This window comes from Chaetodon auriga, chromosome 6 (assembly GCF_051107435.1).
Source record: "Chaetodon auriga isolate fChaAug3 chromosome 6, fChaAug3.hap1, whole genome shotgun sequence".
Taxonomy (NCBI): Eukaryota; Metazoa; Chordata; class Actinopteri; order Chaetodontiformes; family Chaetodontidae; genus Chaetodon; species Chaetodon auriga.
In genome coordinates, this window is record NC_135079.1 from 8,565,082 (window position 1) to 8,704,710 (window position 139,629).

The window sequence follows — 139,629 nt, forward strand, 5'->3', positions numbered from 1 at the left end:
TAGTGTGCATATGTTTCTGTGCCTTTGTAAGCTCACTGCAGAGCAGAGTGTTGACCATATATTCATTTAAAGAACTGCACCTTGATAAAACTAAGACGAGATTCAGGCTTTTCATCAGGCTATGATGGTGTTATTCACAGTTCTCTGGTATTCCCGCATGCAAATCCAAATAGCTGCATGAGCCAGCTCAGGATCCTTAAAACGTGTTTCTTTTGTTTTTTTTCTCAGTGAACAATCAACAGACATCATCAGATAACAGGGTTCGGTGTATGATCGTGAGTGTGCCACACACTGCGAAATTTTCTTCTTCTTCAATGTCAGAAATTTAACCTGCAAAACCAAGGACAAGCACTTTATCACAAACTGCATTTAGGCCTCCTGAATCATTTCATTTCTGTTATTGTTCTAAAAATAAAGCGGATACTCTTAATCCCTTATTTTCTCTGTAAAGCTGTTCAATTCCAGATAAAACAATATATGTGCACGGCCTGCATGCTGTGCTGCTTCCTTGTCAGACCACCGTTGATGGTGTTTGTTGTGTCCTCTGCCGTCTGTGGCCATCGCTGTGTTTTCATGCGTGTAAGCAGTTGGTGGAGAGCTGTGTTGGTGCATGGTGTTTATGCCGGAGGGAAATGCGATCCATCACTGGCCGGGGCTGTTACCCAGGTGCCTGAGCACAGTCTTGCACAGTCATCCCATCTCACCTTCCTCTCTTTTATGACAGGCAGCTCAGGGATTGGCCTTCAAATTACCTTGCCCTGAAAAATCGAGCCTTACCGTTGCACACTTTGAAAAACCAGCATATGTGTGAGTTAGAAGGAAAGTGTCCACCGGCAAATCTCGATGTGCCGGCAATCGTAATTTTATAAATTAGAATTTGCAAGCATGTAGGAAATTGAACCAAGAAGGTGAAGGTGTATATCAGTCCAGATCTCTGTCGGAATAATTAAGCAGTTGTGAGTACAAGTTACCGACTTAATATCCGCGCGTCTTCACTTCCTGCGCCGATCAACAGCAGCTTTCCCGAGATCACAATCACCTAATCTCCATATAATTAGGAGGCAAGAAGCAGAGGTGATGGGTTTTAATTACATACACTCTCAAACAGTCTTTACACAGGACCGGCAGGAGAACAGTGGAATTATATTAATCTGTGTAATATCTGTGTCCATTATACCTCAGGTCTGGGAGTGACCGACACATTGCTGCATCAGTGTTACAGTACGTGATCAGGTTAGGCATGGCAACGAATGTGTGCAGTGCATTTTTTTTTAGCCGTACATGTCATCAAGATCATTTTCAGCCGAGACAAATCAATACGCAGAAATCTGTTTGAAACCAGTCCTTCAGCTAAAAGCAGCATGATTTTTACAAGCTTTACAGTGCAGCAGAGTGAGTGAAACACAGCACTTGCAAGGTAGAAAGGGTGAAAGAGGCTTTTGAGAAGAGGCATCAAAGGGAAAGAGGGCACACTGAAGACAGAGCAAAAAAATGTGTGCAGCCTGTGGGGAATCCATAAAATCAAACAATCAAGCACACAGTGATAAAAGCCTTTGAAACAAGTGAACTTAAAATACTCTGAGGCCAAAAGAACACACGTCCTGAAGTTAGATCCTTCTGACAGCGAGGCCGCATTTGGAAACATATATTTATCTACGATTCATACTTCATTGTTAATATGAATCATTATCTGTATTTTAGAATGAAACATTGGGGGTAAGTCTTTGCAACTTACACTTTTTATACTAGATATTGACCTGTCTTTATGTGTAAAATCTTTAATATAACATGCATTTATGTACATACAACATATACAATACTGTAATGCTTGAGGTGGGCCCCCACGTACCAACGTCACTATCATCAGCATATGATTAAACAGTTGAAGAGTAGCTGCACTGTTAAATGTGCAAATTTTAGTCTTTACACCTTGAGAAACTGACCTTGTTTGGGTCATTAAATAAGAAAATAAGGATTCAAATTTTTCCTAGAATTTTGTTACATTACTGTTTTACAGTATTACAGGCTTGGTTTAACAAAAACTGCATCTCAAAAACACAAATCCCATCCACGTGGTTTTCTGTGAACAGTCAAACACAGGTTTGTCAGGAGATGCTGCTTAAAAAGTGCCCACTCAGTAGAAATTTACAGTATTTAGTTTTTTTTTAAAACCAACAATTTGCCATTTTAGGAAATCTGCTCATTTGCTTTCTTGCTCAAAGTTAGAAGAGAAGATTCATAACACTTTTACATCTGTATGGTAAAAATGTAGCTGGAGCCAGCAACAGGTTAGCTTAGCTTAGCAGACGCAGGTGTGAGGTATGAGTGAGGTGGAAGGTAGTGTTTGGCATGTTGGATACACTGCCGATGTTCTTGGGGGCTGAATGTCAAGTCAACAACTATGACGCCAACAACTAAGCATGGTAACATGACTTATTCTAGGCAATTTAGAATAAGGGAAGAGTTTCCATGTGAGGTACAGGTGGCTTGTGTTGGATCTAGAGCTTAGAGGAGCGGAAGGACAGACCGTTATACATGTCAGCCCTGAGCCTGGCCCACTCAGCCATCCTCTGGACGGAGCTTTTCTCTCGAGTGAGGATGCGCGTGACCTTCTTCAGCTTCTCCTCGTTCCTCTCCAGGTAACGGATGCCCTCAGCCTGCAGCAGGTTGAGCTTCTCCTGCCGGTTCTCGTCCATGGCGATGTCTTCGCTCATGTAGGGGTTGAAGCGGAAGTAAGTGTCAGGAGGGAGGAAGGCGTCAAGCATGGCGTGAACCTCTGGAGGGAGGAGGAGAGGTGAGCGTGAGGCCGCACAGAAAAACCAAACATGCCATTTTACATCCAGACTAAACATACAATTAACTTCCTAATAGTACCAGTATGTACAAACATTCAGATGTTGTGCTAAGCGAGAGAAGGGTGTGCAACGCCAGAGCTCGCCTGTCAGCGCAGTGACAGCTTGGTACAGCGTAAGCGCTCAGGGCTGAGAGTGTGAGGTAATACAGAGTGAAAATGTCTGGCCTGTCTGTCATACTTGTTTTCAAATGCTCCGTCTGAGAGGTTTAAAATCAACAACATACAAATGCATACAAACAGGCAGCGGGTAGCAATAACAGAGTAAATATGCCTGAAGGATCCCAAAAGGTGACGGCGGTTGTTTCTGTTCCCACAGTGATTCAGCAGCGCAGGAGTCCAGACATGGATTCTATTAAAACTACCTGCTTTTGAGACTGTGGGCCAAAACTCTCCAAGGAGTAATTTATCAAAAAGGTTATTTGGAGACTTTTATTGACTTTTATTTCTTGTATTTTTACAACCAGTCAATGTACTGTATTACATTATCGCATTGTGAAAAGTTATACACTGAAGGGAAAGAGTGAGATAAGCGCAACGACAAGCTTCACTCGCTGAGTAGATATGTGGTTAATTTTAGAGATTAAATATGTTTTGTTTTTTTTTACCCATTATGATTCACTCCATATTCCAACATTTAGTCCTGTCAGTCCCAGACAGTTTGTTCCTGCTCCTATCAGCGACCAGCGTGAAGCTCCAGACTTATCAGCACAGCAAGTTTGGTGCCAACTGCTGAAAACTTTGATTTCCTCTCTCAGCAGAAAAGATTACCATGTGGGCTCTGGGATGTTGTTAAAAAAAGAATCAAACAGTCTCTCATTCATTCTCTGCAGCTGGATAAAATCTTTATATAACAAATTTGAGTCTTTCATCTTTAATAGCTAGCTTCTAGTTGGAAAATCAGTTAACACAGTGACTAGACAAGTCATCTTCAGAGTACTGGCTTCTTTTCTCTTTAAACAGCTTTGCCAGGAAGCGGAAACAAAATCATCACACAAAGGCTCCAGAATTATTGTACATCAGGGAAAAGCTATTGCACATTTAAAACCAGACTGTGGCGAACCCATAACTGAGTTAACAGCATTTATGAGTCTGCGCCACAAACCTGTGCTGTGGTTCATAGTACATCTATGGGTTCACCAAGATGACTGCCACAGACTTTGAATACAGGCCAGCATTATAAGACACTCTTAGAATCCAAACATGTAAGCAAGTAGGCTAAAGTTTAAGCATTTTTGCACCATAAACCATATAAAACAGAATATGGTAATAATAATACCAAACAAAAGTGTTCAAACACAGTCACAGAGAGAGGTTGTGAGTGCACAGCTGGCTCATGGGATCTCAGCAGAGATGTGACTGGATCACTTATCTAGGGTCAGTTTTCCAGCACATTATCGACATAGTTACTCTATAATGAATTAGCATGCTGGTTTCAAATCAGCTTCGTAACATTTCGCTATTTTCTTTTGGTGGCTGCACAATGCTAACAACTGCGCAGCAATGAAAACATCCAAGACTAGCCTACTGCAAACGCTACAAAGCAACTACGTAAGCAGTAAGCCTGCATCAGATGATATTTTGCTTGCCTGTGGTAGAGACATCAAAATGTCTACATATGCGGATGTAAACTGCAGCTCCACCTGATGGAGAACCTAATTAGTGGCCCGCAAAACATAACTGAGTGAGTTTGTGAGTGAGCACGAGCCAGTTCCATCAGGAGCTCTGTTTACTTCTAAAAGCCCATTAGATCAGCCTTATCTGTCCACAACAACAAACCGAGGCTCCACTGATACACCTAAGACAAAGTAGGAGGCTTGTGAGCGCTGCGACGGGAGGGAAGCTTTTGAAAAAGAGAAAATCTGCGATAAACACTCTTGCTAATCTCCTGTTTCTAAATAACAAAGCCTGTTGGAGAGCTGGGGAGAGCTTAATCCCAGATACAGGAGGAACAAGTGCAGGGAAGCATCTAGGTCAAACGCTGCACCGCGGCAGCAGCAACAGGGAGGGGACCGAGCCAAATTTAGGCACAGCAGAGGTGCCCATGTCCAGAGGTGATAAGGAGACGGAAGAGGTTGCCACTACAGAGAGCAACAATGGGACGTATCCGGAACAAAGTCAACCCGCAGTGCAGTATTTTCTACGCTGGTGACATCAAAACCTAATTCCTTCCCACAGAAATGACACAGAAGCAGAAGGTATAATTCATTCAAGTCTTTGTACAGTGTGTATTAACTTTATCTTCAAGTGCAGGTGAAATAACAAAACAGGGAAGTCAATCAACATTGCACACAATTCCAGTGCAACATTAGGCTGAATACATCATTTTCCATCCTTCAATAAACTGTCTGGCTTATTCCTCTTTCATCTTTTGATCAGAGTTTGTCTTTGTCGATGCAGCTCGTCTGCGTTTTGCATGTGATGTCATGACTTCTGGGACCGTTTGGCTGAGATATCCTGACTTTTATTTTCTAGTCTGGGTCAAGGTCCAGAAGTGGATCGATCCTGCGCTTCCCATAATGCAGTGGTTCTCAAACTTTTCCTGGCAAGCCTCCCTGCAGATGCCAAAAACATTCATTCACAATGACAGGAGGAGCAACTTCTAAGAAAGCATATGAGTTGAATTTAATGAAATAAAGGTCAGCTCAATAGCATCAGCAAACTCTTCTTTATTGATTTTCTCGACATAATTCATATTCATTCAAATTTGTTTCACTTGATATTTTTCCCCTGGTCATCTGCGAGCCCCTGCAGTGGTTCAATGCCCCACCAGAGGGGTCCGCCCCACAGTTTGAGAACCACTGCCATAACATAACCAATAAGACTTTTGATTAGACCCCCTGCTTGGTAAACTCTCACCTTTCAAACTCCAGAACTCCAGTTTGTAACAGAGGCTTTCTATGATAAATGTGTAGCCTTCAACAGAAACGCTGAGCACATCTTCAGGGTAATCTTCCCAGACTTTAGGAAGCTCCCTTCAGAGCAACAGAAGACAAATTAAGCCGTTTTTCAAGAGGTGTTCACGTTATTTTGTCTACCCACCGTGGAGCTACTTCAAAAAGACACACTCTGTCTAAATGCCATGATTCACCTCACACGTGTTGCAGTGACCGTCACTTACCCTCAGTGTCTGTGGCGCTGCTGATGACATTGCTGAGTTTGGTTTTGAGGCTCGTGTAGGTGGTGCTGTTCCTGCCATGAGTTTCAAAGCGGCCCGTACCGAGTGAGACCACACACTCCAGGGGCGTGTTGGGCCACAAACACTTGCACTCATGGATGGCAAGTGCCGTGGGGTTGTTAATCAGCAGACCTCCATCCTGTGCGCGAACAGAAGGAGTGCCATGTTAGAGACTCCATTTACAGGCCATGAATGCTTTCTTATGCCAAGACCACAGTCAGCGAAACCAATTAATTGGCATTTGAAATCTCAAAACCTTTCATGGATTTTAACAGTCAATAGATGAAATTTTTGAAGAACAACTGACGAAACAAAAAGAACAGATCAATGTGCAGTTACAGAGCTGCTTGTAAGTCCACAAAGCAGTTGTCTTTTCCCCCTTTTCCTCTCCCTCACAGTTTCAGTCAGACTGGCTTTGATATCGAACAGCCACCCAGGAGTGCTTTTGCTCTGGATCCATAGTCTACCCAAGGCAACGGGGGAGTAACTGGAGAGGCTGTGGGGATTGTTGAATAGGCATGAGGCTGAGGGGCCGCGGGGCTGCGGGCTGGCAGCAGGATCAAACGCACAGGGGCCAGTCCTCATTAAAGAGGCCAGGCTGGGGGGTGGGAGCCGTGGGGCCCCAAGTGTCGAGGGACACACTAGGGGGAAGAGTGCTTGCCTATGTGACTGTGTGCATGTTTGATGGAAAGCTCATGCCTGCTTTGAGTCAATGCATATAATAATGCGGGTATGTGCTTCTGACAGCGTATGTCACATGGATTCACACACATTAAGCCTCAGAGAGCAGAGGGGAGGGAACAGCCATCTTCCCAGCTCACTTCAGCAGCGCTGCAGTCTAACGACAATTGTGCACAGATCTGTGGGAGCAGACAGTGTGATGGGAAATATGAGGGCTGCTACCAAGGCAAAGGTTTGCTAATCATCCAGGGAGCTGGACTGAGAAATTGTACTATCAATTCAAAGACCAGGAAAATAGAAATGCAGAGGGACTTGTAGTTAGACTGGGGGCACTGCATCAATAATGGCTCCCATGATAGCCAACGCTTCATGAATGACTTGCTGTGGCTTTTAATACAGCAGCTCTATGTGAAAACTTTGTGTAACATTGAGAAATGACAGAAAATCCTTTGGGCTGTCTGTGCCAAAATTTCATGAAAATCCATCCAATATCTGTTGAGACAGTTCTCTAACTGACAAAAATATAAATCTCATGGTGGCACAACTGAGGAAGTCAGGGATCAACAAAATGACTGGGGCTCATCCTCTGGGAACCATGAATGTCTGGACAAAATAGTCTGAACCGAAGAGGTGGATCTACATTGCGTGGATCTATGTTGCTAGTGTGGCTAAAAATGAGGAAATATCAAAAAATTACAAAGGCAAATGTCTCCAGCTCCTCTGAGTACCACTGAAAGAGGAACTTTCTTTGATTTAAAAGAAGTAATCTGTTATGATAATACACTGTATGAATCATTTAAAACCTTATAGCTAGTTATTAAGAGAATTCCCTGTGAGAGCCAGAGCCTAAGAGAGCACCGCTCTCACTGGCTGAGATGGAGGTCACAAAAAGAGGGTTTCACTCTGCCACAAAGCATGGAGGAACTGCTGAGGCAGCCATTTGTCCAAAGCACGTCATTATGCACCAGTAGGGTTTCTGGCAAACCAAGAAATAAATCGCAGAAAAGGGAGAAATGCCTGGATTGGAGTCGCTCCTAATGGAGACTTAGAGGGACTTGCGCTGTCGTGAGCACCAGACGAGCCCAGCTGGAAACAACACAACTAAGCAGTTTTTGTATCACTCGTACCACTGTGAGAGGCTCCATTTTCTGGACTCAGTGGCAATTATGGCAACAGTCTGGGTCCAGTCATGGGTTCTTTGTGCTCATAGCTGGGGGCAAGTTTCACAGGCACAGTGTCCGGCCTCGCACACAGAGCCAAGGCATGTAACACTGGAAGCCAAGAGCACAAGGCTCCTGTGAGCTGGGAGTTGAATGCTATAACTTGTCTCCATTTCAGTGCACCTGCTTGGGCAATTCGGAGCTGGTCAGCATAGTTGAGGCTTTTAAGGAAAGTCTGGTTTTCTGTCAGTGGGGACGCTTTGTGATGCCACCAGAAGGCGGGTAGGTATTCTTTGTGTGTGGCATTCAGAGCTTTTTTAAGAATCAATATTTAGCATCCGTCCTCCTTCCACAACTGTCATGAACAAACAAGTTTTCTTGAGGAAGATGGCACCAGGCTAAACCCAGACTGAGAACGGTTTGGTAGATGATGAAGCTTCAGTAGAGGAGCTGGGGCTCTTTAAAACCTCGTTTCAGTGAGATATCCATACTTGGCCCACTGCCACATTCTCATAAGGGTTTCCTGAGGCCAGGGCATATTTGAAGAGTTAAGTTAGAAACAATGATCTACTTTGGATGAACTGCAAATGAGCTTTGCATACGAAACGGCCAAACTTAAGTTGTCTGTCAAACACGCAGCATGATGCAAAGCAAAGGTCACTTCCATTTGCGAGGATTTGGAGCTGTAATGCCGCTCAGACCTACGATTACTGTGGAAAAAACGTGCCACGTGTCGACGGATAAATGTCCTCAGAGGGTACACCCCGTCAGTCATCACCATCTGACGGAAGTTTAACCCCAGAGTCTGAACGGAAGCTGAATTTTGAAATGGCGAGTCTGAAATCTGCCTTCCTGAAAGGCTTAATGCCTTCCTTCGACACCGTTTCTTGATTCCGTTAGAGCCGTTTGTTGATACTCCAGAGGATCGCAGCTTCCTTGGCCTCGCCTTTGCCCTTCAGGGTCTAGTGGCTGATTCGCAGATCAGCTCCTTATTTTCCTGCAGCTTGAATACAGCATGTTTTCAACTAATTAGGGCTCCCACACCTATGGGAAGATGTTTCACTCCTTCAGATATCCAATTAAACTGAAATATAGCTTTAAAAAGAACCTTACAGGGTATTCTGAAACGAAACTACTGAGATGATACGAGCCGCGATAAATAAACAAAATTAAGACATGCATGATTTACGGGTCCCTTGCATTGCTGTTTGAAATTCCTCCGCTGTCATTAAGTTCTGGGAGCTTATCTTCATTGTGCCAGTTTAGGCAGTCTTAGAGGGGGAGAGCTGATTTGAATAGGAAAGAGGTGCTATCGTCAGGATCAGTAAAAGTCATTTCACGCCCCAGTGTATGTCAGCTCCCATTAGCTGGGACAGCAAACTTCATCCTCTTCATTCAGCCCGTGCGTCTCTCTATCTCGCTCTCTAACCAGTGGGTAAGCTTCAATGCTGTCTTGTGCGGGGGTCATTATGAGCGGCCACAACACAGACGAGGACAGAGCGCTTGCTTAAATCTAAATGAGGTGAGCCTTCGACATACATGCGGTGCAGCATTCACATCACAGTCCCAACGAGCAGCTGTAGTCATTACAGTTTCTTCTTTGGCCTTTTTGACAGGTCTGGACTGAGGGGCACTGAGCTCTGTTGTGATTTATTATGGAGGCTCTGCCGCTGAGGCTCCCTTCTCTCAAATGATTAATTAGGGAAGCGTTACATAAGCCATGGACGTCTGATTAAGCCTGTCACAATAACCAGACTGTTTTCCAGAGATGATCATTCTATCGATAAAGAACATAAAAGCTGCTATTAAGAAAAAAAAACCCTCTCTCAATACTTTTAAATCAATCAATTGCACATGAAAGCAGGCTCTCTCAGTCGCTCTCTGTGTAATCAGAAAAATAAATCTGCTCATTGAGTCAGATTAATCGTCTAAATGGAATCCAGTCTGCACAAAGGCCACCACTGTCAGGATGTGAGGATGAGAATGACAACAGTGTTAGTGTGTTGAGTGACACTCTTAAGTGCCGGCCAGAGGTCTCCATGCCATATTATGTGATTACACCGACCAGCTCTCCTCTTTGCCTTTTTTTGCTTTATAGGCCCCGAAGGTCACATTGAGGTTCAAGTCATCTTCCCAGGCTGTCAATAGAGGAGGGACCCATCTGTGCGAGTGCCAGCTTTGCCTCAGGCAGGCAGAGAAATTGAGATCTACTGTGCACAGTTACCTTTTCTCACACATTGTGTGAATACATGACCACACATGTGCAGCCAGTATTGAAACAATGAATCATCCCTGCTGGCTGTAGTCATTCAGATTAAACTGTGACAATTCCTGCAGTGATATAAATGGGTGCAGAACCCCCTTGCTCATATTTACTCAGTCTAGATTCCTGTAGGCTTTATGTACATATCTGACAGCTTCATATTAGGAAGCATAATTTTACTGTCTGTCATAATAAGTCACCTACTGGGTAATTTAAAGCTAATTTCCCTGCTGCACATGAGAGGTCATTGAACACACACACGCTTGCATTTCAATACATTGCAATGGAAGGTTTGAAGCTGTGATTTGTTTCCAGAAATCTCATCTGGAGCCACTGCAGTGAGAAGCCTGCTACGTGTGGTGCAGCACTGCGAGAAGGCAAGGGGGTTGGAGACAGAGGAAGATGCAGAAAAGCTTTCACACCAGCAGTCAGTCAACATAATCAGTGCACTGGCCTAATCCCTAAACAAGCGTGCCAGTGCAATCAAGTGCCAGTGCATGTGTGTAGAACAGAACAAAAAGGGCAGTCAGTGGAGGAAACAAGAGGTAAAGTGACAATGTGAGAATCCATTTGTGCACGTTAATACTCAAGGGACAAGGGTCCTGAATCCGGGAGGAGGGAGCTGTCTGCAGCAGGGCTCGCAAGTCTGAGCTCCAACAGCCTCCAGGCCCAGCTCTTAGGGCTTAACACAGGAGGAGAGGGCTGGGGCGAGGAAGAGGAAGAGGAAGAGGCTAAAAGCTCAGGTTTATACTCCCTGTCGCTTCTCTGAATCCACAACCTCTCCTCTCCTCCGGTCTGACTCATCTGAGAAGCACTGCGGTGCTGAGCATGTAATTTATGACCAATAACTTCACCTCCAGTGGCCTTTAACAGGAAATGAAAGAGAAGAGAAGCAGGTGGTCCAAAAGGTGAACCGCACTTTTGGAATGGCGCTTAATTATGTGAGACCCTGTGTCTCTTTCGCCTCTTTCCTCACACAGAATCAAGCAGTCTGAGTTCTTTGGCCAAAGCTGACACATTTAATGGCCTCTGGGAGTCATTTCTGACTCGTTCCTGTTGTCATTCATTAGCTACAAAAAGTATGGGAGCGCTGATGTGACCTACTCCATTTCAGACTGTGTGAAGTCTTTCCTGCTGCCATGTTGGGGCTCTCAAAGAGCTCGCACTGGGGGTGGTGGTACACCGATCCCATCCCTCCCCATCGAACGCTGGCAGGGGTGGGCACAAAACACGCTCCCATTCCTCCCTATAGCCTCAGGAGACGCCATGGCAACTAGGCGGAGAGAATCGGGCCCTCCTCGCCATTCTACGCATGCCCTGGCATCCATTGTGAGACGTCTGAAGTCTTCTCCTTCTGTGTTCTTTACAGCAGTGATAACTGAGAGAGCTTTAATGTGGAACCTCCCTCCCTTCATCTTCTCCTTTTTTTGGCTCTTTTCCCCCTTGTTGCTCCTCACTAACGCATCCTCTCCATGACTATGGTAGCAAGTGCGAGGCTTTGATAAAAACATGGCTGCTCTGCTTCAAAGGTCTTGCTCCAAGTTAGAATTTCCCCTGTGTTACCAGCCTGAATCTGGCTCTGTCAGACTTCCACTCCAGTCCGCACAATCACAATCACGTCGAGCAATCACGACTTTCTTGAAACGAAGCTTGAGAATTGCGGCGTTCGCTCAGCACATGGCACGGCGACTCTCCTGCGCTCACCGGACAAAAGGATGATTGTTTGGGGCCTGAATTAAGTGGAAAACTCTGTGGGCGTTTGTGGAAAAGAGCGAGATGACTCTCCCTCCAGGGAATCCTGACGTCACGCAGACGGCATGTTATGCTCACGGCTGGTTTCAGTGGCTCAAGCAGACGGCAAATAAAGCCATCAAGCTGGGTGGCATTTTGGAGCTGGCTGGGTTCACATGGAAACGTATCATAAATGCTGTCCTTTGGCTTTGTCTTAGATTGCACTGTCCATTCAAAACTCATGAAAATTATACTTCAAGTATTTTCATCCTGGTTTAAATCAGTTCTCCCAAATAATTGCTTTCTTATAAGTCAAACACAAACATAAATTACATTACATTACATACAATGGGTGCTTCTGGAAGAATTCCATCTTCAGCCACAGCTGGCAATTAAAGAAGCTGTACTTTAACTCCTGACTTAAACACAGAAATTGTCTTTCAGGAAGCACAAACATGGTGTCCTCTACAACCTCCTTTCACCTCTTCTGGTATGTTTGCATTAGCATGAAACAGAAAACTGAACTTTTTACAATATGTACATGTTTACAGCCTAATGTCAACGTTCTGATGTTCAAAACTCTGTGGTTTGGAACAGCAAAACACAGCAAAACAAATACAAACAAGAATAACTCCAGTCATGGTGAACACAGGTGAACCAAATATAAAAAGGGATAGAACGTGGAACAAATGAGCAAAGGCTCAAATCACCAAGGAATTGCCAGTCAAGGCAAAACACCTCCTTAAAATATTCTCTAAAGACTTATCAGCCTGAGAAAAACATGAGCAGGGCAAACAAAGCATTTGTTACTAAACCAGGACTCAGGCTCTCTCTGCCATTTCATTCAGTTTTTCATTATGTTAACTGAAATGAAATGAAAATAAAGTGCAAATGTAACTGATTTCACTTTAAACGTGTTAAATATATTAAACTAGTGACGGTGTCTCATCTTCGCACAGTGTGGGGTTTCCTGCTGGCGGCTAACAGAGTTTGGAAAAGCAGTTCCATAATGAGATTGTCTGTCTTTTCATTCTAACGAGGCAGACGTAGCAGTTGTGTGTGATGAAGGAAGCGCGGCATTGGGCTAATTTATGCATCTCAGAGTAGGGTGAGACCTGCTAGACGGTAAGCTGGGGAAATCTTCCACCACAGGTGGGGTTTCATCAGCTAGTCTCTTTCATTCTCCCCCCCTGAACTTCCCCATTCACCTACACAAGTAACACAGCTTCCAATTAAGAGTGTGGGAGCGTGCCGACACGGGATATTGCCTTTGATCCAAACACATGCTCATTCACATGTGTGAGTTCGTCTTTTCGACCACATCTGTGTCTGAATGTCAATTGAAGAGATATTGACATCTGGATGCGACAGGTCAAACACAGGCTACATCAACTGAATACTCAAGCAGAGGTGGAGCACAATGACTTGCATTTGTGTTTTCCTGGGTGCTTTTTATCTCTGCTTTGTAAAAATTCACATTTACGTGTTTTTCTGCTCACATGGTTTCTTTTTTCTTCGTTGCTCTTTACTGACTAAGCCCCGACTGAAAAGGTGAAGGCAAACAGAGAAGCCGTATGCATTGATCAGTAAAACACAGAGTGGAGTGGCGGGTTGTTATGTTACTGATGGCTAATGCATACCTGTTTAGAGGAGATGGATGTAAGTGTGTCTCACTGCGACTCTACCCCTCACTCTCCTGTCAAAATGCAACTGACTGGAAATAAACACCGACAGGATGGAAATGCAGTTCCTCCCTCTCACTTGCTGCGCAGAGGATTTTTCTCATTAGGCTTCTCGAAATCCTTTAAAATCTCCACCGTCAACACCGACTGCACAAGGCATTTAAATCCACAATAAGCCCTGTGTTACTGTAGCAGAGGACTGCAGTTAAATTTCCACTCGGTGTGTAAATATATGGTGTGAATGTGAAGCTGGGTGTGAAAGAGAGCATCAGTACAAAATAGACCTTAACACGAACACTCAACATAAAGTATCACAATATTTATGCGGCTAAGCGAAGGTCTTTGAGCAGTGTACAGTGAGGGAGACTGAGAACTTGTTTGTTCATTCTTTTCATGCATCAAGGCCAAACTGTTTGGAGTATCACAATTTAATAGAATAGAATAGAATAGAATAGAATAGAATAAAATTGTAAGGGAAAAATACCAATGCTTTCACCAGTTCTTACCAACATGATACAATAGTCCCTAAATTACTAAGGTATATTAATTGGACTCATGTTGACTCATGGTTCAAGATTTCCGAGTCAATAAAGTGACCCACCTTTGGGTACAGTAGGGCCCCATGAATCTCGACAATTCAATAGGAAAAGACATTAAAAATTGAATAAATATCAATCAATTTGATGTAACACAACACTGCACTACTATCCAACTAACAGATCTTCTGCAGGGCAGCGTCCATTCGCAGCTCGAACACACCGGCTGAGTGGGTCTGACTAATCTCGCATTCAGGCAACACTCGTCCTTGTTTGCAAAGCTTGATCAGACACGGACGTAGCTTTTTCATTTTTTCCCAACAGAATATCTGACTCTGTGCATACAGTCAGTCAATCAGTAATCAATGAACGCACAGCTTGAATCTGCACTTCTGAGCTTTTTGAAGTGATGAGCTCTTGCTTGCGTACTGCCTCTCTCTCTCTCTCTCAGACGACCTCGTTGACACGATTGTGTGTGTGTGTGTGTGTGTGTGTGTGTGCCTGTGTGTGCGTGTGTGTGTGTGTGTATTTGTGAGAGACACCAACAAATAGTAGCATAATTTTTTCTCTGTTCATTCGGCTAAGGTACCATGAATAACTGCTTAGAATGGTAGGATCCACGTTGTGCCAATTTTCATATTTTTTTTTTGATTCTGCCTTGATTATCCTTGATTCAGCCTTTGTTGTCTGCAACTTAGAAATCACAGGGCCCAAATTACCATGATCATGAAAAGCAATGCAGAGATACAGCTTTTGTTTAGTATAAAAATGGCGTTAAATAAGCATGTGAAGACACCCCCCCACACGTGGTACTAGTGCAACTGACCCTAAAATGTGTGCATGCAATGTTTTGGATTGACCTCTCATGGTGTGTTGATCGCTGACCCATAAAGGTCTACAGGACAACGTTAAGTATTTGTTATGTTCCGTAACACATGTTCTCTTTGTCTGTAATGGTGGTATTATACAGGAATTTAAGCTTATGCAACAGTTGCGCTCCTAACAATCATCCTCGATAAAAGCATCAGCTAAAGACTTAAAGTCCACTGCCACGAGTCCGATCACTTTCCCTCTTCTGTATCCAACACTGATTTAATCATCATGACCGCTGCCACTCTTTCCACTGCCCTGTTACAGCCGTGTGTGTGACTGACCTGGTGGAGATCATCTCCCAAAGTGAACTCTTGGAAATATCCAGGGGCTGCTGACGTAGCACGGATGGCCTGCCAGAGCTGGTGCTGGCAGCCCCCTAGATAGGGAGAGCGCACCCCGGGCAGCAGGTTGTAGTTCCTGAACACATAGGCCTTCAGAGGAGTGCCCCGGTTCACTATGGTGCTCACCGCTGCCACCTGCAGGCAACGGCAGTGGCATACAACGTGACTTTTCTTTTTTAGCATGAGGCAGCATTTTACAATCAAAAAGATCTAAAATGCGGGCATAACATCTGGACTGACATTCTGACAGATTCATTCAATATCATCTCCGTTCTGTGAGCCTCAGAGGAGTCTGCTGACATATGAAACCCAATCTTTACCCTCACTGTCCCACATGACTATTGAGTATTTCCCTTCTACTTGTCATGCAGAGGTATGTAGGACAGAGATAGAGAAAGGAGCTTCCTCTGTGATACCCTGCTGAACAAGGTGAGGCAAAGGCTCATTGGTCAGTGCCAGAGCAGGAATGAGTCAGACCATCTTCTAAGGCTCACCTTGGGGCATTCGGGGTTTCTTGAAGTCTCTACCAGGAGGTGAGAGCCCATTTTCTCTCTGCGGAAGGGAAGATAGGATGATGTTATTTTCTGGTTTAGTGAATTTTGGATAGCAGTGTGACTTGATACAGATTTCTTTCTGCAAGCTTCACAAAATCCCCCTGCGCATCAGTTAATGGAGCTTGAAATCATTCTGTGATCGGCTTAATTATATTTAAAAGGACCTTTCTACTGTTCTGGAGGTTTTTAGGCCATTTACAACAATCTATGTGGACTTTATCTGACTGCTTATAATGCATGTGGTTTTTATCCTTTATATGAATAAAATTCTAATAAGTAACTCTGTCTGCTTCTGTGGCTATCAAAGACACATTATTGTTGAAATGCACGATTTAAAAAGCATTATCATACAATGTTAACGTAACTTTGACAAAAACAAAGAGCAGATGAGACATTTACTTTCATAATGTCAAGAAAATTTAGAAAAAGGAGAGAATCAAAGAAAGAAAAGGACATAAAAAAAATAAAAGGCTTTTCAACAGTTTCACCACTGTCACAGCATTTTAACATGGCTGCACATTAACAAAGCACAACCAGCACTCCGCCATCACTGACAAAGGTACCGACCTGAGGATGTTCTCCCAGGCCTCGCTGTCATAGAAAGCATGGCTCCAGCCCATCTTCACGGTGCCAACAATGACGTTCTGCTTGAAGACATCTGAACCCAACTTCCGGTAAAGATCATCACACTCGTTCAGTGGGATTTGGAACACACCCAGCAAGAACCCGACGATAGCACCTGAACGAAAACCACACGTGAACAGTCAAAGAGGGGAAATGGCTGAGAGGTGCTGGTAAATGAACCATTACAAGCATATCTTTGTAAACAGGAAGCACAAGAGCTTCAGTCACTCCTTTGGGAATGCAACATGGTAATCTTGGTAATAAACGAGCAAACGTTGTTCTGTTACTCTCAAGGTGTGGCATTGATGCGAGGTTAATTGCCTGAAGGATTATCTGTTAAGAGTGACATCGGAAAGGCATGGGATTAACATGGCTGTCACACTATAGGCAGATACTTTTCAGCTCCTTTATCTCCATGATTAAGGATCTCTGAGAGGATTTCCAAGCCACAACAGTGCTATGAGGGCAGAGACGGGGCACACCTGAATAATGTGAATGATCAAAGTAGCCAGATGTGGCCCAGATGGGGTTTATATGTGCGGACATCATTCAGTCTAGCAGGCGGATTACATTATGCTTTGACAAAATTGACTAAGTGTGAAAATAAAGTACCTCCAACTGTTGGAGATTAAGACTGAGAGAACTGATAGGAAGTGGGAACAAACAGAAACTTCTGGTGGTGATTAAAGACCAATGTGCTCTGCAATTAAAATGCAGTTTCTTAATCTGCTGTGAAGTGAAACCAACAAAGTGGCAGATGGAGAAGACTGCCTGAGGATGGTCCACAGCACCCCCTGGTGGTGCTTTTGCATTAAGGGAAACATATGAATCGACCTCTTCCAAGCAATTTCTGAAACAAAATGAAGCTTCATAATTTTATAAAAAACATAATTCTATAAATAATTCACGAATTTGGAGGATTTGAAAGAGTTTTGCTGGGGCCTAAGCAGCAGGGCTGACCTTAGAGTGGTGGTGTTGGTGAAAATTGAGGTCAAAACAAGTAGAGCAACAATTAGGTCAGAGTGTGATCAGTGCTGCCAGTCCAGCCTGCAACACTATTCCCTCATAAACCAGACACATACACACGCATGCAGAGGCAGGGCAGGAGGACAACGCACCTGTGCTCACACCACAGATATAATCAAACAGTTTGTAAATGGGCTTGCCGGTCAGGACCTCCAGCTTGTGTAACGTCTGAAGTGCAAGAATTCCCCTGAAAGCACAAAGTCAGACACAGACATCCACACAGAGCCATAAATTAATACGATGACAGCCGCAGCACGCAAATTAGCCACAGAGTGACAGCTGATTGACTTTTCAAATAGAATAACAAAGACAAATGGGAAATAAATCCCTTTCCATTTAACTGAATGTTTCCCAAGAATACATTTACTTGACTGATTGAAACTGCTAATAGAGGCAGTGAATTGCTTTTCAAAAAATGGCCTTGGCTGCAGTGAATGCCATTTAGTTCCACTTGGAAAAGAGTCAACATCAGTGACTCTTATCTTAAAATAAAAAGAAGAACTGAACTTGTACCTTAATCCTCCTCCATCTATGGAAAGGATCCGGATGCCCCGGCCTTTAACAGGTGTGTGGTAACCCACCAGAGCGAGGGCTTCTCTAACTGCTGCCCTCAGGCCGGGGTCACTGGCCTGTTTCAGACGCAGCAGGCAAGGGATAACCTTCTCCTAAGGAACATGAAAAAACACACTGTGGCAGTCAGAATACATCTGACACCTGCTGTAGCCTCTGTCCCTGTATTTGTTTACACCATCAGTCATACTGCATCGCTCCTATTCTGCTGCTTGTTTTCTTTCAGCATGCAGTTACCCACACAAAGGCACAAACAATCAATGCTTCCTAAACGAGACATTGATCCCACTGTCTCTCACCAATTGATTGAAAATTGACAAGTTTTGCCAGTTTGCAAGTCATTGTTTAATCAGAATGAGCTCAGCAAAGCGAACAAGGTGAGATCGTCTGCTGTGAAAGATGAATGCATATCAAACCTGCACCGAAATGAAGGCAGATCAAGTCTGGTGTTTTAAGGCTAACCACACCTTTAAGACCTTGGACGATGGGTAAACAAAACATGACACCTTAAAGCTACTATAGACTGAATTAGCAACTCCCTCTGGAGATTTCTGTATGTGTATATGACTTCCAACCAAACTGTCATGATGTAAATTGACTGACTGCTGGGATGTTTGTGAGGAGTCACTCACAGCACAACAACAACATCAAGACCAAATTCAGGTCAGTCAGTCACCACAGTGGTCTCCTTCATTTCTGTTTGCAAAGCTTTCAAATATTCCTCCTCCAACAAAATGTTGAGCTGAGCACTATTCTTGATTTTTTATTTTTTATTTTTTATAGATGATTAACTTTCCTCACGCTCATAAAAAGTGGCCTTGGTTTGAAATAGGTTAGCACTGAATATGTTCCACCATCACAGATAACACTGAGACATAAATAAATGCTGCAGTATGCAGTCTGCATGTAGTTGCCGGGCTCTTGACATTTTGCTTGGCATGGGAAAATTCCCAAACACAAGCAGAGGGTGATTATGTACATGATTTGCACGCAACAGCTGTTTAACAGTCCATGACCGATATAACACATCATGTACGCATAGAAATAATGCTGCTGTGAACACTGCTATAGGTGCTTTTGATATGTTAAGATGCATCAGACACGTTCCATTACATTTTGCATTACGTAAGAAAAAACAAAGCTAGTCTGCTCAAAATTCTCACCTTGACAGCAACACCGCTCGTCTCGGGAAACTCCAGGAGGTGGTAGCTGAGGTCCTCCACCCTGTTGATGTAGACCCTTACATCTGATGCCCTGTGGAGACCCTGTACCAGAGCCCGAGTTCGATTGTCCACACTCACCTTGGCAATGATCTAGGAGGAAAAAAATGTGCAACCTGTCAACTAAACATTAGCTGGCATTGTCATTGTTTCATTTCTTTCTCTTGTGTCCTCCTAGATCAGGGTGAGAGACAGTAAGTGAGAAACACATTATACAACACTAACCTACAGTAAATAGGGCTGACAGTAAGCTGATGACAAACAAAGCTCACTTTACCTACATGGGCCAGACTCCAGAAGTGAACTTTGAATAACTCAAAGGTGGAACAATGCCATTAAACATTCTGAAATGCTACTGTGTACCTCTGTATGTAATGTTTTTTTTCATAACAGCTATCAATGTATGCATCCTCTAAAAGTAAACTGAGCTATCTGTATGTCACATCAATCTACTGTACATCATCAGCCAAAGGACATTCGTCATGCGGTGTTCCTGCTATCTGCTAACTCATGCAGAACATCTTGTTCTGTTTAGAATGACTCAATCCAACCTTGGGACTGAATAAAATGTCAGCTGTGTTTATATCTCCACATAACATAACATAAAAGCCTGGCTTGGCCTATAAAGCCCACACCTTCTGTTGCCTCTAACCTCAGAGATCAATAAAAAAATCAACAAAAAGGCTCAAAGTTATGATCAGCACTGAACAACACTGAGGTGCAGTGAGTCATTTTGCAAGATAATGGCTTATGTTTCCCAAACATACAGAAGAAAACTACAACCCTGACTCCAGAAAGGTTGGGACGCTATGTGACAATTTGCTGATCCTTTTTGACAAATACTCAATTAAAACAGTACAAAGATAATATATTTAATGTTTAAGCTCATCAGCTTCATTGATTTTTGTAAATATCTGCTTATTCCGAATTTGATGCAGCAACACGTTTCAAACGAGTTGGGACAGGAGCAACTAAAGACTGGGAAAGATGTGCAATGCTTCAAAAACACCTGTTTGGAACATTCCACAGGTAAACAGGTTGATTGGTAACAGGTGATAGTATCATGATTGGGAATGAAAGGGGGGAAAGTGTTGTCAGTAAGTTAATATACAAATGATTGCATTCTGTTTTTATTTAGCTTCACAATGTTTTCTGAATCAGGGCTGTAAAAACACAACAAAACATGTGCTGATTGTGATTTTATTATCCCAACATAAGGTACATCTAAAAATAAAACCTTACTTTTTGTAGACTTACCTTCTCCCTTTGAAGCAGAAGTTTCTTGGCTTTCTCCTCAGCAGCTTTCTGCTCTTTACTAACTGTGGCCTCAGTTGGTTTGACTAGTGCATCCACAGACTTCTTCTCCACCACGGCAGCACGTTTGGACTCCGCTGTCCTGAACTTGGGCACGAGGGGAGCAATGTAATTTCCCACGAAGGCTTGTACAGTGGGAGCTGAGTAGGACAGGTAGTGTCCTAAACCCTTCTTAGAGGAAGGTGGGGTAACTGGAGCAGGAGAGTCTGTTTTGGCAGACACTGGCATGAGGTCACTAGTTTTTTGACCCTGAGAGGGAGCAGAGGAACAGTCAACATTGTTCACTTTCTTGTCCTGAGTCTTTGTGCTGCTGCCAAAGTATGAATTGATATGATGGGCTAGGTAGTTGTAAGTTTCATCCAGGTTGACGGAAAAGGTGCTGGGATGGAAAAGTGCTGTGGTTTGTTTGGAAGTTGTGCTCTTGCTCCCGGTATCACTCAGTGAAGGTTTAAGCTCCTCTTGCTTCCTGGCACAACTGGCTTTGACAGCTGGAACAACGCGTTTTAGCCTTTTCTCCTTGAGTTCACCCACAGTCACAACTGTGGCAGTGACAGGCGCCTGGGAAGAATTGTGAGGATAGGTGGAGGTAGTGGCACTTGCATCAAGCGTAGCAGCCGAAGTAGGAACAGGACTGGCAGAGGGCGAGTCACATATGGGTTTGGGTGGAGTAGACATAGAAGGGGTAGCAGCATTACTGGGAGTGGAAGTAGGTGTGACTGCACTCTCATTAGCTTTTGCCGTTGATTCAACACTAGCCTCAGCCCGTTTCCCAGCCTTTAAAGCATTTGGCTTAAGTCTGGCTATTTTGGAGAGAAGTTCTGTATGTGTGCCGCTCACAGCTTTAGAAACTGTGTCCAGAGTGTTCCTGACCCGCGACATGTGTTGGCTCAGACCAGCAGCCCACCGTGAGGCTGAAGCGTTCAAATACAGGGTGCTGGTGTGGAGACCGAGCCTTTGCCGAAACTGATTAGCTTTAATAAGCCATCCCTTCCGCCTTGTGATCCTCAGGTGGTGGATGTGCTTCCAGCTGAGAAAGCCAACCTTGTGGTGACAAGACTGTCGTACATGAACCCTGCAGTGAGAGGTACCAGACAAGGGAAGTGATGCTGCTGACTTGCAAACATGTGATTGCCACAAATGAAATGCTCTGCTTCCTTTCACCCAGGTATTTGGAGCCCATCTATGACTCATTCTTTCAGGTCACAGGGGTTTGAGCCATTCATAGCAATGTTAAGTCTATGCTGTCCCTTTTCATTAGCCTGGTGATGAAAAACAGAGAAAATAATGGATACATGAAAGCAAGGAAACAGTGAGAAAGACAATGGTTTAAGTGACGTGGAAAAAATAATGTTAACTGCTCCTAAATCTGGCATTGTTTACTTTTCTTCTGAAGGAAAACCCCTTTGCTAAATGATCCTGAGAGGACAACAACATAGCTAACTTCTACCGAGAGTCACGTTCCAACATCAGCAACTAGCCGTTAGCTCCACAGCTAGCTAACTCCCCAGCATTCATAAAGGCCACACAAAATATAATAAAGCATACCAGTCATTTTATGCCGTCGTGTTACGAAAGCCGGGAATCCTTTAACATTCTCATTAAGTTGCCATCCTTCCTTAACGTTAACAAGAAGGTACAACAACGTACGATAATAAATACGGTCATTCGACCTGACACTGCTTTCCAGAATGACGTGAGGACGTCACTCAAAAGAAAAACAATGGTCACGTGACGTTCTATGGGCTTTGTAAGTGGCTGTCTGGCTGTCGACCCCTTAAATCGAGTCTGTTGATTGGTTGATGAAATTCTCCCCACCGTTAACCGCGGCAGAGGATCAACTTTTAGTCATGACCAGCGTACACCGCAAACGCTCCTGGGTACGCGGACTCGACACCCGGTATTAGAAATGGGTCCCCACTCCTGTACGGGAACCGCACATACGCAAATGGAGCACTCGGCAGACACTTGGAAATAAGATGACTAATCTTTTTACGAAATGTTTGAATCATACAATAACTAAAATATAAATACAAAAAAATATATGAAGTTTAAAATACGCCTACAACTCTATAAGATCACAATATGTGCAGTATAATATTTATAGATGCTGTAACACAAACAGAACAGGGGTGACGGTCGTCTGAGGATGGTGTACGTAACTGTAACTGCTTTAACCGACAGTGCAGACTTTCGCCAGCTTCTTACCCTTCTGCAGTAACAGAAATGATGCTGCGTTCACTAATGCTTGTTGATAACACAAACCAACAGCTCGACACTGTCATGCTTAGTGTTGGGTAACTTCTTTTTTTCTTTTTTTTTTCCTTCTTTTTTTTGGGGGGTTGTTTTACTTTGTACAAAATTACTGTTTCCTTAGTGACTGCAAGCTTAAAATTTCTAACGCAGACTCTGAGGTAGGGTTGAATGTATATGCTTGAGCCTGCATGTTTATCATATATTTCCCTTGTGTGTACCTCCAGCTTTGACTGAATCTTGTCTTTCTTTGTGCAGCTTATAAAACGTTATCAGATGAAACCAAAAGAAGGGATTTTGACTAGTTTGGTGACTCCTCTGCATACTTCACTGGGGAGACGCATGGCAAACATAGGCAGGGTGCTCACCAGCCTTTCAGCTTCAACAGTGATGACATCTTAAAGGACTTTGACATCTACAGCTAGAATAGACATGCCCACCACTGAAGACACTTTGATGAACATTCAAGGTCCCACGAGGAGTCCCACAGGAGACACTTTCATGGAGGTTTTAGAGCAGGTATCTTTGATGACATGTTCGACGACATAGAGAGAATTTGATGGACACACCAAACAGACTGAAAACAGATTTCATGGTGCATCAAAACAACACTGTAGAGCAGTGTAGAGCAAGTCAAATGATCTCTGACTCAGAATGGCCTTAAGGGGAAGCAATACTGTTGTATTGATTAGGTAACAGGAAGCCACTTTAGTTCAAATGCTGTGAAATTTGAACAGTGACATTGAGATCTGACATTCGGGTACAGAATGACAGTGACCACTCTACTTAGATTAGGTCTAAATTCAGATAAATTATGTTTTGTTCAAGCTACTTCCTGTGTGTGCTCATGGACTTGTACACAATTGTAGTAGTTTTTCAGTTACTGTTGAATTAATGAAAGGGAGTATTTTGTCAGTATTATTAAGCACCTTCTTTGATAGTGGGATGTGTTAAGTTTACTGTTTGGCACAATAAAACAATCATACTGAATTTGGCACAGGAATACCTATGTGTCAGTTCAGCACTACTTCACACCTTTTGTATAGTTTCTAGTTTCTTTTGTGTAGGTTTTGCCATTGTGGGTCTCAAAACGCAACTGAAGGTAGAAACAATAGCAGCCAGGAGAGTTTTGCTTATGGTTGTCAAATGGGGAGCAATGTCAACAAAACTCTGTGACCCTCCACATGTTAGCTTCTTTAGCTGTTGGTTAGAGTACATCTTGTTGAAATATGAATTTACTCCACACTGCTGGTGGCATTTTCTGAACATTTATGGTTAAATCTTCATCAGCACCAACTGAACTGATTACATACTTGAGGCTTCATTATCCCCAATTTTACTAGTCACAAGATTTCTATTTTTGTAATATACTGTGTAATTTTTTAAATTAACACCAAGTCTAAGAACACTGTGGTACCACAATGTTGAAGAAATACTATATTTCTAAGTACATACGAGCATCAACGTTCAGCACATTTCTGGTGATGGCAATTCACCACACTGTTGACTAGTGGATGAAACATGTCTGTTACCTCATACCTTTAAACTACTTACAGTTGCATGTTCCTTTTGCACTGTGATGTGAAATATTTATTTCCTACATTGGTTGTAAATAGTAAATGAAACTTTCAATTTTGTATAATAATAATAAATAATAATAATAATAATAATAAGAATAAGAATAAGAATAAGAATAAGAATAAGAATAATAAGAATAGACCAGACTGAGCTTCCTTCTGTTTACTTATTTCTGTGTCGTATATTTTGGCCCATTTAATCTTTTACGGACATTTTATAGCATTAAGGTATATTGTTTTGCTTGTACTTGTACTGTAAATTTCCAATACATGTCAAAACATTTTTATCCTCGAAATTCGTCAATTAAAATAACAGGTAATACCTGTACGCATCCCTTCATGGAGTTCGCCCATAAATATTTTGGTACTTGCCCTAGTTACTGTTGCGCAGAGGAAAAATAATAATCTTTCTCTTCATTGGTTCAACATGAGTACGCCGGTGTCGCCTCTAGGAAATGTAGTTCATCGACAGTCAAACCCAAAGCGCTGAGCTGCTGGTGGGACTCTACTGAACTCAAACTCCCATGATTCAACCCTGAGAAACTGTGCGCAGTTGTTGGCCGATCCAAACAGACGCCAGTAGCTTTAGCTGGGGGACGTTGAATGACTTTGTACCCGTGTGCGGCAGGGTGAAGAAAGTTGGCTGTTTGACAGGTCGGGAGTCGTATCGGAGCTCATGGAGGCCCTCATACCTGTCATAAACAAACTGCAAGATGTGTTTAACACGGTCGGAGCAGACATAATTCAGCTGCCGCAGATAGTTGTTGTGGGAACTCAGGTGAGAAACGCCGCTTTGCTTAAAGGCTAGCAAGTTTGTTAGCCTGCGCCACTTTTTTGTTTTGGCTGCTGATTTCTATCTCCGCTTTTCTTTCAGATCCACGTTACGTTAGGTATACGAGACAAAACTGTGTAGGTTGACTTCAATAAGCGTGGTCTTTTTACACAAATCTAGGTTAAACTTAGCAAATACCTTAGCGTTAGCTACATGTGATCCCAATCATGAACTAAACTTAGCAGTGTTGTGTCTGGCAGGTGGACAACAAGCTCAAGTCTCCTTCAGATCACTGTCCGAGAAATAAAATCAAATTCTGTTTGTCTTTAACTTGCTAAAGATTAAGCATCTGTTCTAATAGCAAACACGACTCGCTGTGTTGTGTCTGTAAAAATATTCTCCGTTCACACACACACACACACACACACACACACAATAGAAGATGCACTCAGTTGCCAGTTTATTAGGTACACCTCGCTAAGCCCTTCAATAAGTGTTACCCTCATAAAGTTTAACGTTCAGTTTTTGTAGAGCTTTTGATATATTAGTAATAATATGTAGTCTACCTCATTAAAATAAGTGTGTTCAATAAAATAGTGTGAACACCTCCTGAGTATAACACAGTACAGTTCAGCAGCATAACAAACTACGTAGGACCATAAAGTTGAATCAAGACCTTTCTTTGCTAATAGTTTCACTCTGTCCACCTAACTTCCTTGTGTACACGTTAAAGACTAATTGGTTTACAGTGGCAAGTTTGGTCTAACATGTTCACTTTCGCTGCTGTCAGCTAATAGGATGTGACTGTCTCAGACCTTTTGGCAGGCGTCTGAGGGTGTTACAGTGAGACAAGGCAAGCCAGAGGGTGTTTTAAATGCCTGATTTGTAATGTTTGTCCTTGTAAGTGCTCCACATCTACAAAAAGAGCCTCAGTTATGGACAGCTGCAACAGAGATCTCATGCCAAGTATTAATAACTTGTTATCCTGTGTCAGGCCTATAAATAGGCTTACCTGTGTCAGTCAAAACAGCATTAGGGTTACTGCTACTGAGGAAGTAACTGATTACCCTTAGTCCTCATCTCCTACTGTGGAAATCAGCACCAGTCCACTAAAGAGGAATCTACTATCCAAGTGAGCATTGTGACGTATTTAAGTTCACCTGATCTCATTAGGGGTTACTCTACCACACGTGTCAATAAACCAGACATGTCCTCCTAGTGGCACCCAGAGCTTGTGTGAATGGGCTGGAACAGCCACTAGATTTGTGTTTGACCAGTGAGTGATGACCTCCTGAGCAGGAACATTTCAGGATCAGAATTAAATCCAACCCAGGCTCCTCTGGTTGAAATGCGGTGAAAGTTCCCTAAATGGTTTCTGGGACCCTGGAAAATGTCTTGCAGAGATAACCAGCAGCTAGCTTTGAAGTAACACACAGAGAAGTAGTGTCAGATACAGTCAAGCTCAAGTGCAGTGTGTGTGTGTCTGTATCTACACAATGGGACTGGTTTCTCTGTACAATGCATCAGTCTTCCCTCTTGTGTTTTTTTTTATGATGTTGTTGTTGTTTTTGTCTACAGAGCAGTGGGAAGAGTTCTGTTTTAGAGAGCCTGGTTGGCAGGGACATCCTGCCACGTGGCACTGGCATCGTCACACGTCGGCCCCTCATCCTACAGCTCGTGCACATCGACCCAGAGGACCGCAGGAAAACCAGTGAAGAGAATGGTAACGTCGCCGTCGCCTCTATTACTGCTGTATCTGAGGAGGTTTTACATAGTGATCATCTACGACCTAAACTATTTGTTCTCCAGTATTTCCTCTTACAGCATCTTCTGCACATTATCTGCTGTATATGCCTGATAGCCTGAATGGTACTGGATTTTTGAGGCAGGGATTTTGATACTTGGGAGATCAAAACAATCTGATAACTGTCAATCTAAATAGAGAGTAATTTCATCATCTTTTTACAATTGTGATGTATATTTAATTACATACTGAACATGACGTAGTTGAAAAAGGTAAGACTGTGGCAATCAGCTCATATTGGCCAATATATTGTCAATCTTGTCCTAATATGCATTTTGCATAGGTTGGTGTTTTTGGTGAAACTGTATCAGGAAATGTAGCAGTAAGCAGATTAGCTGGTGTGCTGTATGAAGTATGTTAAGTTTGTCAAATGAATGTATGTGGATGTCGTTGGCAGACATGATTCAGACAGGCAGCTGCAAAGAGTTGTTTAAATTGAGCGATCTGGCTTCACCTACACTAGCCAATAGCATAACAGTTCAGAAGATTTAGATCTAATGTACATCTTTAATAGACACTTTCTATGGTCATGAGACTTCTCTGCTAGCGTGCTGCAGTAATTCCCTATTCAACTATAGAGTGTTTTTATATTTAGAGAGGAAGAGCAGATTAACACAGAGCCAGCACAGATACCACCCACTTCTCAGTGAAAAGACCAGGAGGGAAAATGTGCCAAGATCCTGCATTTGTTCAGTGCTGTCCTCTGGCGATGGCCTCAGAGTGACTCTGCATTGCAGCAGAGTGTCGTGCAGGAGCTGCAGATAGCCAGGCTAACCCTTTTGTCTCCTGTCATCTCTCCCCAACCACAGAATCCAAGAAAAATGGACGCCTTTACAGAGGTCTCCTTTTCCTTGTTCTTTCCCTTATTGTGTCTATATATTACATAACTTCCCTCGTTTTTTTTTGCCTATTCTGCCCCATCCTGCCTTGTGTTTGTGTGGCTTTTCCAAAGCTGCCAAATCACGTGGCTTCACCGTATGCAGCTCTAGCCCTCCCGTCTGTTTAGGCTGGTATCTGTCAGTTGAAGTTAGACTAAGAAAATTAACAGATTCCTGTCGAATAAAACCATCTTGTTTTTAGTTTTATCTTTTAAAAGCCATTAGCTGACTTCCTCAAAGCTCACCTATAATTTCCTTAAATACCAGCTTCCTCTGAGATGACTAACAGACTCCACCCTTGTAATTCTGTTTCCTTGTTGTTGTTGCAATGTTGATTATCACCGCTGAAATACATATATATTTTTTTTAAAGAAGTCTGCTTCCCAAAACGCACATGCTTTTTTTTAGCTTTAGGCCTTTATTTGCTTCCATGGCTGTTGTGTGACAACAACAGTCGTTCCACCATGTGTATGTTTTTTTTAAGCTTCAGCTGAAGATCACTGCTCAGAGGCGTTTTTCCATCCCATCTTTGCCTTCAGAGAAATCCTCCCATGAGACACAACAATAGTAATAATAGTAACACTGATCTTAAGGCCACATCTGTCACATCAGTAACTGAAACATCTGTCCTCCACCGTGTATCTCTGCAGGCATCGACGGAGAGGAATGGGGCAAATTCCTACACACCAAAAACAAGGTAGAGTTGTCACCTTCCTGTCTTGTCAGTCTTGTTTGTCAGAGAACAATCCAGCTGTCCTGCATATAGAAACACCTGCAGCCTGTAATGAGATCATGCACACACCCCCTCAATTAAAAATATTTATATGGCTGCAGGGTTAATGTCCTCCAGGGTTGAATCGTGTTCTTTACAAGACATTATGATGTGCCGATAGCCTTATGAGAGTAAACAGGAAGTCGAAAGGAAATGCTTCTTTGAAAAAGATCCCTGTGTACAGTTATATGTTGCTGTTGTTACTACGTGTTTGCTGGCTTGTTGCTGTTTGTTGCTAACATAATGGAGTCTTTGCCTGTTACGGTTAAACTGTTCTTTCAGATCTACACAGACTTTGAGGAGATCAGGCAAGAAATTGAAGCAGAAACAGAAAGAATTTCTGGCAATAACAAGGTATGCTAATTAAGAGGGAGCGTCAACAGTTGCCAAACAACAAATGATATTCATGGAGGCTGGATATTCTTGATGCCACGTCTGAGTCAGCCTCTCAGGCAACATCAGCCTGTCAGTAACCTTTTTTTTTTTTTTTTCTAGGGTATTAGTGATGACCCCATTCACCTGAAAATCTTCTCACCACATGTTGTGAACCTCACATTGGTGGACCTTCCTGGCATTACAAAGGTGATATAGGTTTCCCTTTTACTTTCCCAAAAATCCAAATCTGTATGATCTGTGAACTGAAAATGATGCTGTAGATAAATTTCATGGTCTGTACGTTAAAACAGGTGCCGGTGGGAGACCAGCCCAAAGACATAGAGATCCAGATCAGAGAGTTGATCTTCAAGTACATCTCCAACCCCAACTCCATCATCCTGGCTGTGACTGCTGCCAATACAGACATGGCCACCTCAGAGGCGCTTAAAGTGGCCCGTGAGGCTGACACTGATGGTAAATGACTTTCTTTATTGTTTGCCAACTTCTGTTTTTTACCTCTATTGTGTCATCGACATATGCCCTTATTTTCATTTTCTTAGTCATGCACTCTTTGCAGTTCTTGCTTCAGTGCTGTTTTTTTAATAGCTAGCTGTCTTTGTCTTTGTCTTCAGGCAGGAGGACACTAGCAGTGGTGACCAAGTTGGATCTGATGGATGCTGGTACAGATGCCATGGATGTACTTATGGGCAGGGTCATTCCTGTCAAACTGGGTATTATCGGAGTGGTTAACAGGTAACGCTGCTGTCAGATTGTTTTTAACTTCACCAAAACACACACAAAAACAACAATAAAGGACAAAGGACTATTGAAAATACATAAATGCAGCTAAGATAAAAATAAAAATTGGAGCAGGGCTAGATCAAAGTGGGCCATGCATTCAGTGTCCTGATTCTGTAAACTTTATTTTTCACAATTGCACAAGAATGTAGATGTTTTGACAAAGGCTTTAAATATGGAATATGGAAATTTTTGGTTTAGGTACCTTGAAAGTGCTTGAATTTTCTTTTAAAAACATGTACAAACCCTGAAGGTGGCAAAGATAGCAACTAAGACAACATTTTAGTGATTTATTGATTGATTTTGTGCATTTTCGTAGGAGTCAGTTGGATATCAATCAAAAGAAGTTGGTGGCAGACGCTATTCGTGATGAATACGCCTTCCTACAAAAGAAGTATCCCTCCCTTGCAAACAGAAATGGAACCAAATATCTGGCCAGAACATTAAACAGGTATGGAGTTGAAATCCATGTTATACTTTGATTTTAAAATATTTATAGTCACTGTTTTTCAATTTAAGAAAGGTGAGTTTGAGTCATTTCTTGATCTTGTGCTCCCTGATGAAGTGGAACAGTGTCAGTGACTCTCTTGAATCTTACCGTAGGTTACTCATGCACCACATCAGAGACTGTCTTCCTGAGCTGAAGACGAGGATCAACGTGTTGGCAGCGCAGTACCAGTCTTTACTCAACAGTTACGGTGAACCTGTCGACGACAAGAGCGCCACGTTGCTGCAGCTCATCACCAAGTTTGCCGCAGAGTACTGCCGCACCATCGAGGGCACGGCCAAGTACATAGAGACGGCCGAACTGTGAGTTACACAGCTCTGACCTGCACCTACCTTCATGCACCACTAAGGGGTGCTACGTCAACTTGTTAAATGAAATTTGCCTGTATGATTAATGTAGCTTGCTTTCCTCCTTTTTCCAGATGTGGTGGAGCGAGAATCTGTTACATATTTCATGAAACGTTTGGTCGCACGTTGGAGTCAGTCGATCCTCTGGGTGGCCTGACGACCATCGATGTGCTCACAGCCATCAGAAATGCAACAGTGAGGTTTCTGCTTCCTCTTCAGCTTGTCGTCTCTGTTTAATGATGACACCATTTAACAAACGTATGGTTTAATTGTATTCGACAGGGCCCGAGGCCTGCTTTATTCGTGCCTGAAGTGTCCTTTGAGTTGCTGGTGAAGCGGCAGGTCAAGCGTCTGGAGGAGCCCAGTCTGCGCTGCGTGGAGCTGGTTCACGAGGAGATGCAGCGGATCATCCAGCACTGCAGCAACTACAGCACACAGGTGAGAGACACACTCACACCTACTCTAAAAACCAAAGCACACAAGGACAATACGCAGTAAATATACAGAACTGCAGTGTATTATTCTAATAGTGATTGTTGTTGCTGTCTGCAGGAGTTGCTGAGGTTTCCAAAGCTCCATGATGCCATCGTGGAAGTGGTCACCTCGTTACTCAGAAAAAGACTCCCCGTCACCAATGAAATGGTCAGGACCTGCTCGCTTTAAACACCACCCAGCAGTTTTATGCCAACTTTATTAACCCCTGGTCTGATGCATCAATTTTCTGAATTTCTCTTCAGGTTCACAACCTGGTTGCCATTGAGCTGGCCTACATCAACACCAAACACCCCGACTTCGCTGACGCCTGCGGCCTCATGAACAATAACATTGAGGTAAGAGATGAGCAGCCACCTGAATGAAAGTGGACTGTACACGATGCATTCATTAAATGCAGCGTTAATGGAAATCTCTGATGATGATAACTGAGCAAATATCTGCTTTCTGAGCCCTGATTGTGTCATCACGCCATTCAGCGCTCACACAGCAAAAAAGAGTCAAAAGTTCAAGAAACAAAAGAACTTAATGAAACAGTGTCATTTGTTCATGTCCTCGATTTATTATTGTTGCATTTTTCTGTTTTATAGGAGCAGAGACGCAACAGAATGAGAGACCTCCCTACTGCTGTCCCCAGAGACAAGGTACAGTCAGATTTACTTTCACTGTTACACACAAGAAGCCGGTCGACTGTCACTAAAGAATGAACCACCTTGAAAATTCTTCTGTATTAAATCTAAAGACGTTATGATCAAAGCTCACTCTTCCACCTGTGGCTCCCGTCAGTTTTCTGTCCACTCTTTTCTTCCTGATCTTGTCTCTCTCCAGTCCCTTAAAGGCCCGAGTGGGCAGTCTCTCTCGCCCACTGAGCTTCCTTCCTTCGAGGGCGAGGTCGCCAAGGTGTGTCCCGTTCAGTCGCTGCCTGCCCACATCTGACCTCTGCCCACCCCCCAGCCCTTACTCTATTACTCTAAGACCACTGCAGGAGGTGGTTGTGTCTTCAAATGCAGTGTGGCGAAGGGGCAGTTCTTACCCCTCAAAACTGATCTGACTTCCACTCTGTATTGTTCAAATAACCCTTTTTTCTGCATGCTGGCTGCTCTGACAGAAGAAGCATCTCCAGACTTATTTAGCGTGTGCTGTTATATTTAAATGAAGTAAAACTGTATTGGCTTTGGTTGGGGTTGTGATATGGACAAATTCTTCTATCTTAGTGTGTGTGTTTTTGTAACTTATCACTTTCTGGATGAACTTCTTTGGAGTGAAGTCAGAGAAGGCCTTTGGCATGTGATTTAACTGCATTTTGAAAGTTAATAAGATATTTTTGATGATTTAACTTGTTGCTGACTCCCTGTGCACATGACACATTCCCAGCCCTCATGCGTGCTTTAGTGTTTACCCTCGAATATGATGGCCGACACCTCCTCACCACCTGTCTCTCTCCTCCCTGCAGGCAGCAGCCGGTGGCTCTCAGAGCGGCTCTGTCAGCGAGCAGAATGACGGTGGGATGGGGAACTGGAGGGGCATGTTGAAGCGGGGGGAGGACAGTGCAGCCGGGGACAGGGCCATGCAACAATCCCCCTACCCTTCAAGCCCACAGAAGGGCCACGCTGTCAACCTGCTAGATGTGGTGGGTGCTCTGCAGTGAAACAATAAGTCAGGCGATGATGTCCTAACAGCTGCAAAACAAAACATAATTTCAAGAATGTGCACTTTGTGTTTTGCAGAAGAGAACAGTCAAAACAGTTAAAAACACTTAATTATTTCACAACAGCAATATTTGCCAGTATGTTAACAGAGAACGTGTGAGAAAGTCTTCAGGGAAAGTTGCTGTGATACCTCTCACATCTTCAAGTACGCAACAACATAAGTGTAAAATCAGCCTTCTCACCACACTGTAAACACACCGTGAGTGTGCCATGACACTGAGTAGATTTTTTTCTTGCTTTTAGCGTTGTTATGCATGTTGTATGCATTTTCCAAGCTGCATCTTAACGAGCACATTTAATCCCTCTTCACTGCCAGCCTGTTCCAGTATCCAGGAAGCTGTCTGCTCGGGAGCAGAGGGACTGTGAGGTCATCGAGAGACTTATCAAGTCATATTTTCTTATCGTTCGGAAAAACATCCAGGACAGGTTCGCATACACTGCACAGTTTCGTCCCTCATCGGTGTCATTTTTGGGATTTTGACATGATCTTCTTACGTGCTTTACTGTCCTCTCCTCTGTCCTCCATCTTCCTCCTCTGTTGTTGTTTGGCCTCAGCGTACCGAAGGCGGTCATGCACTTCCTGGTGAACCATGTGAAGGACTGCCTGCAGAGCGAGCTGGTGGGTCAGTTATACAAGACGGCCCTGCTGAACGACCTGCTGACAGAGTCCGAGGACATGGCTCAGAGACGCACTGAGGCTGCTGACATGCTCAAGGTAACAGAATGATCAAGTGTCTCAATGGATTGTGAAAAACAAGATTGAGTGTCAGTTAAACACTGCTCACCAGGCATGTTTTTAAAGCAGACATTTACTTTTTGTACGGAAGTAAATCCAGATAAAGGTCGTCTTCCCTGACTGATTTCCCCATTTTAAGTTACAAGAAGCTTAGACAGAGCAATTTTTAAGCTTTAATTTAGAGGAGCTACAACTGAATGACAAGACGTTTAAAATATTAGACATTCAGGGTATGATTCCAAGAAAAGGCTGGGACACTGTGTTAAACATAAATAAAACAATATGATTATTTGCTTATCCTTTCTGACAGATACTTCATTGAAAACAGCACAGAAACATCCAAAAAGTGTCTGTTTAGGGTTTAAACCTAAGAGTTGTTGGACTGACACAACTTCCTCTCTCTTTTCTCATATCCAGGCGTTGCAGAAAGCCAGTCAGGTGATAGCAGAGATCAGAGAAACCCACATGTGGTGAGGGCGGCCCCTCTTCAGCAGGCTCTCTTCATCCCACATGGACCCCTCATCCTATCCGACCACCAAACCCCCCGAAACCCCTGCTGACTCTCTCCAAGCACCTCAGACTGCAGAGACGAACGACTTAAAAATGCACTGGTGTGGACATGTTTATGGAAACATAGTTTTAATGTACAGTAAGGACTTGGATTTAACGAAGGGCAAACACATATCAGACCATCGGCACCACACGCTCCTGCCCTAGATCATTATATTTTCTTATGTAATTAAAACGATAAATAGATAATGTTATGCATCACCACTATGTGGAGCCTTGCTGAAGAATGTCTGTTCTTAATGTAGATTTGAATTAAAGCTAGTAATAACAAACCCATGCTTCATGTGGAGGCTCTTGATCATGTCAGTTGATGTTGACAAAATGTGCAAATTGTTCCAAAGAAAAAAAATACTCACCATTTTTACACTCTTTTCTTTTTCCCGTTAATAACAGCATTATTTTTATGTAGACATTGAACGCCTCTCCATCAGACCCATATTTGTCTCTGTTTACATGTCCTCATTCAACAAGATCTCTTAAATTTTTAGTTTCCACTACATTCAGTGAGCTGTTGCTGAATGATCCTGGCGCTTGAGTTTTTGTGTAAACGTGTTTTGTACTCTATGTTTGACTAAACAACACAGAAACAGACAACCAGCATCATGTGCAGAGAGGCAGCAGAGTGGATTTAATGACTTATTTATTGTTTTGATATCATGATGATTGACATGGAACCCTACACAACAGAATAATGAATACACACATAACAGACACGCAGGCCAATCGCTGCTGGCTCGGTCTGCCTCGTCGCCGTCTGGCTGCCCCTTTACCTCAGCCGGCCACCCATCTTGCCCTTGCCGCGACCTTTGGCGCTGAAAAGCACAGCAGACAGTGAGTGGAGGTCTTTCGATTGATGAGAAAAGAGCAGAAACACCACCCAAAAGCACAGGATGTGTTTTAATCCCTCAAGACAAGGTGACAGAAATAATTAAATTTTCAACGTCCTCAAATGCAGAGGATTTTACTGCAAATGTGTGAGGTGTATTTTGGCATTATGATGGTGCACAACATAACTGCTGAAGATTTCAGCATATTATCTGTCTCAGACTTGCAGCAACAAGTTTAGCTTGAATCAAAATTGTAAGAATACATTTCAGGATTTGTGTCCCAAATGACGATGCAAATAAAAGTGCAGTTTCTTTCCATTAATATTTTGTTCATTCAGATATTTATCAGAAGTATGAAGTCAGATATTAATTCAACTTCTGAGGGTCAGACCTGTGTCACAACAATGTCCCAGAGCGCTCCTGTAAGTTTCCAGATGCACCATAAACACAAACTAAAGAGGACATTTGACAGTTTTTATGAGAGGATTGTGGCTAATTTACAGTTTGAGTATCTTTATGTTAACATTGAAATAATGTAATCAAATAAGAGTGCTCTGATATACCCATGTCAAGGCACAACACTGGAAAAGTAAGAAGGTGTCAGTGACATTCAGTGAATCTAAGAAGGGAATTAAATGGAGCATCTAGTCTTACTGATAATGAAGAGCAAATCCACTCGGCTTTGTCTACTCACCTCTGGTGGTCCTGGACTCGGCTGAGAAGCTGGTTAATCTGCAAGGACACAAACCTTTGCTGAGCGTTTAAAAGACCACACATGGGACACCTGGCATGTCCAGCAGAGGGTGCTAACAGGACCCCACCCTCCATAGACCCAACATATCATTTACCGGTGACCTTGGATTTCCCCTCAACAACTAGAAGAGCACTAAAAGGTGTAACTGAAAAATGGCATCAATCTCTCAGTTTAGAGAGATCTCCCACTTGTGTTTTTTAGGAATATCGGACTTCCACCTGTGTGTCGGATGACTTACGTCGTACTTCTGTCTTTTGAGTTTCTCGCCGAGATCGAACTTCTCGGCCTCCAGCCCCATCAGCCACTGCCACAGCTCGTTGGCCTTCTCCCTGAGCACAGAACAAGCACAGGTCAGTATGCAGTCTTTGAGATGACACTCACGCACTCGTGAAACCCTGCACAGCTTTGTCATACTTGAGTTTTTCCTCATTCAGGTGATCGATGTTGAGAGGCTTCCTGCGGTCGGCCAGGATCTTCTTCTTCTTCTCCCTCTCCGTTTGTTTTTTGCCTCCTCTTCGGCTCTCGGCCTGCGTCGGTCAAATAAAGAAGATACAGATGTGAATTCAATTGAAAATACTGAAACTCATGTAGGTACAGCACAACAACCTTTCCTTTAACACACAGCCTTTTTTTGGCCATGCTATCAGTGGAGCAGTCCACCATTTTGGTCGCTATATCTTGAAAACTACAGGACGGATTGATCCTAAATTTGGTACACACATTCATTGTCCCCAGAGGATGATGGGTAAACACTTGGATCCCCTGACTGTTCATGTAGCACAAACATCAAGTCAAAATTTCTGTTTTTTCCAATAGGCCGCTTTGGTTTATGACAGCCCATCCAGGCTCACCGTTACTTTGTGTTCAGTGCTAATTTGCAAATGTTAGCATGATCATTATGAGCATGTTAGCATGATAATGCTAGCATTTAGCTCAAAGCAACCTAATGGAGTTGCTAGCATGGCTGCAGACACTTAGTTTTGTAAATTCTAACAGCAGTAATTATATTTATACACCTGTCCTCATTTTTACTATGTTTGTACTCAAATACTTTTGGAAAGGCAAGATTGTCAGATTAGCTCACTGTGATGCTGACGTGGGACATTCAGGGAGGAAAACACTGAAGTTTTCCTTTTAAAGGCAATCTGAAAGATAGTCACCACCTTTCGGGGCCTTGCTGAACTCGAGAGGGGTTGCTGTGCGTTCATACTTCATCGGCTACTTGTGGGATTTTTAAGTACTTTTTCCATCCATGTTCATTATGCTTCACATTGAAACGCTACAAGCCATGAGAAGTTGAATGACCTTTTGTCCAGCACTGTACTGCTGGGTCATGTTTGAGAGGGCCTTCTTCTTCTTGGCGTCCTCATCGTACTTCTTGCGCTGCTCCTCCTGCTCCTTTCGCTCTTTCTCCTCCTGCATGCGGCACAGGGCAGTGATTTAGAGGAGAAACTGATGTCTTCATGTTCATCTGGTATGATGCATGCATGCAGTGTGAGGGTATGAGTAAATGTGCACTGAGACATTACCGCCAGTCTGGCCTGCCTCTCCTTCTCTCTCTCTGCCCGGACCCTTTGCTGCTCTGCTCTCTCAGCACGACGTTTCTCCTACAAGAGATTCATCCAGTCGTGGTGATTTGGGCCAAACAGAAACAACACGATTCCTCTTTGATCGACGCACTCACAATTCTGTTAACAAGGGCGATGAGCTCCTCCTCCTCTTTCTTCCTCTGGATGAAGTGAGCCTCGATCAGAGACTGCAGCTCAGACAGATCCTTCTCCTGACGCTTCCTGTGGATGTCCTGCCGTCAGAAAAACAAATCTGGGTCAGACAGAAGGCATCTGCTGTTTGCCAAATCTGATCCAAATGGATGTTTGCATCAAGAGGGAGGCATTTCATAAGGTCGACTCACATCAAAATCCACTTTTTCGCCATCAGGGATCTTTGGAGCGGAAATATTTGTCATAAATCTGTGGAAGTGAACAGTTTGTTATTATAAAATCTGTCAGAAGTGGTGTTTTAATTGCTTAATTACAGAGGAGCTGAGACACTTACTTTGGCTTCGGCTTTGACTCATCTGGGGTGAGGAAAAGAAAACAGCAGCCACTGTGAATAAACTGATAAGTAAGTAGTATATATATAGTGTATATTTAAAAGAAAAAAGAAAAACCTCACCTGTTTCTTCATCTATGACTTCTTCTGTGTCAGACATTTTGTTATGGATGAGCTCTGCAAAATGGATCCCTATTAGTCTATTTATAGACCGGCAAATATGTCTGATCATTAAACAGCTCAGCAGAGCATGATGGCAACAGTTTACACAGTTTACAATGAGTCTCATTAATGACCCACATATCTGTGGTCACTGTGGCAGCACTGGAAAAATTATTCTGCACTTTGACTGGAGCACAGCAGCGCTGTCACAATAAAGCACTCTGTTAGCCTTCAAAGAGAAGTCCAGCATTTAAAATGGCTAATTAGAAGAACTCAAAATTATCTGCAAGATGTTCTTCAAGCTTTAAAAAGTATCCCAGTGTTGTTTGTCTAATCGCTATTTCTCTAAACTCATATATTTTGCATGTAGTCATAATCTGAAAGGTCAATACTTGTAGTTTCTACAGCTGGAAGGTACGTGAAGTGGGAAAAAAAAGTCTAATATTTCAGTAACACAAAATGAAAATACTCAATTAAAGAAGTGAAGTACGGTGTTTGAGTAAATTTACTCAGTTTCTTCCACTTCAGGTTATTAATCTACACAGAGTCAAGTGCATTTAGTGTTGGATAGTTACTTCCCCTCTAGGATTACTAATCAAGAAACATTTTATGCATTTTATGTCACAAGTCTGATGTTATCTGCATTAACAGGTGAGGAACGAGTCATCTCAGCTGCTGCGTGAGAGGTTATGGATGCAGCTCAGTCACATGACGTGAGAACGTGGGGAAGTTTGTTCTCTTGCGAAAAAAGACTGAAACAGGGCTGTGAAGATCAGACAGCGAACACAATTAAAAAACTCTCTCACTCAGGTATCTGGAAATATCTTATAGGCAGCAGTTAATCTCAAGATTTATGACTTACCAAGGCTTTAAAGTTTCAGTACCAACATAAGAGAGTTCTTACCTGTGACCCAGACAGAGGGAGCTCAGAGACGAGCGACAGACTTCAGCTCCTTGAAGTTCACCAACAGGTTGAGCATCAAGGATACATAGTCCAGCCCTTCTTACTCATGTGACTGCTGCACCCTATGGCTGCTCAGTCTATTGTTAGACAGCTGGAGCTCTGTCTCTCTCCCTCACACACGCACACGCACATGAAAACACACACATACACATTCTGCAGGTACATTGCTGCCCTACCAAAACGTCATATATCCATTGAAGCTTTCAGCAGCCACTCAGGTTTCAGCACTCCATATTTTCAGCAGTAGTTAAGAAGGACATGAACCAACATTTCCTCTCAGCTAAAATCAAAACAACAGAAGCTTTTTTTCTTCTTTTTTATTGCTGGAGCAAGAACAAACAGTAAGTTCAAACATTCAAACAAAGCACAAAGCAATCCACCACAATAATACTGAAAGACTCACAATGAAGTTTGGCAGGATTCATCTCATGTGCACTGCAGGAGCACCAGGGTACAATTCAAAGTTAATTACAGGCTTCGTTAAAACAGAGTGCATATAAAACCCTTATTGCTGCTGTAATGCAAATAAACTGAAAACTGATGAGAGATAAGCTCGACCTGCTTGTTAAACAGAACTGCATTTGGGCTCTGAATGGTTGTTACAGTGGATGCTCGCTTACGCACCTCTTTGCAGACTTTGTTGGTGCTTATATCACATGATAATGTGATTATTCGACTGCCACAGTTCAAAAAGGGAACAAAACCAGGTGCTGACAGAAATGTTGATCTGCTTGCACACTGTGTTACTTTGGCTGCTGTCCTGGGCAGAATGCGCCACTGATACTATCATCTGGTCTCCGGTGGTGGACTTAATGGATACCACTTCATAATAGGGCACCCTTTATAAGGGATTTATAACCTGTACTAATTGGGCTCTTTTTCTAGTAAGTCTGCAGTTATAAATGCATTAATAAAGAGTTGATTTTGTTTTCACAGTAATCTATCTACTTTGCCAAATTAACTTTGGTCAAGATGTCCTGAAAAGCTTTCCTAGGAGGTAAGTGGGCAATCTGTCTTTCTAATTAATTAAAACGCTAACAAGTCAAAGAGTCTACAGCCATGCTATCTGCTCTGTGAGGCTGTACTTGGGCACAGCAGTCCTCACAGCTAAATGCTAACATCAGCATGCTAACATGCTAAAATAACAATGTCAACATGCTGATGCTTGGCTGGTATAATGTTTAATCGTATTATTTGCAGGTATCTGGTCATAAAATAAAGCGCTGGACGAATTTAAAGTTTGAGTGCTAGGGATCATAAATGTCAGTACCAAATTTCACAGCAGTGCATGCAATTGTTGAGATATTTCAGCCTGGATCAAAGAGGCGGAAAGACAAACTGGCACTGCCATTCCAAGAGGCACAACACCAGTAACCCAAAACCTGCTGTCATTAATGACTTATTTTCCATTAATGAAGTCATTAGTTACTATTTATAAATCCATTATAAAGAGAAAGTGGTACCAACTCATGGAATTACTCAGTTATGTACAGGTTAATTAATCACTCAACATCATACATTAAACAGCCACATTCATCACTTGGAGTCAAAATAGTGACTATCATCCCAAAAAGCAGTGAGTGTGTATGACAGAAAAACACAAAAACAATGCATCACAAGAAGAGCAGACATGCCAGTGTGGTTTGAAAGCAATATAACACTGAAGCACCTGGACAGCCATTTGAAATTTGTAGGGACTAACCTTGATTAAACAGGTGGATGCTACACAATCTATCATCTATTAAGCATTTAACATGTGGCACTTTGTCCCAAAAAAATCCCTTACTAGGTCTGACATATTCGGGGATTTGTGGGACAGTGCAACAGCTTCTCATAAAGACATCACTGGAAAACTTTGATGCTGGTGACGCTCATCCCGGTCCCTTGCCTTTTCCTCTTTCTGGTTTGTCTTCATGCAAAATGCAGGTATGTTGAAAGGAAATCGATGCACATACAGTAGCAGAGCATGTGTTTGGTCAGGTAAGGCTGGATTTAAATAGGGATGTCAATGGTTAGGGTCTCACGCCTGCTAATAGAGAGAGATACAGACATTAAACATCTATTAGTCGATGCATCTGTTATTTAAAACTACATAACTAATCAAAGTTTATTAGATGGTAAAAGATATTCGTCTCAGGGCTGTTATTCAAAGCTTTGACATCTATACTTCTCTATGCTGTTTATGCATGTGTTTGTACATCGGAGTCGCTATTGCTGACATGCACCCCTGCAGTCGAAGCCAGGACACTTCTGTGTGTGATTGAAAGCTGTAACTTTGTCATTTGCCCTTTACTTCATTCCTCTGCGGTCTATTTCTGATGAAGAAGCGGGGAGGTTACAAACGAGGGCCGCTATTTAGGGTCGAAGCTGACACTCGACAAACACTTTTCCATTCCTATTGTTCATGCTTTGGCTCAAGCCTCGGGGGCTCGGTGTCAGAAGAAATGTGATGTTTGAGCACGGAGAGGAAAGACGGCGAATGTTAAGTGTCTGTTCTCAGGATTAAAACACTTTTAAAGCGGCCCTTCACACAATAGGGATACATGCTAGGTTTTTATCATCAGCACTGAGTGAATAAGCCCAGTGATGGAGGCAGATTTGCCGCTTAAACGGTTAGTAATCCTTCCCAGCAGTCACTTGTAATGTGAAAATCAAGCAGCTGCACTCTGGTATGCCTAACAGCTCGCCGACACCCTGCTTGGCATTGGACAACCCAGGTGGCACCGGGTGAACAGTGCACTGCAAAGACACGACAGCCATCCCAGGAGTCTGGAAGGTTCTTTATAATGGGAAACAAGGTCAGGGTGAGGCCTTTTTTAAATATAGAGCTCAGTGCAACAGAACTGAGCCCGTGGCCAAAAATCTCCACCAGCAGATTTGATTTACAGTGAGCAGCCAGTCTGGCACAAAGGAGGACTGGGGAGTTGTGGTGGTTATGAGTCCACAGGGGGCTACAAATCAGTCACAGCATGCCCCCCTTGTCCAGAAAATGTTTTGAAGGACAGACACTTCATTTAAACTCTGCTTCCCCCAGGACTGATCACGATAAACCCTGGGTTAACATGTATGTTTTCAGTCAGTGGTGGAAGAAGCATTCAGATACTTTAATTAATTAAAAGCAGAAATACTCCACAATACCGGTAATATGCTGATTCTTACTGAGCGTTAGATGAGAAGATTGATACCAACCTCATGTCTGTCCATTCAATATGAAGATGGAGCCAGTTAGCCTAGCTTAGCAACGCTTAACAGCAAATATAATGTTTTAATTTGTGAGCTTCAGAGGTGCTGGAGGGCAGATTTTATTACCAGTGGACTGAGCCAGGCCAGTTGCTTTCTTTGTTCTCAGTATTAATACTAAGCTGAGCTAATCAGCTGCTGTGGTCGCTTCATGTACAACGTTCGGGTACAAGAGCTGTATTGATCCCCTCATCTAACCTTTGGTAAGAGAGGAAATGAGCGTTTTCTCAAATGTCAAACTATTATTAGTGGCAGCAGAATGGCTCCTTTCAGAGGTACAACATTATTTATTATTATTATTGGATTAGTACAGAATATGATATTCCTTGCAAACCCTCCAGAGCCCTCAGACCATCAGACCAACTGAGCTTAAGACCGACCTGTTCAGCCCTTGGCCGACCAGCACCTCCATCTCTCTCTCTCTCTCTCTCTCTCTCTCTCTCTCTCTCTCTCTCTCTCTCTCTTTGGGTGGGTGGGGTGTGTGGGTGGGCAGTGGATGAATAATCTTTATGAAGTTTTTCCTTTATACATATTTAATATATATATATATTCATGTCTTCTAGTTTTTGTGTATAAAATATGACTCTTGACAGTAACTGTAGCTGACAGATGTGGTGCAGTAAAAAGTACACTGTTTTCTGATGAAATGTGGTGAAACAGAAGTAGAAAGTTGAATAAAGCAGAAAATAATCAAGAACAGAACCTCAGAATTGTACTTTAATACAGTGCTTGAGTAAATGTACTTAGCTGGATTTAACCAGTCACTTAAGAAACTTACCATTCGTGCCAAACTTGTTCTTGCCTCCAACTGCCACCTGTAACCAGTTAGAGACGAGGGGAAAAGCAATAAAAGTAAAAGGAAAGACAAATGAACAACAAAAACAACAACAAGGCAGTAAACCACATACTTAGTATTGGCTAATGTAGTCAGTTGATAGTGTTGAAAATATTTCTCATTTAATTCTGGGATTAATGCTGAGTTTGTGAATATGGAACCTAATGGAGATTCTAATACAGGAAGTCATATAAAAAGCTTCATCTGTGAATATATCTTAGACCAAGAGAGGTGGGAGTGAGAGTAATAAATATATACTCATGCCAGGAAAATGTGCTCATGCCCTCAAAGATGGATACACAGTATCCTACAACATTCCCACAGATGTCACATATGCTATTTTCTCTCTCTGACACACACATGAAAACAACCTACATCAAAGATCTTTTTAAAGCACCCCCGGCTGTAAAAAAAAAAAAAAAAAAAAAAGCACCGTACACAGCATTCAAATATAACCGCATGCACGCAGCCATAATACCCTCACTATAATGCAACTACTGTCTTGGCTTGAAAAAGCTGTGCAGAGTGCATCTAAAACATCCTGTGACAATATATAGATCCTATCCATGTATGAAAGTAATTCATGTTCCAAATAAACAACATCGGAGCCAGTGTGGGAATCAGTAGTAGCCTATACATAATGTAGTTTATGTTAGGGTGCATGTATGACAGAGGGATGAAGGGCAATGAAGAAATCTACACCAATGGCAGCCATCTTCATCATCACATCAAAATAATTTAATTTCAGTTCAGGCAACTCAAAGAGAAGTTGTTTTTAATTCAAAATTCAGCCTACTTTTAACAAGAGATGATTAACCTATACAGACTAATGAGTTACGGACTGTATCAAAATAATTCGAGGTAGAAAGGGCTGACTGTGTTTCACTTCACTTAACAATTAAAGGGATCCCTGGTGGTTTTTTTTTTTTTTTTTGTGGCTCCTCTCTTTCACTCAGACAAAGTCTGTAACAGCCTTCGCCCAGTATTTAAAAAATAAAACTGCGTAAAGACCAACAAGACAACCAGTTCTTTACGACAAGATCGGTGTCATCTGCATATGGCCGAACACGCCTCCTCTAATAACTTTCATACAGTCCCTTGCTGAAAAATCATGTGTACAAATTGCAATTAATTATATTTTCAGCTTTTGAATTCACCAACTGAGAAGCAAACAACCCGGACAGTGTTGCCAGATTAGACTGAACCTGAGTTATAATAAACTGAAATGACATTTGTTTTTTTGAGTCATCGGTTATGGGTGCCGACTGAACTCAGTGCTCTATCAATCTCAATCATACCACTCAAATGACAGGAGTGACAGATTTACTGGAATATAGCCCAACTTTTTGTTGGCAGAAAATGTCCTCAAATGGTACAAAAAGTAGCTCAAATTATCACAACCAAGCCAAAACACCTTTTACCTGCAATCAAAGAAAAAGTAGTCCAGATGGGTGGAAACTGTCAATCTGGCAACACTGATCGCAATCATATGTGTGTTGAGACAACATGAAATCCGTGTAAACATCACAAATATCAGTCACTCTGTGCCGGTGGAACATGCGTGGAGCGTTGGTGCTACAGATCTGCAAATTACCTCTTTCACCTGTCTATTAGGTAGACTGAATGAAACAAACAAACAGAGCAACGTCACGATAAAGCCTTTAAAACTTTAACACCTCCCCTCCTTTACAAGAGGGGTGTGTGTGTGTGTGTGTGTGTGTGTGTGTGTGTGTGTGTGTGTGTGTTACCTTGGCAGGCGCAGAGCCCTTCTTGGTTTCCCACATGCCACGCTTGTTACTGATGTCACCTGGTTTCACATCCTGTGATAAACAAAATCAATCATGACCCTGTTAGAACATTAAGTACCAAAGCATTAGCTGCAAAATATACTTAAAGTATCAAAAGTTGTAATACTCATCCTTCAAAAATATCTTATTATATATGACATTATTAGATTGTTAATAATAATGTATTCATTTTAGTCTAGTTTTACCTACTTTTTATACTGTTAGGTAATTTAATCCAGTGGTTCCCAACCTACGGGCGCAGCCCCCTCCAAAGCATCTGTATGTTCTAAGTTACTTTCCACTCATTTAGTATTTACCACTCTTCTGATCATTGTAGTGGTGAAATGTGTCAAAGTGGTACCTTTACAGTTTGAAGAGTGAGCAAAGAACAGCAGGAAAGGTTTGAGTGAAGAAAGCTGAGAAAAGGAGTGCAAAGGTGAAGAAAAACAGAAGGGAATTAAACAACACACTAAGCACATAAAAGAGAATATACAAGTACACATTCATTCATTAAACTGCAGTACAGCTTCATCCCATCAGGGGGAAGTGTTGCAGCATATGTAATGGTCAGCCACTCCTCTGGCCAAGACGTTTGACACTAAAGATAACTCGGCCATAAATTTCATGTGAGAACAATGTCACACGTCAATCCAGCAATGCTCCAGCATGCGGACATAGTGTGATGTCTCCAGAAGACCTGGTAAGATTAGCAGCTGGTGTCCTACTTTAAGAAAAGGACACAGTGTCCGCCAAGTACTCAGTTACAAGTGACCCCACCCCACTTATCAAGGCCATGTGACAATAAATGAAGTAAATAAATTGTTCAGCATTAACTCACATGTTGTTGTTGCCAGTGTTGCAAAATAGGATAATAATGTCTCTGTGAGAGACGAGTGTGAAGGACTTGACCTTTTACCCTTGAAGGAGACTTCAAATATGGAGACAGTGAGAATGAAATCTATATTTTTTTGGCTTAAAGTAAGTAACACACATTGAAAACACTAGATAACAGTCTCAGAGTACTGTCTGGTTTATGGGCTGTAACATAAAGTTAAAATACCTACAGATGCAATGTGTTTGATATGTAGACGGGTGTAGAAACGGCTGTGAAAGGAAGCACGTTGGCTTTCAGCCACCTGACACATAACTGCTGCTCAGAGCTTTGTGGCTGGACTGTTGTTGGCAACAATGGGAATAATATTCATCTTCCGTCCAATGATTTCCCACTGGTTACAGCTTGAATACACACACCGACAACATTAAACCCACTGACAGGTGAAGTAAATAAAGAGGATCATCTTGTTATATTGCAATGTTCAGCTGGGAAGCAACAGGTCCTGACACAGCTTCATGGTGGTGGTTCTCCCTGATGACAGCGGTCTCTTTCAGCAGGATAATGCGCCCTGACAGACTGCACAAACTGTGCAGGACAAAGAGTTCAAGGTGTTGACTTGGCCTCCAAATTACTCAGGTCTCAACCCAGTCGAGCATCTTTTGGATGTTCTGGATCGGGCCCCAATTTAGAGGACTTAAAGGACCTGCTGCTTGTGTCCATGCCTTGATGGGTAAGAGCTGTTTTGGCTGCACGAGGGGGACCTACACAGCATTAGGCAGGTGGTTTTAATGTTGCGGCTGATTGATGTGTACTAAACTCTCATATCATATACAGAATAATACACAGGGGCTTTGCCAGCAGATGCTGTTAAGTAAACCTTCCATGTGGGGTCACTAGACTCCAGACAGCCACTTTGTCCACTCCTGGAGCTCAGAAATAATGACTGTGGCCAACAAAAGACTGGCATGTCGATGTGCAAATGAGCACATTAGCGTGTACAGAATATCAAGGGATTACTCCACTGAAGTAACACTGGTGTCTAATTTACAATAGTGTGTGTGTGTGTGTGTGTGTGTGTGTATGTGTGTGTGTGACCAAGACAGGGACTTATCGGGCCTTACCGGCTTTGCTGTTGCTGGTGATGCTGCTGCCGGTGCGGGTGCTGCTGCCTTCTCCGCCTCTGCAGGCTTTGCCATCCAACTGTTGACACGTCCGGTCACGCCACCTTTGAGACCAGCCAAATCCTGGGAAACGAGATATCTCAAACACTCAATCACACATCAGCAAACCTCTCTACGCTTCCCTCCCGTCTATATCCCCCTCACCTTGTTGGCAGGGGCCGGACTTTCAGAGGAGCTGCTGATGTTGCCTTTCTCCCACATGCTCTTGATGTTGCGTGTGCCTCCTGTAGGAATATCTACCATTGGAGACTTGGGGGATTTGACTTCTTTGTTTCCCTGTGGAAACAAAGGATGGAGGACATAATAAAGGCCAGAAGCAAATACAGCAACTGAGGATCAGAGGTGGAAAGTAACCTTTCCACCATAGCAGTTTTAAATAACATAAAATGGAAATACTCATTCCATTTTATGTTATTTAATACTTCTATGGCGCCACATTTTACAGGCAAATATTGAGCATTTACTCCACAACATTTATTTGATGGCTGTAGCTACGGGTTATTACTACTACTAGTACGATTATTAGTACTTTATTACTATTTTATAACAAAAACATATAATAATCTCTTTGTCTTACAACCCTTTAGAAAACTCATTGTCTTATCATGTTTAAGATGTGGCTGAGTTGTTATCAGGTCCATCAAAGACTGATTCCCCCTCTAAACTTCTCAGATGACACAATTTAAAAAGGTGTTTGAGGCTGAAAGAGGTAAAATTATTTAATATCGAAGAAAATAAGAAAGATTTGAAATGTTCATAGCAAAACTGTTTTTTATCCTTTCTAACCTCATTAATCATCTCAAATCAGATTTACCTTAAAACTGGTAGTTAAAACTAACTCTGCCTTGACCAGCAGTAAAATGCTACGTACACTCTGATCATCACCAGTCCAATAATGTAATAAAAATATTTTATTCTTTTTGCACATCTAATGCTTTTATTTTGTCATTTTAAGTACATTTTCTGATAGTTCTTCTGCACTTTTACATTAGTGGGATTTTGAGTGCAGGACTTTTATGTGTGATGGAGTAACCTTACACGGTTGTTTTGGTACTTTCATTCTAGTAAAGTCTTCTTCCACCACTGCTGATGGTGAATAACATTGCTGAGTCTCACCTGGATGGCAGTGGTGTACTGATCCAGTCTGTTGCCTATCTTGGAGACAATTGGAGAGTGAGACACTCTGGGTGTGGTGCTGTGTGAATGAACAGCGTATGGGACATTAATACAACTTCCCAGTATTAGACTCATTCATTGCAGTGTGAAATACCTTTGATGGCTCACCTTTTCTGAGCTGATTTGCTCAAGAATTCTGCCTTCTCCCCGATCTGCATGAGACAGCATAGTTTGAGGTTATAACGCAATCTGTCACTGACATGCAGAAATAAACCCTGACATGGTCAAGCTGCTCTGGCTTCCTTCTTGACTCCAAAACGACCTCGCTGAGAGGCAGACCAGTCCGTCCCCGGGGAGGTCTCTCTGTACTTGGACACTGTGTTGGTTGGTGCCTGAATGATTGAACTGGAGAATTTGGTTGTCAGGGAGCCAGGATACACACACACACACACACACACACACGCACACACACACACACAGCTAAGACACACACTCACAGACACACACACACACACACACACACACACAGTACTGTCGTTCAAGATGAATTATACCTCCCGTATGTGAGCAGAGCACACAATTCTCAACATTCCTCCAAAAATACTCCAGCAGGAAAATTACCCAGTGGTGGGCTTCTTCGACAACAGCCATATATGAGTAGAGCAAAGATGCCGGCTCGCATCTTTTTCCTTTGTTTATTCCTGTCAACTAACAATATATGGGTGATATCTGAGGAATTAAAAATATAAATGAAAAAGGAAATAGTAAAACAAACAAGTGCAATATGCCACAAAGCAAGTTTGACCATAGAGGGGGTGATGACAATGATGCTTATTTCATAGCTGGTTGTAAACACTATACTGAACTCTAAGACGTGAACCTTTGCTCTGAAACTCACCTTTGAGGAGCCTTTGGGACTGATAGCAAAGGCAGGTTTTACAGGCTCTTCCTCCTTCTGTTTCTTCTTCTCTGCAGCCTCCGCCCTCCTCTTCTCTATCTCCTCCCTCATCCTCTTCCTCTCCTCCTGTTAAAAACACCACAGTTTGCTGTCACACTTTTGGGGTCAAGAAAATTGATCAGTGTGGAATTTTTCATGTCATATAATTTATTCCTGAATGTAAAACCCATCCTCACCTGTTCTTTGGCCTTCTTGTCCTCCACCTCTTGTTTCCTCTGCCTCTCCTCCTCCTCCATGACCTTCCTCCTCTCCTCTCTCTTCCTCTTCAGCTCCTCCAGCTCGGCCTCGGCGTCCTGCTGCTTCTGTTTCATCTTCTCAAACTCCACGCTTTCTGCGTCGTTTCGTCGGCGCTTCAGTTCCTGCAGCTTACGCTCGGCCTCCTGTCGCTCTTTCTCGTCTGCCTTGGTGGAGGGAACATTGTCCCTGCTCACACACACACACACACACACACACACAACTACTCAGTGATCAGTGCACTGTTAGCCTGTTAGCATGCTAACATTTGGTAAATAGCACTTTAAACACCCTCTCATGTTGAAACGACAGATCCTGGAAACTTTACCTTGATGTCTTCTCTGTTTTCTTAAGTTTATTCTCAATGAGAGCTCCATTCTGTTTGGTTGGTTCATTCTTGCATGAAGAGGAAAAAAAAAGTTAGACATCAACAGACTTTTCTTCTTCTTATATCTTCCATATTGGAGAACAATACATGTGGTACAATGAATGACAATCAATTTTGCTTTACCTTTTCCTTTAAACCAAATCTCTTCGGCTTCTCCTCCTTTACACAGAGGAGACAAATGGAGAAAAAAAAAATTAAAACAATGAAAACAGGAGATTTATTTAAAAAGCATATTGTTGACAAACCCACAAAAAAGCTATTAAACGCTATTGCAATGAAAGACCGGGCAGTGAATGCAACGCAGATGTAAACTGAAGACACATGACAGCGACATCCTCCGGCACCTCTTTCATCCATGTGGCAAACAAAACACTGACTGCACAGAACAAAACCATATCACACAGCAAATATCTGCAAAGCGAGAAGAAAAGCCTGGACAGATCAAATGTGGTCCCCCAGCGTCACTTTGTCTTCAGGATTACAGACCTGTGACACGTTAAAATGTCTGTTGCTTTACAGATGGGGGACATTAATACCAGCGTTCATTTGAGCTTTCCAGGTTTTTGAAGTGGCTGTTGGTGAAAAGACCAATAAATCACATCAGTACCTCTTCTTTCTTCTTCTTCTCTTCCAGCTCTCTCTTCTTGCGCCTTTCCTCTTCCTCTTTTTTCTTCTTCTCCTCAGCCTCCTTTTTCCGCTTTTCCTCCTCTTCTTTCTTCTTTTCTTCCATCTCCTTTTTCCGTCTCTCCTCCTCTTCTTTCTTCTTCTTCTCTTCCAGCTCTTTCTTCTTCTGCTTTTCTTCCTCCTCCTTTTTCTTCTTCTCTTCCATCTCTCTCCGGTGTTTTTCTTCCTCTTCTTTCTTCTTCTTTTCTGCCATTTCCTTTTTTAGTTTTTCCTCCTCCTCTTTCTTCTGTCGCTCTTCCATCTCCCTTTTCTGTTTTTCCGCCTCTTCTTTTTTCATTTTTTCCTCCATCTCCTTTTTCTCTTTTTCTTCTTCCTCTTTTCTCAGCCTCTCCTCCATTTCCTTTTGCTGTTTTTCCTCCTCTTCCCTCTTCTTCCTTTCCTCCTCCTCCTTTAGCTGCCGTTCTTCTTCCTCTCTCTTGAGCTTTTCCTCCATTTCTCTTTTTTGCTTTTCTTCCTCTTCTATCCTCAGCTTTTCTTCCATTTCTTTTTGTTGTCTTTCCTCTTCTTCTTTCTGCTTCCTTTCTTCCTCCTCCTTGTCAACCTCAGGAACAGCTTCCTCTTCAGCATCTTTCTGTCCTAAATCAGGCTGCTCGACCTCTTCTTCTGTTGCTGCAGGCTTCTCCTCAGTCTCCTCCTGTCAAACAAGTTAAATTTGCTTTGCGTCAGTTTATGTACAAACAACATTAAGCTAACAGAAAATCTAAAAGTAGAGATATTACCTCGTTTGTTGTGCTCGCTGTTCTTGATTCCTCAACAGATTCCTGTCAAGAGTAAAAAAACATAAGCTACAGCAGAAAAATCTCAGTCTTGCTCTTTGTATAAAATCTTCAGACATCTTTCACTTTACCTCATCTTCCTTCTTTGCCTCTTCCTCTTTCCTCCAGGAGTTTGTATCAGTGTCTGCCACCTGCTCCTGGGCTGCTTCCTTCTCCTCTTCCTCTGTGTGTCGCTGTCTGCTGCTGCTGATGGAGGACTGCTCTTCCAGCGCGCTGTCCGTGCCATTGGTGGTGCTTATGGTGGGGTCAAGCTCCTTCTGCCTCTCCATGGCCTCCTTCATTCTCCTCTGTCTGCGCTCCTCCCTCTTGGCCAGACGCTCTAGCAAAGCCTCGTCATCATCTGCATGTTCCCCACCGGTTGTGGTGGAAGACTCGGTCTCCGTCACACTGTAAGAACATGAAATCCAAATGAAATTCAAGTGTATCCGTCTTTAATCTGATGATGACTGGGAGCATATTCCAAACAGAAGAACCTCTACGAAGAACAGATCTCCTCATGCAGTCTCATACACCCATGACATATCCAGTATATTCTTGCTTATCACAAAAGAGGTGTGGTGCACTACTCAACATGGCAGTCTGCATGATTAACAGAAGACTTGATTTCAATTCAGCCTCCACAGTTAGCCAAGAGAGTCTTTATTACAGAGCAGCTCTGTTCTGTACAATTTGAAGGGGGTTTTTTTGTTGGTTTTTTTTTGAGGGGAATATTTTTCAGCAGCACTTGAGCAGATGCCTGGGCAGTCCTCCAGGTACGACAGAACAAGTTACCTAACAACATCGTCTGATGCTAATGTAACTGCAGCTGCTTGGGCTGCAGTTTCATGGTCAAGAGATTGACTGACAGCAGACCAGCAGTGGCATGGATTACTGTAAAGTGTCATAGTTTACTTTTAATTCTTAACAAGTCGACAGTCAGTAGCCACACTAAACTTTCTGGCCTCTTAGTCCTGAACATACCTGAGGATAATCAAGTATTGAGCGCAGCATACTGTAAATCCACCCAGCTTACTAGCAGAAGGATCCACCAGACATCACTTCTCTACTGTCCAATTCATGACATCAACTCTTTTGTCTGCTTCGGTCTGCAGCTGGGAGCTGGGAGCACCGCTGGGAGGCGTCTGTCTTGCCAATCTTGTTTTCCTGATTTGTCCCACTACAGAGATTCATAGTTTGCTTTATACCTGTTAGTGTTTATCACATCAGTGGTCCCAGACTCCTCTAATTCCCTCATCCTCTTCCTCTCCTCCCTTGCACGTCTCCTTTGCTCCCGAGCTTCCTCCTCATCATCGTCATTGGTGCAGCCCATGCTGTAAACATCACACATACAGATACGTAGTACAATGCAAGTACATGCAAGTGGCAAAACCTACCAAAATATTTACAAAATAGACTGAACAGCATATGTAACTCCTTGGTATTTGCATTCATCATTACACGTTTCATCAGAAAATCAGCCTTGTTTGTATCTGAGCATGTAAACATCAACTATTAAAAGATATTGGAAATACAGACTAAATAAAATGTGCTTGTAACCCCTTATTTCTGATCTTAGTGTGATAGAATCTGTGATTAGTTAATTCATTTGATGGATTCTTATGAGCTAAAGGTAGCGTTTCACCAGAAAAAAAGCAAAAACGTTTAGATTTAATTTGTGTAACTGAAGTATTTGATGGCCCCTCTCATTTAGGTTGTGAACCTCTGATAAAAGCCACGCTGTCTCAAGATAATCTCTTAAGGAATGATGGAGATGGGGGAACAGACTAAGACATAATAAGAAACACACATTGAACATGTGTCTGAGATCTAAATGTCACAAGAAGAAATTGAGGTTGAAGAAATCCGACCTCATGGCAATATATTTAATCAGAGACAGAGATAATACTTGCAAGAAAAGGGGGTGAAAAAAGAGGAATCTTTACCCTCCTGTCCTTCCCATCTCACTCACATCCTGCCACTGACCTTCATCCAACTGTGAGTACATCCACAGTGAGACTTTTAAGCATGTCAGGCTGCGTCTTTGCAAGCATCACCAGGCTTTATGAGGCGCAGAAAGAGCTTGAAATGGCTCATTGATAGAGCGCCGGCATTATTTCCCTCTGCTCTTCCTGAATCCGCAGCACAATGATTTACAGATGTTGTGAGAGGAAGAGGTGATGGGAACCACAAGAATCCTCTCTGTCTTCAAAACAGAAACGACTCAAACTGAACGGAAGTCCAACAAATCCTCAGACAAAGCCTCATCCGAATGGCACGGGTCGCCCCGAGAAATCACTGAGGAAGTCATTCAATTCAATAGCACACCACCCGAAGCCAGAGGCCTGCTGTGAGAGTGCCGTCAAAATGTTAGAGTTAGATTTCCAGACGACCAAACCCAAGGGACATGAAACATACTGAACAGAGGGAAATCTGCTGAGTTTCTTGGCTAACGGGAGAAACTGTGCGAGATGAATTAAAAGAGACTGGGCGATGCATTCAGAGCAGGCTATCTGGTTCTGAAATAAAAATGGCAGTCAAAACATTCCAGCGTCTGCAGCATTTGCTCGGGCTGCAGAGAGGAGGTGGGAGGCTGGGGGTGCGGTGAGGGGCAGAAGGCTGGCCTGGCACTGCCGGCAGGGCTGGCTGCAGAACTGTGAGAAAATTGTTAGGAACGCTGTTTTTTTTTCACTTGGGCTCCGATAGGACATCTGATGTGGCAGCAACTGACTTCTGAACAGTAGGAAAATAATGTGCTGAGCTGAGATTGACTGTATGGACATCTTGATTTGGGCCCAGGACCCAATTTCACCATCATTCCTTTAGAGGTAAAATTGATGATATTTACGTTTAACAAATCAATGAAAAGACCAAAACCAATAATGTGTTCGTCCATCTCTCAATACTTTCCGACATTGTGGCAAAGAGCCCCAAGCCCATTCATTCCTAGTGAAGATGTAACTGTTGTTTTTAACTCAAAAGATATATTATCACATATCTGGGACTATTTTCAGTTGTGCATTGATACACATTTGGTGCTCTAGTGGGTATTTAACAGCAGAACAGTGTGTGTGAGATTGAATTAAAACAAACTACAGCGGCCGCGTTCACAGTAATGAAGGAACATGTCATCCAGTGTAATACTGTGGCTCATTAATGGGATTTTAATATTTTTTAGAAAACAATGGATTTGGTCTATGGCACAGAGGAATAAGATAGGATAATAATACATAACAATATTTATTGTTGTTTTTTTATTGTGGATTTTTGTCTAAGAAATAAGAAAACATGTTCACCCCACCATCACCAGACTTATATTTTTAACCCTGCGTCATGGTATAGTGAATCTGAATTCAGTGAATGAGCTTTGGTGCAGAAGTGAACTCTTCCCCACAGTATCAACATGTTTCAGCTGCATTTTCTCAGGTTTCAATCATCTCTTCTCAAAAGTCTAAAATCAGACACAATTGTTGCTGAGAGGTTGGACTCTGAAATGATCAAATCAAATGCTTTTCTTTGGGTTAGAGTTAGAGTCAGAGTTTAGTGTCTGTAGGCTCTGATAGTAACAAAAACCTCCCAACGTTTGATCCTTGTTTGAAGCAGCTCAGCAATTAAGCAGCAGCTGACAGCTACAGGTGTCAGCAGTTGCTCTAATGACCCAGTTTGTTTCCACTCTACCTGCAGCCGCACAGTTTCTCTTTGTTTGGTTTGTATTGTGCCACTGTGAAACTGCCATAGCGCTTTAAAAACTCTGAGCTGTGCAGGCAACACAGTGTAGAAACTACACTGGCCTGCCTGCAGTCCAGACCTGACTCCCACTGGAAGTGTTATGAAAGACAAAATATGACAACGAAGACCCAGGCTGTTGAGCAGCTGAAGTCGTATATCAAGCAAGAACAGGAATGAATTTCACCTCCAGGACTTCAACAATTAGTGTCCTCAGTTCCCAAACGCTTACTGGGTACTGTTAAAAGAAAAGGTCAAGTTAACACAGTGGTACACATGCCCCTGTCCCAACTTTTAGGAATTTATTCAGGCATCAAATTCAGAATGAGCGTATATTTACAAAAAGCATTGAAGATTTGCAAAATGCCTGCATTCTGTTTTAATTTACATTTTCTATTGTATGCCAACTTGGTTGGAATCAGGGTTCTATGTCATTTTCCTTTTTATTCTAAAGCGTCAATTCTGCAAATTCACACTCGTTCCAACAAGAGCGGATGTGAGCAACAATAACTCTTTGAGGGTAAAGTAATATTTATCTGAGCACAAAGCGAGAGACAAATCCAAACAACAGCACGGCCGGCTGACTCCCTAATGAGCGAAAAAGGCAGTGGAGACCATAAAGCCGTCATCGCCTGAGCGCCATCCAAGTCCTGTCTGCTCTACTCACAACTCCTAACCCCTCATGCAAAAAAACTCACGAACCCAAAGACAGACACATGCAAAACACACACAGTAAGCCCTCATCGCTGAGCAGCTGTCTCCAAGACAATGGATCATTAGAGGGACAAGAACAGAGTGGAGGAGAAACATCTTGATCACCTCTGAAATGCTTCATCGCTCTGTGGTTAAGTCTGCCGTAGCTGCACAGTAGAGACTGGACTTCCCTGTGAGCAGCTGGTGTCTGATAACTTTGGCAACAACTGCACATGTGGTTTATAAAAGTGGGGGAACGTTTGATCAAATATGGTGTCCTGGAGCTGAAAATGCATCAGGTTTGTTTTGTGAGTCGTGAGTCAGACGGCCGAGCTCTGATAACGGATGCAGCTTTATTTCAAGATGTTGTGGCGTGGGATGTCCTTTTATAGCATTTGTGGAATTTTCAACACGCATTCACTTTTTTTCCCCACTAAATTTAACTGGTGTTGAGTGTGCATGTCCATAACTGTGTTCTTGTGTGTGTGTGTTCTTGTGCACAGATTTTTATATCTTCTTGGAGGTTTCACTCACTTGTCAGCCTCGAGGCGCATCTGCTCTCTCCTCTGCCTCCTCAGCTCCATGCGGCGGTCAAAATCGTCGTCCATGATGTCCGAAAGATTCACCTCACTTTCTCTCTGTAAGACACGGTTGTGATATCAGATCATGTGTACTCAGCACATTCAGTCGGTCATACAATCACTCATCGGTTGGTTTATCTTGGACTGCATACTTGATCTACGAAGGGAAACACATGCTTGGAAAATCTTCTAAATGCTGCAGAACATGTAACTTTCTTCAGGGTACAGTGGGATCCTGAAACCATAGGATGAGTCTTATGTCATCATTATGGTAATTCTCCATCTTTGTGCGGTTTAATGCTAAGTAACAAACCCTCACTGTGAAGAAGAAAACATGCTAAATTTAGTTAAAAAATTCAACACACATCACAAATACAGGGGACCACCTCAGGCTGCTTCATGACATGGACAGAAACAGTGAGAACTGCAGTGCCTGTTGGTTTACAATACCTGAGCAGTAGCTGATGCTTAGTCCATGAACAGCAGTGTCTCCCCTCTCTTCATATATCAACTTCTACTGTCTGGTTTATATCTCAGCCCTTCTGCAGCACAAAGAATTCCTGCTTGTTCTTTCAGCGACTTTAACTACCAGAAAAGGCAAAGCCTGCCTCTCTGCTCCCCTCTCTTTCTCTCTCAGCCTCCCTCCTCCTCCTCCTCGACCTGACTCCTGCTCTCTCCCTCTGTCTCCCTTTCCCCTCCCTGATCTCTGACTTCAGACTGTCAAACTGTTTCCCTTGGTTTGTCTTGTTTTATCCTGCCTTCTTTCCCTCTGCCTGATGTCCTGCAGCTCCTGTCAAATGTGTCATTTTTTATTTATGCAGGGTTTCCTTCTTAATTCATTCATTTCTTTAAAGGTACACCTGCTGTCCTTACCTCCTCTTTCAACTTTCACTAAATGTGAATCCTCCCAAAATCTTAAATTGAGGATTAACAATTTAAGGATGCATGCAGCCTTTGTGCCAAACCACTGGCCAGATTACCAGGTACATCAGTTTGTATTAGTCATTACCCATGATGGATTCAACGACTTTTCAGACACAGATGGATCGCCACAGTGTTTGCAAGATAGGACAAGGACACTTTGGACACTTTCATCTGTTGTCTCAAATTCTGCCAGTAAACCAAACTACCATTTGATCTGATCACCTTGAAGAACACCCAAAGTTCTCTATAATAATCGACACAATCTGGTTGAATTTGAAACTACAGATCAATCTGTTCACTAATCTACCACGAGAAGAAACTAGAAAATAGATGTTAAATGATCTCTACTTTCTGTCCTTCAATTTAAACTTCATTGTTGGTTTTGTGTACGTTCAAATTGTGTTTGATTGTCTTCTATCCTTTTATGTGCTCTCTTGATCAATAAGTAGTATCTGTTAAAACAAAGAATAAACAAACTACCCAACCTCCTTTCCTGAATGGAAGTGATATTCTATCATATTATTATACTCACTGGGCAGCCCAAACTACAGGACAGCTTTATTTGAACTGCACAGGCTGGACAGATGTGGTAGCCCTGAGCAAAGCATTCCTCATTCTTCTTAATGATCAGTGAGCCCTTAAAGTCCCTCCACTCCTGCTCAGTGCAGGTCAGCTGAAACATCCCTCTGACAGCAGACGTGATGAAGTTCGAACTGTGAATGTAAAATTCATTGCCGATTCTCCATGTAGATAAAATACAAAACTGCCTTTATACAATTCAGTGTGCATCCTCTACCACTCAATCTACAACCCAACAAAGACTCTAATAAGGTCATAAATCTGTATTTTGCCTGGTAGGGCGGTAAGTTCCCAAAGCTTACGAGCTTATATAAGACCACAACATCCTGTGCCAAGTCGCTATCTGCAAAACTCTTTCTAGGTCTAGCAAAATTAATTAGATGCATAACCTTGCATTGTCATTGATAAAATCTTTCAATAATTTGAGTGTAAACAACTTATTGGGCTGAAGATTAATCAGATCATTCATCTATGGCCTTTGAAACAGTTTGAGTAGCACTGTGTCAACACCTGCTAAAAATGTAGCCAATTCCAAACCGCTGCCAATAAAAACCTTCATCAAATGATCTTTTTTCTCTCATGGGACCCCTGACCAGCTGCACAATAAGCAGCTGCCATCAACTGTCTTATGACCACCTTGTTTAAAGTCTGTAAGAAAGTCTGCCAGTAGCTCCAGCCAACAGATACAGTGAACTGCATGTGAGAGTCCAGAGGATCTCTGAAGTGTGATTTCAGGAAGGCTGGCAAGGCTGTGTCATTCAGAGGAGGACAGAAGATGACCCAACAAACCAACACTTCCAGACATCTTGGATCAAAATGAAGTCCTCTTTTTAAAACTCACAACTTCCTGTGCAATCATCAAGCTTTTTGGACTGACTGACTGAAAAGCAAAAAAAAAAAAAAAAACCCAAAAGATGTAGAATTTGATTGATGCAATGACTGCTGTAATGCAGTCCATCAAACACACCAAACACACTTACTTCTAACATCGTCAGCAAGTACAAAACAGCTCTGAATAGTACTAATCAGAGAGACAAAAAGTTGCAAACAGAGAGCTAACTTTGTACAGCTTCAAATTCACTGCTGAGTACGTTGCAGAACACAGATTTGTATGAACTTCAAGTTATGCATTAAAAAAAAAACACTGAAAATCTTCCCAAAGGGTCAAATAACCATTTGTAAATACTGATCACAAAATTTTTCAATGCAAGGCTGATGAGTATGAGGTCTGTTATAAGTCTCAGCAAGAGAGAAATTGGTTTACACCCACATCAATGTGCTGAACTAAGCCTGGTGATTACTCACAGTTTCACATAAACTGTCAAACTGCACCAAGACATTAAAAAGCATCAAACAGTTCTTCCCTCTCTGGGTAAACAGGAAGAATAGTACACATTCTTAAAACTTAACTATTGAGTTTAAGAGCCCCCGTGTAATATATTTACGTCCCAACCAGTCCCAGCTGGCATTATCAGCCTTGATCATATGAGGTCATGGTAACACAGTGTGTTGTCATAAACTTCAGTGTCATCCCTTTTTTTAGGTTTCCACTTCTTCATATCTGAAGAGGAGCCCACCAACAGTGGTGATAATGGAGGAGAAGGATATAACAGTTTGGTTTTTACAGTGGCCAACACCATATACAGTCACAAAGGCTTACAAATGGAGTGGGTCAAAAGAGGCTAAAACATCCACTTCACGGCTAACAAGACAGTTGGGAGCCGTCCTGGAGGAGAAGGACGATCTTTTACAGATCATTTCCCTGGAGAACAGGAAAGCGATTTATTGAAACCCACTTTTTGGACATATTTTGTGGAGGCTTGATGTGGTGGTATGTAAAACAAACTGATCTGTAGAATCCAGGTGGGAAGAACTTGAAAATCGAAAAATTGCCAATTTGTCCAGTACTTTGGTTTACACATAAATTCCTGCAAACTAATGATATTTACACCAAGCCTCGTGCTAACATTTGCTTTTTGGTAAGTGCTTCCAAGCAGCAAACAAAACCAAACTAAGATGGAGAATATGGTGAGCATACCTGCTCATTATCAGCATGTTAACATTATCACTGTGAGCATGTAAGCAGGCCTTATGTGGGGTGAATTAAGAATTGAGAAACATTAATATGTTTTTGTGAAAGTATAAAATAACCCCAACAGATTTTAATTTCTGCAGATTTACAATCAAAATTGTGCAAACCCTCAAGCTCTTTGTTGTCTGTTGAAAGTGATTAACGCAGCTTTGGAAACACTTTTCACGATGAATGATTAGTCTGTAAGTACATCTTTATGCTAGCACCAGTATTTGGTATACTATATGTACATGCAGTTTGTTGGTTCAGTTTCAGTTCATATTTTCAGAATTGCCACCATATGCATGTATCTAACACAACACTCAACCCTCTTGCAAGCATCCTTCATCATTATATTTCTTAAGCATTACATCTCACATTGAAATTTCTGCTCTCCAGCTCTAAACTATTTCTCTCACAGTCAAACATGAGACAAACTGTTATCCATCACTCCCTCACAGCTGTTCTTACATGGGACCAATCAAGGTCTGCAGATGACAAAGGCTGGGCTGTTTCTGAGCCAGGAGCTGGAGCATTATGGACAAAGGCTGACCGATCTGCAGGCTAACAGCTCACAGACATGTCAGAGTCGTGATCCAGGCCTGTTTGGGTTGGCCCAGGTCCAGCGGGGCTGGCAAGTTCTGCATTTCTAAAGTTTAAGAGCTCACCACCCTGGCAGCCAGAGGTGAATTCCTTTGTACCCCCTACTTTGTTCACAAATGTGCATGCAAACACTGAGTATAGGTCCTCACTTGAGACCGGCCTGTAACAGCTCCCCCATCAGTCACCAGACAGGTGATTTGTATGGATTAGAGCTGTGCTGCTGCTGGTGAATTTCCCTGCTCTAACACTGAAATAGATGAAAGCATTGATCATACTGGCCTTGGAGTTTAGACAGAGATGTCTGCCTTTACCTACCCATGACACGGAAACCCCGGACTCTTGAACTGCAAGAGATTCTTGTAATCTCCTCATTTATATGTGGACAGCTTGTTACAGGCTGTTATACTCTTTCTGTCATGAGGTGGAATCAAGTTCACAAATCATTCCCACATGATGGGCGCACAGGACGAATGCTAATGTGGACATCTGTAACTGGTTTGGCTCCTCTGGGGAAGCGCTCCCTTTTGTGGTGTGCTGATGGCATCAAAAGCTGGTGCATCACCTCTTTCTCTCCACCTCTGCACGGTCACCCTGCTCTCATGCAAATGGGAATCGTCACTGGCTTGCCAGTGGCCGAGAGCCAGCCCTGACACTCACCAGATACGACTCATGAATATTCATATTGATGTTTCTCTGTCACAAGAGAAGGGCAATGACAAGGAAACAATTCTGGCTTTCTGCTGGCAGCATCTAATTGCCTGTCAGGAATGTGGTGGTGATGTAGTCTGGAAAAAATAGTTCTGTCTAAATACAACTTTTATATTGAAGCATTTCACGGCTGGCTATCTGGAACAAGTTTTAATTGGAGGTTAAGATACACAAGGACACTATGACACAATATGGCTTTTAAAGGGATGAATTAACCACTGGAAATGCACTTATTTGCTGTTTGCCAAGAGTCACATGAGAAGACAATCTCCTAACTGTGAGGTACCTCTGCCACATGATGCTACTATCCAACTGAATTGTATACACTCAGAAGCATGTTATAGCATGTTAAACCTGATAACCACAACATGAGCTAAAACATGTAGACAGAGAGTATTCAGAGTCAGAGGAAACACACGTTTTTACATTCAAACATCAACTGCAGCTGGTAAAAAAAAAAAATCATAATTTACACAGTATACAATGGTCTCTGTGTATTTTATCAACTAACCCTTCTAATTCAAGTCTGCAGTCATTTTACATGGACATTTTTGGGAGAACATTCAGGAGCGATACTGACCTGCTGCAAAGTAGAAGAAAAAGCTTCCCTTGCTTTGAGAAGGTTTAAGGGAATCTACTAAATGCATGCAGGTTTCTATGAAAAACTACTCAATATACTGTATAATGTGTAAATAGAGTGATAGGAAAGAGAAAATACAGTTCATATTTGGGCAGTGACTAATATTGGAGGCATGAATTTATGAATTGTACATTTAATGGACTGGTTGAACTGAACTGCTTGACCTATGAAATGTAATCAATATATGATTATATTATTATTGTAATATAATACGGCTCTGGAAAAAAAAAGAAGTATGCCAGTGTTTCCCATCAAAAGAGCTCAAATCACAGGCTACATTTGCATCCTTATTTTCTAAATCCAGCTAAGATTTAGCCTGAGAGATCCTCAAGTGTTCCACGTCTTATAATACATCAGTGTATACAGTACAAAAGTTTAAAGCCTTTCACTAAAAGCCCCATAATTACATCGATTGCGTGGTCCTTCTTTGTGTCTCAGTTCATCCTAGTATATACAGTATGTACACACTCATGTGCTATTTGTATATTGTCTGGCTTCGGAGTAACTGGCTTGATGACAGAGTGTTTGCCAGTGTATTTTAATCAGACATCAAAAGGACGCAGAAGAAAGAATTATGTTCTATTAAAGACTGTTTGTAATGCATGATTTACATTTGGTTTGGCAAGTTACAGTAGACCTCATATCTTCAGTCTGGGAAAACATGCAGGCAGCTGGATGTTAGTGAATGTATCGCTCTCTGTCTCTCTCTCTCTTGTCATCATTCCAGTACAATTTGCAACCTAAAAGGAAACCAGAAAATAGAAAAATAAACTAAACTAAGCTGGCACAGATACATAGCTGTTTCAGTTTAATTGATGTTTTTACCTCGACTGTTTTGTTAGATCTGTGCCCCGGAGGTGATTTGTTTATTTTTAACAGCAGGGATGGCCCACTGGGGGCACCCTTTAGCCCCCACACCACCAACCACCACACATACCCATGTACACCAACTTGGTAAAGATTCCATCTGTAGTCATGTTACAAGCAGGGATGCATTTTGGGCATTTAACTAACAAAGGGGATGGCATCCCCCCCTCACCCATCCTCAAATCGCCTACTGTCTGTAACCAAGCAAATATTGTCAGAAGTCTTTTATAAACTCCCAAAGACCTTTGTTGGAGCCGGGGGCGGATCCAGATGTTGTAAACATTCAGGACTACTGACATGAATGTTTGTTTAATCCTTTGACATTTGAAGGTATTGTATACTGTTTAGTTATAAGGTTGGTAACTGAGGGATTAAAAGATCCATTTGTTGCTCTTATTGCTCTGAATAACAGCATCAGCTAAATATACAAATTGTACGTTTATGTAGGTCCTGAGATGACTCTACAGCCTAAAATCAGACACGGTTCTTGTTGAAAGATAAAGAAAGTGCTTCAACATGCTTATAGAATAAACAGTTGCCTGAGAGGTGTTTGCAACCAATCAAGAAGCCACTTACTCCCCATGACCAAACATGGTCACGTATGAAAAAGTCCCTGACCAGGATACAAATTCCACACAGTTTACAAGCCACAGCATCGTGTAGCGGTGACCTTTTCTGCTGCTCGTTAAAATGTTTGTGTACAGTTTGGTTGAAAAGGAGTGTGTTGTTTTGAGGCCAATAACCACCAATGGGTAGAGTGGAGATCTGTAAGCATCTTATCGTCTGCATGCAGAGTCAACAGGCTCCACAGGACACTCGCTCAGGCTCAGCAGCTTTGTTTTAATAAGCAAAAGGACACAAGGAGTCCGTCCTCGACTGTCAGGTGTACTTTAAAATAGTGGGAATTGCCGCTTGCTTGTACATGACATCAGCTGAGACTCTGAGTGACTGTCTGGTGACACAAGAGGTTAAATTGATCTAAGTTCAGAGCTGAGTTATAGTTTCCTCCAGGAGTGGGTACTCAATGGAAACTGATGCAGCTATGTGCACTCCCTGTTCTGCATCCCACCAGATGAGTGTACTCGGCCTCCTTTTAAGGAAGTACACAGGCGCTGTTAGTTGTAGTGTCCTAGCTTGGCAAAGTGCAAGGCCATGGACAGTGAGCATGGTTTATTCTAGGAAATACCTGCTGCTACACAAAGTGGCAATCCAAGAATAACTTATTTCCCATTAATCACCTTTCCATAATGCAGCTTGGAGACAGAAAGTATGACTGGGAGGCTCATTGTCTCCCTGTCAATAAACTGACTATAGCTGTTGGAAGCTGATTTTATAATATTAGATGTTTTAAACAGACAAATAGGAACAGCTGGACATTTAATCAAATAAATTCTACTCTTAATTCACTCCAGTATTGATGTAAGGAATGTTATTTCTCTTAACATCTAAGCAGAGTTGATGGCAGACTGATTGCTGATGAATGACTCCATTAATGTCAGAGCCACTAACGATCACCTCTACCCCTCCTGTAATTTGGTCATGTGGAAAACCATTTCCTCTCCTATTTAGAGTGTCCCACCTGTACAGCTAGAGTGCACACAGCCCTCCTCTCTGTCAAATCACAACACTTTTAAGCTACAAAGACTCATTTGTGCTCAGACTAAAACATTAGCAGCTGAATTTTCCCCTGTATCTGTTTCTCATTTGGCAAATTTGATTCACAAACTCTCTTTAGAACTGAGGAAAGTCCTCTGTGCTCATGTTCACCAGACAGTTCGTATCCCTCTCTCTCCCTTGTATCAGGCACATTAGTGTTTGGATCAGGCGTCTTCTTTATGGGGAACATAAGCCATCCAAGGCTAAACATGTCAGCAAATACAAATCTGTGAACTCTTCTTCTTTTTATTGTTGTCACAAAGCTGTGTGTTCAGCATTTATGGACAGCTTGAAGTCAAATCTCTCATAAATAACTTTTGCACTTCATGCAAAGTTTGCACAAACATTTTCCTGTACATATGCAGCTGTTTTCACTCTCATGACGCAAAATTATCCTGATTTTGCTAAACGGGATGGGAGAGGATGCTCTCAAAACACAGATCCAGTCTCCAAACAGGTCACACTGTAAACTCACACACTAGTGTTATCTTCAACACCATCTAAGGAATAAGAGTCTGTCTTGGCATGTCAACAACGGCAAACAGCTTTTCCACAGCCAGATGTCTGTTCAATGTATGAGTGACAGAAACTGAAGTCAAATTATAGCATCAACTGCTGTGGTGGACAGAGCAGATGCAAGAGCTCAGCCTCAAGGAAAGGGAAAAGGAGGAATTTAGGAGTTTCAAGACACCAGTTTGTGGGATCATATACCAACAAAATGCACGCTTCAGCTTGCAATGATTTCATGAAAGAGGAATGAGAAATGTGTCGGTTCTCCATCATCCCCTGTTAGAGCAGCGCAGGTCCTCTCTTTCTAATGCAATTTCATGCAACTTGCATGCAGTGTTTTCCAATTCCAGTCCCTTTGCAGAAATATGCTTTATATTTTCAACCCTCCAAGAATCTGATGAGGAGTTAGCTGGATGACCCTCCACTGAAATGAACTGACTTTCATTGAATTTGATTTAATTTAGTAACATTTAAATGTGCTGTAGAATGATTGGATAGAACATTATATGGAAAGTACAATCAAATTTGGGTAAAATATACAACACCTACAACAAAGAAATGATTAGCTTTTGTCCAGAGAATAAATCATTTATATTCTGCCTGATGTCAGTCCTTCCAGGACCCTCTCCAATTAATGATTTAAAGTGAGATTGATGGGAGGTAAATAAACAAATCACTTGCAGCATTTCAAAAGCGTTGCTCTACTCTGAGACAGGCGTGATTAGATGCAGATTAAATCAGATATAATGTAATGTGATAATATATAATGTAAAATGTAATAAATTTTTCTTGAGTAATTACTTATCTATATAGCAATTAACATCATTTCTGACAACAAGTAATAGTATTTAGTATTATCTAAACCGTCAAAGTTTAAGTCTTGCTAAGGAGCCATACACCTACCTTGTTGTGACATCAAACGATGACGTATGGAGACCAGCACAGCTTTAGCAGTTGTTAGTGCCAGTAATTATCTGCTAGACTCTGACTGAAAATCTCTAATTCCTCCATGCAAGTCACTCTAAATACAAACAGGTAACATCCCTTTTTATCTGCAAGTCACCATAAGATAGCATCACACATCATCGTCATCAAACTTACCAGTCCGACAGACCAAAGTGACTGTTCTTGCTGGAAATCAGCAGGGGGAGAGCAAGCAGAGATTTATAAGCACAGCGTCCGGTGTACAGCCCCGCCTGCTCAGGCTGCAACTCAGTGATGTTCACACAGGGCTGATGTGTATCTACACTCTAACACCACTGATTCCTCCAGTGCATCTCAGTTTTCTGAATGATTAATAAAATTTTTTGTCATTTTCAGTCCTCTTACACTCATTTCCTTGCTGGTGTGAATGCAGATTGTAAGAAATGTAGAATGTCAGGTCTATTTCAGATGCATGCCTGGATCATGATGATCATTGCAATATAAAATGCGTTGCCTTGTCAGCTACATGCAAACACTGTGGTCAGAACGATATAATGTCTATATTATTGCTGCCACACTGCTGGAATAAGAATTGTGTTGATCATCATGTCCATTTAAGAGCATTTCAATCCAATTAGAGGGTTTCTCCCCCTGGCTCTGCCTCACTGGTTTGGCCGAATTACAGAAATGGTTGAGGAATGAAGGGCCACTCCTCTGTATCCATCTGCGGCACCCAGACAGACTCAGTTGTTTACTGTTTCCAGTGGGCTAAAGGCGACCAAAAGCCAAATTGCAGGCATATCTGTATTTCCCAAACTGCACTGTTGTTTGTTTTCTAATTAGTTTCAATTGCTCCATCACAAATCTATAACTAACTGCATGTCAGTGTGACATCTGACACGCCTTCCTGTGGCAAAATGATGAATTATCTGATAAAATGAAAACTGACAAAGAGCGCAGAAGTAGAAAATAATCTTTTAGGGAAAATTTGCATTCCCTTTTATTTCATCATGCAGACCCTCATCATACGGTGTGAACAGCAGGGAAGACATTAAATCATACCAGTGTACAAAATAACAGTGTCAGGGAAACACAACAAACAAACTGGGAAAACAAGAGACAGACACAATGCACAGTGCTGTACATCAAACAAGAGACACAGTACAACATATAGTACAATGAAGTAGCCTGTCCCACACACAGTAGTAACGTAAGATGACATGTAACATGGTACTCCTATATGAGACATAATGTGCAGACTCCAGGGTGGCTTGTAACATTTTGTCATGTTATTAACATAAGTAACACCAAATGCACATGTGTGCTAATAATTACGAACTGAAAATGAAAATCAAAATAGTGCTTGTATTTTACAATAAAACTTTTCCATATTTATCCAAACATTGTGGTATTTGCCATTCACAGTTTAATTTAATTGAGAAGGGGATAATTAAAAAGAAATCCTCATGATATCCCCCAAAAAGTGCAAAGCATTAACCAAATAGCCATGGTTGCAGGCCACAGTGTTTTAAACTCAACCGAGCCTTACCAGAGTTAATCTACTCATATAGACCTCATAGAAAAACAACTTCAGCTGTCTTAACTCTCACTGAATAGGCCATTTAAAAGTATGAGTAAGTCATAAGTGTCGACCAGTAGAGGACTCCAGTGGTTTTGCATATTTACAGCATTTCTGTGGCTCACAATTACCCCATTCTTGGAATGAACAGCCTGGCTATCAATTTCTATGAGGTAAGATTTGTTAGTGCTTTTATTCTTAAATAAAATCACTGCAAAACTTGTCCTATGCTCTACTTAAAAGACACTTTTAAAAGGTAGCTGAATTTGAGCACAACGTTAATATTGAAGGCACATGTTTAAATACAAGGAAATAATCCTAAAGCTTGTCAATGTAACAGAAAAGCATCTTTCAGAAAGGAGTTTTTCTTCTTTCTGGATACATCGTATTTCAAGATTTTTCAGCTTCACCACATTACTATTAATCTGCAAGTTAGAGTCAATAAGGAAATAAATACGGTCACCATACAGGCAGAGGTACAGACAAGTAGCTTAAAAATCACATAAAAACCAAACTCAACACAGTGCTGAAACATTTACAGTACATCTCTGAACTTTCTCAGGCCGCTGCCCAACCAGACCTGAAACACACACACGCTGTAACCAGGTCAGGCCACTATTACACATACAGCAACTTCACTGTACGACTTACACCTATCCATTAAACTTACTAACAACAGTTTGTTGTTATTGTCTGATGTTACTTAATTAGTTATTTGAGTCTTTTCAAAAGTTTTCACTGTACCTATTAAAAGTGCACATAGGCAACCAGAACAGAGCTATGTTAAGTCTTACACCCAGTTTAGTGCATTCAAGTTGATGGTTTGGCTTTTCCCTGGTCCTCCACCTTTTTAATTGCCGCCTGAATCTTTGCCTGATCTCCCAACAGCTGACGAGGTTTCACAGGCTTGAGGTTTTCATCCAGCTCAAGCAGCACAGGTATCCCTGTAGGTAAAGTCACGCTGGCAATATCCTCGTCCGATATACCTGTTGAAATCAGGAGCGTAAAATTAAGATCACATCGGACAAACTAGCTGCAACCAGGCATGCAGACAGCTTGCAGTCTCTCATTTAGCATTAGCACAATATGCACAAATGCAGTATTGAAATCCTAGTTTATTGCCAAATGTATGACAATAAAACAATTCTAACTTGTATGTATATCATGTAACAGCCTATGTGTGTAAAGTTACTGAGAGTCATGTGACACATGGTGCCTCCAAAGCTCATGAGTGTGATGAAAGGTCAGAGTGGACATCACAACCACAGCCAAATGTAACATAAACTCACTGGCCTTTTTGCATAAGTTCAACGTTCCATTTCTGGAACTGAGATATGTCCTTCCCATTTCAATGACTCTGAAACAGCTGCCTGTAGAGTCTAGAAGCTGCTGCTCAATTGAACTGGATGCATTTCCCCCACAAAGACACAAAAGCTGAGAGAGCACTGTTTACAATAGCCTGGGTCAGTTCAGTAGCGTACCTTCCAGGTGTTTCAGCAGAGCTCTGCAGCTGTTTCCATGAGCAGAAATGAGCACAGTCCTGCCTTCCCTTATCTCTGGCACCACAGTGCTGTCCCAGTATGGAAGCAGCCTGTCCAACACCTCCTTCAGGCTCTCTGCTCTGGGGAGGCTCTCTTTTGGCACGTCACAAGTGGTGTACCTGCGGTCATTGTAGATTTCCAGGAAGTAAGGGTGGGATTCATCAATCAGAGGAGGAGTGATGTCATAGCTCCTTCTCCACAACTTCACCTTTTCCTCTCCATGTTGTAGAGCCATCTCTGCTCGGTTCAAACCAATCAGGGAACCATAGTGGCGCTCATTCAGTCTCCATGACTTGACCACAGGGACCCACTCCTGACCCATAGCCTCCAGCACCAGCCATGCTGTTTGGATGGAGCGGCTGAGTATGGAGGTGAATACTAAGTCGAACTTGTAGCCCTGCTCCTTCAGTAGCTTGCCACAGTCCTGGGCCTCCTTTACCCCATCTTCGCTGAGCTTCTGGTCAACCCAGCTGCAGAAGCGGTTCTCTTTGTTCCAGGCCCCCTCCCCATGCCTCAGCAGAAACAGTTTGTACTTGGACATCCGGAGCACCAGCTGCAGAAACCTGCACACATTCAGCAGAAATGAACAGAAACGCTGCGCAGTTAGTGATAGAAGTGAAAATATTAGACAAATTCAAACAGACGACCACTCATATCCAGCTTACGATGTACTGTATAGCTTCACTTAGTCACAGGGCTGTACATCTGATCTGGGGTCAGCGTCAGGTAAAGACTTCTTGGAGGCAGGGCCCGCAAAAGGTTAGAGGTTGTCTTTAAAAAGTGACAGGCTAAAGGCAGAGAGCTGCAATAGTTAGCCTCATCAACTAGCCTTATTCAGAGGCTAGACACAAAATAATGATAGATAATGCTAGCTAACTACGATATGGAAAGGTGTTGTTGATGTTGATGCAAAGCTTTTTAGCTTGTGAGAAAGGATGAATGGACGTGTTGCTATGTAAATAACCGTTAGAACAGCATGTATTATGGCCGCTCAAACCGACGTAACGACAGGACCAACGTAGAAGAAACAAAACGACAGACATGTGGCAACTTCACCCCAAAATGATCGGAATATTGTGAAAATCTTACCCTGTCTGGGTTTTAAATCCGGCTTAAATGGTGCTGCACAGTCGTGACTGTTGTCAGTAATTTGGCAGGCCATGTACAGCGGTGTTCCGGCAACGTTGATGATTGACATTCTCTTCCTCCAGTCAGAGTCGCGGAAATAACATGTAGGCGGGACTCCTGTCGAACGTTATGCCCATATAAGGAGTAGTAATAACAGCCTCGCACGTTCGTAGTGGAGGGGGAAGAAGGGGAGTGACCGTTGGCTTTAAATCATGGATGTATTGAAGAGGTACAGTCTGCTAGCTAACTGTTGATGTTTTGTTGTCTGGGCCTTTTAGTTTGCAGTTTTCAGAGGATATATGGCGTTTGTAAGACAAGGACTACAGTTTAAGACAACTTTGTTTACGGGACGGTTTATGTGAACTTGTTTTAGTTACCCGCCTAAAATGATAAAGGAGTGTGCTTAGCTAGATATGACAAAATCAAGCCCATGCTACTGTTTTACATCCCAAAGAACAAATGTAAAAGTTTGACCACTAGTTTAGTACATACTGCCAGTGCTGTTCACCCTAACATAATGTACAGTAAAGCTACTTCAGGTAAGTGTTTGACTATTTCATTGAATTCAGGTTTATTTTTTTTTAAACCTGGCTTCAACAAGTTTAATTACTGCGTCATTTCACCCCAAACATGTAATGGTTTACCAGGGGAGAGCTAGCACAAACCTCTGACAGAAGACAAATTCATGGTGGCATACGCCATTAGACCATAATGTGATTCCTAGTATAAGTATACAAATACTTCACAGTGGAGAGCAACAGCAGCCAAAGACACAGGACCATTCTTCTCTGATCATTTCCATTTTATTTTTTGATAAACAACTCATCACACTGCTTCTTGTCATCATGTCTATTTTGATGCCACAGTCATTTTCATGGATGCTCACCTTGTGTGGCTCCATGAACAGTTAACCCTCAACATTTTTTGTCGGTAAACACGAGAATACACAGAAATGTTGTCCTGGGCAAAGTATAACTTTGAATTCAGATTCTTAATTGTTGTTGTCTACAACATAGGTCAAAGGGCAAGACAGTAACATTACTAGACAGCAAATAGTGTTCATGAATTCACATGGATGCTAACAACAACAATGATCTGACATTAAATACATATGTTTTTCATAATACACAGTACATTATGTAAAAAACTATATGTATAAGTTAAACATGTTCACTATTGCCATTTACACAAACACTTGAAACATGAACAGGATCAGAACCTACTTGTTAGCCTGGTCTTCATGTTCACTGTCATTAGAAACAGTCACATGACTCACTGGTTCCACCTGTTTTTGAGCAGCACCTGCAGAACACCTTCATAAAGAAATTCACCACAAGAACTACTGCCCAGCATCAAACAGCTTCTTTCTGCCCTCCATACCGGACATGGCGTCCACATTCTTACGCCAGTCAGTCACTTCCTCTTTCTGTGGGGTGAAAAGTTGGTTTTGAATGAGCTCGTTCAGCTTAAAATACAAGTGCATGAACTGACTTTGCTGTGGATTTGTAAACCACTAATAGGCCTACAATGTTGGGGATATAGGCATACATGCTTGTTAATATTAACAGAGGAATTAAATTCCTGCACTAAACATTACAGCCTCAGATACTGTACAGACATTCTGACTTCTTCATTTTCGAAACAAATAAAACCCTTCTCAGGTTCTGTCAGTTTTCTTTCTAGTTCCTTTAAAAACATTTTAGCGCTTAGGTTTCACATCAGGGTTTCATTTTAGGCATCATGTGAAGCTACTTTAATTAACCTGCTATCTTTCATATCAGCCTATGCAAGAAACGTGTACTGTGTAGCATCAGTGTTATCCAGGATTCAGTTACATAGGTCTGAGCTTCTTTAATATAATAGTGTTATATGTTATTAATGTTAACTATGTGTACCTAGGACTCCTAGAAAAGCAGCATTGATGCTGAGTGGATTATATTCAAATAAAGTGAACTGAAGTGACACCATGTAATCGAAACTGAAGTTAAAGCCCTTACCTTCTCTTCCTCCTTCTTCACAGTCTTCAGGTTGGCCTTGAAGTCCACAGACTCTTTGACCTTCGCGCCCAGCAGAGCTCCCAGCATGGCATCAGCAGACACCCTCACCCTCTTCAGGTTCGGTCTCTTCATCTTGCCCTTCAGCTCAAAGATCTTCTGAGTCAGGTCCTGTATCTTTTTCCAGCACGAATGACAAACCCATTGAATATTGGTTATATACAGTGTACATCCCTTTAAATTTGGTAGATGCTTGATTTTGTGTGGAAAAGGATATAACTCAGATGGTTAGTCACAGATGTTACTTACCTCCCTGTCATTTTTCGTCACTTTACTGTCAATGTCATACCGCTCTTCGTCAACCACATCAATTTTCTGGTGTAGCTCTTTGCAAAGATTCTGTAGATGGAAACCTTTAGTATATAAGACTCATTTCAGTACCAAATGCTGGAATTTGTTTGATTGTAACTGCTCTGGATAAATGGTCAGGAAGTACTGACACAATAAAGAACAATGTAGAGAGAGAGTGCAAATCGACACAGAGAACACAGAGGACCACAGCCCATGGACAGACGGATAGTCTGAATAAAGCCTAATTTATTGCGGCCAGATGTCAGTAAGGGTTCAGTTGAGGGCAAAAAGTAATTTTGCTGAAGTGACCCTTTTTAAAGTGTTTAGATAGTTATGTAATTTAACATTTACTCCCTAAACCAAAGAACCAAACCCAAAACGAATAGCAGTTGAAGATGGTTCAGTGATACATGTACCTGTAGATCCTGCAGAGACATGCCTGACATTTGGAGGCCTGGGACTCTCTCAGCAAGGATTCTCTCTCGTTCATCTTTTCTAACTTGTTTGTCATTGTCCAGCATCGCCATGGCCTTCTTTAGCAGTTTTGTCTGGTACACATAAAATTATACCTCAGTCAGTCAGACAATGTGAGGTTTACAGCACTTAAAGGTAAAGTAGATTCTTGAACAAGATTTTTACAGCATTACTATCAAAGACTAACAAGCAGTTGCACATAAAATACCTTCAAGAACAGCCTGCGAGATGCAGAGATCTTTGGCTTTGTTTTCTGCAAAAGAAGATGGTATACATGATGGATTTCTGGCAAAATATTTCAAATATACAACACTACACAGTGAATTTCCTAATGTTCATTTCTCTGTAAGTGCAGGTTTTGCACATTAGTCATTTTATGAATGCAGAAATGGGTTAGTAGGATTTGACTTAAGACCTTATATTCTAATTTTATGTTTCGTCAAGGCACTTATTTATATTTGTGGATTTTGAGTGCAGAATATGGAGGCTAATCCTCGTAATTCAACATTTTTTAAATCCCACAGTTAATTAATTGCTCAAGTTATATTGAATACATTCATTCTGTCTTTGACAGTAGTATTAACTCACGATAGGCCTGTCCAGTCAGGAAGGTGGAGTCCATGATTCAAGAAGAGAAAGAGAAATTTCTTACATTTCTGGAATTTCACAAGCTGTAATGTGAGTTATGGGGTGATAAAAGTAGATGGAACATGGGTACTTACGCTTCAGACATGGTTGCAGTTCTGTGTGTCTTCCCTTGTAAAGTACAAAAGAAAGGAAGAAATAAATTCTCATTTTTTCGACAGAACACATTTATATTTCAGCTAATTTACTGTGAACAGAAAAAACTTGATTAATCAAAACTGACCGTCAGTTTTCACCCCTTCTGACTGAGAAATCCTTCATACCATAGGTAGCAGTTCCATAGCAGAGGACACAATGTATGACATTGTCTAAAGGTCAAACCTACTCCCTGTCTTCAAAAAATACTCAAAATCAGACTAGGTATAATTACCAGAAAAGTAATAAATCAAGACCAAAAATGCCAAGATTCATGTTATTTTTTATATAAATGTATGTACATTTTTACTAACTTTTAATTGCATAAGAAAATAAATCTTCAATTCCACATCATTGCGTTGAAAAGATACTACAAATTGACAAGCAAAGTGAGTAGGTTGCAAAGACGAGGAACACATAAATGAAATCCAAACTGTGATGTGTTATTTATAACTTCTGCTTTGACTTCTGTTCAAGATCAGCGGAAGCCAGCTGAAAGAAAGACTCTCCTCCCTGACTCACATGTAAGGAGAATCCTTTTTAAAACAACACAGCTGTAACTTGAATAAAATTACATTCAGTTGTAAGAACTACAGCTATCACAAACATCAATGCTGTGTTCAAGATTAAATACAGCCATTCTTTTTTAATACCTTTTAATTTTTCAGAAGCATTAATTTTCTCAACTTTTAGTGAGAGTAATGTATGAAAATGATTCACTTGGTGTTTGATCCTTTCATGTTCTGTAATATTTCAAAATAAAACTCCTTACCTTACACAGTAGGTGACAAATACTCTCAGGCGTCTTTTTCTGAGACGAGAAGGGCAGAAAGAGGGTAGATATATAGATTCCAGTGCTCATGTGAGTGGCTCACTAAAATAGTCCCTCTGTCCACACCATTCTTGTGCTGCGTCTCTCACATCCCATAACCATGAGCTGTGGAAGTTCTTACTGGGGCTGTCCAAATGTGATGCTTTCTTAGTGCCTCCGTCTCCTGGCTAAGGAGGAGAGGGCGAAGCTTGAAGGAGTTTAAGTGCAATATTATGTGTGTGAAATAAATATTGATCCCACACACAATCCATGATGATTACTAGATCACACAGTTGAGCCAAACAATGGCAGAATTGTTGTATTTTTATTGAGAGAACTTTGCTGGTTTCATATATAAGTACATAAACCAAATATGAAGATAACACGCTCCCTCTGCAGTAACTTTAACAAAGACTACAATCATTCTGTTTCATTTTTAGCATTACATAGTCAGTAGTTAATAAGTTTGATTGTCTTAAGAACATACAAGCAGTTGAATATTTATGAGGGACAAGCCGTTTGTCTTTTGTCTGAGTGTCCTGTGATCATTTGAAAGAGTTACGCTGCCATCACAAGGCGGCAGATGAGAACTACAGTAAATAGTCACAGCATCACTAATATAAAGCAAAACATAAAATACTGGTGTATGCTACAGTTAGTATCGGTATTGTTCAAATTTTCTATTGTCTGTCCCTCTTTAAATAAACAGCATCTGTTACTTCTCCTCCATGTCGATGAAATTACAATATGCCAGACGATCCTGGTTTTAAGTGTGTTACAACCTGCAAGTCATAAATTGATATAATATAGGTAAGACAATGAGTAATAGTAAGAATTTGCAAGCAACTAGTTAATGATGAATATATCACCTCAGTGTAAGTCTGAATGAATTTATTATAATAAGGAAGCAACAAAAGTAAATGTTTCTTCAGTTGCCGGAGGCATCGAACAGCTTCTTCCTGCCCTCCATACCAGACATGGCCTCCACGTTCTTACGCCAGTCAGTCACCTCCTCCTTCTATTGGAAACACAATACAACATAGACATGTAGCCAAGATAAAATGGAAAATTTGGCCAAATATTGCCATTACCCGAAGGACCCTGAAGAAAAAGTCAGACTTACCTTTTCCTCTTCCTTCTTGACTGTTTTGAGGTTGGCCTTGAAGTCAATGGACTCCTTGTGTTTGGAGCCCAGCAGAACGCTCAGCATGGCTTCAGCTGAGATCTTCACTCTCTTCAGGGTGGGTTTCTTGAACTTACTCTGGATCTCAATGATCTTCAGATGCATGTTTTCAATCTGGCAGAGGATCATGTGACAAAAAGGATTGTGCTGGTGCCGTTCTACCATTGTGAATCAAGCAGACTCTACAGAAAAAGCCAGTAAGTGAGCCCTGAGTTAAGTTTTTTTTTTTTCTTGTGATTTTGTCATGGACAACAGTATACGGTATACTGTGAAGGGAACAACTGCACATTTGTTCAAATAATCAAATTCCTCTAAAGTAAGATGCCCTTAAAGCTGGACCAGTCAGTGCAAAGTGAGAAAAACTCAAATATACTATTACTTTACAAAAAATAATATTTTAAAAAGTCATATTTGAATGATTACTGGACATACATAAATATAATATGCAGAGACAACAAATATCAGTCAGTACTTAATAATCTTGGTCAGGATGTAATAGTATGGCATTGAACCCCATGATTACTCAATACCCCATATTTAATATATTGCCAAACATTGCCCAATTTATTATTGTTCAAACCCTAATATGGAATATAAATGTCTCTATCTGAGATATTGTGTGTCATTATATCACTGTAATAATTCATTGGCTCCAGAGAAATTAGCAGTCCATAATTTACTGCTGTGTTGGTTTAAGCCAGTGGAATAATGTGTCTGTTGACTGGTTACAATAGAGCTGGTTTTGTGCTCACAGCCAAATCCCAGATTTCCAATTTCCTTCCAGCTTGCTGGCAATGCTGTAAAATACAATTGTAAGCTGTCTTGAGGTCCAAAAAATTTGGCCACTCTGTTTGGTGTTATTAAGAAGTCAAAGAGAGTATATCCTCAAAGAACAACAGGCTTCTTGAGGAAGACGTCTTGTTATTCTCAATGCTGCCACTTGGAGGCAGTGTTTGCTCATTTTTGCACTTTAATGTTGTGACTCCATCTTCATAGAAAAGACACAGGATGCGGTCATTTTAAAACATTTCCATAAACATCATTCTGTCTACCTATTCGTACTTTAGTGACTCACCTCACCGGCGTTTTTGGACACCTTGAGGCCAATATCATACCGCTCCTCATCTACAACATCAATCTTGTGGTGCAAGTCTTTGCAAAGATCCTGTAAAAAAGTAGAAGGCATACCTCTAGTGGTATGAGAATATAATGTGAACTCAAATAGAAATAATTGTCAATCATGAAAGAAAGACATTTGAAAATGATTATAAAATGAAAATACCAGCATCTCTTGCAATGACAGACCAGACAGAGTTAGAGGAGGAACTCTTTCTGCGAGAGCAGCTTCTCTCTCCTGCACCTTCTTCTCCTTCTCCTCCTGCACCATCTGAGAAGCGACTGCCAACAGTCTTATCTGAGGAAAAAGTCAACATTAATAGATGAAAGGGGCTTTTTGTACCCACATATTTTTTAATCAATTCATTTTTAATTTGATACAACTTGACCATGAGTATAATACTATTATATTTATATGTCATATTTGTATATGTATGCAAATCCTCACATTTGAGAAGCTGTAACCATGAACACTTTTTACTACTAATTTATTTTTTTTTCTCAGTCACCTAATTGATTGATAGACTAATTATTTCAGCTGTGCTTGTACAAATTGTTGGGTAGTATAATTTGTAATAAATGATCAAAACTCCTCATACGTTTTGTGAGTAGATGCCTTAATTTGTACAATAAAAGTAATAAAGTACAACATTTCCCTCTGAAATGTAGTAGAGTAGAAGGACAAAGTGGTATGAAAATAAGAGACTCGAGTAAAGTACAAATACCTCAAATTTGTACTTAAGTACAGGACTTGAGTAAATGTATTTTGTTGCATTCGCCCACTCCTGTACACACCACTTTATGCTGTATGCTGGCTAACAACCTTGTTTGAGGTTTTGAGTAGTACACAATGATCTGCTCCTAACGTCTTGTATGAAAATCTAATTCAGCATAATAAAAAACGAAAAAATCAAATCCAGACATCTTAAATAAAGACAATGAAAAACTCACCTTCAGCCCCAGCTTTCGAGAGGATGAGATCTTTGATTTTTTCTAGATTTTACATAGAAAAAAATTCATTAGCATCTAAACTCATTTACATACACCAAATTTATGACCTTAATAAACAAATGGAGGACTGTTGAAAGGACTAATTAAAGATGCCATATGATAGATACTCACAGGTCTATTTCAGTGTTAACAAGAGGGAGAAAATACAGGTCAGTATATTTACATAATGAAAATCAGTACAGTATAATTTGAAGCTGTCTTTGAGCACATTACAGTACATTAAACCAAAAGTGATTATACTCACGCGTCAGCCATGACCGTCTTAAATTCCTGTGCTAGAATTGGAAAAGTAAAATAAAATGAAGAGACTGTGATCTTGTGAATTTAAACTTTCGTGCGGTTCATTGCAAACAGAGTGAGTCTCCTTCACTTTTAACACCTGTTCAATTGAGCTGTATGCTGAAGACTGATGATCTCGTTCACCTCCCTGGTCAAAGTATTTCACCCCCACCAAACATTCATTGGCCCATTAAAGCGGCCTGCACACATTTACTATTCACTCACTTGGTCCCCGGAAGCCATTTAAGGCAGATTGGAATATTTTTCCTTCCAAACAAGTAGTTCTGTCAAAAATCACATCTAACTCTCATTACATTTTGTTTAATTAATTGTGATCATTTGTTGCACTTTTAATCAAATGTAGATAGACTTTTAATATCTAATTTTTCTCCTCATTCATGCAGGATTCAAATAAAAATTCCTGAGAATTAAATAAGATGTAATTAGAAATTTAATACATATTGCAACTAAATGACACCGGTTAAATGCAGGCTTTGATTTGTTGTTTCACATGCATGCATTTGTACGGGATAAATCTTTTGAAAACACTTTCAGCATAAAGCTTGAAAAGCATTTGTGTCATATGCAAAGCTTGAGAGTGCTGGGTCAGTGCATGTGTTAACATAACTGACAAGAGTCTCTGCATAGGTGACAAAAAAGGTGAATGGCCAGATAATCCACAGGCATGTAACATGACAGTGTTCAAATTGCTGTTAATCTTAATCACAACATCATCCAAACAACCTTAAGACAAGACATAGAGGTTTTACCCATTCTAAACATATCAATAATTGTTTTAAACTCACAGCATGCTGACAAGTCACTCCTTCATTCATTCAGATCCACACGTCAACATGACCGCTACAACACATTTACTCTAACTCACCAGAACTTTGTACCTGTTTGAAGCTGAACAGCTCCTTGAGTCGTACCTCAAACCTGAAGGAAAGTGTGTGTGAGGGAGGGAGCAATCGACTTTCTGAGAGACGATGGACAATAATCAATCAGATTTATAGTGTCTGGGCCAAATGTGGATAGCTCACAAAAATAGACTCCTGCTGTGCTACTGCTACTGTCCGTCCATCAGCAGTGGCATTTACTGTTGCACATAGCATCGCCACAATATTCAGTCACAAAAGGGGGTAATAAAACTTCATGTATGGGCTCAAATGTTTGGGCATCTTAGTTTTGACAACACCTGCTGGTGGAAGTGACAGTGAGCATTACGAGCTGCGTCAGTGTCGCACATTCACTTTTGACCAAGGCCAGCTTCTCAGAGTGTAGGTCAAGTTGTCAAGCAGTCAAACGCAATGAAGAAATCAGCCTAGAGAGTTAGTATTCACTCATTCTGCAGCAAATAATGGAACAAACAGTGCAGTCCAAAAGTGAATTTGAAGCATCTCAAGGGGTCCGTCATTTAATAGTCAGCAACTGAGGTGTCCCACATCTGTGTTTCTAGTGGCCACATCAACTCTGTCTTCAAATTTAAAAAGATTTGCATTGCTTTCTTCATATCAATTTGCAAATTTATCTTTTCTCAAATTTTAAGATACAAAAAAAGAGATAAAAATCGGAATATAAAGAAAACAAAGAAAATGTAAACCTGATTCCGTTGGGACACTGTGTAAAACAGAGTGTGATCATTTGCTTTTTTTTTTTTTTTGACATTTACTCAATTGAAACAGCACAAAGATGATATATTTAATGGTTGACCTCATCATCTTCATTGATTTCTGTAAACATATGTTTATTCTGAATTGAACACTTCGTAAAACCGCTGTCAGTAAACACAGTTTGTTTGCAAAAATTCTGTTTTTAGTCACATTTCACAGTGTCCCAACTTTCTTGGAGTTGAGGTTGTAATTTAAAACTGCCAGTGGTGTATTCATTGTCACACTACATTTAGAGGTGTTCTCTGTCCTTTTGTTGCACCTTTAAAAATAATTTGCTTGATCAATTTGAACTGACCACGTCATTGCAAAAACTTAGAGTTGTAAAATGTTCACTTCCACGTTACTCTATATATATCGCCATTCCTTAGCATGTGTGATAACAGACTGTTATAGCCAGATCACACATCAGAGGACCACCTTGGAGATGAGAACAAAGCCAAAAGTTAGTCAGGTTTTATTTAGGGGAGTAGAGGAACAAGGACAGGTGCTGGCCAGGCCTTGATGGTTCGTAAACTGAGCCAGCCAGCCGGCCTGCGTCATTGTTGTAACAGAGAGTCAAGTGTTCAGTACCTCAAAGGGCTTTGACTCATGCCCTCGCGTAAGGACAGGTAGGCAGCGAATGATTAGACAAGAATAGTCCAGTACAAACCTGAGGTCAAATACATTTTTAGATCCCTTCTTCTTGTGCTTGCTTTTAAGGAGAAGGAGAAACAATGTGTTGCACTTCCATAACCTTTGGATACTCACAAGAGACAGATTAGACAAAAAACGGAACTGATGCAGAAGAGACAGAGATGTCCTGACTGTGCCTCAAGAACTCTGGGTCCTACATTTTTCATAGTGAAAACATAACATAACATAACATCTATTTGTTATGCTGCACACACACATTATTGGCAGAGTGGAGAGAACAGGAAACTCTCCTGTTATTCGGCTTGGAGTGTTCATGCTCGGATATCTCCACAGCTAGCCTTGTCATCGCGTGACTGGAACGGTCTAAATCATCTGCTTTTATGGTCTTCCTTATTTGGAGCAGTTTATTAACAAGTGAAAGCTCTTTCCAAATATTGTAACAGAATTATTATTTGTGATATTAATATTTATTCAGATGTAACTGCCAGATGGTGGCTTTGCAGTCATTTTGCCAACATCGTTTTTTAGTTCTTTTTTTTTTTTTTTTTTTTTTTTTGCTGGTTCCAGCAAATCTGGAATTCGCTTTGGTATTTTACGTATAAAATGTTTAAACAATTAATCCATAATCACAGTTGTTACCAGTGAATGGTAGTGTAGTGGTGTTGATTGGCACTGTGTGCTCTGGCTGCTCTGTGGTTTCTTTACTGAAGGGTTTATTGCAGCCCTGAACCTGCTGCCTCTCTTGTTTTTTCATGTGAATGTGACGTCTATTTTGATTTACAAAGATGATTTAACAACTTTGTTCTGAGCCGCTGCTGTCGACACCTGCAAAGTCCTGGAGCCATCGCTCCCATCTGGCTGATGTTGTGTCCCAATCTGTAGTCTCCAGAAGGAGCTCAGATTATAGATATTTAAAAAGAAAAGTGCAGCATCAGTTTTCTGTGTTGATCAGAAGTATTTATTATCACGACATCAACTGGTCTTTTCCAGACATTTCAAGATCAATTAGCAATTTTCACTGTATGCTCATCTGTTGTGAAAGTGTAGACTATTAAAAATGTTAAGTTGTGCTAACGAAAAGTGCCGACTCCACAAAACGAGAAAGTGCCACTCGGCTATATGCAAAATATACACATTTCCCCTTGAATCTGAATATTTTTGCATATTGCAAAAGTCTATACACACTCACACTCACACTCACACTGTCGACTTACTATTGCAAGCAGTGACATGAACTTAATTTTCCTCTCTATTCTTGCCTTCTGTAAATGAATGAATATAAAGTCTACTGTCCAGCATCAAACAGCTTCTTCCTGCCCTCCATACCAGACATGGCCTCCACGTTCTTACGCCAGTCAGTCACCTCCTCTTTCTGTTCATAAGAAAAAAATAATTCTTAGTGATACTGTACTTTCACAAAATAACCCGCAAATTAGATGAGAATTACCATGGCATCGAGCCATAATTCAAACCTACTCTGAGATTAAAACCAAGGACTCAACCTAGCCTGACATCTTAAAAAAAATCATTTATTAAAAATAGACAATCTGCAATCTGCTGTTATAGTTTCCACTCTTACCTTCTCCTCCTCCTTCTTCACAGTCTTCAGGTTGGCCTTAAAGTCCACAGACTCTTTGACCTTCGCGCCCAGCAGAGCTCCCAGCATGGCGTCAGCAGAGATCTTCACCCTCTTGAGAGCAGGTCGCTTCATTTTACCCTTCAGCTCAAAGATCTTCAGGGACAGATTTTCAATCTGCAGGAAACAATCAAACATGTAAGTGAAAAGTATGCAGTTATGCTCAGCCAGCTGAAGCAAATTCTAATAGATCACCATGAAAATAAATATACAAATTAATTAAAACTTCAGCAAGGAAGTCATTTTAACATAAATAACAATACATGTAAATAAAGTTACATTTGTGACCATTAAATAACACATCCATAGAGTAAAAACAGATTTAAATCCGCAGATCAAGTTAACATGAATAAACACTGACCTCCTTGTTATTTTTGGCCACTTTGGCTTCAATGTCGTAGCGATCTTCATCGACCACATCAATTTTATGGTGCAGTTCTTTGCAGAGAGCCTGCAGACAGAAAGAGAATCATATTACTTTAACTGAACAGAGTAATGAGAAGCCAGCAATCCTCTGGCCTGTTGCGCAATTGCACATCTCTGTTTTTGTAGATGCAATGCTGTTATTCATGAGGCATTACATCGAAGAGCCCAGTGTGTTTTCTAACTACTGCGTTGATTGTTACACTAGTTTTGTATTTTGTTATGTACCTGTTGTGTATTTAAAATGTAAATTAAGTATTTTTTCCAATAGTATGTATTATTAATGATTTGAAGGTTGCTCTAAATAATAGTGCCAGCAAAACGCCCAAAATATAAAGTGTAGATGATCAGACACCTGTCCTCTAATGTGCCGACAGCATATGAACATGCTGTATGCATGGCATGTATATACTACTGAGGGATGCCTGCGTGTGGAGCATTTGAACCATGTTGTTTCGTTGTAGTACGACGGGCTGCTCATGCAGTGACCTGCACATACCTGAAGGTCCTGCATGGACAAACCAGACAGCTGAAGAGGAGGGATTCTCTCACTCAGAGTAGCTTCTCTCTCCTGCTTCTTTTCCTCTTTCTCCTTCTCAAACATCACCGTGGCTACTTTCAGCAGCTTGGTCTAAATTGAATGAAAACTGAGGGTGATTAACTTTGTGGCACAGTTCACGCCTTATTGTGTGAACTTGTGAATGGTACGACAATGTCATGAAATTAAATTCGGCAAAGAAGACAATACCTTGAGAGCCAGTCTGCGAGATGCAGTGATCTTAGACTTTTTCTATGAAAAAAGCAGTCGACAGAATGTTTATGCAGCAGCAGTTATACCAAAATACATAAGAACTCTCAATAAAGTTTGTTTTTAAATAGCGTACACTAATTATATGAATAACTTACTGGTCTGTGGTGGACATTATGATGTGGAAAGGGATAAGAAATGAGAAACAAGAGTTAGTAAAGATCCAAAGAATTACTCTGATTTTACAAATACTGATTTACATGATAAAAAACAATCATAACTTACGCCTCAGACATGGTTGGCTTTTGTCTGTAAAAATGAAAGAATTTGCACCAAAGTCAGAAAAATGCACTATTCACGAACCGTATTATTTGCATACATGCAGCATTATAAACATTGTCAGCTTTTATAAATGAAAGAATATTTGATTATTTTGTGATTCCTGAAGCAGTATTTCTTCTGCCTCTGTACACTCTGTTTATCCACCCCATGTTTACTGAGCTAAGTCAGAAGAGTCATTCAGACCTTGGAATGATAGCATGCCAGCATCAAGCATTTAAATTAGCAACACTTCACACTTGAGTGCTGCAGATAGTTTGAATGATACTCCTTTTTTAATCCCAGTTGGAGTCCATCCATTTTCAAGGCAGCCAGATCAGAACTGAAATTAGAGTTTTCGCCAACATGAATAAATAAATAAATAAATAAATAAATACATGGAGCACAAGGGAATCTTCTTTGTGATAAAAATTGGTTCCCAGTAGCATTTAATAAAATATAAAAATAAAAAAAAAATAAAAAAATGCTAGGTTTGCTGCTACATTGCCATTTAAATTACTTGATGAGTGATGTGTGTGATGAGTTTAAACATGAAATGAGTAAGCTAAATGTACCTTCACATTAAATGCATAGATTTTATCACAAAGATACAATATTCTTATTTCGGTCTTGTCTTGTCTGGTATTCAGGCAAACTGTATTAAATCTTACATTTACAGTAAATTTGCATGCAGTTTTTCCACCTGCCCAATAAGACTCTTGCTTGTCTTTAAATTGTTCCATATAAATGAAACCAGTGAAATTGTCTAACTCTCTTAAACATTCTTAAACCACATTATCATTATCAGAAAAATTAACATACCTTTTTTTAAAGTCTCTGCAGAAAACCTGTTGAGGTGAGCAGCGACTGTCTTTAAATGACAGAAAGAAAACTCAAGTCAAATTTAATGGCTCCTATTGCCTTCTGTGAGTGGTCAACCAAAATAGCCATCACCCAACACCAGGTTCATCACTATACTCCCACTGCTCAACACTAAGAGAGCAGGATGTTAGGACAGCCTTGAGCCCAGTGATTAACATCTCCCTTGTCTAATTGAATAAAATAAAATGAGTTCAATTTGATTAAAAAAAAAAAAAATTTGGAAGTCCAAACAAACCAAAGAAACCAAGCAGAAGCGTCTTAATGGTTGTTTAATGAGCATCATATGTATTACAGATATGAGACAGCGCCATCACCTGTATAATACAAATACTGCACTTTAGAAGACAAACTCGTGAAACTTATCAGCCTTTTCTTGAACACTCAATGTGCAAAGGGCACTGTACACCATACAATTTGTATTATTACATTCATGGCATACAGTGGTATTTTTACAAGTTTACATTAGAGCTAGATTAAAACTATTTTAATACAGTATTATCTAAAAAAGTGCATTTATTTTATCTTCTACAAGTGCCTGTGGTTGACATTATTCTTTACAAAATCAGTTTTATTTCATCCTGCAGTGGAAACCGTCTTGAATTTGATGGTAGAATAAAGATGAAGAGAGGGATTTAATGGCAAAAAGTTGAACATCACAAACTTGTGGTTTACTTCAGGAAACATATGTTGCTAACATAGCCTTGTTGCAGACAAGCACCTTTTTATTGTCCTGCATTAAACAGCTTCTTCCTGCCCTCCATTCCAGACATGGCCTCCACGTTCTTACGCCAGTCGGTCACTTCTTCCCTCTGCAAAATAGAGATAGATTATAACCTGTTTTCGAACTCTTGTTTCTTATTTTGTGGATGGTTTCCTCTCAGCCACCAGCTTTACCTTTTCTTCCTCCTTTTTCACTGTCTTGAGGTTGGCCTTGAAATCAGCCTTCATGAGTTTGGAGGAGTCGGTGCATGCACCCAGCATATCGTCTGTAGTTTTCTTCACCCTCTTCAAGCTGGGCCTCTTTACACCCTTCAGCTCAATGATCTTCTGGTTCAGTGTCTGGATCTGCACAACAAACGTCACAGTTTAAGAAAAAAAACAAAACAACAATAACCACACAGCTAACATTCGATAGGCCAGGAACTGTTCGCAGTCGTTCAGTTTTATTGTACCTCTTTGTCATTTTTGGCTACTTTCATCTCCATATCATAACGTGCTTCATCTACAACATCAATCTTTCGATGTAGGTCTTTGCAGAGGTCCTGTGAAGACAGAGAAAACTGTCAAGATGATGTGAAATAACAAGGACTGAATGGGCGTGATTTGCGGTGTCTGTACCTGGAGCTCCTGGACTGACAGACCTGACAGCTTCAGTGGAGGGAAGCTTTCATTCACAACTCTTTCCTTCTCATGTTTCTTCTGTTCACTTTCAGCCACCAGCATAGAAGCTGCCTTCTTCAGCAGTTTGGACTGTAAGATAGTAAGGCGTTAATAAGCCGGGATAAAAGCTAAAGCTGGCTTGGATCATGTGGCATGCTGTTAGATACTGTTCTCGTATAGCTAAAGGTCTATGAGACCTACCTTCAAATGCAGCCGGCGTGTTGCTGAATATTTTGGCTTTCTCTGTGAGAAAGTTAGGAATACTTAATTCATCAAAGACCATCATTTCAAATGTCTTTTTAAATATAAAATGCATTATTATGAATCAATATCAATGATTAAGTCATGCTGGTGACAGAAATAATTTTGACTCACCGGTCTTCATCAACATGTGGCAAGAAAATTAGACAAAATATATATATTTATTATTATTTGATAGACAATAGTGCACAGAATGGTGTATATTTAGAGGATAATACTCACCCCTCAGACATGTCTGCAGCTTACAGTACCTTTGGACCAGAAACAAATTTTTACTGCATTGCGTGTATTTTAACATATAATGTACTAGTTTTACAGACTACACCTAGTATGAATAATTCTAATGAATATTTGTCAAAGTCTCAAGAGTATTTACAGTTTATACAGTTAATATTTTTGATGAATCCAACTAGTTAACAGTTTGATAGATTTATTTAGCCTAATTGTCGTCAGGAGAAGATAATCCTTCCTATTGTTATGAAGTGGCTTATGCACGGCTATATTTGGCCACATTGCCCTCATGCCTCGCTGTGTCCAGCCAGCAGCTGTGGCCTTGATGATGTCGGAGAAAGCCAAGTAGCAGAAAGCTTGGCAGGCAGGAGAGGAACAACACCAAACCTGTGAAGACTGTGAGAGCAATTAAAAAAGAACTGTTCACAATCTTAAGACTTTAGGATCCGCAGCACTGCTCGTTTTCTATTTTACTAGGTTGTAAGTTGCCTATATTTATCATCCGAGCATAAAGTTTCAGATTATGGCTAAAGTAAAAATGAGCTGTAAATCAACACTATCTCCTTTATCGCATTTCCTCCCCTGTGTTTTTCTCTCACTTTTTTGACCTTCTCTTTTTAGTTTTGGCTTTACAATGACATTACATCCTATTTTCAATTCATTTAAACATGGCATTATATATTAGTAGTTAGATGCAGGAGTCAGAGAAGGATGAACGTATGTCAGTGCTCCTGACACGACACAGTAATATATCCCATTTAGATTAAGCCAGCCTGACAGGGTGCGAAAGTCAAGGTAAATAAGCAAAGTAGCAGACAAATTTAGGAAGCCTTGCCCTCCACCCAGGAGGTTGCCAGTTCATACGAGCGAGCCATCATCACTTATCACACCAGCTTTTCGGCCACAACGATGGGTCAAGCGTGCTGTTACCAGCCGCCAATACTTTGGCATGCAGTTTAAGCCTCAGGTTACATTTCCTCACTTAGAGGATCAAGAGATCGTCAAGAAGTTTGAGGTGTCGTAGAAGTCGAGCCACGGGAACCACGTTTGAAAAGTTGCTTTAAGACCTTGACAAAAGTAGCGACATAGCAGGGATTCCCTCACATAAATACCAGCTGTGTCAGGGGCATGCTGATATGCAGTCTTCACTACCTCCTACATTAAAGCCGGACTTCACTTGACCCAGGCGAACATATTGCTGTTGAGAAAAGTACTCAGACACCCTGGCTGCTGTTACAGCAGGAGAAGAGGTCTCTTAATCCTTTCATTGTCGGGTTAAAGAGCTGCCCGTCTATAATAAATCTGATTGACTTTTATTTTCCTGTAATAAATAGCATAGGTTGATTATTTTTCCTACCTTGTAGATGAGAGCAAATCAGCGAGGGTCACAACAGTGGTGAGTGAGGAAAAGAAAAAGCACTTTATGGTTAATAGTGAAAGATTTATGCTTTCAAACTCTCATGTGAATGGCTCACTAAAATAGAACCTCTGTCCACCTGACAATTCCTGCATCACAATGCAGCCCTCTTTGAGTTGCCCTCTACCCGTGACCCACTTATTTCATGTGATTGTGTTTCATAAGAGCACACTTCACATGTCCCTCACCAAACTGACAGCTGAGTTATCCTCTCTGCAGATATCAGGTGCCCTGAGTGTTAGCTTTTTAAATTTGTCATGGGGTGTACTGGCAAAGGCTGACACCAGAGACCAGTTGTTTTAAAGGTGCCTTTTAAAGTCAGGTTTTAAAATGTCGATAGTTTATTGAGTTGAACTTGAAGTTTAAAGTCTTTGATAAAACGTGTTTTTTTTTTGTTTTTTTTTTTGATGACCAGGAGTCCACAGCCATGTTTATCATCTGAGGCTTTAGCGCAGTGGCGCTCTGAGCTAAATGCTAAAATTAGCTAACATGCTGTTAAGAAGGTGCAATGTTTACCATGTTGACTCTCCTAGTTTGCTGTGTTAGCATGCTAACAGTCATGCTTAATTAATTAACATCAATATAAAATAAATCTAATTCTAATAAGTCTCATTTGACCAGATATCTGATTGGTATTTGCAGTCCCTGGACAGGTTGACAAAGCAAAAAAAATACAAGTTACAGACTGAAACATACAAGCATTTATCAACATTATATACCAGCAGGAGGAGTTTTAAAGCAGGAGTTATAATTATTGACAAGTACACAGATAATACAGAAATACCCAGAAAAAAAAGTCCTTCTAACTGCTTTCAGCTACATTATTGTGTGTTATAATGATATTTTTTAGTTGTTTAGCTACTGCTTATAAGGGCTAAATTTTCCAAATCCTAGCTGCACTGAATAAAAGAGTATTTTTAGATTTGAAGCATAATATGCCATGACACCACTCTTCACAGAGAGGAGAGATTAAATACAGCCTCTACAGTCTATTCTGGTCATATTTCAGTGGCACATGACTGTCTGTCTGTCTGTCTTAGTGTTATGTAAAGTGATAGGGTTGAGCTCATTGTCCAGTAGGAGACACAGTTACACTGAGACAAAGCGACAGGAATTAACACATAGCCACGGCCACATTTTGTCCAATAGAAAATAATCTCTTGTCACCAAGCAGCGAATAGTTGAAGGTTTAGTGGTCGTAATCCTGGTCTTCATATGTTGATCCTGTGCTGAGATGTCCTGTCATCTGTGTATTTAAATGTGTTGCCTGGGGGGGTCATGTGAGGACAGGCTGGATGTTAAAGCGTGGTGTAAGAAGTGTCCCGGTGGCCTCTCGAGGTTAAAGGCACTGATTTTGGAATCACAACATGCCAGGGTCAAGTCCAACAGGGGACATTTGTTGCGTGTCTCTCTCTCTCCTCATTTCCTGTCAACTTTCTACTGTTTGCCATCTAACAAAGCCAAAAATGCCCCCCACCCCCCATGAAAAAGAAAAAAAGTAGTGTAAGCATGTGAATACATTGTGTATGAAATCTCTTTATAATGGGACAAATGTCTTGAACTGCACTTAAAGGTGTTTCTAGCCACCAAAATGCAATTTAAACAGTTATGAGAGGAAATGTTGCTACTTGTAAATTTAGTCACTGCTGCCCCCCAGTGACTGTCGGGTGCTTTGACACATTGGTTTGCAGTGTTGGCGTCAATCCACAGCAGGGAAAAATTAACTCCTATTTCTCATATGATTCTGTAGATTCAGATTCAGTGAGCAACATTTCTATTGAAATGTTGCGCATGACAATGGAAACTACCAACCACATTTGATGCTTGAGCATGTTTCCTGTGTATTCAGATCGCAGCACCTGATAAACATGACACTAATCAAACTGGTTCAGATCACAGTGAGCCATCTCTGCATTTGTTCAGGCAAACTACTCAACCATCTTTCCAACTTATTTGAGTACTGGCCTTGTTTGCTCAGTAGTTTTAAAGCTTTTCTACCTGTAGTGTGGAACAACACCAGAATGATCCATGTTCCTTTTTTCTGTTTTTGTTTGACTGCCGGACTCACAGTGTCATTTTCTCTTAGGACTCTGAACAAGCGTCTGGACTGCAATCAACAGGTGAGGATTCGATCTATCGTAGATGATAAACATTTAAGCAGTGTTAGAATAGTAAACTGCGGGAACTGAATAGTCTGAGATTCATGAAGTCACTCTTATTTTGTGTTGCTTTTTTCCAGGGTCTTGACAACTGTAAAATTAGTAAGTATCTAATTTGTCATATCGGTAATAAAGTTCAATCAGTATGAGATTTGGTGTTAGAATCATTTCTGCAGGAAAATATAATTTGGATTTGACAGCCATCTGCCCTCACACACAATTTAAATATGTCCCCAACATTTTAATATACACACCCTACCCTAAATGTCAGAAAACTGCTCAGACAATCACACAGTCGTACAAAGACGACTTGCTCCTACCGGCCCAGAATGGGATTCTGAGCATGTGGGAGTCTGGATGGACAAACATGGGCCTGTTTCTGTTGTGACCGTGACGTGGAAAATAAAGGCAGATGGTAAGTAATGCTAGTGCAGCATTATTTATCGTAGCTCACATTTAAAAATGCATCAAAATTTAAAACAGTGATTCATATAAATGGACACTCGCTTTCTATTCACAGCAAGTATATTACAACTTCGTGGATCAGAGATAAATATTCGTGATGAAAGTACAAATCAAAGTATGTGTGTGCAGTTTTCTTACCAAATCAGAGAGCAGCTGAATCCAAAAAATGACAAGGTAAGATTGTAACATATTTATTGAACAGATTCTATTACCGTGGCATACAATATGGACGTTAAAGATTCCACACCTGCAATTTGTTTTTCTTAAGAAGTGGACCTTTTCCTTGGATGGAGTTGTGGTTGAGCCTGGGCACACTTATATGGTGTCAGTTTTTAATTTGCCAGAACCGGAGATTGGAGACTACAGGATCAGAAAGCAAATTACCATCCCAGGTGAGTCACCTCCAGAACCCTGAAGTCTGCACATTTACTATGCAAGACATGTATTATAGTTATATACATTATGAATAAGTTTGCTGTACAGGTATGGATATAAATTACATATATTAGTTCTTTGTTGTTGTGTTTAGTTATAACTACATTGTGTTCTTATATCTCAAAGGATTTGTGCTTTTCAGTCTAGAAAGCATAACACGTGTTAGCAGTCTCAAAAAAAAATGATCAGTTTAATAAAGTGTATTGTAACAATTGCTCTGTTACCAAAATACACTTTTCTTTCACATTTATCTCATGTTGTCACCTGTTGGATATGTCAAAAAGGGATGCACTTTTGCATCTGAAGAGCCCCTTCATGTGTCTTGTCACGGTGCAGACATTTTTCATTCTTATGGGATAATTACCACAAATCACTTTGATTCTACAAACTTTAAAATGTTCTAATCAACTTTCCGTAATATATGACCAGGATGTGAAGACGGGATAATCCAGAAGGCCCAAGTGTGTCTGCAAAATGGTAAAGTTTACATTCTTTACATCTCCTGAGTTTTAATGGTTTAAGAGATCCACGACCAACTAGGCATTGTATTCTTCATGTTTTGTTATTTCAGGTAGTCTATGGGATCCTAACATGACTACTCTTGCGTCTGTGGATAAGGAACATAGAGAGTTATCCATTGTTGTGGTGTTCAAGGCAGCACAGTATTCAGAGAGATACCAAATATCCATCCAGGGCCATGGTTTCTATGACTCACAGAATGTCTCAAAGGTAATTATCCCAAAGCATCATATGTTTACTGCTCATTTAGCATGAAAACTGTCGTGCTGTAGCACACATGATTCTCACAAAATTCTCACTTTGTCATTTCCTTAAACAAATAGGCAAACAGAACATTGCTGAATGTGACGTTTGAGTTTGGTTTGTGGCAGCTCTCCCAGTGTGAGATGGTGTTAATGGTAAGTTCACTTTTGATTTAATGTCCCACCCTGAATAGTTGTTAAACACATGCTACTTGTAGATATATAACATCACCTTATTCTTGTTCTGAAGATACAGCCGTTTTTCACTCGATGCAAGAACAACTGTCACCGCCCCAAGAAAATTTTGGATTACTGTGTGTGTAAGTACGATTTTTGTCATGTAAACTATATATGGCAGATTTTCAACATCCATGTGGTGCAGAGCATAAATCAGTGGTGTCGAACCTTTTTGACCCCTTTAAGTAAAGCAATGTTCACTTCACCTGTTAGACTGTTTGATTTGAAGAAATGTGTGAATATTATTTGTCCTTTTTTTCCTATCCCATTAATCACATTACGGGTCCCTCAGATGAATCTTGAGACACCGCAGGGTTCCTGAGTCTCTTGGGATTCACTGGGATAATAATATGTGAATTCACTTTTTGTATTTTTTGAGATATTCTGCTGATCATCATCATGTTTTTTTTGTTTAAGATCATCCACCACGGACTTTGATTGTGAAGGCATCTGTGGGGCTGCTCGTCATTGGTAGCTGTCTTGCTTATTTACTTTGGAGAACATCTCAAAAAGGTTTGCCTTCTTATAAACACACTGCATTGAATAGAAAACTTGAATTGATGATTCATCAGTGGACTTCACCCTTCTCTCAGATCCTGTGAACTCGTCCTCATCTGCTGCCAAGGAACAACCAGAAACTATTCAAATGCAAGAGAGAAAAAGAGTCCTCATCATCTACTCCCTCGACCACCCTCTATACAGAAACATTGTTCTCCATCTTTGTGCCTTCCTGGCGACCAAATGTGGCACTGAAGTGGTCCTGGATCTACTGGACTCTGCAAGACTGGGATTGTTGGGAACCATCCAGTGGTTGGACTGGCACCGAGAACAAATAGAAAGCTCTTCAGATAAAATACTAATCCTGTGCTCTCGAGGAGTACAAGCCAAATGGAAAGCCATGTGTGGTGACAAACAGGTTTTTCTGAGAGAGGATGCCCTCTCACCTGTAGGCGACATGCTCAGTCCAGCCCTCAGCCTCATGGTCCCCCATTTTATCCGATCTGCATCGTTTGAAAAGTACATAGTGGCTTACTTTGATGATGTTTGTTCTGAAGAAGACGTTCCTTCACCTTTCAACATTACAGTACGATACAAACTGATGAAACAATTTGAGGAGCTCGTTTTCAGGATCCTGGACAGTGAGAAGTACAAACCAGGCAGAGTGAATCACATTGAAGGGCTCTCAGAGGACGAATACTACCACTGTGTGTCAGGCAGAGCCCTCCGGGATGCCATAGAGGCTTTTCATGCATACCAGCTGGAGCATCCACAGTGGTTTGAAGATGAATTACTGGAAAGCTCACATTTGGAAGTTGAGGAGACGTCAGCTGAGATCAGTAATGATGCAAGAACAGTCGTGTGAGAATGTGTAGCCAGTTTGATATAATCGCATTAGTGTTTTGCAGGATCTACGAACGTCCTCTCCACTGTTCGAAATTTTCAAAAGCCGTCCATCAATTATTCAATTTGATGCAATTTGAAATTTTATGATCATAAGAGCAACACAAAGAAACCCAGAGATAAATCACAGGTGGATACAAACTGTTATTAAACTCATATTGGTCATGAAACACAAGCCATTAGCTGATCCAGGTCATGGAGATCCAAGGAGGGATGAATTATGGGTAACTGGACTTGATTGTAGAAACTTGAAAATGACACATTAGCTGATGTTTTGCCAAAGGATGAAGAAGACTTGGGTGGATCAGTGTCTCCAACCAGTTACCAGATTTCAAAGTGAATTTTTTTCCAAAAAGGAAATACGTGAACACGTAATACACATTCATGGATTTTGTATTTTGCCATATACAGTATCTGATTGTCTTTGTAGTATTTTTGTATATTGCATCACTGTTAAATATCACATGCTTTCACTCAGGAGACAATTCCAGAGTACTTTAGACCACAGAGATCTGTGCTTGATTCTTGTGGGCTGTGTAAACAGTGTCTGGGTCAAAGTTCAACCTCCTGAGCAAAGTTTCCAGCATTTTTGGTGCACCGGAGAAGGTAAGCACCAGCTCCTGTTTGTGGGACGCCATAATTCTTTATAGTGAGCTGATTGAATGTAATGTGCTGTGTACAGAGCATGTTAGAAATGAGTTAATGTACACAGTTCCTTTAGATTGTTGCAGCTTTTTCAGATGGGTTTTCATTGTAATTTGTGCTGATGTGTCTCTGATCCACTCAGACTCATGGATGAGATAGTAGATTAAAGCCACTGTTAGACTTGCAATGCTGGCTCAAAAACACTTGTAAAGCATAAAATCAAATGTTTTGGCTTTCGGCCTCATATAACTTACAACGTAAAAACATTTACGCAAACAATCTTTGGCACTTAAACACAATGAAGTAGAAAAAACAAATAAGAAGACTGACCCCTGTTGTGGAATGTGGGTGTCAGTTTCTGAGAGAGGGCCCAAAAAAGGGGGGATGGGAATTTGTCCCAACTAACTGGAGCAAAGAAAATCCTCACAATGGTGGAATTGGACTTGCGCCTTGCAGTGACAGACAACACACTGCAGGGTGTGATGCAACTGGGGAGCCTGTTTGACTTTCCCTTCGAGAAGCTGAGGTAATGTTCATTGTTTTGATTTTGACACATCATGTGTGACCTATAGAGCTCTTTCTCAAAGACTGGTCCACCAGAAAAGATTGAGACATTACGGTGTTCTTCTGTGGTTTAACGTCGTGAGATAGTAATTTCTGAATGTATGTTGGACAGGGGACATGAAGGCAGGTTGTTTTTTCCTCCTTTAAGCATTTAACCATAATCAACCAGTTAGAAAGTAAATGCTTTTATCTCTCAATATGAAGATTGTTCCCTGAGGAGGAGGAACTCTGGTGGAGAGACCATAGCCTTTGGTAGATCAATCTGCAAGAATCAGGCTGCAACAATGAAAGAAACATGAATGGCACAAGGTGATTAGAATAAAAGCATCACTTAACACCGTTTTTCCCATTTAAGTTTAAAAACTCTGAATATTTTCAGGGTTTCTGGACAGAATGAGGATGCTGAAGAGAGCCTGTGCACTCATCCTGAGAAGAGGAATTACAACTTATAAGAGCAGATTGTGCAAAAATGGTAAATACATCCTCTCATTATACAGTACATCCCTAACAATTTAAAGTATAATGTACACACAGTTTGAACAAATTGATAATGATGATTATGAACCTCTTCTCTTAGACAGCCTCTTCAGAGTTCATCCATCTGTATCACAGGCACTGGCAGAAAACAAACCAGTGGTCGCACTAGAGAGCACCATTATCACACATGGCATGCCCTATCCACACAACCTGAGGTACCCGGGTCACCTTCAAAAGTCAGTCACCTCTGGTACCAGCTGCTCATAGTTGTTTTAACCATTTGTAACCATTAATGTTTTAATGCAGCACAGCAAAGGAGGTGGAGGCCATTGTGAGAGCTGAAGGAGCCACCCCAGCCACGGTGGGAGTGATCGAGGGTGAAGTCCGTGTTGGTCTGTCGTCAGAGGAGCTTGACCACCTCGCTCGCTGCCAGAGCTCCCTGAAGGTGTCCCGTCGCGATCTGCCCTACGTCATCAGCAAAGTGAGGCTGCAACACACTCACACACATACAACACAAAGCTTAAAATAATCTCAGGGTCTCGTCCACTTCGACTGCATGAGTCTGTCATTCGTGATGGCGCTTTGGATGCTGTCCTGTTCTTTTCTCAGGGGCTCTCTGGGGGAACAACAGTGTCAGCCACTATGATAGCAGCACATCGAGCTGGCATCCCTGTGTTCGTCACGGGAGGCATTGGAGGAGTTCACAGAGACGGAGAGAACAGTAAGCAAACCTTGATGGGAACTACTCACCTGACTTTAACACATGCTGACAGTAACTTATTATTGCTAACAAACCGTGAAAACAGACACACTGACTGGATGGTTTTGGCCTCCTTTCACATGGAAACTGAGCAATCCTGTCGTCACGTGTATCAGCTAAGTTATTATTTGATGATAAAGACCGTGAGCAGAGATGAGAGTGCTTATGGAGTCACATATGTGATCCAGAGGAGGCCATATAAAGGCCAAGCCCACCTGATGGAAGCCCTCAATGTGTAAGGACAACAGGACTGTTTGGAAGTATCATCTTAACTCCTTATTTGGTGACTGTTATGTAAATGAAGGCTCACCATTAGTCACCACTGAGTCAGTGATTATTCCTCCAGGTCTGGACGTCAGCGCAGATCTGACAGAGCTCGGCAGGACTCCCATTGCAGTGATTTCTGCTGGCGTCAAGTCTATTCTGGACATCGGCCGCACCCTCGAGTTCCTTGTAAGAATACTGAGATCATTTTTCGTGTTGATGAGTCATGAGTCATGTTATCACTGCACAATGACAGATGTGATACAGTGTTTGTCATGATTGTGTGCTTTATTCAGCCAAAAAAGTGTTAGCAATCTTTTATGTATCACCTGACTTGTGGTTGGTGTACCGCAGATTTCCTTTTTGTTTCCTTTTTTTATTTTTTTTTGTTAAATTGGCAAAACCGAAACATAACACGTGGTTAAAGGAAGACAAAGGTGTTATAACACATCACAAAGACTTGAGGATAGGACATAAGTGCAAGGTGGGATGGATAGGGTGCTGTCCTGTCCTGTCACGTGTGGAGGCTGATGAAGATTTCCTTTTATTGTACAAAATGTATGTGCAAAAGATGATAAACAATCAATACATTTGATAGAAGGAAAGTGAAGAATATGTTTTGGACTTATAAAATGAATGAATGCATTAATCAAAAGAAGCAGATAGATGTTTGGCACATCTCTGTTTAATTGGGACTCTTATGTGTTTCTATTATGTATCTGTAATTAGGAGACGCAGGGTGTCTGTGTAGCCACTTATGGAGCGTTGAAGAATTTCCCGGCCTTCTTCTCTCCACAAAGCGGATTCACTTCTCCATACCAAGTCTGCAACCCTGAGGAGGCTGCAAAACTCATTGGTATATCAGCGTTTTGTCTCCTCAACACTGATAGCATGCTTGACCCGAAACACACAGAGGTTATGAGTGTGGATCTGTTTTTGTATCATTCAGCAAGCCGTCTGTCACTGGGTCTCCAAAGTGGTGTCCTGCTAGCAGTGCCCATCCCAGAGGAGCATGCAGCAGCCGGGCAGCAGATAGAGGAAGCCATCCAGGCTGCAGTGACAGAGGCAAGGTACAGAAAGTCTCTGTGGCTCGTCGTCTATTGTGAATCAAATGGAGAGTTAATCTTAGCAGAAACAAGTGATCACTTTCTGTTCTCTTTTTTGATTTCCTCAGTACTAAAGGTATAACAGGAAGAGATGTGACGCCGTTCATTCTTCAAAAGGTCAATGATCTGACTAAAGGAAAGTCCCTTCAGGCCAGTATCCTGCTGAGAATCTGAATTGCTGAGAGCTGAAGCAGAAAACAACATAGCAAATTTTTTGTCTAAAAAAAAAAATGTATTGATAACTTTGCTGTCTCATAGGCCAGATAATGTCACAGTGCCGCAGCCTCTTAGGTGAATAAAATGTCCTTAACCTTGTTGTGTTCTTAGACATTGCTCTGATTCATAACAATGCTAAAGTTGGCAGTCAGATAGCGTGCGCACTGTCAAAACAAATGAATGAGAGTGGGTTAAAGGACAAAACTCAACCACATGGGAAACAGTCATCAGACTCAGAATCAGATATTGTGAGTATAAAAACTTGATGAACTTCTCAGTCTATAGTCAAATATTGGCACAACACAGTACCCATAATGCTGTTCTTTTCCAGGTTGTCATCGGAGGAATAAATGTTGATTTTATTGCTAAAGGAAAAGCAAAAACACTTATTGTAAGTAACAGTATTTATTCACGCTACTCCAGATCATGTAAGGCATATCATGTAGTGTCTAATTACTTTTTCCTCTCCTCCAGTTTGGACAGACAAACCCAGGAAGTGTCTGCCAGTCATTTGGTGGAGTAGGTCGGAACATTGCTGGTGAGTTTTTATCAGCTCATGTTCATGCACGTGTTTTCACCTGTAGTTTCAATCTGATGGTCTCTCACTCACTTCTTTGATGCTGTCCATCAAGACTCTCTGAGCCGATTAGGCCGTAGACCCCTGTTCATCTCAGCTACTGGCGCTGATTCGCTCAGTGATGCAGTGTTTAACTATTGTAAACATATGGTAGGTGAACATCAGCAGTCGTTTTTACCAAGCACGATGATAATCCATGTTGCTTAAATATGTAATTGTTAAGTTTTTGACTTTTTTCTTATATCTATAAGAACACAAGTGGAGTGGCCAGACTAGAAGAGCAGAGCACAGCTACTTACTGTGTTGTTATCGCTGAGAGTGGAGAAATGAGTCTTGGACTGGGAGACATGGACATTCATCAGCAAATCACAGAGAAATATGTAAGTTCTAATGACAAAGTTATTCATGTTTAGCTTTTTTTTTTTTTTACTCTAACTATTGCATATCTTCTTAAAGGTGTCACAGTTTGAGAAGCAGCTCTCATCAGCCACCCTCGTGTGCCTCGATGGAAACATTCCCGTCTCCACCATCGACTATGTTTGTTCCGTTGCCTCTAAACACAACATCAATGGTAAACACATGGAGGAGGTCAGCAAATGATAATGAATGGTGGTGAACTGATGCTCTCCTGGATTTTAACATCATGTGTGTCACAGTTTGGTATGAGCCCACAGATTCCGACAAGGCGTGTAAGCCTTTCCTCTCTGATGCCTGGAAGTCTCTGTCCTATTCATCCCCAAACCTGGCAGAGCTGTGCACCATGAATAAAACACTTGGATTCCCAACACCTGAAGGTAAACTGTATTAGTAATTAATGGTTCAGCTGTGGGTTTGTTTTTCTCTCTTTGTGTTTTTACTCCCTCATGCTCTCAAACACATATTTCCCCTCACAGTTGTTACAGTTAGTTTTCATGTGAAAAATGCAAATAGTGTGATAGTGTCTGAGGATGTGGTTTTGTCTTGTGCGTTGGCAGTGCTGCCGAGCTCTCTTGACGAGGTGCTGAGTGTTGCTGTGGCTCTCTCACGCCCCCTTCTGGAGCATCTTCACTGTCTGGTGGTGACTCTGGGGGCAAATGGAGTGTTGGTGTGCGGAGAGCATGATGCTGGCTCGGTCAACCTGCAGCCAAGAAAAGAGAAGAGGGTAAGGGCAGCGTATAATTCAATTGATAGCGATCCTAATGACAGTGAAAGTGAAGATGTTTACTGCACCTGTGTTTGCAGAGGAGGCAGCGTTGTGCTCTTCACTACCCAGCACTGACTGTGACAGCAGAGGAGACAGTGAATGTGTCAGGAGCAGGAGACAGGTACTAAAAATTTACTCTACCTTTTTTCTCTTCCCTGTAACATTTTCCAAGCTTCCTTTTCTTTAATTTCATTCACTTTTCATTTCCCATAAACTTTTTCTCTTCCTGTCCCTGTCTGTCATCTGCCTCTGTCTGCAGTCTGGCAGGTGCCTTAATGGCTGGGATTCTCCAGCAGCGAGACACAGACAGCTGTGTTCGGATGGGGATCCTGGCTGCACGGCTGTCCCTGGTGTCACCGCATCCCATCGCCCCCGCGCTCACCTTAGATTCAGTGGATCCCAGCAAAGTTCAGGCTCAGTGCTGGCCCAAACCCAGCTTCATGTGGATTGATTGATTTTGAAACATTACTGGATGTGTGAAGATTAGGTCTGTTTGCATTGAGTTGTTTAATATGTTGCTCAGTATTTTATCATTTTAGTTTTTATTCTTGTTAAGCCTTCCTGTAACATAGTGATCAAGTGAATAAATTCAAGAAGACTTGTTTTACCAAAACCATTGAATCCAATCTTATTTTGTTCTACAATAACTGATATCTTACAAAATTTAAAAAAAAAACAACAACACTTTTTTAAACTTTAAGTTCATAATTACAAATCCTTGAAAATAAATTAGAAATTATATAATAAATTCTTATATAATGAGGCATTATAACAAGGCATCCTGGTGTTTTGATTTCTTATAATAAAGAATGGTTATATTTAACATCAGTGATGCATGAAGTACTCAAGTCCTTTTATGAAGCAAAATACTGAATTACAAAAGTCGTGCATGCACGTAAAAGAACATAAGTGTAATCAAAAACAAAATGCTCTGCTGAGTTTCATAGTGTTTTGGATTATTTTGTACGTGTACCACGCGTTGAAATTGTATCGCTGGTCCTGCCTAAGAAAACAATACAACCAAAAACTCCATTACCCACAAAGCATCTGTCTATGTGCGCACACTCAGTGGCACTGAACACTTGCCCCATTCCCTCCTCCCTACTTTAATGCTAGCTAAGATGGTGGTTAGAGCGTAAATTGTCTCTACAATACCAAGAAAAGAAAGGGGCAAAACATCTTTATAGCCTTTTAATTACATCAGAACAACAGACATAGGGCTATCTTATGTGACTGTTCATAGAAATTTTGACATTTCAGATATATTGGCTCGCAGTCCCCGCCCAATTTGGTGTGACTCCCTTGGAGTGGAATCCTAAGCTAAATACGGACTGGGTAAGTAACAGTAACGTTAGCCAAGTTGCTAGTTGGGCTAGCCAGCTTCCATTCTCCCTCAACGAATAAAGGACAGTAATGTCGGTTATGATTTTACGAACTGACACTAGAGCATTTACAAGCTTTTGAGACCATTGTCCAGGTAATCATAATGTCGTGAGAGCGATGTCAGCTGTTTATAGTGCCAAAAACTTGCTTCGAGTTTAGCGTTAGCCTGTGTAGGCCGCGTCGTAAGCTTGGCTCCAAAACCCCGTACATTTTGATGATAATGTAGCATGCTAGCTATGCCGATGCTAGCGGTTAGCAAAAAGCAAGCTGTCAGATAACATGCAGGCGAAAGCGTAACGTTATGGTAAACGTTTTTTGTAAACGCTTCACGTCAATATCAAGTTAATACTCATCTCTGTTCGTTTTGGTGTCGTGAATCGATATGCAGTTGCTCCTGGACACTTGTAATTAGTTAGACCGGCTTCTTTTACCAATTCGCGGCTAATGTTAGCTTAGCCTATCATTAGTCAAATAACATCTGTCATAATGTAGCTACGATCCAGAAGACAGTGCAGCTAAAGTTACCAGCCTGGCTAACTGGGTATTCTGGCTTCATACACGATTTTACCCATCAGCTGATATCTACAACTGAAGCGGAAAAACCGTGGTACTCCTGTAATTTATTAGCAAATGCTGCCAAGTATTTGAAATGTTGGCATTTGACTGTTATCGTGTAATTCAACTCTACACTGTCAGGTTTTATCAAGCTGGGGTTTTCATTACGTTTGTCTGCTGGCAGCAGTGTTGTCACGTAGAAATCAGACTGGTGTTTTACCGCTAACAACAGACGTTTCGTTTGTAAATAAACGCAGTTTGTTTCATTTCCCTACATCGTCCATCATGACGTTGTGTCAAGTAACTTACTCTCAACCATTGAGAGACACCACAACATCCGCATTATCATTTTAACGGGATGGCTGCTGTTCATGGTTTGTTTTCTAAGACAGAGTCAAGTTGTCTTCTTCATTAGCGCACCTAGCTAAAATTCATTTAGTCTAACATTAATCCCTGTAATAACTCACACCATGATGGAGGTTATATTGGTCAGTTTTTATTGGAACTGATATAGAGATGTGTTGAATCGACTTTATAAGTTTAGGAGCTGCTGTTTGCAACCCATCACAGTTTCCCAGAGCCCAAGGTGACTGCTTCAGATTGCTTGTTCTGCACGACCATCAGTCAGTCACTCAGGACTATGAAAACCACCAAATATTCACATTGAAGAAGGTCGAAACCGGGGAATTTTTTGACACTTTTGCTTTCAAATGGCTTGTGATGAATTGATTTTCAAAATACCGGCCAATTAAATTCTGTCAGCCGGCTAATTGTTTCAGCTCTTCAGTGCAATATACTGAGAGCAGTTTTCATCACTTAATGTATTCTCAATGCTAGACGAAACATTAGAAACACTTTCTGTGAACAGTACACTGCAATTCAACAGCACCCAAAAGATCTTAAAGTTGGATGTAATGTTCAGTTTCAATTAAACTTTTTGGAGAGGCGTTGATTCGTCATTGAAGTATGATTTATTTCGTTAGACTGCAGTAGTTTTAGTAGATGAATCTAATGAACTGGTGACTGAGTGCAGTGTTTCCTTTGCTGCTGAATAGGTCAAACTCTACGTGAAAGACATTTATAGAAATACATTTTGCTGTGTGCTCAGTCTGATATTGTGACCTTGGTGGTCATGAAGTCAGTTTCAGAGGCTATGCCATCCTGCTATTAAGTATTGTTAAGAATTTGTTCGGTAGACTTTCGATCATATCATGATGTAGTTCTTATACTTAGCCTTTGTATGTTTTCATAGCCCTGTGATCTGTGATCGGCTTCAACACTCACCCTCGCTGCGCCATACGATGTCCCACAGCCCTGAGATGAAGGACGACCCCATGGAGTGCCCTCTGTGCATGGAGCCGCTGGAGATTGATGACGTCAACTTCTTCCCCTGCACCTGCGGCTATCAGATCTGCCGCTTCTGTTGGCATCGCATCCGTACAGACGAGAATGGCCTCTGCCCCGCCTGCAGAAAGGTGAAGAGATGATAAGATGAACATGATACCAGAAACTCATCACCGCTCTCAACAGAGAGGTTGTGTTTGGGAATACGGAGGTGGTGATGTACAAATGCCAAAATGGGACGGTCCCGCTTCTAAAGCAGCGTGTTGCTTAAAATATAACTTCATCATCATTTGCAGCAATTTGACTCATGGTGCCTGTTTAACTACCATGTTGACAAGTAAAGGCCTCAGTTAGCCTCTATCCTTTACAAAGCCGTATCATTTAAACAGGAAGAGTATTTTTTTCCCGCATTGTTTACATCTCAGTTTGTAACTTAATTGTGTTCCTGTGTAGCCGTACCCAGAGGACCCCGCTGTATACAAGCCTCTGTCACAGGAGGAGATCCAAAGGATAAAGAATGAGAAGAAGCAGAAACAGAACGAGAAGAAGCAGAAGGTGACAGAAAACCGCAAGCACCTGGCGAGTGTCAGAGTGGTCCAGAGGAACCTGGTGTTTGTGGTGGGGCTCTCGCAGCGACTCGCCGACCCGGAGGTGAGCACGGTGCCGCCATCAAAAAACTCAGTGACTTATGATGCCTGTGATTTTGGAGTGTTGGAACTGTTTGGGTTTTAGCTCGACTTGAATAAGGCTGTGACAAACTGAAGGCGTTAGCTGCTCCATTCATCTTTTCCTTATTAGAAAGGACAGACACAGTGACAATCATAACTAACTTTGACAGGGAATGATTTTAATGCACATTTAAAGGTCTGTCAGTCAAATCTCCCACAGAGGTCTGAAGAGTCAAACTTGTTCTGAATATTTTGTTTTAAAGAGTTTACAGTGGATACATACATTTTTTTCATTGTGCCCACAGGTCCTAAAACGACCAGAGTATTTTGGGAGGTTTGGGAAAATCCATAAAGTGGTCATCAACAATAGCACATCGTACGCAGGTTCACAGGTGAGAGGTTGGATCAAACTGACAGCACGTCTAGAACCACTGACAGAACTTCAGATCATTCCTTTACCGTTTGTCTTTTACCAAGCAAAAATGAGAAACTTTGTGCCAAGATTTGCTAGAATTTACAGTTAATTTGAATTAACTTTGAATTGAAAGTTAATTTGAAGCCATAGAACGATGATTTAAACATCAGCAGTAAATCTGTTTGACGTGTGCGTTTGCTTAAATGATCTGTTTCTTCAGGGGCCGAGTGCCAGCGCTTATGTCACTTACATCCGCTCTGAAGATGCTCTAAGAGCAATACAGTGTGTGAACAATGTGGTGGTTGACGGCAGAACGCTCAAGGTGAGAAGTTGATTTAGCCCATCACTTGTATATGACTGTAGAAGTTTTATTTGTTTAACAGCACTGTGATGAGTTTAGTCTATATTCTCCTTCTGTCTTTTAACATAAACATCGTGATATTAAACAACCTTGATGTAAATAAAGTAGGATTAAACTAAAATTTCTAAATGTTCTTGTCTCATTTTCTCAGAGCTTCTCTTTCTCTTTCTGTGTTAAAGGCTTCTTTAGGCACAACAAAGTACTGCAGTTACTTTCTTAAAAGTATGCAGTGTCCCAAACCTGATTGTATGTATCTACATGAGCTGGGAGATGAAGCGGCTAGCTTTACTAAAGAGGAGATGCAGGTAAAATATTTGTCTCTCTCTCTGAGATGTGAACTCGGTTTTTGCGGGTTGTTTGTTTGAGTATTAACAGAAGGATCGACGGTGACTCATGTTGTGTCATTTGTTTTTAGGCGGGAAAACATCAAGAGTATGAGCAGAAACTCCTCCAAGACCTCTATAAAATTAACCCTAGCTTTCTACAACCTCCAGCATGTGGAACAGAGAAGTCTAAGAGTAAATCCAACTCCACACAGAGGTTGGCTTTTTATTTATTTCCTCCTGTGTTTTTCCTCTTTTTGCTTCCTCAATGCATCTTAATTGTTAGGCTAAGCTTGATTTTTTTTTCCCCGCTTTGTAACAGAACCAACAGTAGCAATGGTAAAGATGGGTGGCCTACGCTGTCAGGACATAACAAACTGGCCAACGGGCTTTCAGAGGACCGCAAGTCTCCTCCGTTGCTAGACTATCTAGACCAAGAAGTTAATGCTTCAGATGGGCTAGAAACAGAGCTGGGTCCTGGCCAGCGTACCGCCCTGTCCCCCTTCTCCTCTAATTGTGACAGTAACAGGTAATATAGACTCCTCTTTGACAGAAACATGTATATCCTTAAAGAAAATCATTTTACTTATGGCGTATTTCTTGTTTATGTATCTAATTTTGTCACTTGTCTGTCTGCCTCCCAGCGAAAAGCCTCCAGAGTCGATTGGAATGGTGAATGGTGAGACTTTACAACAGGTGAGAAGATCCCAACTCTGCTTGTTTCGATTCCATATAAATGAAGGTCAGTCATGTCTGAGAAAGACAAGCTCACAAGCGTCGCCTCCTCTCTCTTTGTCCAGATACCCACCAGTGACTCCCCCTCTCCTCCCCCGGGTTTAACCAAGCCCAACCTGGTGGTGCCCATCAGCGTGTCAGACCTCACAGCCCGTTCACCCTTCGAGGGTGCGGCAGCTGAGTCCCAGTCGCTCTTTTCAGACAACAGTAACTTCAGACATCCTAACCCGCTCCCTGCTGGCCTGCCCCCCTTCCCCAGCTCCCCCCGCGGCAGTTCTGACTGGCCCATGACCCCCGAACCACAGAGCCTCTTCACATCAGGTACAGTGGGGCTTTAATGAAGCATTTCGAATGTAGTTTTGTGCCTGATTGGTTGTGCTTTTTGTCTGATTTTCAAAGCGTGGGTTTACCTGCAGCTGTTTTATTCTATTTGTTTTGATACCATGGCCGTTAGCATTGTACTCCATAATATTGACTGTAACAGCAGTGTTTGATTAATTTAGGCATTTTCCGCTGTTGTAGGCATTGTCAGTCGCCTCCTATAGTAAAACTAGCAACATGCTTTGAATGTAAATGTCACTTGTGATTGTTGTTTGGGACCTTGTTCAAATTTAGACAGTGAATCATTTCTTACAGGAAATAAGCTATAAGTCTGTGTTCATTACTGAATGATGCGTCTGTCATCCCTGTAGTGTTGACAAATGTGTTAGTAAGCTTTAGGTTTTAAAAGGTGACGATGACGTCGAAGAGGCAGTTTGAGTGTTCGTTTAAATCAATAATATGGGAAACGTTATTAGTCTTTTCTTAAAGTTACAAAGTGCTTTACAAAAAGCTAACAATAAAAAAGCAAACACAAATTAAAACCCACAATGAGATAATCAAAGAGAAGAATGAAATTTGAATTAAAAGGAGAAATTTTTGAATTACGAGCCTGGAAAGAGTAAAACCATAAGAAACACTTAGAAATGCTTTGATGAAGAAAAATGCTTCAAGAAGGGATTTAAAGAGAGTCTTATCTCTGGGGGCAAAGTGAGGCTCAAACTGCAAAGGCCCTTTGTCGCCAGCCATCAACTAATCACTTTGTCAAAGAAATTTATGGTTGGTTGACTAAGAATTTCTCACATTGCGGACGGTTCCGGTAACTTCTCTCTCTCCTTCCCTCACAGACACAATACCAGTGTCTTCTTCCACAGACTGGCAGGCGGCCTTTGGCTTCGGCTCATCCAGCAAACAGCAGGACGACGATCTGGGCTTCGATCCTTTCGACGTCACCCGCAAGGCCTTGGCCGACCTGATAGAGAAGGAGCTGTCTGTGCAGGATCAGAGCCCCTCGTCCCCAGGGCCCTTCGCCCAGGGGGGCAGCCACGGTCCCAGCCTGCTGCCCCCTAACCCAAACCCCAGCGCCTCTCACCACTTCCCCAGCGGCCTGCCACGCCTCCCTCAACTCCACCACAGAGCCGTCTACAGCTCCTTCAGTTTCCCCGGCAGTCAGAACAGCCAGGCCAGTCAGCAGCAGCAGCAGCCAGCCTCCAGACACCCCTGGATGGGCGTCCCCACACGAAATAACCTCACACACTTGAACCACTCAGCCAGTGCTGCCTCACACAGTAATTTCCTGGACCTGAATCTGCCCCCTCAGCACAACACAGGGCTAGGAGGGATCCCCATCTCAGGTACCAGACACCTGGGTCACTGTGGCACCTTTCTGTGTCGTGTGGAAGCTGTGCATGTTAAAACAGGGATCAGATGTGTTCTTTAATGGTGTTACTTAATATGACAGCTCATGATACTTGTCCTGATTAATGTTTATTGACCTTACATAAGGGAGCCTGGTGGCTGCAGTTCTGCAGACAGCCACTAGTCTGTGATCAAAACACCGGAGGAACTGACATACCTGCTTTGCTCTCCTCTGCAGAAAACAGTGGCTCTATAGACGGCTTAAATGTGAAAGAGTGGCAGGACGGACTGAGAGCCCTCCTGCCCAACATCAATATCAACTTCGGGGGCCTCCCAAACTCCTCCTCCTCTTCCTCCTCCTCATCCTCCAACAGTGTTAACCACATCGGTGGGCCGGCGGGGCCAGCGGGCATCTCACACAGCCTGAGCTGGGACGGTACAGCCAGTTGGATGGACCCTGCTATCATCACAGGTAGAAAGTAACTCAGACGATTCAGCAGTCAGTGCGGTGATCGACTGGAAATCAATCAACGATCATTTTCATGTTTGATTAATCGTTAAAGGGATTCATTAAGTGAGAATGCCAAACGTGTTGCGTTTCCAGCTGCTGTTTTATACCATTGTGAATTCAGTTAAGGCTGCAAACATTTTCTTTATCTATTGCTCTGCTGCTTCTTTCCTTGATTCATGGCTCGGTCTATAAAAATGTAAGAAAATACCCACAAACATCGTTCAATATACTCGCCTTTGGAATAATAACAGCAGCAGTTGTTGATGCTCTTCTCCCTGCTGTTCCTGCAAACTTTCAGTGTTTATCACAATTAAAATGTCAGCAGGCGGACTGCTTTCTTAATTAAAGCATTCATTTTGCTTTGTCTATATATCAGAAAATCTTGAAGCTTGCTGACAATCCAACAGATGAAAGATATTAAATTTACCCTGACAGACGACAAAAAAGCAGCAATTCCTCACATTTGAACAGCGGGAACCAGTGACTTTGGCATTTTTGCTTGAAAAATTCCAGCAAACTAATCAACTAATCCTTTCACTTTTTTTTTTCAATCATTTTCACCTCACCAGGTTAAATATTGATTAACAGTATTTCTCTGCTTCAGTCGCGTTCTGACCGTCACAAAGTCGACTCAAAGCAGCTTCTACGACAGAGACGCCAACAAAACTAAGCCAGATTCGCTTCACGGTGTCTGTATTTACCTCAGTGTCTTGCGTGTGCCCCCCGGTGTATTTTTGTCGTCGCTCATCTATTCTGTGACCCCTCTCCTCCCCTCAGGCATCCCGGCCTCAGCAGGGAACAGTTTAGACTGTCTCCAGGACGACAACCCACCACACTGGCTCAAGTCCCTGCAGGCGCTCACAGAGATGGACGGCCCGGCAGGCTCAGCGGTGCCCACTCCCCAGCCCCTCCACACCGGCCTCCTCGACGCCCACCTCCCCCTCCACCACAGAGCCGCCGGCGGCTGGGCTCCCTACCTGCCCCCTCCCACAGCCAACCCCGCCAGCCAGTTCCACTCCCCTCCCCCCGGCTTCCAGACCGCCTTCAGACCCCCGGGACAGCCCGCCACAGAGCTGCTACAGAGTGCCGCTGTGGACCGCCACTGAACACAGAATACAGCAGACACCCATCCATCCCCCCACCACCACTTTATGCCCACTCATCCTGTACCCCCGCTCCCCCTCCCCAATGCAATACACACCAATCTGCAGAGTATGAAAAATTATTAACAAAGTAACAAACATGCTTTCTTCTTTTTCTCTTCCTCCTTCCTTTTTGTCTATTCCGAAGGCTGATTTGTTTTTGTTTTTGTTTGTGGTACACAAGTTATCATCACCCTTTGTCTGCTACCATCACCACTCCTGACATCTAGTTCTGGTCGTAACACGGGATTCATTGTGTAGCTCGCTGTTAACTTCAGAGAGCGCAAGAAGCAGTCAAGCATCGAGCGCCCAGTGGTGACACAAGAGTTAACTCCACAAACTGGTGAAGAAACAAATTAGCTGAAGTGAGGTCTTTTTTAAAAGTAACTAATGATTAAGCATGAACAACATTTGTGTTTTTGAAAGTTGAAGTCATGATAAGTTTTCGAGGAATGAAGCAAGCTGTGAATCTGCTCTTGAAGCTTTGCCCCAAAGACCCTCATCCTCCCCACTTTAACAGGAGACTGTGAAACGGTTAACCCTTCCAGCTAAGTTGTGAATAAGGCGAGGTAAGAGAGAGAGAAAAGGAGTTGGTTCTTAGCTTTTTTTTTTCTTCCTTTCTTTCTTTTTTTGGAGAGTGGTTTTTAAAAATGTTAAAAAAGAAGCTGAGATTTGGTTAGTGGAGAGAGTGAATGCAGACGACCCAGGGGAGCTGAGGGCACAGGCTATGCATGGGCTCCCTGTTAGGTAGGGACACAGATGGCCTGCTTGAGAGGCCGCTTGGCCCATATTCCCTTTAGTGGAGGGCTCCCACTGGCCCCGTCCTACTGGAGGGAAAATTTTGCTGAACCTCTGTATCAGAGGATAGAGCACTGCCTAACCGCAGGGAGCCAGGGCTTAGGGAGATCGTGGCACACATCCTGAGCACTAGGGTTAGACTCTTACTCAGTGCCACTGTGTGGTACCTACAGTAGCTAGCCCTAACATGGACAGCCACCAAATAGATAGGACAATGATGAGGATGGATGAGGAAATGTCAAAAATACTAATGAGGGTAGCAACAGGGTTAAACAGGTCCCTTTGTTCGACCCAGGAGGGCTTAAACGAGGCCTTAAAACGGACAGACGAGAGAAAGGAGCTCGAGTGATTGGAAGGGGAGTTCAGCGTCAGTGATTGCTGAAAAATATGCAGTATTGTATGTGACTTCAGCAGCTGTATGTGAGCGTGTGTCACAAAGGGAGGTGCTGCAAGACAAAACCAAGTACTGTAGTAGTGATTGAAGGAGCTCTCAGCCTTTAGGATGTGAGATCAACCTCTCTCCGACCACCGCCTTTTTTCTTTTTGAAGTCTTAATTCTGATCCGTGTACGCTCTCTCTTTCTCCCTCTCTTACTCCCCCCCCCCCCCCCCCCCTCCCCCCACCCATCCCCCACCCCTCCTGCTGTTACCTATTTAACAGTATTCACAAAAATGAACAAACTCATCCAGGAGAAACCAACACAGAGTCATACAATGGGTTTTAACATGATGTTGCGAGAAAAAAAAAAAACAAAAAACAAAATTGAGGCGCTTAAAGGAAGTGAACTGTCCTCTGCAGGTCTGGAAAAATGAACCTTAAATAAAACTGAAAACTCAGAGCTGGTGTTTGTCTGCTGTTGTGTTCTCAACACCTGGATGTGCACTGCTAAACATTTCAAAAGATAGTCACCACCATACTGTGCAAGGTCACTATGAAATCACGCCTGCTTGTCTTTCCAATGTCCTCCACTAGGGGGCAGATTACTCTGTCAGTGATGAAGCTCTGCAGTCAAACTTCAGCTGAACACACACAAGGTTAGACAAAAAGACTGATACTACAGTTTTTCAGGTACACAGTGTTTTTTTTTTCTTCTCACCTAAAACAGCAGGTATTTTTTAGGCACAATTAAACGCAACTATAACACAGATAAGAGTGAGGTGTGACCACAGTGTTTCATGCCTTATGTTAATGTTTTCAGTGGAGTTGCACTGCTGAGGGCAGAGCATGCTGTATATTGCAGCTCTGAACTCTTCCCGGCCAATGCAGCAGCAGATACCTGCAGCAGTCCTGGAGGACTTTTGACAGACACCGGGAGGAGCACAGTCGATACTCAAACAGCAGCGTCACTGTTTCTGCAGGTAGACATCTGAGTTCAGTGCCTTATTTTACATGGTCTGACGGCAGATTGATTGATTTATGTATTTAGATTTTTCAAAGTCAAAGGGCTTTGGGGGGATGTAAACAGGAAATGCTCCCATGGTCTCAGCTGTGGCCTATAAGTTGAGCAACGTGTATTTAAACCAATTTTCTTTACATTTGGGCAAATTATCGTCATTAAAAGTAAGCCAAATTAGCTGTTAGCCATTCCTGTTTGCAGTGTATGTATGGATATACAGATAAATGGTACTGCATTACTTTGGTTACTTTGAAACCGTAATAACATGATGAATCTGGCGTTACAAGGAGCCTCTCTTTGATTTCTAATCAGATTTATTAGTGTACAATATTTACCAATCTCCGATGAAAACACATTTTATATATTACAACCATAGTTTACTCTATTGTGTTTTACTGTACATATCTCCACTGATGGGTGCCCACAGGAGGAGTTACAGCTGGTGACAAATACATCAATACATATATACTGTACACAACGTTATTATAGTTTGTTATAAACCATTTACTCTTTTTTACTGATCAGAAATGCTAAACACGGGTAATTTAAGCCAAAATGATTGTGATTATCAAAGTAGTTGACAGCCACTTTCCTGAGGATTAACTAATGGTTTAGTTGTTAACAGTTCCAGCTGTAGTCCTGGTGGTGTAAGGGGACATGTGGGTGAAGCTGAGCTGCCCCCCTCTGGCTCCAGGCTCCAGGTGCTGAGGAGGCACTCGCACAGGAAGGTGAGTGTGAATAACGCAGGCAGGCAGCAGATTCAGGGGCTGTGACAATGAGTCAGCAGCAACACGGAGGAGGGGGGAAGCTTTGCTGAGAAGGATCCTGGACCAGCACGCACTCACACAGACACTGCACTGAAACATAATGGAGGTGTCTTTGTGATGATGCATACCTGACATATTCCAGAATAGCATCTGTTTATTTTCGACAGCTACAGAAAATAGCCGTCGTGTTTGGGGCTTTCTTTCTGCTCTAGTGGGAAGGGACTGGCACAGAATTTGCTTAAAAGCATGTCGGTCTTAATTATTAAGTGCTCTGAGGGAGACAGTGTTGCCTAAAACGAATGATTAGTATATTGATTTGCTTGCTTTGCTGAAACTGCATATTCATGCTCATTATCATAAGGGGAAGCGAAGGACTGGGCAGTGAGGATGAATGATGAAGCAAAAGAGGATAGAGGCATGGAGACAATCACATTTTGGTTGCTTATAGCAAAGACCTGGGTCAAACAGCAGTAAATAATTTCATTTTAAAGCACCAGAATTTAGATTTTGAACAGCACCGGGGCGACTCTGACTTCAAATCCCTGCCTGTAAATACCTAACTGAAATATGCTGAGTGTTTGCAAATAAATGTCTGCTAAGAGCATTTAGCCGTGGTCAGGTGTTCAGGCCGAGCAGAAAAAGCCCTGATTTTTCACTCCTCTTTTCCACAAAGCTGTCCTCTGCGGGGGTTCAGTCTGTTAAACTGCTGAAATCTCGCTTTCCTTGAGGACTGCAGCTATGAGGGCATGTGGAGAGGGCACAGCAGCTGCAGTGGCTGCCGTTAACAGTACGCCGTTTGTACTGAGAGGTATGGATGAGACTGTACACAGTAACATAAACGCAAGGCCCCCTAGACTGAAAGGAACACTACGTTAATGCGTTGATTGCAGCCGTTTTGTGAAGTTTCATCTAAACTTCAGTAGTTGGTTCACACAGGAGATGAAGAGAAGCCACTTTCAGTGCAGATAAAGGACCACAGTATCAATCAGTACTGGGTGTCATCGTTGTATTAACACTGTTTCAACAGGAAGTACCGCGTCAAAGAGAAAAAAAAAAAACTGCAAACAAAGCTGGTCTGTGCTTATGGAACAAACTGTGCAATAGGACATTTGACATGAATTCCTCTGTGTGTTATGGTGTCTACGTCAGAAAACAACTGTCCAGTTGGAGCAAAGTGTAAACTATGTGCTCGACACAACATACCCAGAGAAGTCCAGGTTTGTGAGAGGCCAGAGGCCGCCCACTTTGTATGTGTATGTGTGAACACTGTGAGAATGCAGTTGAGAAATTTCAGCCTGCACCAAAGTGGCGGACTGACTGACTGATCGGTCGGACATTGCATCCCTCAAACTGCTACCATAGGCGAGAATGTGATCCGATGTCACTACTTTTAACTGAGTTCTGTTACTTTAGGAGAAATGCTAACAGTTGCAGAGGCACAGAGGCCCAGGGGCCGGCCTGACTCGGGCCCCTGGGCCTCTGTGCCCTGCAGGCCCATTCAGTAATTCATCCATATTGAGCAGACTGCTGTACTCTGTGCAGCTATTTTTCTTTGTCTTACTCTAATTAAGAGAAGCTCAGACTAGCAGTTTAACGTCAAACCGTCATGTGTGTCACTGAGGAGGACGATCCGAACTTACATTTTGAGGTGTCCATACAACGACACTATGATGATTGATGATATATATACATATAAATATATTTCCTGGCCCTGGTCCGGCTGTGTGCATGGGAAACCTGTAGGGACGGCTCTCAGCAGAAAGCACTCTCTCCATTTGTCAGCCTGTGACAGGCTCTCTCACCAGCAGAGCTGCCTGCACTACAAAAAATAATTCAACATCTTACGTGGTCTCATATTAAGCTATTAAAAGTGGAGCTGAAACGATTCATCAATTAATTGATTAGTTGGTCAACAGGAAATTGATCTGCAACTATTTTTGGTACTTGTTTGAATAATTTTTCAAGCAAAAACTGAAATTATTCCCTGGTTTTAGCTTTCTGAGTGTGTGAATTTGTCATTTTCTCTGTGTTATATCCTCTGATAAATTTAATATATTTGGCTTTGGATTATTGAAGACAATTGATAACATCTCCTAGAGCTATGGGGCATTGACATAGATATGTTTTAATTTTCTAATGATTTCTAAACCAAACTATTAATCAGATAATTGAGAAAATAATTGTCAGATTAATAAATTATGAAAATCGCCCTAATTAAAACACTGATATAATTGAAAAATGCTTGTAGGACTAAATAACTCTCTGCAGGACATTACTTTTACATTTACTTGAAACAAGTTGTAATATTAAGCAGTAATTTATTAATTAATAAAGAAAAAGGTGAACACTATCACCCAATTGAGACAAACAGATTTTAAGTACATTAAATTATTTCACCTGCATGTTTTTCTCTCTTGTAAATAGACTCAGTGAGATTGAATGGCTCAGTGAGGTGGATATCTTTTGCAGTGTGGAGAACTCAACTGACCCACACAAGCCTTTACTGTAAATTCCACCAGCAGTCCAGTTAATGTGTCCTGGCCAGGAAAACTGACATGCTCCTCCATCTTCGTACAATATGTAATGGCTCTGCTGTCCGTGTGCTTGTATAGTGAAACATGCACAATGGTTTATGTCCAACAATGTCTTTGTGTAGCCTCAGAGAAAATACATACCTCTTTTGGCTTTTTTCTCTGGAAAACATGGCAGCTATTTATAAGTGAGTGTTTAACCTGAACACCAGATGCCACAATATGTTGAATAAGGTTAAGCTCTGACAAAGTTTCACAAGAAGAACCAACTGCCTATTAGCTTAGCTTAGCTTAAAGACTGGAAACAGGAGCCCGATTTAGTCCATTTAGTCCAGCACCTGGTACAAAAACATTTTGTTTTGGCTTTATGGGCACGACTGTTAATTAGCGTTGATTAGCTCTTTAGACAGGCTAGCTCTTACCCCCTGTTTCCAGTCTTTGTGCTAAGCTAGGCTAACCAGCTGCTGACGCCAGCTTCATATTCAACATACATACATACATGAGAATGGTATCAATCTTCTCATGTAATTCTTGGTAAGAAAACAAATTTCCCAAAATGTACAACTTTTCCTTTAAAAGATCACTGACTTTCCCACCAGAAACCCTGAAGGTATCAGCTACTAAACACCTTTTCCTGCATTACAGTGGCCGAGCGTGCACGAATGGGTGATATGGTGATATCCTTTTGCGGTTTTGTATTTGCCAGCCTCCTTGAGCGTTGGGCGGTGATGTAATTGAAGCGGGAAGGTCACAGCGGCGGTTTCGGTGATGTTAAGTTTTGAATTTTTCTCCCCCAGACAAGCACGCTGACACTGCACACTGGGCAGGAGGAGCATGTAAGCTGAGATCCACATCGCCTGATACCACAAGGGCACATCCAGACTGGGAGCATTGGTAAGAGATTCTACCACAGCTGGATAGATTGGAACGGAAATAATGATTATGATAATGATCATTAAGTCTTGCTATGCTAACATATTAAATGGTGAACATGATATATATATATATATATATAAAACACTGAATTAGGAAGTAGTGTATAAACATGATACTGTACCTATTAAACATCGGAGGATTAGCATTGTCATTATGAGCATGCTGATTAGCATGAAGCACCACTGTGTCAATGTACAGCTTCTTATTCTTATCCCAGCCCTTTTCATGAACAGATGGACTGATCAGTTTATAGACTCGTTGTTTTATGGGCACATAGAGGGATGGTGGACAAACAGACGTATTGATGCTTGTTTTAAGTTCGTGTACTCTGTCACGCTTTATTCCTATAACACAGCAGGACAACAGACACTACGCTTCATGATGTCTGAGTGTGTCTACGTCATTGGAAACCGGATATACCGATAAAAAGATCCGTGTAAGGGTAATTCATGATTCCTCCTGATTGTACCACCACCACCTCCACCAGATCGTATCATCTTTTCCGTATCAGTGCAGTGATGTTGGGCTGTCACTGGCCCAAGAAAAAGAGGTACATTTAACTGGCCTGAGATTCACAGAGACCATTTGTGGACTTCCACAAGGACGAGGAAATTATGGATGAGCCCTTAATTATTAAACAAGTGTGTCAGCAGCCTGGCCTGATGGAGGTAATGCAAAGAGGAAGTGGGCCAGAGAGAGGGCCTCAGGGATCAAGGGGATAAGAGAGGCTGGTGGGCCTGGACCTGGGGGTGGGGTGGTGTTAGGCCCAAGGGCTTTGGCTCAAGCATGGGAGATCCAATACTGCTGTCAAAGCTATTTTGCACATTGTTAACATTCAGAACCGACCGTAGATGAGGCTGTTAAGGTGGACTGCTGTGCACAGGCATCTCTGTGATTTTGGTTTTACACAGCGATAAAACCAACACCAGAGGACACTTGCGATTTGATATATTGCCATGATACGATACTGATACTGTGCATGCACAGCTGATTGGGCCACAATGAAAAGGCCCTTGAGAAACTTTTCGGATGACGTCAACAGGACCGGCGCGGCATTTTTGTACAAGGGATATGGGATGAGTGTCTGTCTTCAAAGAAATCGATTGGGGAATATCAAGTGAGCCCGAGGCCTGACTCAGGCAAATCAGCCATCCTTTGTGTGTGAGTGAGTGAGTGTGTGTGAGAGAGAGAGAAACAGTGTGAAAGATGGAGGCATTGAGGGGATGAGCACATGCAGCCAAAGTACATTTGCACGCAGGCATGGCTGCAAGCACTCATTCCTCGCTACCAACACGTTTTCCTAACAGCTGATGGACGACTTTTCATTGAAGGAGATGTGTTCAGGCAGATGTAAGACAGAGGCTGAAGGAGGGGAGGGGGCCTTAAGCTTGATGGAGGCCTCCTGCACCACTAACTGACAGCACCTCAATGAGACCAATACACTGATCAGGGATTTTAAAGACAAGGGGTCTGCAACCTGCTCTTTAGACCCTGTCCTGTGGCTATTTTTTAATGTTTTCATTTATCATGAAATTGATTTTTCAACATGTGTAGCCTACACACCGCGCATCACACATCTACGGTGTAAAGTAGTTTTAGAGGAAAATAGAGAATTTAGCTGTGTGATGTATTCGCTTGCTTTTGCGTCAACACTGCTGCCTTGGTGGTATTCTGCATTTCCAGAACAAGCACATGGCATTTGCTTAAAAGTATCCGGCTGGGGATGAGAAAAAGAGAGATACTGAAACTGCTGCAGAACAATTGTCGGAATTGGATCAAATCTCCAAACTCAACTACTGCTGCTCATCTTGTGGCCGCTCACGAGGAAGCAAAACGCGGAAAGCTGACGGTGAATACACCAAAGAACTGTGCTTTAAAATATCATAGCGTTTATTCTCAAATTTCATAAACAAAGCTAAGATAGTTCAGAAAATCACAGCTCTGCCCCTCCATGCAAAGACCGTCGAAGACAGGGCCATAAAAATGGCAGCAGACATCACCAGTCAGCAAGTTGAGGACATCAATTCAGCTCCAGCCTACTCATTTGCCTGCAATGAGTCAAGCGATGTGAGCGATATTGAGCAGACGGCGCTGCTATGCAGGTATGTGAACTCTGATGGGCGGAAAAAGGAAGAAATCTGCTGAGAGACCCTGGAACATTGGAGGGAGGGCATTTGTGAGGCTGCTGTGAGCTGTTAAAAAGCCGAAGAAATAAACTCCAGCCCTCCCCTTTTCCTCCGTCTGTCTGTCTGTCTGTCTGTCTGTGGGTGTGTGGGTGTGTGGGTGGGTGTGTTCTGCAGGCAGCACTTCTGCTCCACCTGCTCAACTCCTGACCTCACCTGATCCCAATCACAGATCAAGACTCACCTGCTGACAACAGTATTTAAGCACCAGCTCTCCCACCAGTATTTGCTGAATTGTCTGTTATGAGTGTGTCAGTCTCTGAATCTGCTCTGGGGCTGGGCAGGTGGTGCACAGTAGGTTTATATCAGAGTTTTTTTTTTTTGTTTAGTTTTTACGAAAAACAACTGCATTGATTAGAGCAGTGAGACTGAACCAATACAGTGAAGTTTAAACCAAAGAAATGAGCTGAAAGATGCTAAAATACTTTGTCGACCTGAGAGGAACTGCAGAGTCAGGTGATAATTCTCTGTTGGTTCATTATGCAAACATCGTTCACATTACACATAGTCATTTATTCAATTGCTATTGATTAGTGCAGCTCTAAAAAACACACACTCACCAGAAATGGTCACAGAGGACGTGGACAAAGTAAACATGAGCATGTAGACCGCTGTCTGCCAGTCATGGCTGGGTCTTTGAACCCCTGTGTGTGTGTGCATGTAGGTACAGATAAGTGACAACAGAGAGATAAAACTAACAAAAGCAGGTGTGATATGCTCTACAATGACTGAGCTCCTCCTCTGTGCTATTACAGTCCAGTGGAGCTTCACAGCACTCAGGAGGGGGAGAAAGAGGGGGAGGAAGAGAGACAAAGACAGACAGAGAGGGAGAGGGAGCGTAGTGTATGTGTGTGCAAGAAGAGTGGGCCGGGCGCCAGCTCACCCCACCCTTACTGCTGCTGCCTGCAGAGTGAGGAGTGCTGCATTTCCTGAGGGCAATGCAGAGGACAAGGAAGAAGAGGCTCGCTTCTGTTAAGGTCACCATACAGCAAACAGAGAGCCTGCGGCGGACAGAGACACTGAGAGGGACCGAGACACAGAGAGAGCAAGGGACAGATGGACAGATTGAGAGAGAAAGAGGGATGAGCTGCAGCATTCAGCGTGACGCCTCTGCCGTCCAATGTTCTCCACAAACATTCAGCTTCACGCAATCAGAGGACAGAAGTGGGAATGAATCATTTCACACCCCAAAAACTGTGCCCACGTATTTCAGCTCCATCGCCTGCTTGTCCCTTGACTGTTCCATGACTGGACGTGTTTGTTTGTTCGTTGTTTTAGGGTTGCTGCCCTCGACAGCTGCACATATTTCATATAAAAAAGACCTCTACATTATGAGGTTTTATCTGACATGTTGTCAAAATCACACTCTTGGAAACAAGATGTTTCAGTGTATGTTTAAAACGGTTGAATTCTCTGGAAATGGATGGCAAAGCTAAACTTGCCTCAGTAACTCAGTATCTCAAAGCCTCTCTGAAGAGGTAATTTGTACAAATGATTCGCAATTAATAGACTATCTCAGGAACACAACATTATCAGGCAACTTTTTTGTTAATCGATTGATATTTTAGTTAATTTCTGAAGCAAAAATATCAAACATCCCTTTGTATCAGCCTCTCAAATGTGAGGATTTGCTGCTTTTCTTTGTCTTAAGTCACCTTGGGCTTGAGGAAAGTGTGCCGGGCATTTTTGACATTTTATAGATCATTAATCAAAGTAATTGTTAGTTGCAGCCCCAGTAACTTCAGACTTTCACACTTGGCACATGCGCGACACCTCAGAGTCACACTCGGGTGGTTTTGAGCATGCGTCCGTGTGAATCCGGGAGGAAGCAGAGAGAGGAAGGGAGCTCTTCAGGCCCTCGAGGTGTGTAACAACTTGCAGGGAATGACAGAGGTAAGAGGGCCTCTCCTGGGACAGGAGGATTAGTGAGGAACCATTACCTTAGCCCCATGAATCACTGCTAATGGCTTCAGTGAGAGGGTACTGTAGTACAGAGGTAGGACACATTTAGATTGAGACCTCGAGCTCTGTAACAACGCGCACTGCAGCATATTTCTCGTGTTAGCGCAATGCAGAAAGGGCTGTGACAACTTAGTGTGCAAGATGGTTTTATTTATGTAGCTTTTCGTGCACGTCCATAGTGCAGCTATACACCCCCATCCCGAGCCGAAATGAGCATACACCAGCAGATCCTTAAAAATTTATTGAAGTTAATGTAAGGTGAAATCATAAGTGATATAAGAAAAAACAAATAACCCTTGCATAGATCACAGACCATGCCTTTGTCGTCATCTGACAAACTGAACACATTGTAGCATAATCCTTGGTAAACACAACGTGACAATGACGGCTGGATTAGATAACACAATCAGAGTTTGGTTTGCTTGTGGATGAAAAGAAGAGCAGAAGAGTTCAACAGTCCTTTTGCGCTTTGCTCCAAAACTTCCCTACTAGCCATTAAATGTGCATCCTTGACAGAGAGGACAAACTCATAGCCATCACACTTCTAACACAAACGAGATCTTCTTCATCGGTCATCACCTTTTGGTGAGTGAGGTACACAACATCCCAACATTTGATCCTGTTCAGTGCCTCCTCAGCAAGCAGAAAGCAGTCCAATATCGAGACCTTTAGCAAACAAGAATGCCTTAAAACCAATGTAGTACAGAGGAGGGTGTGCGGCACAGGCCCTGCTTAGACATGATTGGCATGTTTCCCTCAGCGCAGTTTCACTACAGTCTAGACTGAGATAAGAATGGGCCAAATGTCATTTGAAAGAGCGTTTCAGAGATAAAGTTTGAGAAACTAGCCCTTAATGTCCTTGCTCACATTCAGAGCCTCACGAGCACAACCTGAAAATCACACACAGACGCTGAGAGCGGCTCGGATACCCAACGCCATCTTAGTGATGAGGTCAGCGCTAAGGTGCTTTTAGGAGATCCGGCAGAGGACACGTTTCATGACAACTCCTGAACAGGGCCTTACAGGAAGCCTTGGTGCAGATGAAAGCAAGGGTTTCTTTTTTTAAATGATGCAACTGTATTATAGTTGATCCACAGTTTGAAAGGCAAAACTCATGCAGTCTTCCATCGACCATGCAGTTTTTTGTGATTAGTAGATTTCTGTAGAGATACATTATAGCAGTAGGTTCAGCAGTGGAGATTGGAAAAATGTGAACATGGTGCTTGAATGAATCCTGTTTTTTCTTTTTTCTTGAAACCAAAATGACAAACCACGTTTTGTTTTTTTTTTAATGATACACTTCTTCCATATCATTAAGTGTATAGCAGTTGATCATAATACAGTAGTTTCATTATCATGGCTTGCCAGAGGAACATATTGTTTTTGATATTCCAGTATATGGCATGTTCTTCCTATATCAATCATGTTACAGTGCCACCAAAAAACAAACAGAAAATAAGAACACACAATGAAATTGTTATTCATAAGTAATTGCAGTATATAGTGCCTACTTTGCTCTGTCTTATTGTAGCTAAGTTGCATTTTGTTCTCATGACATTTCATCTTTTTTCTTATAGTTTAATTAGTTTGATTAGGTTAATGTCGTCGTCTTTTTTTTTTCTTTAGATCTTCTCGCTCGTATTTGTTTGCAGAAGCATAACATCTAACAGTAAGCTAAACAAATGAATATGTAAAACATTTTAGGCACCTTCTCTGACGTTCTCTCACATTGCTGATCAGTCCAGTGAACTGATGATAGATCCTCTCTAAGTGCATTATGGGCTGTCCCTTTGGGACTGTGTTATAGGTTCGACTGAACCCTTCAGCAGCCTTTCTTCCTGACTGCAAAACAACTCCAGCCCGACCTGGGTGGTTAATGGGGACTGCCACTATTACAAAGCCTGTATTTGGATTTTTCACGGGCTTCTCACATTAAAATGTCAGCCTCTACATTTGACCCCACTGGCCTTACAAAATCACCGAACAGAGGGTACGAGGTTGGTACATAAACAGCCCTGTTGTGAGTTATCTGTCAAGTGATCGCAGCTTCTCTGACATTCAAAATAGATTTGTTTTAAGATTTTTTACAAAAAGCATCTAAGAAACAGGCGATCTGTTATTCTATTGCTGTTAAGAATGTGTGTTTCTGTTGGGTAATTGAATGCATAGCACCATCCATACATGCCCTTGCAGTGAGAGTAGCAGCAGCACTGCTAATGTGAGGGGTACCATTTATATTTTCTTCACCTCACTTTCTGCTGTTTCCTGCAGGACATGTTACACACACTACTTTCAAGCATGACTCGTACGAAAAACTTGTGACCAAAGCGAACAATTTCCTGATAGCTGCATTTATAAGACTACTATAATTTCCTTATATCATTCTACATATAGTAATATAATGTATGGTGTTGGGTATTATTGGTGTCCTTCTGTGTGACAAACTCTATACAAACCGAAGATCCCTGGCACAAATGTGTATCTTTTTTGCTCTCGTGATAAGTGACTGACATCTAGCAAGGCTCTTGGATTTTGGCCTCGCCTGAGGCAGACACTCTTCAGCAGTACAGTACGAAGATCAGTTCCAAAAGAAAATGACAAACAGCGCTCTTAACTAACCAACCAGCCACCAATAACCAAACAGGGATAAGGATAATAGAATGGAAAAAGTCTTGACCAAAACAACTAACTAAGGCTTGCTTCAGCTGATGCTTCAGATAACGTGTGATGTAACAAGACAACAATGGTAGTCCTGTACTAGCACCACAAAGGATAGCCATTGCACCAACAGAAACAACTATGACATTCAAGTAGCACTGCAGTGGATTTTTTTTAAACAGGACCTTGTCAGGAGAGTGCTAAATTAAAAAAAAAAGTACAGTATAGTACAAAATCTTACTATCGTTTGGCTGAATTCATCTCAATACTGAGTGTAGATTGATGTGAAGTAGCTGGAGATTTTCAAGTAGTCATTACAATTTGTCCAAATCGATCTGCAGTTAGCCTGTCAGGAACAATAGGCTGAGAAACAATGCACGACTTGTGAGCAAGCAGAGTGAAAAAGAAAAGAAAAACATCTCACAAGCAAAAACAAAACAAAAAAAATGGTTCAAGCAACAGAACAAAATGACTGTGCAAAAAGATGGGCTGCACTTTGCTGTGCGTCATAATGCCCACGGATTGCAGGATGACACAGTTAAAAACTATAACAAATGCCTCCACTGTCTTATACTACTGTGCTGAAACACATTCAGGTGTGTTTCTGTGACACAACAGTAATTTTAGATACCATTGTTTCAAAGAAACTAACATATGAAACAGTCAATCTCATCCCTTTAGGAGAGCCAAGCAATCTCTACAGACTCTCTACAAATGAGTGTTTTGATTGTGCGTAGCTTTAAGTGAAAAAAAAAAAAAAAAAGGCGCGGGATGGTGGTACACTATTTGCCCTAAGTGCTTGTGTAAAGGCTATGCTTTGGGACTCTCACATTCAATGTTGCATGACTGCAGTTTACACTTAAGGTTCCATTTTGCATTATGGTATAGGAAGCCCTGCATTGAAGCTTGCAGCTCTGCAGCAAGTTTGCAATGACCTCACTGAGGTAGAGACCCTGAAAGGATGCATGGTGCACGAACAAAACCAACAGACATAAATAAAACATGTTCAAAACCTCTAGATATTCCCTTTTGAACTGGATTGGTAAACATGCAGAGTACAATACATTGCTGCTTAAGGGCATAATTAAGTGCGTGACAGCATGAAAACTGGGTTGTGCATAACAGCCATGGATCATCTTTTTTCTTTTTTTTTTTTTGACCACAATTACCTGCTGTCTCAAGCTTGCTCATCTGGCATCATTAACTTCAAAACCGACAGTGAATCAACACGAGAACAGAACGTAAACCAGCTCTCCTCAACCTCACAAATCCCACTGTACACAGAGGCACTTTCACTGGTCCTGTTGGTGAAAGGGATAAAGGCACTAGCAACTAATGTTAGAATAATTCTCTGTAATATGAAGTGAAATTTGGTATTGATCCTTTTTTTCAGTGGATTCCAAACCAACAAGTACTAAAATTTGACGTGGAAATGGAAGCATGACTAATGATATGTTAACATTTCTCGGTCAAAGAAGGTCCATGCACTGCACTATTGACGTAATACTGTAATTGGTGCTTATTATGCTTATATGCATTTTTGATAATATTTATTCAGTATTCTTTGACTACTTTTAAATTAGAAACTCTGCATCCTCAAGGTGGGTTTGGATATATTTGATCGCAATTCAGAAACATCCAGAATTTGATTTCCTTAGTTTCCCTGACAATAGGACACTGCAGAGTGCCTGAATTGCAACAAGCTGTATACTCATGTCATGCATTAAATATACCAGGATACAAAAGTACCTTAGTTGATAGACCATAATGCAGGTTACTTTTTTCATGCTATGATCTCATTTATGTACTGTTCCCTTAAGATTTAACATTCAATTTCTATACTTCTAAATGATTAGCGTTTCAAATCAAAAACTCATCCAGTGCACTCAGTATGAAAACAGATGAGAAGGGGTGGATGGGGGCAGGTATCCAAAAGAACATCCTTTCCATTATGTGGGATATGTCTCATGCATGCCGATATCAAAATGGAAAGTCTCTTATCATGCTCGTGTGAAGCTCACTTTATCATTGTGCTGTGTTGCATCTAAAGGGCATGGCATTGAATCACTTGGTGATATCACAATTACAGCATCTGCTGGAAAACAGCAGCATTGCGGATGTCCGTGAAGCGTGTAGATCACCATCTGTTTACATCCAAACAAGAGAGATCAGTCTTCCTCCTATAAGGTGCTTTGCTGAATAGTAGATCCTTCGTAGGGAGAGAGGAGAGAGGAGGGGGGAGCGGGGGTCACCTAACTTCTTGGCGCTTACCACTTGGCTGCAGATGCTTGCATGTCTCTGCAGACTTTTCTGGTGCATTGTGCAACTTGCTGAAATGTTATCTGTACTCCATGCATAAGATTTGAATTATCACGCCATCAGCTGATCAGACAGTGTGTGCTCTGCGTCCTCCAGGGAGCCTTGTAAATGCGTAATAATTGACGTTTTCTTTTTGATGTACCTATATACTTGTAGGATCAGAAGAATTAATTATTCTATCTACCTGTCATATACTCTAAGAGCTTTGTTTTTTCGGTTTCCTTTCTTTATAGCTGAGCATAGTTGTAGGCCTAATGCCATAGAGTGCTTTGGGGAGGTAAATGAAGCATTCCTTACTGATGGTCTACTCCACGTATGACAGTCGTATAGAGATCCCAAAGTTCCTAACTAGTGTCTAAACATCTGTAAGCAGCTTGCTTTTATTTACACAGTTTTGGTTGGCTATAGTGCAATTGCCAGTTCTGAGGTTTGCCTCCCTAAAGTTGTCGATGCTATTGTTTATGTCTCCATCAATCTCCATGTACTCTGACTTGCTGACGGTGGATGAACTACGGCGGCTGGAGTTGGTTTCAGAGGGGATGTTGGGATTGCTGACGTTGAGCAGCTGGGCCTGCTCTTCTCCTTCGGTCTCCCTGTGGTAGAAGTAGTTGAAGTTGGACACAATGACAGGCACCGGCAGCGCAATTGTCAACACTCCAGCGATGGCGCACAGAGATCCTACAATCTTGCCTCCTATAGTGACTGGGACCATGTCCCCATAGCCCACAGTTGTCATAGACACAACAGCCCACCAAAATGCATCCGGGATGCTGCCAAAGTAGGATCCTTGCTCCTCTGCCTCAGCAAAGTAGACAGCACTGGAGAACAGGATGACTCCAATGAACAGAAAGAAGATCAGCAATCCGAGCTCTCGCATGCTGGCCTTGAGGGTCTGCCCCAAAATCTGCAGTCCTTTGGAGTGTCGTGACAGCTTGAAAATCCGAAACACCCTGACCAGACGGATCACCCTGAGTATGGCCAGAGATGTTGCCTGCTCCCCCACCCCCTCGTTTTCTGGGTCTTCAGCCAGCTCGGTGCCAAGTGTGATGAAGTAAGGGATGATAGCCACTATGTCGATCATGTTCATCATGTTCTTGAAGAAGGCCGGTTTGCTTGGGCACGCCAGAAAGCGTACTATCAACTCAAAGGAGAACCAGATTATACAGAGTGTCTCAATGACGAAGAAGGGGTCAGTGAGGATATTTGGCTTGTAATAAATAGTTGTGTTCCCAACTGTCACTATGCGACCCGCTGGGTCCTCTTTCAGCTGTGGTAAAGTCTCTAAACAAAATATGACTATTGAAATCAGGATTACCATCACAGACACTATGGCAATCCCTCTCGCAGTGCCTGAGCTTTCTGGGTGCTCAAAGAGGAGCCAGATCTGACGCTGGAACTCCTTCTCAGGTAAGGGACGCTCTTCCTCCCTGATGAAACCCTCATCCTCACGAAACTTCTCCATCGCGTCCACTCCCAGCTCATAGAATTTGATTTCTTCTGAGAACATATCCAAAGGGACATTCACTGGTCTTCTCAGCCGACCCCCAGACTGGTAGTAATAGAGGATGGCATCAAAGCTGGGGCGGTTTCTGTCGAAGAAGTACTCGTTTCTCAGAGGATCAAAGTACCGCATCCGCTTTTTGGGGTTGCCCAGCAACGTTTCTGGAAACTGGGAGAGAGTTTTCAACTGTGTCTCAAACCGGAGCCCGGCTATGTTGATGACCACCCTCTCGCAGCATTCGTGGTCATTGTGGTCTGGGGGGTAGGTGTCCTGAGGGTGGCCAGGGACAGCCGAGGTCTCGTCCATGTTATCGCCTGCTACCACGGTCATTTTGGGAGGAGGAGGAGGAGGAGGAGGAGGTGGAGAAGGAGTTGTGTTGGGATGTCGGTTAGTCTGACTGAGCAGGCATTCAGGTTCGCGGGAAATTTTCCACTCCTCAGCTTCCCACACCCCTTAAATTGCTGGAGACGTCCCCAGATACGAGGGGGCTGGTTGGCTGCTTTGCCTCAGTGCGGCTCCACTGCGGTTCTCGCTGACTTGACCATTGCTGCTCTCCGGTGCATCTGCTGCTGTTGTTACTGCTGCCTCTGTCACCCAGAGAGAGAGAGGGAGAGAGAGAGGAGGAGGAGGAGGAAATAATGGGATCAAACAGCCAAGATATTTGCTGGCTCAGCATTTTCTGCAGTTTATTTATTTATTTACTTCTCTCAGCCTGCAATTAGTGCTGTTAGCCAGTAGTAACATAAAAAAAAAATCTCATCATACTGCGGAATTTCTAAGACATTTCTATAATATAGGCATTTACTGAGTATCTGATGATCCTCTCGCACTACATGTTATTTCCTACATTCTACATTAACATTCCTATTAGCACTTCTGTGGGTATGTTTCATCCTGTTCCTCTGCTACAGTCATGTATTTCTTTGCAGATGTTCAGCTCAACATAGGAACGTCGTGTTTCTTTCTGAAAGCTGCATGGCAGTGATCCATCCTACGCCACTCTAACCAGCCTGAATTATGATGTGACGCATAACATTTGATACTGATATTATACCAACTGATGTTTCTATGCATACAGCCTACAGGCCTACTGCGGAGCAAATGCTGCGAAATGCCGCTGCGAAACAGAATAAACAGCACAGTAATTGTCTTCTCTCTTCAGCAGCAGCTGTCCATAAGAAAACATCTAACCGAATCTGTAGCTATTGTGTAAGTCAGCAGTTTCGAGGCTTACCGTGGGTTGATCTTGAAAGCTCTTGAATGCGTCTTATCCTCGAGTAAAATCATCCAACGGCAGGGCACCGGTGAGTGTCATGTGGCAACTTTACATTGCACCTACCAAAAAGAAAAAAGCCTAAAGCCTTCCTGTGCTCATCGCCTCCCCTGGTGTGTCCGCCACCAAGTGTCCTCAAACAGTTCTGAGCGCCTTCGGGCGGTGAAGTAAAAGAGCAGATAAAACCAGATGAAAATCAGGTGAGTGTGATGAGGGAAGCCTGAGACGACGGAGAGGCGAAGCGGGAGCGTCGGCAGCTGTTTGCGCGGCGGCACGGTGGCGTGAGCAGCTCACAGCATACCGCAGGAGAAGATCCTGCGCTGCAATTCAACGGGGGGAGATACAGTAAGGGGCAATAAGCGAGCCCTTGGCACTTCCAGACATCACCGCGTCAGTGGGAATCTGCTGCTTTTTATACGAGAGGACAAGATGACGGGCAGAATGCAGCGCGGCTCGGAGAGCAGAATAAATGGATAGCTAAAGGACCTTCAGGTGCGGCAGTGAGGTCCAAGTGTTTTCTCCACAATGTCAAGCAAGTTTTGCCGTGCATTTTGCATGTAAGTGCAGGGAAGGTGAGGGAAAAAAGAGGAGAGGGGAGGGAGGGCAGCAGCAGGAGGAGGAGGAGGAGGGGGAGGAGTTGGAGGGTTTCGACGCAATGCAGACCGGCTCTAGTAAAGCACGCCGCCAGAAGTTCTCCATACAGCACAAAAACAAGAGCGCTTGTGTGCCAGCACTGGCGCAATCCGACTGCAAAGAAGGGCAGCTGGTAACAAAACCTCTAAATCAACACTGTGTTACATTTGCACTAATCTATCTTGTAGAAAACTAGCCTATCATCGATGGGTGAGAGATGAAATCGCCTTTTCATTCTACAGCATCACTCCAGGATTGAAGGGCGTTAGTTGTGATGACACGTTCCCATCTGAGCCTGAGAGACCAGATCTGATCTGAAATTTTCATCGTTTAACTACTGAGCGACGAGGAGGATCAAATCGTCAACAATGTGTTTTTACAGTCCTCATCGGTATGAAACATCACATCAGGAGAAGGCTGAATGTCTCATACTTGATATCTGTCACTTTATGACATTAAGTGATCTCTTCTCAGTGTCCAATCATCACATATGCAGATATGAGACAAATGCAGGACATTTTTGCTCTGCAGAGGGCGGAGGATCAGTTTCAGCACCACGGACAGCGCAGATGATTGATTGGCTTCATAGAAAACTACAAATCCCCCAAAACAAACACCAGAACATACTCAACTCAATACGATATCACAATAAATACTCAAATAATAACCAATATTAGTATACTGCTGACTCGGAGGGCCAGTGTGGCCTAAAGACGCAGTGAGGGGGCAGAGCTGAAGGGACTCAAAACAACTGTCCTGTGGCTTTCTAAAAACACACATTCAACACAAAGTCAGATCATCAGACCTCTGTGCAATTTGTTAAAATCTGCCTCCAGCCAAATGAATCCCCCTTCATTTGTCACTAAGACATTTTATTAAGTTAATTGGTTTTGTGGCAAGACAACCCAAAGTCTGGTTCTGCGCCTTTTCCCCATCATTCAGCACCAAGCTTGACAGTGTATTGAGCTAATTAACGGCCATGGATTTGACATTTTTACATAAATGAGTTACTGTGTGCCCTCTGTGAGTCTGATCTGTGTTATACTGGAGCTGAAAAAACACGCGGTGTATTTTCGGATTCATTATTTATTTATAAAAAGGATTAAGTTAAGTTCACATACATGTTTGAATTAGAAAAATAAATATTTTATTACATTTAAAATTCACAATGAGTTCATGTCATGCAGACATTGCATCGTATGGTTCTAGGCTATGTTGTTTACAGCGAGCTGCAATGCAATCTGAATGTCTGTAACAACACAGAGGTAAGTTGCGACTCCAACTTTGCACAATAAGCTGCATAAGAAAAGGGGAAATTCAGAATTACAAAAACGCAGTATACACAAGGCTTTTATACAAAGAAAGCGTGGTCATTTATAAAGCCTACACAAAAGAATGTTTTTTTTCTACTGATGATACACACAATGTCCAATAAGGTAGACTGAACATTTTCCAAACACTGGCATTTCATGAATATCCGTGAGGAACTCATCCAATATTTGGGCGAAGAAGAGAATCCCACACTTGTATTTTGTCGCGAGTCTGAGGGAGAGACAAGCTTCACTTAATCGTCTGCCTCCTGCAAGTAAGCAGAAAACAAAACTCACTATGTTAACATGAGGAGGTAAGAGAAAGCAGTCAGGCTTCTGGCGAGCTTAGGTGACCATCGCAAGCATCCGGATGCATTCTGTGTCAAAGAGCATGATCTCAGCGGCTTATGCCTAAATCAGTCAAGCCCAGCTGCAACAGTGCAAAGATACTCAAGCTTAAGCGTTGGTTTTGCACACAGAGCCTGAGCAGAGGCGTTGTGTCTGCAGGCATATTTATCATCCACGGAGAGGCGCTCAGAGCCCATTTGTTCTGGCCATTCTGATCAGATTCACTTTGAAAGCATGTTACCAGCTCCAAAGAAGATTCAAGTCGGAGATGTTTTCTCTCTCTCATAGTTATGACTACGCATTTTCAGAATCGTGAGATGTGCTATTTTTGGAAAAGAATCTCAGTATGATGAAACGCTATCCTGTGACTTGGAGATACTCATCTTTTAATCATGGAATACTAATCTTGGCATTATGAAAAGCATGTCAACTCTGGTACCGCGAGGAATAGGGCCTCGGATAAGCCAACAATCTTCCAGTCCACACACAGGCAAACAAGCTGCGAGAGATACTATTAGAACAGAGGCGGCGACGATGTTTGCACACTGTACCCGTCTCCAAATCTTTTGCGAAGTTATTTATTTAAAATAGTTTTTCACTGTGCGTCGGGCTAAACACGGTGCAGCGCATGGCGCCCTCCAGACACAGACACACGTAAGGCCTCTACAAACCCTCAACAAATCCTCACACAGTCTGACTGACTCCAGTGTGACAGAGATATTAATGTCTTGGTATATTTGTCGCTCTCTTGCCGCGCACTCCTCCGCGCAGCGCAGGTCTCCTGGTGCGTCCTGTGCGCTTTGCCGCGCGGCTGAGCTCTCTCCAGCTTTTTTCAAAACTCGGGTACTTTGAGACTATGGGGCTTCGAGATGTTCTCAACAGTAACAAGCCAAAGTGTGCTTTGTACTACTCATTTCCTTGTGCGTAATTACCGCTTGAGATCTAGAAAACATCTCCAAACGTGTTTCTCTTTGATGATTGTCATTCCCCTTCATATGCTTAAAGGTTTGTTAGCGTATGGTTCAATTACTAACGATGGTATTGCAAACATGCCCCTGGCGTCTCCAAACGTTTTCATGTGAGGGCTCTCAAAATATGACGCGTTAGTACAGTTCCCCACTAAACCGATTTTTGTCTTCTACCAGTTGCCCCTATATCAGAGAGTAAATAAGGCTGCAGCAGTGGGAGGAATGATTTTCTCTTGACATCAAGTGAGTTCAATTAGAGTGAATTTAAGCCAATCGTTATTTTGGTGGGGGTTATCTGAGGCCCCACGCCGTAGACACCTTGCGTAAAACAGCTGTGCATCATCCGGCGTGAAAGAGCCACGTCCACTGGAAGACAACTCACCAGAAATAAAGCCGCTCTATACATCAGTCAGTTTCCCTGTGTATGTCTCCACCGGGTGTACGTTTGGACGTGTCAGAGTTTCCAGGTCGTCGCTCTCCTGATAGGACTCAGTTTTGGAGAGCGACTGGTTACTTTTGTTTGAATCACATTCACCAAAGGAGGGCTGCAACTGCTGTCCGCAAGTCACGTGTACGTACTGAACATTCTCCTCCTCCTCGTTCTCTCTGTGGTAGAAATAATTGAAATTGGATACTATCACAGGGACAGGTAGAGCTATGGTCAGCACTCCGGCGATGGCGCACAAAGATCCAACGAATTTCCCTCCGATGGTGGAGGGACACATGTCTCCATATCCAACTGTGGTCATTGTCACCACAGCCCACCAAAACGCGTCAGGTATACTCGAAAATCCAGAATCTGGATCTTCCGCTTCTGCAAAATAAACAGAACTGGAGAATAAAACAACTCCAATGATCAGGAAGAATATGAGCAGTCCCAGCTCCCTGAGGCTCGCGTGAAGCGTTTGGCCGAGAATCTGGAGACCCTTGGAGTGTCTGGAAAGTTTAAAAATCCTGAAAACACGGACCAGACGGATGACCCTCAGTATGGCCAGTGACGCAGCCTGCTGACTGCTGCCCTGATGCTCTGCCAGATCAAGGCCCAGGGTGATAAAGTAAGGGGCTATGGCCACAACATCGATCAGGTTCATGATGTTTTTAAAGAAAGCTGCTTTACTGGGGCAGCAGAGAAATCTCATGGTGAATTCGAAGGAGAACCACACAATGCAAAGTGTCTCCACCATGAAAAACGGATCTGTGAACGGACTGGGCTCTTTGCCGTGAGCACTTCCATTGGCGTGATTGTCCTGCGCCGCGGGGACTTCTCTAAACTCGGGTAAAGTCTCCAAGCAGAATATAATAATAGATATTAAGATAACCATGACTGACACGATGGCAATTATCCGTGCAGGTCCTGAACTTTCTGGATACTCAAACAGGAGCCAGAACTGGCGCTGAAGCTCGTTTTTTGGCAGCTCGCGGTCCTCTTCCCTCGCCAAGCCCTCATCGTCTCGGAAAAGCTCTATGGCTTCTTCATCAAGTTCATAAAACCTTATTTCTTCCAGGAAAATATCCACAGGAACACTCACGGGCCTCCGAAGTCGCCCTCCTGACTGGTAATAATAGAGGATGGCGTCAAAGCTCGGCCTGTTCCTGTCAAAGAAGTATTCATTTCTCAGCGGGTCGAAGAAGCGCATCCTTTTACGCGGGTCTCCCAAAAGCGTGGCCGGGAAGCGGGAGAGGGTCTTCAACTGCGTCTCAAAACGCAGACCTGAGATGTTGATGACCACCCTCTCGCTGCACTCCTGGTCCGCTGGTTCCAAGTCAGCAGCATCTTGCAACAGAGGAGTTACGACCACAGTGTCGTCGTGGTTCTCCTGGGACACTACAGTCATCTTTTTACCCCTCCGAGGGTAAATCCGTCATTCACCTCCGCGGTGCCGTCCTCTTGTCCTTTTGCCTGTGCGTCCTCCCAACTCTCTTTCTCATGCAGCCGCCCGAGATTCAGGCAAAGTCTCCCTTCTGCGCACCAAGTCCCAAGAGTTTTATTAGTCAGTATCCAAAATCGTTGTGCAGTTGTTGATTTACACCGTCCTTTTGTCAGATTAGTGCCTCTGAACTGTCAACTTTCAATGGTGCAGACAGATCTCCACTTGCAAAAGCTATACCGATGGCTATCATATTCACACCATTTTAAACTCCAAAGCCCTCCCCAAGTTGGAAGACCAGATGACACTTGCTGCTGCTGCTGCTGCTGTCCCTCTCACACTCGCTTCACTGTAGCAGTGCAGTGGCTTCCAAGTAAAGCGCATAGCCCTATAGTTTATCTTTTTAATTGTAAATTATCTCTCTAAAAATACCCCTTATCACAGTCCACAGAGTTGTTTTGTTCGGAGAAAGGTCCAGTGTGTTTTCCAGATCCAGACTCGACTCAGAAATGGAGTCTCTCATCCTGCAGGTCCCTCATTCATGAAATCATGGTGCTATTCTTGTCACAAGGGGATCCTCCAGGACCCGGCCCGTGTCTACAGTTTTGGAAACCAGGAGTACAGACGAAGGTGACAAATACATCCAGCTTGTTAAGTGCAGTGAGTTTTATTTTTCTGCAGCCACATAGGCCTGTGTGACTTGAAATAAATAAGATGAAATAAGCTGAATGCCTTGAAGCACAGAGCCTCGTATAACCAGGGGCCCTCTTGGACCCGGCCAGTGGAAACTGCTGGCTTCACTGACACTTGAGTAGCCAGGGAGGATAGCGTCTTCAGGAAGCCACAGCCAAAATAATATTCACCGTTCATAGAACTTGAAGGGCTCAATTGTACAGCTTGGAAAACATGAACTGCCAGAAGACAAGTGACCGAGCCTCTGGGTCACTGAGATAGACTGAGGTGTAAAAAAATAAACAGCTCCAAGAAGCCCACCTCCACTCTTATTAGTTCCTTATCAGACCTTGCAAATCCTCTGCAGTCACGATAAAACTGAGTGTTTCATCCAACACAAGTTCGAAATCCACTTTCTTTCACGTTAGAGCTTAATAAGTCTATTACTCTTGAAGATTGAATGATAAAAAGATTAAAAGATGGGGCCCGGTGGTACAGAGTGAAGTTATACAGTATGTGCACTGCAGCATTGTGATCTATTTATAGCTCAGTTTTTTTCCACTTTCATTGCCTTCATAAAGCTGTATCCCTGCAGTTGTAGACACAGGAGTGCAACAATAATAGCACAGGGGTGCTAATCAGTGTTTCTAAAACCAACCTGGACGCTCTGCATTATTACATAGATGCGGGCAGACTTTGGTGGGTATAACATGCCATCACAAACTTTTCTGTCAGAGGTGTTTTGCAGTCAGGTTAACAAGCACGGGTTCCCAGAGGGGCACATTTTTTTTAGTCCTTTCCATTACTGAACAAAGGCTTGGATTTCAGAGTCAAATGTCAGGACACGGTGCCGCCTGCTGTTAATGTGTTAGCATATAGCGTTCACCAAATGACTGTCTGGGTCACGCCAAGGTGTCAGGCCTTGACTATATCCAAGGAAACAAACAATAACAAACAAGGTGAGGAATGGACACGCGACTCTTATACATCAGTCAGACCAAAAAAAAAATTCCCCGATCTGTCAACATCTGCAGTAACCTCCATGTGTCACCTTTATCGTTTTTCAAAGTTCATTATTTTCCTCTCACCTTTTTGAGGTCCATAATTTCATACCTACACAATATTCATATGATCTCTTGCTTATATAATAACAGCAGAGTAACACATACTGTACACCCTGTTGCCATGCGTGTTTGCGGTGGCCTTGCAGTTGTGCCTCCTATTAAGATCCGTACATTTTGATATGTAGACAGATATGCATGTACGTGCATGGGAATGCTTAACAGTGACTGCATGTAATGAGACATAGCCTGGGGGAGACCTGCCGCAATGCCTGCAGGGTGCATGAATGCTGACAGCGAGGAACCTCCCATCGTTATTAATGGCACGACCTATGAATGCAGGAGACCCCCATGGTAACAAGATACTGTGGATTCACTCGCACCAAGAAAACATCTGCTTTCTCATCATTCTTCCTCAAAAAATAAATAAATTGCTTTGAATCGATGAGAAAACCACTGATCTGGACTGACATTTATACCGTTGTGTTTTAACAATTGTCATAATATGATGAAAAATACTTTAACCAATCATTAAAATCAATAATCATTAAAAACTTCCATTAGGACTGAAAAATGAGTTGACTTTGTCATAAATATGATGTCAATATTACAAGTAATTATAAAATGGAAAATGTCCTCATAATGCATCGTTTTATTAATGCTCAGATATTCTGAAACACAGTGATTTGATTTCTTTAAAAAGAGCCGATGTGTATCGACGTTTTGATAAATTGCAGCTCATCCTCTGCAGCTCATCTTTGACTAAATATAGACAGAATGAGGTTACTTACTAAGTCATTATAGACGTGAGGTAACCACAGTAGCAACTTGTGTCAGTGACTCCCCTTGGCTTTCCTCCTCCTGAACCCAGGGCCAAGTATTTACAAAGTGTGTGTGTGTGTGTGTGTGTGTGTGTGTATTTCTGTAAGTGTGTATCCGACATTGCCATTAGCACGATTGGTGAATGAACACATGTGCATATCATGTTTGTGTGTGTGTGAGAGTGTGTTATAATTTGAAAGGGGAGTTTTTAGGAGGTCAGCTCTGCTAGTCAACAGCTCCTTCGGATTACATCGTTCCACTTCCAACTACTCTGCTCGAAATGAAATAGGGGGCATTTGACCTAGTCTGTCGTATGCTCTGTAGGGCCGGCGATGACAGCGTCTCAGACACTGGAATGAGTCTATAAAGGGAGAGCTATATCTGTCAGGCCTCTGATTCAAGCTCCTTAACCGTAAGTCTACAGACTTTTAAAATAAAGGATCTCTCAGCATATTGCTGAAAGCCAAACTTGGGAGGGACATGAAAAAAATCACAGTGATTTACTGATTTTCAGGTTAAATGACTTTTAATGACTTCACAATATGATGTTATGTATCACAATGGCCATGCTGCGTCAGTAATACAACGACAATGAACACATCTGAACAGAAATCAGAAATCTTGTACTGTAAGGTGAACTTTGTATGGATTGTGCATACATTTCAGTGTTCCCTCATCAGCCATATGCAGCGGGTGTATGGCTGTGACGTGAGGAGCGTGTGCAGCTGTATCTAATTAATAGTGTGAAAATGTTTGCCTATAGATCCTAAGCTGTTTACGCCATCCCCATTACTGTCTCTGCAAGTGAGTGGAACACACAGTTGCCTTACCCTGAGGCGTTTGAACCCAGGGCTTCCACTCTCGAAAGTGGACACCCCGGCCAAGCTCCTTGCCAGTTCCTTGGTTTTGATAGCCACCAATTTTAGCCTGCTGTCATCTGAAGTTGATGTTCATGTTTTTGCTGATAGGTGACCAGGCATGCGGCAAGAGATGAAACTGGATACCTCAGATCCGGAGGGCACGGTTCCTTGGAATTACCTCTGCATGTCCCGACCCACGCCTACCTCAGATGATCATTTCACTCCTTGATCAAGCCTTTCCCTTTTTTAGTAGACAGTGTCGTCCAAAATCCAAGCCGGGGGCAACTGCAGGGGGATCAGTTCACAGGAGAACCACACATGGGTTGTTAATCAAGGATGACTTCAAAGGTCTCGAAGTTTATTTTTTATTGGTAATGTTTATATGATTCTACTCTCCTGGCATTTGATTGCACACCCACCAGCAGGTTGACTGAGCTTCTGTTGAGTTTTGTCAGTGTATCACTTCATGTGTGTAAGCTGAGACTCAACCAGAACATTTTTCTGACAACAGTTAACAAAACACACGTTTTAATATATCTACAATATCTCTTCTAGAGCTGAAACACTCAGACGATAAATTGATTAAGTGATTGCAGAAAATCAATCTGCAATCACCGCAACACCAATTAATTAATTGCTAAAGTCATTAATCAGGCAAAAATTTTAAAGATTTTCTGTTAACTGAATGTCTCTGGGGGTTGGAGTGTAGATTAGACTAAAACATTGATTAATTGGTTAATTAATCAAAATATAGCTAAATTAAGTGATTATATGAAATAAACATCAGTCAATGCCTACTCCTTCATGCGGCTTTGATTCAGTAGTTTGATGACTGGGTCCTTGACACTGATCCGAGCTATGGTCAGAAAGATAAACAAAAAAGGCATTAAGAAAGAACTGGCCCTGCTGGATGAAAACTGGTCAGTTTAAGAGACCCACCAGCAACCTGGTGATTTTTTACACGTGCACCAGCTGAGAAGTGTTGATTAGTTAAAATTTCATCTGTGTCACAAACAATAACTCCTCCTCTAGAGGCAGATTCAATAGATTTCCATTGCTCTACTGTACAACCTGGCTGTTTTCTTTTCTTGGCAAGCTGCTGACGACTCTACAGGCAAATCATCAGAAAAACCCAAAACATTCTGCCTGTACAAATAATTTCAAGAATCATTTGAGGTGAGTGCAGGTTTCCCTTTTTTCTGCTTATTTTCTTTATAGGTAGAACCGTATTTACACTGGCACTGACAAGGCCTCGCTTGTTCAGAAGCTCAGAGGTTTACTTAGTGTTAACTCAAACATTTTTCCTCCTTTGCACCTCACCTGCCATGTTTCTGCATGTTACAGTGAGCTGTACAACGTAAACAGACTGCTGAACCGTGATACTAGGTCAGGCCGAGGCTGATGCTGACCATCTGGACTGCAAGTTGTTGCTGCTGTGTGTCTGATAGCATTTCTCAATCCATAGCTTCCTTGAAATCCTCTAACTTGAGCCTGCTCACTTATAAATCTTTCATTACTTCCTTGTGCTCACAAACAAGGCCAATTCAAAGCATGGTGACTGATTTCCCTCCCTGTTTGGATTTTTTTTTTTTTTTTTCCACTCTCAATGGCTGTTTTTATTTTTGTCGTGTTTCCACTGCATCTCTAACTTAACATTTTAGTATGATGTTATGTTTTGGAGCACACAGGATTGTGGCTTCCTCCTACAGCCACTGATTAACTAGTGTTGGGATGATGAGTTGAAGTGATTATGAAGGGTGCTTCTGTTTCCATAGTCGCCATACATTCATTACTTTTCTAAATCCATTATCCATTTGCACGCAGAAGTTATCTTCTGTGAATTCCTTACATTTCAGCCAGCATGCGAAGAAAAGAAATAAGAAGCACATGTGAATATTGAAAATGTAGCCTTAATGTGTTAAATATTGCATTTGCAAGCTATATTTCTCTGGAGAGGACATCACCATCTTGTGCTTCAACCACTGTAAATACAGCACAATAAACCAGGCCTACAGATTCATATTAAGAATTTATACTCATGTTTGTGTCTGTGTAGATGTTGTATTTTCAGCTTTCACCAGAGCTGTAATTGAATCCAGCTCAAAAAGCAACCCTCTGCTGTGGAACCTTAGAGACTCCTATAAATAAACAGGCAACACTCCTTCAACACTTGCCTATATGGCACATGGAATGATTAGCTCATGGCTCGAGCCCTCTGATCTTACAGTGTGTAGCCACAACTATTTTCTGTCAGCTATGTGCATTGCTTAACTCATGGAGTGTGTCAAGAATGTGGTCTCTTAGGAATTCACAAAATTGAATTAGCCTATACTGTACATTGCCACTCATTTTATAATGAGTGTTCCTTCATAATAGCTTTGTGAAAGGGGGATTTGTAAGGAAAAACACATGTATGCAAAGGCCACTATGGATGCTATAGTATTATTAGTTATGTTGTACATATGACTGTATATTCAGCACAGCTCAACCAGCGGCAGTGTTGGTGTACTTAAGGCCTTATAGAAAGAGAGAAAAAAGAAATATCTCATTAAACTAAATTAAATGTATTTGCACTGTTTTTCATGCTGGTTAAAGTGGACAACTAAGTTTCATTAAGCAATTTTCTACCACTAGATGGCAGACATTTGAGATTTGGCTCTAATGTAGCACTATTGTTTTACATTTGTCATGGTTAACCTCATAGCAAACTTAGCTTGAACCTTTAGCACATACACAGGAACATGTGGATCCCATTGGATTCATATTTTTGTACAGGAAATGTATAATACACTTAGCGTGTCTGAACTTCAATGCCTACCTGCATAGTATGGAGTCTGCTGGCAGACAAAAGAACAAAAGAAGAAGAGTTTGAGCTAGCTTAATAATAACCTGAACGTTCTGTCATAATGAAGCTGTTATTCTTTCTCAAGTATAAACCCAGTGGTTAATAGCTGCTATGAGTTTAAGTTTAGTGGTGTTTTCTTCCAGAACTCATGCTTGTACCGTGTTTCTAAGTTGATAATGTTCTCCATCATGTAACTGTTTCGCTGGTACAGAAGTAACGAAACATGTCTAGTCTCTCAGGTGAAGATCGTATCCGAGATAAGCTAGCTAGTTAGCTGGAAACTTCGTGTCGCCGAGAGAAACTGTTAACGGTCGACTCTGGGAAGTAAAAAATGTCAGGATGTAGCACCGTGGCTTAGTCAAGTTAACTAGCTGCTTAAAACAAGTCAAATATGCAGTTAGCTAGTTTTAAACCAGCTAACGTTGTGTTGCTACGCTGTTTTTGTAACGCTAACGTTACCAAGTGTTAGCGTTAAGCTAGTAGCGATGATTAGATTTATGGATTTTTATCTTTTTATTTTTTTTGGGGGGGGGGGACTGCTTCAAAAAATGACTGAGAAGAGAAGTGAGGCCTTACCAACGTTACATCCTAACTTGACTGGACCTGGCATGAGATAATGTCAGTGGAGTTGGAGTCTGGAAGACGGTGGGACAAATGAAGTAGTATGAATTTGCCACCATGACTGGGACAGCGCCGCGGTTTTCGTCAGATATCGGTAGGTGAGGCAAATATTCCCTCTTCTCTCTAACCTCTTTACACAGCTCGTTCAAGACGGGAATGTTGTGTATTCATATTCATATTCATATTCATGTCCACCTCTTTTCTGCTCCCTGTCTGGCTTTCCTCTAATGGCATATTGTCTGGTCTGTATGAACATAAGGGCAGTGGTGGAAGAAGCACTCACATGTTACTTAAATAAAAGTAGTAATACCACAGTGCAAAAATACTCTATCACAAGTAAAAGTCCTGCTTTCAAAATACATCTATTATGCAGGATGACCCATTGCAGAGTAATATATATAAATATTATATGACTGGATTACAGTTACTATTGCGTTGATGTGTTCATCACTTTAATATTGCAACTGGTAAAGGTGAAGCTCATTTTCATTACTTTATATACAGTACTGCTGGGAAGCTTGTTAATTCACCCTAGTTAAATAAAGTTTTACCTTAATCTACAATAATATATCAGAATTTATTTGTTGGTATTATTAATCTGAATCTGTAAAGCAACCAAATAACTACAGTTGAAAAAAATGTACAATATTTTCCTCTGAAATGTAGTGGAACAGAAGTAGTAGCATAAAATTGAAATACTCAAGTGAAGTACAAGTTCCTATGAGTTGTATTTAAGTACAGTATTTGAGTAACTGTACTTAGTTACTTTCCCCCACTGCATAACAACACTTAGCAACTGCTGATGTGGTTTTGTTGTTGTAATGGGTCAAATGCAATGTACCTTGTCAGGACTGCTGAAGTCTGTCTTTGTGTGACGTTCACACATACAGACTGATCACCATGGACAGGGCCTCCTAACTCTGAATTCACTTATTTTACATGATTAGCTGTCAACTATCACTATTAAATTACACCTGTATTTCGTATGCAAGAACATGAGCTGGATGAGAGACATTAAAATACCATGTGTCTTTATGTACCTTTATGATATGTGCATTCTGATTTAAACCGCAATCTGGCTTCCAAATGTTAACCTGCAGTTGAAAAAATCTGTAACAATAATAATTATTTGCAGTCCTATACGAGGGGTGTAGGCAATATCAGGGTATTTTTGCGATAACAATGTTCTTGACAAATAACAAAATACAGAGTACGACTTGCCGAAGATTTGGCGATGCTATACTGACGTGGGATCCATTTTTCTCATTTTTTGTACTCTCTTCCATTTAAGTGTGCTGTATGTGCAGCTGGATGGCGATGCTTGTAAATGGAGCTTTCACTTTTACTAATTTACTGCAGTACTTACGGTTTTTACTGACCTTAGGAAGAGCATGTTGAAACTATAAAAACATATTTTGTGGCATTAATATTGTTGCAGTGATTTGCTCTTGTTCTCAGGCTGTACACCTGGACCTTGCAGACAGAGACTAATGTAGTTATACTTATTTGTACAGTCAGGTGCACACATTCAAATCTCCAAAGCCCAGTTTTTGCAAATAATGCATTTATTAGAAGGAGAGGAATAATGTTAATATAGAAGTTTCCCTAAATGCATACTTTTTAGCTTTTAGCACACACTGC

General features: G+C 41.9%; 13 protein-coding genes and 1 pseudogene across 22 annotated transcripts; 4 read left to right on the forward strand and 10 right to left on the reverse strand.

The window, feature by feature from the left end:
* Window positions 1-1,069: 1,069 nt before the first annotated feature.
* LOC143322519 (calcium-independent phospholipase A2-gamma-like) lies at window positions 1,070-22,312 on the reverse strand. 2 transcript variants are annotated; one of them, XM_076733761.1, is made up of 10 exons: window positions 22,150-22,312; window positions 20,548-21,676; window positions 19,234-19,383; window positions 18,014-18,165; window positions 17,593-17,687; window positions 16,418-16,589; window positions 15,791-15,848; window positions 15,237-15,431; window positions 5,973-6,168; window positions 1,070-2,776 (listed from the first exon to the last, which is right to left on the reverse strand). In XM_076733761.1, the coding sequence occupies exons 2-10, from the start codon at window positions 21,481-21,483 to the stop codon at window positions 2,499-2,501; spliced, it is 2,232 nt and encodes a 743-aa protein (XP_076589876.1). In that variant the 5' UTR covers window positions 21,484-21,676; window positions 22,150-22,312; the 3' UTR covers window positions 1,070-2,498. The 2 variants fall into 2 exon arrangements, with proteins under 2 accessions (XP_076589876.1, XP_076589875.1); XM_076733760.1 differs by having other exon boundaries at window positions 20,548-21,863.
* A 2,663-nt stretch (window positions 22,313-24,975) lies between these two features.
* dnm1l (dynamin 1-like) lies at window positions 24,976-34,468 on the forward strand. Of its 4 annotated transcripts, XM_076732481.1 has the most exons (20): window positions 24,977-25,209; window positions 26,782-26,926; window positions 27,817-27,846; window positions 28,536-28,582; window positions 28,940-29,011; window positions 29,153-29,239; window positions 29,344-29,506; window positions 29,665-29,785; window positions 30,150-30,281; window positions 30,434-30,640; window positions 30,760-30,880; window positions 30,968-31,123; window positions 31,238-31,327; window positions 31,423-31,515; window positions 31,768-31,821; window positions 32,006-32,077; window positions 32,631-32,807; window positions 33,203-33,312; window positions 33,442-33,601; window positions 34,040-34,468. In XM_076732481.1, the coding sequence occupies exons 1-20, from the start codon at window positions 25,108-25,110 to the stop codon at window positions 34,094-34,096; spliced, it is 2,196 nt and encodes a 731-aa protein (XP_076588596.1). In that variant the 5' UTR covers window positions 24,977-25,107; the 3' UTR covers window positions 34,097-34,468. The 4 variants fall into 4 exon arrangements, with proteins under 4 accessions (XP_076588600.1, XP_076588596.1, XP_076588598.1 ...); XM_076732483.1 differs by lacking the exon at window positions 32,006-32,077; XM_076732482.1 differs by lacking the exon at window positions 27,817-27,846 and having other exon boundaries at window positions 24,983-25,209.
* A 330-nt stretch (window positions 34,469-34,798) lies between these two features.
* tnnt2d (troponin T2d, cardiac) lies at window positions 34,799-38,965 on the reverse strand. The gene is made up of 11 exons (XM_076732486.1): window positions 38,892-38,965; window positions 37,949-38,002; window positions 37,829-37,850; window positions 37,686-37,743; window positions 37,458-37,574; window positions 37,303-37,380; window positions 37,079-37,189; window positions 36,188-36,300; window positions 36,012-36,102; window positions 35,714-35,751; window positions 34,799-35,004 (listed from the first exon to the last, which is right to left on the reverse strand). The coding sequence occupies exons 2-11, from the start codon at window positions 37,983-37,985 to the stop codon at window positions 34,959-34,961; spliced, it is 711 nt and encodes a 236-aa protein (XP_076588601.1). The 5' UTR covers window positions 37,986-38,002; window positions 38,892-38,965; the 3' UTR covers window positions 34,799-34,958.
* A 307-nt stretch (window positions 38,966-39,272) lies between these two features.
* LOC143322189 (uncharacterized) lies at window positions 39,273-65,636 on the reverse strand. Of its 6 annotated transcripts, XR_013077278.1 has the most exons (18): window positions 56,412-56,554; window positions 55,915-56,018; window positions 52,170-52,295; window positions 51,057-51,372; window positions 50,929-50,970; window positions 50,133-50,843; window positions 49,649-49,684; window positions 49,466-49,533; window positions 49,080-49,329; window positions 48,844-48,969; window positions 48,114-48,157; window positions 47,946-48,024; window positions 46,974-47,105; window positions 46,770-46,892; window positions 45,175-45,229; window positions 44,775-44,846; window positions 42,970-43,006; window positions 39,273-40,980 (listed from the first exon to the last, which is right to left on the reverse strand). XR_013077278.1 is itself a non-coding variant. In XM_076733197.1 (17 exons), exons 2-17 carry the CDS (start codon window positions 55,986-55,988, stop codon window positions 40,964-40,966), a joined length of 2,253 nt encoding a protein of 750 aa, XP_076589312.1. In that variant the 5' UTR covers window positions 55,989-56,018; window positions 65,621-65,636; the 3' UTR covers window positions 39,273-40,963. The 6 variants fall into 6 exon arrangements, 5 of the variants coding, with proteins under 5 accessions (XP_076589312.1, XP_076589314.1, XP_076589311.1 ...); XM_076733197.1 differs by lacking the exons at window positions 45,175-45,229; window positions 56,412-56,554 and adding an exon at window positions 65,621-65,636; XM_076733199.1 differs by lacking the exon at window positions 45,175-45,229 and having other exon boundaries at window positions 39,273-40,977.
* A 770-nt stretch (window positions 65,637-66,406) lies between these two features.
* Window positions 66,407-69,757, reverse strand: bpgm (2,3-bisphosphoglycerate mutase). Its single transcript, XM_076733202.1, has 3 exons — window positions 69,653-69,757; window positions 68,504-69,126; window positions 66,407-68,008 (listed from the first exon to the last, which is right to left on the reverse strand). Exons 2-3 carry the CDS (start codon window positions 69,102-69,104, stop codon window positions 67,833-67,835), a joined length of 777 nt encoding a protein of 258 aa, XP_076589317.1. The 5' UTR covers window positions 69,105-69,126; window positions 69,653-69,757; the 3' UTR covers window positions 66,407-67,832.
* A 720-nt stretch (window positions 69,758-70,477) lies between these two features.
* On the reverse strand, window positions 70,478-74,305 carry LOC143321946 (troponin I, slow skeletal muscle-like). Its single transcript, XM_076732710.1, has 7 exons — window positions 74,063-74,305; window positions 73,229-73,266; window positions 72,719-72,763; window positions 72,453-72,584; window positions 71,995-72,084; window positions 71,689-71,862; window positions 70,478-71,117 (listed from the first exon to the last, which is right to left on the reverse strand). The coding sequence occupies exons 4-7, from the start codon at window positions 72,561-72,563 to the stop codon at window positions 71,031-71,033; spliced, it is 462 nt and encodes a 153-aa protein (XP_076588825.1). The 5' UTR covers window positions 72,564-72,584; window positions 72,719-72,763; window positions 73,229-73,266; window positions 74,063-74,305; the 3' UTR covers window positions 70,478-71,030.
* A 724-nt stretch (window positions 74,306-75,029) lies between these two features.
* LOC143321788 (troponin I, slow skeletal muscle-like) lies at window positions 75,030-77,420 on the reverse strand (annotated as a pseudogene).
* A 3,664-nt stretch (window positions 77,421-81,084) lies between these two features.
* LOC143321947 (troponin I, slow skeletal muscle-like) lies at window positions 81,085-83,998 on the reverse strand. The gene is made up of 7 exons (XM_076732711.1): window positions 83,944-83,998; window positions 83,085-83,112; window positions 82,804-82,845; window positions 82,555-82,686; window positions 81,994-82,083; window positions 81,576-81,749; window positions 81,085-81,368 (listed from the first exon to the last, which is right to left on the reverse strand). Exons 4-7 carry the CDS (start codon window positions 82,657-82,659, stop codon window positions 81,282-81,284), a joined length of 456 nt encoding a protein of 151 aa, XP_076588826.1. The 5' UTR covers window positions 82,660-82,686; window positions 82,804-82,845; window positions 83,085-83,112; window positions 83,944-83,998; the 3' UTR covers window positions 81,085-81,281.
* A 268-nt stretch (window positions 83,999-84,266) lies between these two features.
* On the reverse strand, window positions 84,267-85,624 carry tnni4b.1 (troponin I4b, tandem duplicate 1). Its single transcript, XM_076732712.1, has 5 exons — window positions 85,585-85,624; window positions 85,342-85,473; window positions 85,176-85,265; window positions 84,898-85,068; window positions 84,267-84,812 (listed from the first exon to the last, which is right to left on the reverse strand). The coding sequence occupies exons 2-5, from the start codon at window positions 85,444-85,446 to the stop codon at window positions 84,726-84,728; spliced, it is 453 nt and encodes a 150-aa protein (XP_076588827.1). The 5' UTR covers window positions 85,447-85,473; window positions 85,585-85,624; the 3' UTR covers window positions 84,267-84,725.
* A 3,689-nt stretch (window positions 85,625-89,313) lies between these two features.
* Window positions 89,314-93,832, forward strand: LOC143321945 (interleukin-17 receptor A). Its single transcript, XM_076732708.1, has 11 exons — window positions 89,314-89,412; window positions 89,532-89,553; window positions 89,723-89,866; window positions 89,972-90,090; window positions 90,185-90,308; window positions 90,781-90,828; window positions 90,923-91,080; window positions 91,194-91,268; window positions 91,363-91,432; window positions 91,767-91,862; window positions 91,943-93,832. Exons 1-11 carry the CDS (start codon window positions 89,314-89,316, stop codon window positions 92,710-92,712), a joined length of 1,725 nt encoding a protein of 574 aa, XP_076588823.1. The 3' UTR covers window positions 92,713-93,832.
* Window positions 93,833-93,906: 74 nt separating this feature from the next.
* On the forward strand, window positions 93,907-99,097 carry LOC143321944 (uncharacterized). The gene is made up of 19 exons (XM_076732707.1): window positions 93,907-94,268; window positions 94,339-94,431; window positions 94,537-94,651; window positions 94,743-94,917; window positions 95,046-95,157; window positions 95,543-95,649; window positions 96,190-96,316; window positions 96,410-96,530; window positions 96,635-96,720; window positions 96,894-97,030; window positions 97,114-97,173; window positions 97,257-97,320; window positions 97,415-97,509; window positions 97,611-97,739; window positions 97,816-97,930; window positions 98,016-98,153; window positions 98,334-98,500; window positions 98,581-98,663; window positions 98,802-99,097. The coding sequence occupies exons 1-19, from the start codon at window positions 94,259-94,261 to the stop codon at window positions 98,995-98,997; spliced, it is 2,130 nt and encodes a 709-aa protein (XP_076588822.1). The 5' UTR covers window positions 93,907-94,258; the 3' UTR covers window positions 98,998-99,097.
* Window positions 99,098-99,653: 556 nt separating this feature from the next.
* cnot4a (CCR4-NOT transcription complex, subunit 4a) lies at window positions 99,654-109,292 on the forward strand. Its single transcript, XM_076733670.1, has 13 exons — window positions 99,654-99,877; window positions 101,733-101,955; window positions 102,278-102,475; window positions 102,798-102,884; window positions 103,128-103,229; window positions 103,448-103,573; window positions 103,684-103,808; window positions 103,914-104,120; window positions 104,236-104,287; window positions 104,392-104,647; window positions 105,493-105,999; window positions 106,242-106,475; window positions 107,292-109,292. The coding sequence occupies exons 2-13, from the start codon at window positions 101,782-101,784 to the stop codon at window positions 107,618-107,620; spliced, it is 2,397 nt and encodes a 798-aa protein (XP_076589785.1). The 5' UTR covers window positions 99,654-99,877; window positions 101,733-101,781; the 3' UTR covers window positions 107,621-109,292.
* A 10,577-nt stretch (window positions 109,293-119,869) lies between these two features.
* Window positions 119,870-126,535, reverse strand: LOC143322016 (potassium voltage-gated channel subfamily A member 1-like). The gene is made up of 2 exons (XM_076732855.1): window positions 125,942-126,535; window positions 119,870-125,294 (listed from the first exon to the last, which is right to left on the reverse strand). The coding sequence occupies exon 2, from the start codon at window positions 125,035-125,037 to the stop codon at window positions 123,562-123,564; it is 1,476 nt and encodes a 491-aa protein (XP_076588970.1). The 5' UTR covers window positions 125,038-125,294; window positions 125,942-126,535; the 3' UTR covers window positions 119,870-123,561.
* A 3,102-nt stretch (window positions 126,536-129,637) lies between these two features.
* Window positions 129,638-131,074, reverse strand: LOC143322255 (shaker-related potassium channel tsha2-like). Its single transcript, XM_076733332.1, has one exon. The coding sequence runs from the start codon at window positions 131,072-131,074 to the stop codon at window positions 129,638-129,640; it is 1,437 nt and encodes a 478-aa protein (XP_076589447.1).
* Between the last annotated feature and the right edge of the window lie 8,555 nt (window positions 131,075-139,629).

Coding starts and splice junctions, on each gene's coding strand:
- LOC143322519 (XM_076733760.1), bottom strand. CDS start 21,795: ATGAGTCATAGATGGGCTCCAAATACCTGGGTGAAAGGAAGCAGAGCA. Junction 19,384..20,547: donor TTCTGCTTCAAAGGGAGAAG/GTAAGTCTACAA, acceptor TTTTCCTCCTAG/ATCATTGCCAAGGTGAGTGT. Junction 15,849..16,417: donor GCCTGGGAGAACATCCTCAG/GTCGGTACCTTT, acceptor TCCCTTCCGCAG/AGAGAAAATGGGCTCTCACC.
- dnm1l (XM_076732481.1), top strand. CDS start 25,108: ATGGAGGCCCTCATACCTGTCATAAACAAACTGCAAGATGTGTTTAAC. Junction 30,641..30,759: donor TACATAGAGACGGCCGAACT/GTGAGTTACACA, acceptor TCCTTTTTCCAG/ATGTGGTGGAGCGAGAATCT. Junction 33,602..34,039: donor AGGCTGCTGACATGCTCAAG/GTAACAGAATGA, acceptor TCTCATATCCAG/GCGTTGCAGAAAGCCAGTCA.
- tnnt2d (XM_076732486.1), bottom strand. CDS start 37,985: ATGTCTGACACAGAAGAAGTCATAGATGAAGAAACAG. Junction 36,103..36,187: donor CTGAATGAGGAAAAACTCAA/GTATGACAAAGC, acceptor TTCTGTGCTCAG/GGAGAAGGCCAACGAGCTGT. Junction 35,005..35,713: donor CGAGTCCAGGACCACCAGAG/GTGAGTAGACAA, acceptor TGTGCTTTTCAG/CGCCAAAGGTCGCGGCAAGG.
- LOC143322189 (XM_076733197.1), bottom strand. CDS start 55,988: ATGGACGACGATTTTGACCGCCGCATGGAGCTGAGGAGGCAGAGGAGA. Junction 52,296..55,914: donor ATGCGCCTCGAGGCTGACAA/GTGAGTGAAACC, acceptor TGATGTTTACAG/CATGGGCTGCACCAATGACG. Junction 48,970..49,079: donor ACAAGAAGGCCAAAGAACAG/GTGAGGATGGGT, acceptor TGTTTTTAACAG/GAGGAGAGGAAGAGGATGAG.
- bpgm (XM_076733202.1), bottom strand. CDS start 69,104: ATGTCCAAGTACAAACTGTTTCTGCTGAGGCATGGGGAGGGGGCCTGG. Junction 68,009..68,503: donor TCTGCTGAAACACCTGGAAG/GTACGCTACTGA, acceptor TGATTTCAACAG/GTATATCGGACGAGGATATT.
- LOC143321946 (XM_076732710.1), bottom strand. CDS start 72,563: ATGGCGATGCTGGACAATGACAAACAAGTTAGAAAAGATGAACGAGAG. Junction 71,863..71,994: donor TGACGAAAAATGACAGGGAG/GTAAGTAACATC, acceptor TGCTGGAAAAAG/ATACAGGACCTGACTCAGAA. Junction 71,118..71,688: donor TGAAGAAGGAGGAAGAGAAG/GTAAGGGCTTTA, acceptor TTCACCCCACAG/AAAGAGGAAGTGACTGACTG.
- LOC143321947 (XM_076732711.1), bottom strand. CDS start 82,659: ATGTTTGAGAAGGAGAAAGAGGAAAAGAAGCAGGAGAGAGAAGCTACT. Junction 82,084..82,554: donor TGTCCATGCAGGACCTTCAG/GTATGTGCAGGT, acceptor TTCTGTCTGCAG/GCTCTCTGCAAAGAACTGCA. Junction 81,369..81,575: donor TGAAGAAGGAGGAGGAGAAG/GTAAGAGTGGAA, acceptor TCTTATGAACAG/AAAGAGGAGGTGACTGACTG.
- tnni4b.1 (XM_076732712.1), bottom strand. CDS start 85,446: ATGCTGGTGGCTGAAAGTGAACAGAAGAAACATGAGAAGGAAAGAGTT. Junction 85,266..85,341: donor TGTCAGTCCAGGAGCTCCAG/GTACAGACACCG, acceptor CTGTCTTCACAG/GACCTCTGCAAAGACCTACA. Junction 84,813..84,897: donor TGAAAAAGGAGGAAGAAAAG/GTAAAGCTGGTG, acceptor TCTATTTTGCAG/AGGGAAGAAGTGACCGACTG.
- LOC143321945 (XM_076732708.1), top strand. CDS start 89,314: ATGATCCATGTTCCTTTTTTCTGTTTTTGTTTGACTGCCGGACTCACA. Junction 89,413..89,531: donor GTCTGGACTGCAATCAACAG/GTGAGGATTCGA, acceptor GCTTTTTTCCAG/GGTCTTGACAACTGTAAAAT. Junction 89,867..89,971: donor GTGGAAAATAAAGGCAGATG/GTAAGTAATGCT, acceptor TTCTATTCACAG/CAAGTATATTACAACTTCGT.
- LOC143321944 (XM_076732707.1), top strand. Junction 94,432..94,536: donor GAGCAGATTGTGCAAAAATG/GTAAATACATCC, acceptor CTCTTCTCTTAG/ACAGCCTCTTCAGAGTTCAT. Junction 95,158..95,542: donor TCACAGAGACGGAGAGAACA/GTAAGCAAACCT, acceptor TTATTCCTCCAG/GTCTGGACGTCAGCGCAGAT.
- cnot4a (XM_076733670.1), top strand. CDS start 101,782: ATGTCCCACAGCCCTGAGATGAAGGACGACCCCATGGAGTGCCCTCTG. Junction 102,476..102,797: donor AGCGACTCGCCGACCCGGAG/GTGAGCACGGTG, acceptor TTGTGCCCACAG/GTCCTAAAACGACCAGAGTA. Junction 102,885..103,127: donor CATCGTACGCAGGTTCACAG/GTGAGAGGTTGG, acceptor CTGTTTCTTCAG/GGGCCGAGTGCCAGCGCTTA.
- LOC143322016 (XM_076732855.1), bottom strand. CDS start 125,037: ATGACCGTGGTAGCAGGCGATAACATGGACGAGACCTCGGCTGTCCCT.
- LOC143322255 (XM_076733332.1), bottom strand. CDS start 131,074: ATGACTGTAGTGTCCCAGGAGAACCACGACGACACTGTGGTCGTAACT.